Source organism: Mixophyes fleayi, chromosome 3 (assembly GCF_038048845.1).
Source record: "Mixophyes fleayi isolate aMixFle1 chromosome 3, aMixFle1.hap1, whole genome shotgun sequence".
Classification (NCBI taxonomy): Eukaryota; Metazoa; Chordata; class Amphibia; order Anura; family Limnodynastidae; genus Mixophyes; species Mixophyes fleayi.
This window is the reverse complement of record NC_134404.1, coordinates 242,468,200-242,612,378: the sequence shown is the minus strand read 5'-3', so window position 1 is coordinate 242,612,378 and position 144,179 is coordinate 242,468,200. Positions and strand designations below refer to the sequence as shown.

At 41.8% G+C, this 144,179-nt stretch overlaps 1 protein-coding gene across 2 annotated transcripts; it reads left to right on the top strand.

Moving 5' to 3' along the window:
• The first annotated feature begins 36,354 nt into the window (after nt 1-36,354).
• On the top strand, nt 36,355-141,243 carry RNASET2 (ribonuclease T2). 2 transcript variants are annotated; one of them, XM_075203362.1, is made up of 10 exons: nt 36,355-36,494; nt 57,025-57,123; nt 76,621-76,681; nt 80,735-80,790; nt 82,271-82,328; nt 84,387-84,451; nt 85,085-85,198; nt 92,860-92,902; nt 116,378-116,452; nt 140,635-141,243. In XM_075203362.1, the coding sequence occupies exons 2-10, from the start codon at nt 57,035-57,037 to the stop codon at nt 140,824-140,826; spliced, it is 753 nt and encodes a 250-aa protein (XP_075059463.1). In that variant the 5' UTR covers nt 36,355-36,494; nt 57,025-57,034; the 3' UTR covers nt 140,827-141,243. The 2 variants fall into 2 exon arrangements, with proteins under 2 accessions (XP_075059463.1, XP_075059464.1); XM_075203363.1 differs by lacking the exon at nt 36,355-36,494 and adding an exon at nt 36,779-37,088.
• The last annotated feature ends 2,936 nt before the right edge of the window (nt 141,244-144,179 follow it).

Sequence of the window (144,179 nt, the reverse complement as noted above, 5' to 3'; positions counted from 1 at the left end):
ACACACACACACACACACACACACACACACACAGTAGCCCCTCACATACACATAATACACAAATACACACACACACACACACTATTAATATACTAACCTACCCCTCCCCCAACTTACCTTTTTCCATCTAGGAGCTGTGCAGTCTTCATCCCCTTAACACATGGGACGGCACCTGTCATGTGAAATATATAAAACAATCAGCATAATAAAGCATGTAATATTAGTTTAAAAAAATAAATCTAATTAAAAACAAAACCACAATGCTATTGTATGCAACTGTATGTAAACGAGTATAACATTATAAAAAGTAAAACATTGCCATATTTAGTCATCACGGTCATCCATCAGCTACACCATCCCTTAAGTGTGTGCAAATTTTACATCTGTAAAGATGCATACCTTGGTCTACGGCAGAACTTGCACTGGTAGCATTTGAGTGGTAACGTCGTTACTGTACCTGGCATACGTTAGTCTGTCCCTTGGCACCCCTGTTCCACCCTTCTTGACGTAGGTAGTTGTTAGCGTCATTTGTTTTTGGACATAATTTGCATGGAATTGCATTTATGGACATAAGTCCAGTTTGAAAGGGCACTTCTATTTCTAGAAATCCATAGTGGTATCAGAGCCAGAGAGAGACATTAGCACACTGTAACTGACTGGTACAAAACAAGCCACAGGAAAAGTGTTGTGCTGAGGTACAATGATAAAATCCCACAGTACACTGCTATAGCCAGCAAAGGAGCTGCTATTTCTATTTGTACATAAAAATGCAGAAATCTCAGTTGCACACATTTGCAAATGTATGGTAAGCTACCCGCCCAGTCAAGGTGCTTCTGCAAATAAGGTGGTCCTAACTCTAAACAGTGAAAGTTCCTATTTTTGGGCCATATATATTTATGTGTTTTTAAATTGAGAGCTAGTACCCCAAACTCCTCCAAATGGCAATACAGAAATAGCAATCCCCATCAGCTACTGATGCCAAACATGCCTCTCAAACAAACAAAACAGAATTGGAAGTTGCTCATTTAATATATAGGTTTATAGCAGGTGCTTGAAAGGGTGGGGTTTTCCTGAAAGGAACAAACACAGAAAAATTCCCCAGCAAACTGCTATAACCAACAAAGGAGCTGTTATTTCTATATGTACATAAAGATGCAGAAATGTCAGTTGCCCAAAAAAAGACAATATATTGTAATATTTTCTATTTTTCAATATATTTATATTTTGGAAGAGTCATTCAAAGAAATCTATCTTTAAAGAAGCCTCGCACTGCCGCTGCGTCCTGGCTAGTGACTGGCAGCCGGGGCACTGCTGTAATTAAATTATTGCTGCCTCTTGAGTGGACGTGGGGGGCATGCTCTCGATTCCTGCTCATAAGCTTTTACTAGATTGTGTTAAGTCCTGGGGCCATCCGAGTACCCGTTAGTGCATCCAACACTACGGGAAAGACCACTGCTATAGATGAAGACCTCTCCTGCTAGTTTTAAAATCTTATGAGTTACTGGGAAGTCATAACATCGTAAAGGATTATATCCTGGGACCAGTGGTGTAATAGCAATCGCATTGCTTTCTGGCGCCACCATCTTTGTTTATTTAAAACTGTGACTTTTTGCCAAATTTATCAAATTTACGTTGCTGTCCCTGTGTGTTATTTATTTATTTACTCAATTACAGTAATAGTAAATCTGAAAATGTGATGGAGGTGTGGGTGCAATGAAAGGGAAATATCAACACTATTCGGTTTATTATTTTTTCAATTGAATCAGAGAATGCAAATTTTGGCAAAGTTTCAAAAACCTTCATTGATACAGCTCGCTGCAGACTTTGGCCAACATTGGTGAAAATTTGGACCATTGTAAAGGGATCATTAGAAAATGAGAACTGAGGGATGGACTAAGCCCGAAGGAAACTAAAAGCTTTGGGTGGGTACATAATCAAGTCAGATAACTAAGGGGTTAACAAAAAGACTAGGAGGTTAGGTGTAATCAAGTGTCATGGGGGGCTGGCCTAGGGATTCAGTCTAAAAGAGTGGGGTGGGGTTATCTCATTCTCTTGGCCCAGAACAGCAAGCAGAGAAGTATCATTTTACTGCTCTCCCTGTCTCTCCTTCTGTGCTTTGTTTAATATCTTATATTTTTTAAATTTCACTTGTTTCTTTTGCTCTTACTCTCACCCTGTATCCTGTGTCCCTTTCATCCGTCTTTCTTTTCATCTCCTGATATTTTCATTGTATGCAGGGTTACACTCGAAGTGGATTAGACACTGATTAAGGAATCCTCTGCATTTCTTGGGTTCTCCGTCAAACTTGTCCGGCGGGTAAAGTCTTAATGAAGAGGTGGAAACACAACAGAAGAAAAGGAGGTAGCCGCGGCACCAGAGGTCGTTACAGGAAGCGCTTGTGTCACTCACCAGACTGTGAGTGCTTCTTCCCGTGTGTTTAGGAACCGTGGCCGTCCACCATCCTGAGGGTCTGCGTATGTGCAGCCCTTTCAAACCTTCTGTTCATGTTCCTTTTAGTTAATTGGCTGATCAGGCAACACTCCCTATTTAAAGCACCTGAGTTCCATACCTCGTTGCCTGATCTTGGAGTCTCATTCCCCATGAGCCTCTGAAGGTGTTCCTGTGTTTCCTCGTGTATTCAGCCCAGCTGATTCCTGTGGTTTCCAGACCACTTCAACTCTCCTGTGGTTTCCAGACTACTTCAACTCTCCTGTGTTTCATCGTGACTGTATTAGCTGATTCCTATCCGCTGCCTCCGTGCACTACAGTTATCTACTCACTTCAACTCTCCTGTGTTTCATCGTGACTGTATTAGCTGATTCCTATCCGCTGCCTCCGTGCACTACAGTTATCTACTCACTTCAACTCTCCTGTGTTTCATCGTGACTGTATTAGCTGATTCCTATCCGCTGCCTCCGTGCACTACAGTTATCTACTCACTTCAACTCTCCTGTGTTTCATCGTGACTGTATTAGCTGATTCCTATCCGCTGCCTCCGTGCACTACAGTTATCTACTCACTTCAACTCTCCTGTGTTTCATCGTGACTGTATTAGCTGATTCCTATCCGCTGCCTCCGTGCACTACAGTTATCAACTCACTTCAACTCTCCTGTGTTTCATCGTGACTGTATTAGCTGATTCCTATCCGCTGCCTCCGTGCACTACAGTTATCAACTCACTTCAACTCTCCTGTGTTTCATCGTGACTGTATTAGCTGATTCCTATCCGCTGCCTCCGTGCACTACAGTTATCAGCTCACTTCTACTCTCCTGTGTTTCATCGAGACTGCACCAGCTGATTCCTATCCGCTGCCTCCGTGCTCAACAGTTCCAGCTCATCTCAACTCTCTCGTGTTTCATCGTGACTGCACTTGCTGATTCCTATCCGCTACCTCCGTGTACCTGCAGTGTCCTGCTTGCCGCTACCCTTCAGTTCTACTCGTGTCTGCAGCCAGCTGATCCGCTCTCCGTGCTTCTACAGTGTTCCTGCCTGTGTCAACTCGCCTGTCTGCATCGGATCAACGCCCCGCTGCTTTCATCTCGTCTAGACCATCTCTACTCTTCAGTGTTCTCCAGGTGTCCAGTTCTATATACTACTGCTTCCTGAGTATTTGTTTCTATCCCTGCTGGTCTACCTACCTGTGCGCTGCACCTACTTGATTACCGCTTCTACCCTCCTGGGACTTCGCATCCTGCCGGCCTCCAGCCATTCAGGTATCTCTGCACTCCTGTCTGACAGCCTGCTCCTGAACCACGGTATGCATACTTCTCATTGACTGTGCTGGTGTATTGCATATCTTGCTGGACTGAGTTGTTCTCCTCTGGAGTTTACTATCCGCTGAGACTATTGCCATCATTTGACTGTGTTACCTTTTGCCCGGATAGTTCCTGTGACTTTGTATTATTGTGCAGTGCTGTTCAGTCATTACTATATTGTGCATATCATCGTGGGATCAAGTTCAGTGTGCCCGTGTATACTCTGTATTGCATTTCTCTCCCCGTGCTCCTCCTCACATATATATTCAGTGGTACAACTTGCTAGAGGCAGACCACTGTTCCCTGTTTCCTGAGTCACCTGTTTCCAGTATCCTTTCACATAGCAGTGGTACAACTTGCTAATGCAGACCACTGACTTCCCGGATACCTCCACCTGGATTCCATTCCTTCACCTAGACAGCGGTACAACTTGCTAAACGCAGACCGCTGACTCTCATCACCTCCTCGTTGCTTCTGGACATTCCTCCTCACTATAGCAGTGGTACAACTTGCTACCGCAGACCACTGACTATCCTCACGTTTCCCTTGTCCATTCAGTTCCTCATGTACTATTACCTACATATTACCAGTGCTGCTAGTCATAGACTTTCCACGAGCATTCTCTACCATCTGCTGTCTCCTGTTCCGTGATCACCCCGCTACCAGAGTACCATATTACCATCTATACTGCTCTGGTAGGTCCATCACCTGGTGATACCTGGGTAAAGACTCCTAGTGCCCGTGACAGCTTGGGAAGAGGTCACAGAGGCTTGGAGGGATTCAATCGTGCAGCGACACCTTGGATGCATTGAAGCAGCTGCGCTTGTTCGGACTCCTGTTTCTCAACTCTGTGAGCAAGATGGAGGAGTAGGTCTCGGGCAGACGGTTCACCTGGTGTTTCTGTAGACATGGCCAGAGCAAACTGTCACAAAGTAGGATTGCGGCACCTGCGGTTATTGGCACTGCTACATTAGGAGGCGCGGAGTCTAACACGCCACTGGTCTTCACCAGGGACCCCCGCAAGGAAGTTTGGATTTTGCGGCAAACGACGTGCAGGTTGCGGCTCTTCCAGGGAGGTATCCGTGAGATGACAGTGGAAATCGTGGTCAGGAGACAGAGAGTAGTCAACAAGCCAAGGGTCAATCCGGAGAGTATATGTCAGGATCTGCCTGCAAGCCCCTTGCAGTGCATACTGCTTTGCCTGGCAGCTCCTGCCTCCTGGACTATTAGACTTTATTAGTGTGTATTTGCAGCAGTACCTCTGATCACCAGAGGTGCTGCTATCGTGCCTTTCATGTTTGCATTAGGGGTTAACCCGTTCTCCAATTATCCCATGCACCTTGGTGTGTTCTCATCTCCCTTATATATACCTGTCACTCCCAGCACACATTGCTGGTTATTGATGTTACACTCTGTGGTCACTTCCTCCTGCCGTGCTCCTAGGTTTATGCTGCTTGAGATCTCTACTTACATTCTGCTGACCTGTTTCACCTGTGAACCTGGTATTTACCCCTGCATTTCCCTGTACTTGCTGCCTGGAATCTTTCCACACCTCCTGTTTATCTGCAGCTGCTGTATACCTGGTAATTACTGCAAGCTCATTATTACAACATCTGGTCTGACTCTTCAGCAATAAACTTGAATGTTTTTTCACCTTATTCATGGCTCCTTAGCTGTATTCCTGCATTGATTCGTGACAGTATAACACAGAACCAGGGCCGGATTAACCCGAGGTCTAACTGGGCTACAGCCCAGGGGCCTCGGGCATCCGTGGGGCCCTTTCTTGATAGTATTTATTTTTTTATTATTTTATGTTGAGCTGTAGCGAGCCGCCGGCCGCGCTACAGCCTGTACCGCGGTCGGCGACTCAGAGTCCTGAATGATGGTGATGTCACGTCACTCACCTCCATTGACAGGCTGCAGGCAATGGTCCGTCCGCGGCGTGCACCTATCTCCTTGCTAAGGAGATCTCGTGAGAGTGAGATCACTCTCACGAGATCTCCTCCAGAAGGAGATAGGTGCACGCCGCGGAACGGACACTACAGACAGCAAGGACAGGGTGTGAGCTGACAGAAGAGAAGACCAGCGTTGAAGACCGAGGTAAGCTCGCTCTTGGGGGCTGGCTGGCTCAGACAACTGTACATTGTATTTTTGGGTAACAAGATGAGGTACAGGGCTCAAAAATATGTGCCTAAAGCTGGAATTTATTCTATTATGTGTACATAAATGCAAATAAACATGTTCTGGCCAGAACAAACACATATAAACAATAAAATGTGCACAATGCAGAGCACGGTATGAGATAATTGCACTGGGCAATACAGTAAACACTATACTGAATAAGCAAAGAAATGTCCAAATGTAAAAAGGGCAAACTGATCAGGGGTATGAAAAACGACTAAACAGTCTATGAAAAAATGATATAAAATAGAAAAAAAAATGGGAAAGAAAAAATGAAAAACAAAAAAAGAGTCCAAACACACATGAGTTGGGGCCAAAACCCATAAAATGAAAAGTAAGTAGCTGTTCAATGCACGATACTACCGAAAGTTTGCCCTTTTTACATTTGGACATTTCTTTGCTTATTCAGTATATCCAGCTTTAGGCATATACTTTTGCGCCCTGAACCTCATCTTGTTACCCATCTTTATTTGGGAGGGTGGGGATTTCCCTCCGTATACCACGGGTTCTATTTTGTGGCTGCATCCTCACATATAAGGAAGTGCGGCCCTTCCCACTACCAGTTTCTTATTGTATTTTTGGTGCAGAGAATTACAAGGGGGGGGGGCCTGGCTAGCTCATGCTGTACATTGTATTTTTGGTGCAGAGAATTACAAGGGGGAGGGGGGGGGCTGGCTGGCATGCATACTGTGCTTTTGGGGGAGAAAATTGCAGGGCAGGGTTTGGGGGCTGGCTGGCAAAGTGTGTACTTTTGAGGGAGATATTTGCAGGAGGGGGGGGGGGGGGGTTGGGGGCTGGCTGGCACAGTGTGCACTTTTGGGGGAGATATTTGCAGGGCGGGGTTTGGGGGCTGGCTGGCAAAGTGTGCAGTGTTGGGGGAGATAATTGCAGGAGGGCTGGACTGACACAGTGGCACTGGGGGAGATCATTGTAGGCGTGGTTGAAACTGTTGGGAGCTTATCATGACTGGGGAGGAGGGGTGGGAGAGCATTGCAGCAGGGTGATGGCTGGCACTGTTGGGAGCTTGAATAAAAAAAAGGCTAAAAGATAAGAGAAAAAAATATAAAGTTTGATATGTGTAAAAGGATTATGACATCACCATGTATATAGTGATTCCCTTGCATTCACACGCAATAGTCCCAAAATAGACCAAAACAGGTGAAAGAGACCCCCATTATTATTATAAGCACCATCTTTTATACCTTTCTATCTCCTGCTTTTCTGGTTCCTTGAGCTATTTGAATTTCAGCTTGCACACTTATTTGGTATACTTTAGAACTATTGGTGTGCATGCAGGGGAATCACTATATACGTGGTGATGTAATAATCCATTGGAGCACAATACACTATAATCTTTTTTGCTGGTCATTTTTTGGTGAGAACTCTGGACCCACACGGCTGGGAATTATTAAAGTAGAAGACGTTTCATCCCCTATTTGCTGGCTATGTTGGGAATTGTGAACTGTGCCATAATATTGAAGCCTCTTTGCCATGATCTGTTAACATGTTAGATAATACATCGGGGGGGTAAATGTATCAAAGTGTGAGTTTGCCAGCATGTTTAAATCGCGGCAAATCGCGGGTATTTACTGTATTACAGGTTACGCAAGTAGCGTAGCACATGCGCAATGCGCTACGTTAATTGCGTAAGCGCTAGATACAGTATTATGTGATTTCCCCACTAGCGTGGGAAAATACCATAATACAGTAGTTAGCTCTTACGCAAACAGCGTAAGAGCATTGCGAAACGGACCTCCTACTAGGTAGGAGGTGTTTGCGGCGGCTCCTGTTTTTTTTAATTTTTTATCTTCAAGCAACACTAAAGAGTCGGGATGTACAAATATGTGCCCCTTCTGGGCGAAGAGTTCCTGTTGGCAAAGATTCCCTTATGGAGGTACAAATGGCTGGGACTGGGGCAAGCCGGCAAGATGGATTTACAAATAATAAGTGACATTGGAGCAAGAAAGAAGGCATCATCGGTAAGTATTTGGGTTTTATTATTTTAATAAATACTTGTGGTTTAAAAGAGGGTGGTTAGTGTCTTTATTGTGGGTTTTATTATTTTTAATAAATGTATGTGGTTTATAAGAGGGTGTTGTGGCTTTGTAAACTTTTTTCTTTGTGAAACTACAGGGCCCAGCAAGCCAGGGATGTCAGGGCATGTTGGCACTTGTGGTTCCCAAGTGCCAACATGCCCTGGCTGCCGTGGGTATGCTGGTGCTTGTAGTTATACAAGCACCACCAGCATGGCCACACTGTTTTTGGCAACCTGGCTGGCTGGGACTTGTAGTTCCACAAACAAAATTGGTGTCAGTTTTTTTTTTTTACTACTTTACGCCGTATTACCCTACTACCCACAGCCCAGGGGTGGTAGGAAGAGCCCTAGTGCTATCAGCACTGGGCTGGTTCTTTCTAGGGGGGGGGCCCGCTCGTTTTTTTCAGCGGACCCCACTCCCTAGGGAATCCAGCCCAGCGCTGAACAGTCTAGGGTTGGTTAGTCATTATGGCAGGGGGACCCCTGCTGCGCGTCTCCCTGCTATAGTGCTGCCAACCCTGGCTGGTTTGCCTAGTGCTGGTAAAGTGAAAATCGGGGGTACCCCACGCAAAATTTTTCCCCGATTTTCACGGGACCAGCACTAGTCAGGCAGCACTAGGGTTAAGCATAAATACCGGGGGGACCTCACGCTTTTTTTTTTTTCAACTTTTATCTGTTCTTTACCATTTTAACACTGCCAGGGCAGTATAACAGTGATGTGTTTGTACAACACGCTGCTATCAAGCAGCGTGTTGTATCTGGCGTGTTTTGAAGCAAACTCTCCTGAGTTTGCTAACTCGCAGCTTCATACATTTGAGAGCTGTATAGCTGTAGTGTCAAACAGTCGGGAGTTTGATCACTGGCGATTTTGCAAACAGCGATTTTGACAGAAACACAACTCTGGCGATTTTGCATGAAATCTCAGCTTCATACATCGGCGAGTTTCAACTCTCCTGAGAAAATCGCTGGAGTTGCAAACTCGCAGCTTGATACATTTACCCCCATGTCGCTATTGCAATGGACTCATGCTATTGTGAAATATCTTTGTTAATAGTTGCTTGTTGCTATTGGTGAAGGACTATAGAATATTTTATGTGCAGAGGGTCAGTGGGAAGTGTCTGTATTCCGCATTAGTTTTGTACTTCCATATCTTTAGGGGGCTTTTGATGAAAGCCAGTTTGGATACTGACACTGGCTGCAGTTTACTGAGGCTGGCTGTTGTACTATTTATTTCAATGTTAGATTTTTCTGTCTGCATGATAGCTAGGTATGATTTAATCATCTAAGGGTGTTGTGCGCTGTGAACTTTTGTTATAAGATATGATTTAATGTAAGCCATTTTAATGTCTCGGCTACAATGGTAACCTCAGGTAAAAAATATATGTCAATGTGCTTATATTTTATTTCTTCACATATATATTTTTCTTATTTATATGGCTTGAGCATTGAGTGAGTATGTTGTGCAATTATTCATCAATGTGGCGAACTCTGCATGGTTAACTCCATAATTAAGGCTATTAATCTAAATGAAATGATCTTTAGTTTGGTCTGTAACAGGTTGATGTTCTCTTTCGGTACTGACTGAAACCAAATCCAGGAGGTCATGTCTGCCTGCCCTTTGTCTGCTTTCTTCCATTTTCCAGTTCTTCTGGCCTGGCTTTGGAAATTGATGCTATATCATGCGCTCAAGCTGAATGATTGACAGGACGGCTTTGGGAAGAATAATTCTGGTGTTGGCCACATTTATGTCCCCTTGTTTGCTAGTAAATATCCATATTTATCGGCATATTTTGTTTATTATGATGCGTGGAAGCTCCCATATTACTTCATAGAAAAGTTAAAAGTAAAATGTAATATATACTAATGTACATGATGTTGTTCCTTACAGTGCCATTTGTCTCAAGCTAATTTATTTCTGGCTTGTTTTATATTGCTAAGGGTATCCTAAAAAAAAAATTAATTACCATCTGGATGAAAGTGTTCTTTCCTTCTAGCCAGTACATAATGAATAAAAAGTCTATAACGCTACTGGTACAATGTCTTCAAATATGTTACTGCAGTGGTTCCCAAACTGTGCGCCTAGGCTCCCTGGGGTGCCTTGGAGATCTCACAGGGGTGGCTTTGTCAGGGCCAGTGGTAAGCAAGGTGGGGGACTACTTGTTAATTATTTTGGCTAAGGGGTGCCTTGAAAATTTTTTGGAGAGCCTAAGGGTGCCTTGAACTGAAAAAGTTTGGAATCCACTGTGTTACTGGGTAGATGAAGTGGCTGCTGAGGTGATACATTGGGTCTGAGGTTGGAGGGCGGGGTAATGACTGGGGAGGTGATGTGGCTGCAGCGGGGACATGTGATCATTTGGCAAAGGGTGAGGGTCTGATGGATTGATATTTTTTAATAGTTTCACCTTTTCAGATAAATTATGTCAGAGAAGAAGAAGTTTGAGAGTGGAGCAAGCAAAAGAAAAAGACAACAGGAGAAGACACGAAAGCATGAAGAACTGCTCAGCCAATGTCCAAAATTATTTGATCTTGGATTCAAACCCAAGGCAGGCACAGCAGCATTACAGCAGCCAGAGCTAACAGTAGCTGAAGAGCAGCCAGAGCCAACAACAACAGGAGAAGAGCAGCCACAGCCAACAACAAGTGCATTACATGATAACACAATAACTGAGGTTGTCTCTACTGAGGTTGTCTCTAATACTGATGCCACAGGGATTGAATCTGAGATTGGTCATCTGAGGAAAGATAACCTTGCATTTATGTATCAAAATGATATTGGTTTGTGGACAATTGACAATATAACAAATGAGGTATGTGACTTTTGGTGCAAGCAAGGTCCCGTGGAATGCCAGCACCATGATGATGACTTTTCTCTATCCGAAAGAGTATACTCCGATCAGAGAAGAAAATGTTCACGTGCTTTGATATTCCGAAAACACATAACTGGTGAGACAATTAAACGGGAATGGCTAGTGTATTCTCCTTCAACAGGGAATGTATATTGCTTTGCTTGCGTTCTCTTTGATGGTATTCATGGAGTGAAAACACAGTTTTCTCATGGTGGATTTTCAGATTGGAAACATGCTTCTACACGCATTTCAGAACATGAAAAAGCAATGGACATAGGACCTCTATGATGACATGGATTTCTAGGGGTAAAGATCTTGGACGAATTGATTCCATAATGGAAATTGAATTCACAAAGGAAAAGGAATACTGGGCAAAAGTACTGCAAAGAGTAGTTTCTACTATCAAATTTCTCTCATCCCGTGGATTAGCTTTTCGTGGCGATACAGAACTCCTCAATTCTCAACACAACGGCAACTTCCCTGGCATTCTTGAATTACTTGCTGAATATGATCCTTTTCTTAGTTCACATATAGCAAAATATGGTAATCAAGGAAGAGGAAAAGCTTCATATTTATCTTCAACAATATGTGAGGAAATCATTGAGATTATGGGAAACAAAGTTTTGCAAACCATTGTAGAAGAAATAAAGGAAGCCAAATACTTTTCCCTAAGTGTTGATTCAACACCTGACAATTCTCATACTGATCAGTTGACTGTAGTTGTTCGGTATGTTTAAAAATCAGATTATAAGGTTGTTGAACGTTTTCTCACTTTTATTCCCATCATGGTACGTCACACTAGAGAAGCTCTTGCCAACATTATCTTGAAATACTTTCACCAAATTGGTATTGGTGTAGCTAATCTAAGAGGACAGTCCTATGACAACGCATCAAACATGTCAGGATGCTACAAAGGGCTGCAAGCACACATTAAAAATATCAATCCTCTTGCACATTATATTCCATGTGCTGCACACTCCATCAACTTAGTAGGTGTATGGGCTGTGGAAAGCTGCATTGGAGCTATATTGTTCTTTAATCTAATACAAAAAATGTACAATTTCTTTTCTGGTTCCACTCAACGTTGGTCAGTAATGCTTCAGTGCCTCAAGGATGAATATGGAAGTCAGTCTACATTAGTAGCTAAAAGGACATCCAATACTAGATGGTCTGCAAGGGCTGATGCTGTAAAGGCTCTGTCTAAAGGCTACAGCTCTTTTAAAAAGGCTTTGCGTTTAATTTCTGAAGATTGTAATCAGAAAGCTGACACATGTTATGAGACAAATATTATTCTCAAACAACTGGCAAAATTGGAAACCGTTCTCTTGGCAGACTTCTGGGCTGTCATACTTGAGAGATTCAATCAAGTCAGCAAGTCACTTCAAGGTGAAACACTGGAGCTTCAAACAGCTATTAAACTTCTTAAATCTCTACTAGATTTTTTGATGATACAGCGAAATCAGTTTGAAGTGTTTGAAACTAAAGCACTAGATAAAGTTGGAGATGCACAATACTGTGATGAACACAAGCGACAATCGAAAAGAAAAGGAAGCAGTGTTGGTAATGCTGATGATGTTATTTTGCGAAGAAGGGAGAAGTTTAAGGTGGAAACATATCTACCCATCATAGATAACTTATGTTCAGCTCTTGCACAGCGCATTGAAGCATACAAAAATGTTCACTCACTATTTGGTTTCCTGGTTGAATTCCCAACAATGAGTGATGCAGACATTTCAATAGCAGCAGCCAAATTTCAGCAGATTTACTTAGGTGACACAGAGCCTGAATTTGTGGCCGAAATTCTTCACTTCAAGAACTTTGTAGCGGAATTTGCTGAATTCAAGCTAAATGCTCAATCTCTAAGGGCTTCTGATATCTACAACCTTGTAGCAAACAATGGATTAACTTCTTCATTCCCCAATGTTGAAATAGCTCTGCGGATTTACATGTGCTTGATGATAACTAATGCTACTGGAGAAAGGAGTTTCTCCAAGATTAAACTTTTGAAGAATGCCTACAAGATCCACAATGGCACAAGAAAGACTCAATAGACTTGCTCTTATGGCAATAGAAAATTATATTCTAAAGGACTTACTATTTAACGATGTTCTAGAGCAATTTGTTTCAAAGAAATTACGCAAAACAAATTTTTGATTTTTATTTGTTTATAAGTAACCTTGTAAGAAAAAATTAAATTTTATATTTTACTTCTTTTTGGCATTTTGAGAATACTGATTTAGTATATTAAAAGGAACACAGCTCAAACGACTTATGCCCAATCCGATATTACTAGGGAGCCCCCAATAATATCGGATTAGGCATAAGTCGCTTGAAAAATGGGGGCCTCACAGTACCCCTAGCCCAGGGGCCTACAGTGTCTTAATCCGGCCCTGCACAGAACCAAGGGAGTATCCAAATCAGAGTCAGGGAGAGCTGGGTCGATACACAGGTCAGCAGACAGGGTATGTAGGAACATGAAGTGCTGGAGACTAGAATACAAGATTACTAGTTGCTCTGGCACCCTAGTGGTGTCAGAGCAGGATATAAATAGAGGGAAGTCTCATTTCATTGGTGGACAGTGGTGCGGCGGTCAGACGCGCTGACCGCCGACAGGAAGCTGGGGTGCGCGCCCTGGCGCCGCCGGAAGGAGCGTCCCCGTTGCCTAGCAATGGGGCACTCCGAGAAGAGAAGACGTCCGTCCCTGGCTAGTGAGGAGGCGCGGGGACGGCTTCTGACAGAGTTATTATCTTAATAAATCAACGGACTTCTTTATTATTATTGTCCTCTGTGAACTTTGCCTATTTTTGTTGTATTGCATCTATATCTGGCTCCACCTATATTTCTGCGTCTCTCACTCTGGGAACCGCGACCTGAGGTAATAGGTGCGTTAAAGCCCATGCTCTCTTCTAGAGTCATGGTGAAAAGCACCTACAGCTAGACTCCGCGCCTCAGTTCGAGTGTTATCATATGCAGGTATACAGGACTCAATACTAATTCCAAGATATTTGTGACACAAGGGCGGTTTAGGCAAAAACAAAACACGAAGGTAATCCAGATCCAAAACCAAAACCAAAACACTGGGGTCAGTGATCATCTCTACTTTAAAGTCAATGCAATATAGAAAATTGCCAGAAGATGGAATGTCACTCTGATAAAGAGTTAAAGACAATACAATACAGAACCTGGCCTCAAGATTGTAAAATCACTCTGTTGAAACTTTAAAGTCAATGTAATATAGAAATTGACTAGAAGGTGGTAATATCACTCTGATGAAGCTTAAAAGTCAATTCAATATAGAAATTGGCCACAAGGTAGTGATTTCACACTGATGAAGCTTTAAAGTCAATGCATTATACAAATTGTCCACAAGGTGGTGATGTCACTCTGAAGGAAAATTAGAGCTAATGTAATGTTCAGGTATTCCAAAGAAAATGGTCGATAAATACTAGAGATGGTCACTGACCCCCGTGTTTTGGTTTTGGATTCGGTTTTGGATCTGGATTACCGTCGTGTTTTGGTTTTGGTTTTGGTTTTGCAAAACCGCCATTGCGTGTTTTGGTTTTGGTTTTGGTTTTGTTTTGTTTTGTTTTGCTATTTTGTTGGAAAATCCATGTTTTTGTGCCTAAAATAACCCAATTTAGTGCTCCAACTGTTTTAGAGATAAGTAATCTAATTGTTGAGGTAATAAATCATCCAAAAAAACTGTTTAATTCTTCGTTGGTAGGCCTTCATTTATTCTACACACAAAACACATTGTCTTCCTCTCCATCTATGCATATTGGCAATGCAGCCATCGTCTTTGGATGTATATTACACCCTACACTTATAGTTAAATATGTAAAGAAATGGAAAAACACAGTTTGCTTTCTGTCTCTATAGGCCCCCCTCCACTTTTTTAAAAAAAACAAAAAATTCAGCCATTATAGACTGTATAATATTAATTGACATGGAGAAAGCCAGTTTGGTTTCTGTCTCTCTAGGCCCCCCTCCACTTGTATAAAATACCAAAAAATCCAGCCGTTATAGACTGTACAATATTAATTGACATGGAGAAAGCCAGTTTGGTTTCTGTCTCTCTAGGCCCCCCTCCACTTGTATAAAATACTAATAAACTCAGCCGTTATATACTGTACAATATAAATTGAAATAGACAAAGGCAGTTTGGTATCTGTCTGCATCAGATCCTCTCTCCACTAGGAGTAAAATAGAAAACTATTCCGCCGTTATATAATCTAGAATATAAATAGAAATTGAGAAAGGCAATTTGATATCTGTCTGCATCATAATCATCAACATCATCATTAGCGCCCTCGTCGCCTACACAAATCTCCCCCTCATCCTCTTCTAATTCCAAAGGGGCATCCTCAATTTGGGTATCACCGGCTACACTCGGGCTATTAAGGCACACATCAGCAGAATGCTCACGATTAGACATCCCACTGTTGGATGGACTCTCCACAGGGATTGTTGTCATTTGTGAATCAGAGCAAATATTCTCCTGTAATGCCTCACTGTTATCTTGCAGCTCGGCTTTGACGCGTAACAGTAGTTGTGCACCAATTGTAGGCTGGGTAACTTTTTGGGATCTGACAATAATAGCCAAAGGTGAAGGCCTCATTATCTCTTTGCCACTGCGTGTGTAGAATGGCATGCTTGCAATTTTTTTTTTATCGTCACTTAACTTTTGCTCAGTTACACTTCTTTTTCGCTTCAATACAGTAAAAATTTTTGGGGTTTTTGTTTTTTGCACTAATTTGGAAACACTCTGTTGTTTGACATCGCCTTGGCCAGATGACGTACTGGGAACACTAACATCAGGACTGGTGACAGAACCTGGTTGCTCATTCTGATCATATGTGGACTGCTTTGAATCCATTTTGAGCGCAAACCACTGGGGAGTGCTAAAAATTATTTGGTAGATACTGCTGACAGATATGACTTTTGACAGCCAGAAATATTAATGCACAATAAGGGAGGACACCCCAAAAGCACTGAGGAGTGCTAAAAATTATTTAGTAGATACTGCTGACAGATATGACTTTTGACAGCCAGAAATATTAATGCACAATTAGGGAGGAAACCCCAAAAGCACTGAGGAGTGCTAAAAATTATTTAGTAGATACTGCTGACAGATATGACTTTTGACAGCCAGAAATATTAATGCACAATTAGGGAGGACACCCCAAAAGCACTGAGGAGTGCTAAAAATTATTTAGTAGATACTGCTGACAGTTATGACTTTTGACAGCCAGAAATATTAATGCACAATTAGGGAGGACACCACAAAAGCACTGAGGAGTGCTAAAAATTATTTGGTAGATACTGCTGACAGATATGACTTTTGACAGCCAGAAATATTTATGCACAATTAGCGCTGGGGAGTGCCAAATATTAAGAAAAAATAATAAACCTCTATCCTCCTCTCTGCACTAGCGATTTTGGTTAGAGCAATTGCAAGAACAATATTGTATTCTCTGTCCCTGCTCTAATCAGCCTATGACTACACCCTGCTCTCTCCCTCTGTCAAATGGCGATGGATTGCTGTGGAGGCGTGTATTTATAAAGTTGAAGTATCGCGAGAACCGAGCCCCGAGATCCGACGACGTCACGATGACGTTCGGCCTCGATTTGGATTCGGAACGGGCGGGAGAGTACCGAGCTGCTCAGCTCGGTACTCGGATACCCAAAGTTCGGGTGGGTTCGGTTCTCGGAGAACCGGACCCGCCCCTCTCTAATAAATACAAATGATTTTATTTTTGTTTAGTCAGAACACCTATCCTAGTGGCTGCTTTCAACATATACGATCACAGAGTGAATGGGTTACAATTAAGTTGCAGATCTCAAATGTTTAAATGAGATGACAGGTTTCAAGATTGAGAATGCACTGTGTGGTTTGCCGTGTTTTGAAGCTTTATTGATGTATCACTACAAAGTTAAGGATTATGACATGTATTTTGTAGGTTAACAAAAACCTGATAATGAATAAAAGCAATGCAATATATAAATTGGTCAAAAGGTGGTGGTGATCCCCTGTTGAGGGGATAAAACTATGTAATATAGAAATTTTAACAAAATGATAGTATCACTCTGTGGAAGCTTTAAAGTCAATGCAATATTGAAATTGGCCAAAAGATGGGGACGTCGCTCTGATGAAGCCTTAAAGTCAATGCAAAATAGAAAATTGCCAGAAGATGGAATGTCACTCTGATAAATATTTAAAGACAATACAGAACCTGGCCTCAAGATGGCAAAATCACTCTGATGAAACTTTAAAATCAATGTAATATAGAAATTGACCAGAAGGTGGTAATATCACTCTGATGAAGCTTAAAAGTCAATTCAATATAGAAATTGGCAACAAGATGGTGATGTCACTTTGATGAAGCTTTAAAGTCAATGCAATACAGACATTCATCACAAGTTGGTGATGTGACTCCGAGGAAGATTTAAAGCCAAGGTAATATAAAAATTGTCAAGAAGATGTCGATGTCACTCTGATGAAGCTTTAAAGTCAATGAATTAAAGAAATAGGCCACAAAATGGCATGTCAGTCTGATAAAGATTTGAAGCCAATGTAATACAGAAATTGGCCACAAAGTGGTGATGTCACTCTGATGAATCTTTAAATTCAATATAATATAGAAAATCTCTACAAGATGGTGATGTGACTCTGATGAAGGGATAAATTCAACGCAATATAAAAATTGGCCACAAGATGGTGATGTCACTCTGATGAAGCTTCAAAATCAATGCAATATAGAAAATGGCTAGAAGATGACATGTCACTCAGATAAAGATTTAAAGCCAATGCAATATTGAAATTGGGCAGAAAGGGGTGATGTCACTCTGATGAAGTTTTAAAGTCAATGCATTATAGAAATTGGCCATAGGGTGGTGATGTCCCTCTGAAGGAAAATTAGAACTAATGTAATATATACCGGTTCAGGTATACCAAATAAAATGGTAGAGAAATACAAATGATTTTATTTTTCATTAGTCAGAACACCTATTCTAGAGGCCACTCTCAAAATATATGATCACAGAGTGAATGGATTACAATTAAGTTGCAGTTCTCATGTGTTTAAATGAGGTTACAGATTTCAAGATTGAGTATGCACTGTGTGGTTTGCCATACACAGTGTCTTGTAGCTGTATTGATGTATTACTACAAAGATCAGGATTATAAAATGCATCTTGTACGTTAACATAACCCTTTTAATGAATGGAAGCAATGCAATATATAAATTGGCCAAAAAGTGGTGGTGCACCCCGTTGAAGAGTTAAAACTATGTAATATAGAAATTGGAACAAAATTATAGCATCATTCTGTTGAAACGTTAAAGTCAATGCAATATTGAAATTGGCCACAAGATGGGGACGTTACTCTGAGGAAGCTTTAAATTCAATATAATATACAAATTCTCTACAAGATGGTGATGTGACTCTGATGAAAGGTTAAAGTCAAAGCAATATAGAAATTGGCCACAAGATGGTGATGTCACACTGATGAAGCTTCAAAGTCAATGTAATATAGAAAATGGCAAGAAGATGACATGTCAAGTGTTTAGGACGACGAGACCTTGGGAGCCAAAGGAGAGAGGAGAGCAAGAGCAGCCCCAAACCACCAGCCTCAATTTTAGACCAAACTCTGGATTCTGTTATACCACACCATAGAACATATTGAGCGAGTTGGGCGGAGAGATAGTATCTGGGGAAATCAGGAATCCCTAGGCCCCTTCCCCGTAGGGATCTCTGAAGAACTTTAAGCCGAACCCGGGGTCGTTTGCCCGCCCAAACAAATCTAGTAACCTGAAATTGGAGAAGTTTAAAAACATAGGGTGGGATGCGAATAGGGAGGGTTTGAAAATAATAAAGCAATCTAGGGAGGATATTCATTTTGACGGCATTAATGCGGCCAATCCAAGAGATATAAAGATGGGACCAAGTAGTGAGGTCTGACTTTATTTGGTCGAGAAGGCGGGGAAAATTAGCTCAAAAAGATGCCGGTAATGTTTGGTAATAAAGACACCCAAATTTATTGGAGGCGTCGTTGAAATGGAAAAGAACGCTCCAGTAGTGTCTTATCAGAGTCAGAAACATTAAAGTCCAATACCTCTGTCTTATCCGGGTTGATCTTGTAGCCTGAGAAATAGCCATAAAGATCTAACTCGGACAAGAGGGAAGGCACCAAGGTGGTGGGATGAGTAATGGACAACAAAACGTTGTCCGCGTAGAGCGCAATCTTATGAGTAGAGGGACCAACCGGTATATCCGCTATCTCTTGGTTTTTTTGGTTCCTAGCAGCCAGTGGCTCAATAATAAGAGCAAATATAAGTGGGGAGAGGGGGCAACCTTGACGAGTGCCATTCAAAATGGAGAAAGGCGTTGTGGTCAAATCATTAGCAGAAACGGTGGCCGAAGGGGAACGGTAGAGGGCCAAGATTCCTGCTAAGAATCTGCCTGTGAACCTCATCTCTCCAAGCACCCCCTCCATGAACGACCTGGAGATGCGGTCAATGCCTTTTCAGTATCGAGCGTCATGAGAAGGGAAGGGAGGTTATCGTTGTGTATCGTATGGATCAGATCAACAACACTTCTAGTATTATCAGGGGCTTGACGCCCTGGGATAAACCCCACCTGGTTGGGATGGATGAGGGCCAGGAGAAGCGGGTTCAGCCTAGAGGCCAGGGTCTTTGCAAATAGTTTCAAATCAACATTAACAAAATAGGCCTATAACTGGCACAAAGAGAATGGTCTTTCCCCGGTTTTGGAATGACAATTATATTGGCCCTAGTGGTGGCGGAAGCCCCCTCAAACACTCCATTGAAAAATTTTGCAAGATGGGGACCGAGGACCTCTGCAAACTTTTTATAATACTGGGGGGTGAGGCCGCCTGGACCGGGAGCCGAGGAGGACTTCAAGGACTTAATTGCCGCTAGAACCTCAGGCAGGGAAATGTCTGCATTCAACAAAGATTACTGCGCAGGAGTCATTTTAGAAAGGGGCAGGGCCGGACTGGCCATCTGGCACTTCTGGCAAATGCCAGAAGGGCCGATGGCTATATGGGCCAGCCCGACTCCTGTCTTCATGGTAGCTGGTTCCTCCCCGGGAACCAGCTGCCTCTGTTGCGTTCCCTCCCCCGTTGCACTTACAAGCAATCAGTTTCCAGTTTTCTTTTTTCTGAAAGAAGTGGCGCGATTTTCGGGGGAGGGGGGGTCGCGGGGGTGCCACGATTTTCGGGGGGAGGGGGGGTCGCAAGGGTGCTGTGATTTTTGGGGGAGGGGGGGGGGGTCGCGGGGGTGTCGCAAGTTGTGCTCGGGGATCACCAGTGTGAGAGAGCCAGGGGGTAGGGGCTGCTGGGGGAGTGGGTAAGAGAGCAAGGGGGTGCTGGGAGAGGGGGTGAAAGCCAAAGGGGAAGGGGGTGCTGGGAGAGGGGGTGAGAGATCCAAAGGAAGGGGGTGCTGGGAGAGGGGATGAGATCCAAAGGGGAAGGGGGTGCTGAAAGAGGGGATGAGAGATCCAAAGGGGAAGGGGGTGCTGGGAGAGGGGATGAGAGATCCAAAAGGGGTGCTGGGAGAGGGGGTGAGAGAGCAAGGGGGTGCTGGGAGAGGGAATGAAAGCCAAAGGGGAAGGGGGTGCTGGGAGAGGGGGTGAGAGAGCAAGGGGTGAAAGCCAAAGGGGAAGGGGGTGCTGGGAGAGGGGGTGAGAGAGCCAGGGTGTGCTGGGAGAGGGGATGAGAGATCCAAAGGGGAAGGGGGTGCTGGGAGAGGGGATGAGAGATCCAAAGGGGAAAGGGGTGCTGGGAGAGGGGATAAGAGATACAAAGGGGAAAGGGTTGCTGGGAGAGGGGATGAGAGATCCAAAGGGGAAGGGGGTGCTGGGAGAGGGGATGAGAGATCCGAAGGAGGTGCTGGGAGAGGGGATGAGAGAGCCGAAGGGGGTGCTGGGAGAGGGGATGAGAGAGCCAAAGGGGAAGGGGGTGCTGGGAGAGGGGATGAGAGAGCCGAAGGGGGTGCTGGGAAAGGGGATGAGAGAGCCAAAGGGGAAGGGGGTGCTGTGAGAGGGGTGAGAGAGCTAGGGGGTAGGGGGTGCTGGGAGAGGGGTGAGAGAGCCAGGGGGTAGGGAGTGCTGGGAGAGGGGGTGAGAGAGCCAGGGGGTAGGGGGTGCTGGGAGAGGGGGTGAGAGAGCCAGGGGGTAGGGGGTGCTGGGAGAGGGGGTGAGAGAGCCAGGGAGTGCTGGGAGAGGGGTGAGAGAGCCAGGGGGTAGGGGGCACTGGAAGAAGGGGTGAGAGAGCCAGGGGGAAGGGTGTGCAGGAAGAGGGGTGAGAGAGCCAGGGAGGTAGGGGGTGCAGGAAGAGGGGTGAGAGAGCCAGGGAGGTAGGGGGTGCAGGAAGAGGGGTGAGAGAGCCAGGGGGTAGAGGGTGCAGGAAGATATGTGAGAGAGCCAGGGGGTAGAAGGTGTAGGAAGACGTGTGAGTGCCAGTGGGGTAGACAGTGCAGGAAGACGTGTGAGAGTGCCAGGGGAGAAGGTGTTGCAGGAAGACGTGTGAGAGTGCCAGGGGAGAAGGTGGTGCAGGAAGACGTGTGGGAGAACCAGGGGAGAAGGTGGTGCAGGGGGTTAAGTGAGAGGGACAAAGGAGAAGATGCTGCAGCGGCATAGGTAAAAGAAAGTGTAAAGGGAGAGACATCTTAAGAATGGGAATGTCAGGGATACAGCCATCATAAAACACAAGTAGTAATGAAGAATAGGAATGCACAGAGGGGACAATTAACTTATATTTTCCATACCCCCACTTCTAAATTTCCGCTTCGACCACTGCCCTTTGTTCCTGCTCCCGACTGCCTGTGAGCTGACAGCTGCTGATCCCTCCTCGCCCAGCGCACCCAGTAGGGGAACAGAACACAGGATGCCATAATCAGGTAAGTTCAAATATTTTCTCATGTGCAATGTGTTTTTAACCATCCTTTCTTGAACTGGGGGCACTACTGTGTATCCAATGACGTTTAAAACACTATGTATTGCTTATTATTGCGCTGTAATGTTTCTTGCATATTTATCTGTACAAAGATTTTTAATTAAGAGGAAAAAACACTGCTTGTCATAAATTTTATCTGATTGTGTCAATATATCTATTTATGTTTGCATTGTAAATGGTGTATTAAGCTGCTCCTGGGACTTACACACTCAGTATTTGATATGCCGTACAATTTTTATTTGTGAATGAGTTTTTGTCTGGGCACTACTAATGATTTGTGGGCACTACTATGGCATAATGTTATTTGGGGACACTATTATGGCATAATATGACCTTGGGGCACTACGATGTGGCATAATATGAACTGGGCGCACTATGGTGTGGCATAATATGAACTTTTGCCATATTATCTTCTCTGACATTTTGCTGTAGATGGAAATACTTTTAATGTGGCCGTGTGGGTTCAAATGATCATTCAATAGTTATGTTTTTTTTTTTTAGATATATGTTAGAGTTTTATTTCATGTGGAATGATTCATGAAAATTCTGCCATTACTATTTATTTGAGGGAAAAGGGTACCTGTTACCTATATGTGTGTATGTATTCTGTTGTTGCTATCTTGTGGGAGATTTGAAAAAAGCAAAACATTGGTTTCCTACAGTGGCGCCTGTATAATTGGTGGTATTGCTGTAGTATGGGGTGGCGTGGTGGCGGCAATGTTCTAGTGTGTTTGAGGCTTAGTATTGTTAATAAGTAGGAGAGGGTATTGCTGTAATGTGGGGTTGATGCTGGTTGCTGTAATGTGGGGGGTGATGCTGGTTGCTGTAATGTGGGGGTGATGCTGGTTGCTGTAATGTGGGGAGTGATGCTGGACGCTGTAATGTGGGGGGTGATTCTGGTTACGGTAATGTGGGGGGTGATGCTGGACGCTGTAATGTGGGGGGTCATGCTGGATGCTGTAATGTGGGAGGTGATGCTGGGTACTGTAATGTGGGGGGCCATGCTGGATGCTGTAATGTGGGAGGGGATGCTGGTTGCTGTAATGTGGGGGATGATGCTGGATGCTGTAATGTGGGAGGTGATGCTGGACGCTGTAATGTGGGAGGTGATGCTGGATGCTGTGATGTGGGGGGTTATGCTGGATTCTGTAATGTGGGGGGGCATGCTGGACGCTGTAATGTGGGGGGTGATGCCGGTTGCTGTAATGTGGGGGTGATTGATGTTATATGAGTGTGTGTGCGGGGTTATTTATTGCTGTAATTTGGGCACTAATAATGTATTGTCATGGTATTTATTGATGTAATTGGGGTGCTAACAATGTAATGTTGAGGGTCATTAGGAGAAATAAATACCCCCCTCACACACACTACTCATACTACATCATATTGTACAGCACCAGCAACGCGCAACAATATAGTGCATGGAGCTCACAACACGTGGGCCTGTGTGCTATAAATGCCAGGGCTGATTTTTAGTCCCAGTCCGGCCCTGGAAAGGGGTGTAGATGAAAGGTAGTTAGTCAGGGTGGGAGTCAGGGGGTCCTCACGGGGGGGAGGCGTATCGAGATTGGAGAGAGAGGAATAAAACTCCCTGAATTCACTAACAATTGCTGATGGATCAGAAGTGATGTCCCCTGAGGGGGATTGTCGTATTTTATCAATATGATGCATGACTAGTTTTCTAGCCAATACAGAGGCGGCTTTATCTGCCTTATCATAGTAACGTTGTTGGAGTTTCTGCATTGTGATGGCTGCCCTATTGGAGAGAAGGGTGTTTAGTTGACCTTTCAGTGAGTCTATCTGAGAAAGCAGGGCCGGGTTATGGTGGGTTTGGTGCTGCGTGAGAAGCAAGGCTATTCTAAGTTCCAAGGAGGAGACTTCCTCTTTCACTTTTTTCCTAACAGCCGCCGACTGACTAATCAGTTGATCCCGTAAAGTAGCTTTATGAGCCTCCCATTTCTGAGGCCACGTCAGGGGTTGAATTCTCCAAAAAGTAGTTAGTAATGGTAGTCTTAATATCTAAACAAGTAAAAGTGTCTAAACGCCATCTACTACGATACGGGGCGGTTTAAGGAGATCTAGAAGGAAGAATACGCCCGAATGATCAGTCCAGGTGAGGGGGGGTTATGCCTGCCATGATGGGTAAGTGTATGCGAGACATGTAACATATCTATGTATGTGTAAAGTTGATGAGGAGCATAAAAATGAGTGTAGTCCCTAGCATCTGCATTACAGAGCATCCATAAGTCATATAGGTGGTGATGTGAAAGCAGCAAGGACAAGCAAGTGGAATCTGGAAAGGGGGGAGTGCTCTGTCGGGAGGAGGAGGGAGGAGACCTGTCAAGGATAACATTAAAGTCACCGCCAATAATGATATGACACTGCGCCAACCGCTCATGTGTTTAAAAATTTTGGTTTTTGTCTCTGGTTCAGAGCATATACTGAAATCAGAGTGACAGGGGCAGAACGGAGAGTGGCGCTCACTAGCAGAAGGTGGCCCTCTGGATCTGAGTAGGTTTTGGAATGAAGAAAGGGGACTTTACCATGTATCAAAATATCAACGCCCCGTTTCTTGCAATCCGCTGAGGCAAAGAAGGTCTGAGAGAACTGCTTACCCTGAAATTGCGAATGGACTCCAGTGAAATGAGTTTCTTGTAGATATACGATGTCTGCTCATTCTCTCCTACTGGGTCCCAAAAGAATTGTGCGTTTACGTGGAGAGTTGAGGCGTTCACGTTGACAGAGAAAATCTTCAAAGCCATGGCAGTAATAAGGGGCCATATCTCAATAATGGCACTGGACACCTATAAGAGGAATATAGCCAATTAGTTAGTTGGAGAGAGATGGATCATAGCCACTAGAGAAAGAGGAGGGGAAGAAAGAGAAAAGCAGCCCAATTGGGTGAAAAAACCCTGAGTAAAAGGAATCCTGAGAGGATTCAAAGACATTATCAAAAACCAAAACTTTTGCAAAGTCAACAATGTTTGAGGGTGTGTGGGGGGTGGTCCTAGGACTTGGACAGCAAAAGAAGCCACCGAAACCCAGGGAGACCCAATGAAAAGACTTTTTCAAGAAAAGAATAATTCCTGCCATAGAACAGTGTGCAGAGGGAATATAACATATCAATAAACCACTTAGAAATATATAGAGATAGGAGGGGAGGGAGGGGAAAGGGCAAAATAAGGTAAGGGGGGGAGAAAGGGTACATCAGCCCATTAGGGAGTAGGGTGGGGAGGCAAAGCTGTGAAGGATAGGACCACAAAGCCTCATATAAACCAATGCACACTATTATGGAATGTTCTGTAGATGAGAACTGTATATAGTAGAAGAGTGGTAAGCTGATAAAAAAAAAAACAACATAAGGGAGGGGGGTGATTTTAGCTCTCTAGCAAGTCAAAGGGCAATATAGTGCAAACAAAACAATGAAACTTCTAGTAGTATCGGTGATTATAGGAAGGCAACACATTATGAAGTACTGAAAACTAAACAAATCCAATGGACTGTTGAAGTTGTATATATAATAATAATAATAACATTTAGTGTCAGCAACCTGATTTGCAATATTATTATATATTATTGTTATAATACATATTATTATATTGAGGAATTGCTGGTATAATACTGTGAAAAGGCTAGGAACTATATCTTGTGCAAATATCTCTTCTGAGAAAATAGATCCGGGATTTATTGTAAGCCATTGACCTCTGTGATGACATCATTTTGTAAACACACTATCACACGCCTGGTGTGCGGGCAGCACACCCGACACCCGGCAGACTTACCTGGCTCCGGCGCTCCGCTCCGTCCTGGGCGTCGCCATCTTGGATTCGGGTCTGCGCATGCGCAGACCTGACAGCTTCTTTAAAACTTCTACTCTCCTCTCATTGGTGGATTCTAATTGCGCTTAGTTTAAAAGGCACTTCCTACTTACCTACAGTGCCTGTTCTTTGAGTCACCTCCTGGTGATAGAAGTGGCTTCCTGTTAGCTTCCAGCTATTTTCTTCCATCCTAGTCTGCAGAGCTGACGCTCATTTCCGGACATCGTCCCTACGTTTGTCTACAGAGCTAACGCTCATTCTACTGAACCTTTTACCACATAGTGGTCTGCAGAGCTAACAGCTCATTCTACTGGACTCTCCACCACATAGTGGTCTGCAGAGCTGACGCTCATTTCCGGACATCGTCCCTACGTTTGTTTACAGAGCTAACGCTCATTCTACTGAACCTTTTACCACATAGTGGTCTGCAGAGCTAACGCTCATTCTACTGGACTCTCCGCCACATAGTGGCCTGCAGAGCTGACGCTCATCTACGGACATCGTCCCTACGTTTGTCTACAGAGCTGACGCTCATTCTACTGAACTTAACACCACATAGTGGTCTGCAGAGTTACACCAAACTGCATCATCTCCTTTGCCTTTCCTTATTATAATTACCACTCTTACTACGGTACATCTGCCGAGTCTCTTCGTAGGAACCGTGACAGTAAGAACAGGCCAAATAATGTTGTCATTAATATGACAGAATCTAACGTGCAACCCTCTGCTGAGGATATACTTCAGCACTTGCTCGACCGGGTAGAGCAACAAGATGTGGTCCAACAACAGCTATTACAGGGCTTCCAGAGTCTTGCTGTTCGTTTTGACTCACTACAAGCATCACCACCTGTTCAAGCGGCCAGCTCACCGGCACCTGTTCCCACAGCTGCTTCCAATTCGTCTCTTCGGATTCCAACTCCTTCCAAATTTGATGGAGATCCTGCCACCTGCCGTGGGTTCTTGAACCAGTGTTCAATACAATTTGAACTCCAACCACAGAATTTTCCTACCCAGCGCTCAAAAGTAGCATACCTAATATCCTTGCTCTCTGGTCAAGCTTTAGCCTGGGCCTCACCTCTCTGGGAACTTGATGACCCGATCCTGGCGGACAGTGCTGCCTTCATTGCCGCTTTTCGCAGGATTTTTGACGAACCAGGAAGGGTTACTTCTGCAGCATCTAGTATTCTTCGCCTGCGTCAAGGATCTCGCTCAGTGGCCCAGTATGTTATTCAATTTCAAACATTGTCGTCAGAGTTACGGTGGAACAACGAAGCATTAGTAGCCACCTTCTGGCAGGGGCTATCTGACAGAATCAAGGACACTTTGGCTTCTCAAGAACTTCCCACCACTTTAAATGCCATGATCTCGCTATGTAACCGTGTGGATCTACATTTCCGCGAAAGATCTTCAGAGAAGGATTCCTCTCGGCGTAGTTCCGCCAGACTCGCACCTCGGTTCACTCATCCGGTAACAATGGAGGAACCCATGCAAATCGGGCGCTCTTGATTAACTCCAGAGGAACGTGATAGAAGATTAAGGAATAAGTTGTGCCTTTATTGTGCGGATCCGGATCATCTACTGAATGCCTGCTCCAAGAGGTCGGGAAATGCCAGACCCTAACCTGCTCCGGAGAGGTCAGATTAGGGCTTTCCAAAACCTCTCCCTCCTTTGGTGTTCCTAATGTCTGCTCCTTCCCTATTACCCTTCACGGTCCCTGTGGTCCCATTCACACTTCTGATATGCTGGACTCTGGAGCAGCCGGAAATTTTATCTCTTTCTCTTTAATTTCGCAGGTTTCTATACCAACTGTAACATTAGAAATTCCTGTTTCCATCACGGCCATCGACGGCTCCCATATAGCTAATGGTACCGTAAAAACCAAACCCATCGTCCTTCAAATAGGAGCATTACATTGAGAAGTAATTACCTTTCACGTGCTGCCGTCTACTACTACTCCCGTCACCCTGGGTCTACCATGGCTTCAGCAGCACTCCCCTCAACTTGACTGGTCCACCTCGCAGATTCTGTCTTGGGGCCCTACTTGTCGCCTGAAATGTTTGACTCCGGTCCAACCTATTGGCTCCATTTCTACTTCCTCTAATACCAAAGTCTCCATTCTGCCCAAGCAATATCATTCCTTTTTAGACGTTTTTGACAAGCTTCGCTCTGAGCATCTGCCGCCTCATCGCTCGTGGGACTGTCCTATTGAACTGCAGTCGGGCAAAATACCTCCTCGAGGTTGAGTGTATCCACTCTCCATACCTGAGACCTCTTCTATGTCAGAATATGTTAAAGAAAACCTCTCCCGAGGCTTTATCCGACCCTCCTCATCACCGGCGGGAGCAGGGTTTTTCTTTGTTAAGAAAAAAGATGGATCGTTAAGACCTTGCATCGATTACCGTGGGTTAAATGCCATTACAGTCAAAAACCGATACCCCATTCCGCTTATCACAGAACTGTTTGATCGCATCAAAGGAGCTAAGATCTTCACCAAGCTAGATCTGCGGGGCGCTTATAATATCATCAGGATCAGAGCAGGAGACGAATGGAAGACGGCTTTTAATACCCGCGATGGGCATTACGAATATCTTGTAATGCCCTTTGGGCTGTGCAACGCCCCCGCCGTGTTTCAGAGTTTTATCAACGAGATATTTAGAGATCTTCTCTACCTCTGTGTCGTGGTATATCTAGACGATATTTTGGTTTTCTCTCCTGACATCACCTCTCACCGTAAGCATGTGAAGGAAGTTCTGTCAAGATTACGACGTCATCAACTCTTTTGCAAACTGGAAAAGTGCTTCTTCGAGCTCCCTCAGATGCTGTTTCTGGGTTACATCGTCTCTGGATCCGGATTACAAATGGACCCAGATAAAGTCAAAGCAATTTTAGAATGGCCTCTTCCCCTTGGGCTGAAACCTATTCAACGTTTTCTCGGATTCGCCAACTACTATAGGCGCTTCATCCAGGGCTACTCTACCATCGTGGCACCTATTGTGGCTCTAACTCGAAAGGGTTCCAACCCTAAATCCTGGTCTTCAGCTGCGATCGAGGCCTTTGACCTCTTGAAAAAAGCTTTCGTCTCTGCACCTATCCTCCAACAACCGGATGTTTCCTCTCCGTTCTTTCTGGAGATTGATGCCTCCAATATGGGCATCGGGGCCGTCCTTTCACAGAAATCTCCTCTGAACCAATTCCATCCGTGTGCCTTTTTCTCTAGAAAATTCCTCCCTGCTGAGAGGAACTACACCATAGGGGATAAGGAATTCTTGGCAATCAAAGCAGCACTAACGGAATTGCGACATCTCCTTGAGGGAGCACTACATCCAGTGACTATCTTCACGGACCATAAAAACTTGCTCTACCTCCAAACCGCGCAGTGCTTAAACCCCAGACAAGCACGCTGGTCTTTATTCTTTTCTCGCTTCGAACTTAGCATTACTTTTAAACCTGGCATTAGGAATAAGAGAGCTGACGCTCTTTCTCGTGCTTTTTCTACTCATGAAGTCACGGAGGAGGATCCTGTCCATCCCATTCTGGACCCTAAATGCCTAGTTTTAGCTACTCAGTTTAAACCCTCTAAACCCCCACCGGGGAGAAGTTTTGTTTCTCCTAATCTTCGCCATAGACTGCTGAAACATTATCACTCTACCATTTTCACTGGACATACTGGTACCCGCAAGACCATTGAATTGATATCCAGAAACTACTGGTGGCCCAGTCTTCACACTGACGTTAAGGACTTTGTCTCCGCCTGTAGCGTTTGTTCTCAGAATAAGTCCACACATCAGTCTCCCGCTGGTTTACTACGTCCATTGCCCATACCTCATGAACCATGGACCCATATAAGTATGGATTTTATTACCGATCTCCCACCTAGTAAGAACTGCACCGTCATATGGGTGGTAGTAGATCGATTTTCTAAAATGGCCCATTTCACTGCACTTCCGGGTCTTCCATCCTCTCCAGTCCTGGCATCCCACTTTGTCAAGGAAATATTCCGCCTACATGGCTGTCCACTCGACATAGTCTCAGATCGAGGTGTGCAATTCGTTTCCAAATTCTGGAGAGCTCTCTGCAAATTATTGGGGATCAAACTGAGTTTATCATCTGGATATCATCCTCAATCCAATGGACAGACCGAAAGGGTGAACCAGGATTTGGAGACCTACCTCAGGATGTTTTCTACCGCCAACCAGGATAACTGGGTAGATCTTCTACCATGGGCGGAATTTGCCCATAACAACGCCTTCCATGAGTCTTCTTCTAAATCCCCTTTCCTGGTGGTCTATGGACATCATCCATCTCTTCCTGAATTTGCACCCCTCCCACCCACCCAGGTGCCCGCAGCCAATTCTCTATACAACAAATTCCTTTCCATTTGGACGCAAGTAAGAGCTTGTCTTAAAAAGACTTCTACACGTTACAAATTGGCTGCAGATAAAAGGCGTAGATTTCTTCCCACCTTCAAGATCGGTGATAGGGTGTGGCTCTCCACCAAGAATATACGCCTCAGAGTCCCCTGCATGAAATTGGCTCCGCGATTTATTGGTCCATACAGTATCTCGGGAATCATTAACCCAGTCTGCTTCAAGTTGCGTTTACCGGTATCTCTTCGTATTGTCAACTCCTTCCATGTGTCTCTATTAAAACCTCTGAAAATTAATCGATTTACATCAGTAGCTCCTTCCATCACTCCAGGGGCCCATCAAGAGGAGTAGTTCGAACTCAAACAAATCTTGGACTCAAAAAATTGTAAAGGCGGTTTGAAATACTTGGTTGACTGGAAGGGCTTCGGCCCTGAAGAGCGCTCTTGGGTGCGCGCCTCCGACATCCACGCTCCCTACCTGCTGGATAAATTCCACAAGAAGTTTCCCTTAAAACCTTGCAATAAACGTGCGGTGCCCATCTTTAAAGGGGGGGGTACTATCACACGCCGGGTGTGCGGGCAGCACACCCGACACCCGGCAGACTTACCTGGCTCCGGCGCTCCGCTCCGTCCTGGGCGTCGCCATCTTGGATTCGGGTCTGCGCATGCGCAGACCTGACAGCTTCTTTAAAACTTCTACTCTCCTCTCATTGGTGGATTCTAATGGCGCTTAGTTTAAAAGGCACTTCCTCCTTACCTACAGTGCCTGTTCTTTGAGTCACCTCCTGGTGATAGAAGTGGCTTCCTGTTAGCTTCCAGCTATTCTCTTCCATCCTAGTCTGCAGAGCTGACGCTCATCTCTGGACATCGTCTCTACATTTGACTACAGAGCTGACGCTCATTCTATTGAACTTTTTACCACATAGTGGTCTGCAGAGCTAACAGCTCATTCTACTGGACTCTCCACCACATAGTGGTCTGCAGAGCTGACGCTCATTTCCGGACGTCGTCCCTACGTTTGTCTACAGAGCTAACGCTCATTCTACTGAACCTTTTACCACATAGTGGTCTGCAGAGCTAACGCTCATTCTACTGGACTCTCCGCCACATAGTGGCCTGCAGAGCTGACGCTCATCTACGGACATCGTCCCTACGTTTGTCTACAGAGCTGACACTCATTCTACTGAACTTTTTACCACATAGTGGTCTGCAGAGCTAACAGCTCATTCTACTGGACTCTCCACCACATAGTGGTCTGCAGAGCTGACGCTCATTTCCGGACATCGTCCCTACATTTGTTTACAGAGCTAACGCTCATTCTACTGAACCTTTTACCACATAGTGGTCTGCAGAGCTAACGCTCATTCTACTGAACCTTTTACCACATAGTGGTCTGCAGAGCTAACGCTCATTCTACTGGACTCTCTGCCACATAGTTGCCTGCAGAGCTGACGCTCATCTACGAACATCGTCCCTACGTTTGTCTACAGAGCTGACGCTCATTCTATTGAACTTAACACCACATAGTGGTCTGCAGAGTTACAACGAACTGCATCATCTCCTTTGCCTTTCCTTATTATAATTACCACTCTTACTACGGTACATCTGCCGAGTCTCTTCGTAGGAACCGTGACACACACCCACTTGTAAAAGTTTTTAAATTGACCTGCATTCAATTGAGTGCAGACACTCTGCTAAGAATCCTGGTCTGCAGGCTGGTAACTATGTAAGATCTAAAAATGAAGTAAAATCTCTTTTTATTGCAAAATCTTCAATTGGACTGGACAATATTTATTTATTCTGGAAATTACCTTAACAGGACATATTCAAAGAGAGCCAGACTGAGTAATATACTTGGTGCCTTTAAAGAGCTGGAGAAACCAAAGATAAACAGACATGGTAATGAGTTCCAACTGATGTTAAAAGTCCACCTGAAAAAGAAGGCAGTTATAGAGAAATACATGCACTAGTATAAACATATCAAGGTGGCTCTGCATCCCGAGAACGTCGTCCAGAAGCACGGGACCATTTGGGTTGAGGGAGCGCTGGGCATTGGGCCTGAGGAGGTGTGGAATGAGGAGCAAGCACCTCGGGAAAAATGCCTAGCTTGGCCACAAGATTCTGACCTTGGTCCAGCGTTTTAATAAAATGAGAGGAATTGGCAGCGGAGACTTGAAGCTGGAATGGGAAACACCAGCGGTATCGGATATTGTGCTGGCGAAGAATGCTAGTGACTGGGTGAAGGTCTCTCCATTTTTGTATCGTAGAAGGAGCGAGATCCTCGAATAATTGGATGTCCATGTCCCGAAAAGAGACCACAGGTTGGTCCCTGCTAGCTGTGAGGATGCGGTCTCTGGTGCGGAAGTAATGCAAAGGCACGATGATATCTCGAGGAGGTTGTCCGCTGGTAGGTTTAGCTCTCGGGCAATGATGGGTCCATAAGACAGTGAACATCAGAGATATTCGGAAGCAAGTGCAGGAAAAGGGCCTTAAGGAACGCTTGGAGATCCGCAGAGCCAACTTCTTCAGCCACATTTCTAGCACAGATATTATTACGGCGGGACCGATTTCAGAGTCCTCCTGTTTTTCTTGCAAAGTTTCAACTTTGTCACAAAGGCAGGAAAGTTCCTTATCAAAGCCAGAATGGGATCGGCAAATATCATCAGTTTTTGATTCCAGGGCATCTGTCCTGTTGCCCAACAAGTTCAGCTCGGTTTTGAACTCGTTGACCATTTTTGTCAGTTTCCTGGTAGAAAGTTGCCTTTTCCCCCTCCAGAAGGCCATTCATTACTGCTTGAATCTGAGGGTCTAATTCCACTTCCGAAGATGAGGAACCCAATGCCCCCTGATGTGTGGATTGTGGAGAAGAGGGTTTAGATTTTTATCCAAAGAAATTTGCTAATGTTCCCGATGTCACTTTCTTTGGTTTAGTAGACATGGGGGTAAATGTATCAAAGTGCGAGTTTGCCAGCGTGTTTAAATCGCGGCAAATCGCGAGTGTTTACCTGCGAGTTTTAAAAAAAACAAACTGGAAATGTACGAAGCTGCAATTTTGACACTCATGTTCAAAATCGCTGGTCATCTCTGGCGATTTTGAGCGATGTAAACACTCCCGAGTTTAGCTAACTCTCCTGTGTTTGGCAAACTCTCCTGTGTTGTAACAGTGAGTTGTCAACACATCACTGTTACACTGGCCCTGTCATACAGCTGCCGGAGCTAGTGCTGGGACCTGTATTTACTGTATTACAGCTTACGCAAGTAGCGTTGCGCATGCGCAATGAGCTACGTTACTTGCGTAAGCTCTAGGTACAGTATTAGGTGATTCCCCGACTAGCGTGGGAAAATCACATTATACTGTAGTTTTAGCTTACGCAATGAACGTAAGTTTATTGCGGTTCGGACCTCCTACATAGTAGGAGGTGTTTGCGGCGGATAAAGACTTTTATTATTTTTCTACAATCAAGAACAAAGATTCGGGATGTTACAAATATGGGGCCCTTCTGGCCGACGTGATGTTAAATTTCTTCAAGCCATTTTGGAAGTACAAATTTGCTGGGACTGGGGCAAGCCTGGAACTTTGGAAGGAGAAAGAAGACATCTTTGGTGAGTATTTGGGGTGTTTTTATTTTTAATAAATAGATGTGGTTTTAATGAGGGTGGTTAGTGTATTTATTGTGGGGTTTTTATTTTTAATAAATATGTGTGGTATTTACAAGGGTGTTGTTATTTATTTAACTTTTTTTTGTGGTACTACAGGTCCCAGCAAGCCAGGGATGCCAGGGCATGTTGGCACTTGTGGTTCTCCAAGTGCCAACATGCCCTGGCTGCCGTGGGTATGCTGGTGCTTGTAGTTATACAAGCACCAGCATGGCCACACTGTTTTTGGCAACCTGGCTGGCTGGGACTTGTAGTTCCACAAAACAAAATGGCGCCCGTTTATTTTTTTCATACTTTTTCGCCGTATTACCTTACTACCCACAGCCCAGGGGTAGTAGGAAGAGCCCTAGTGCTATCAGCACTGGGCTGGTTCTTTCTAGGGGGGGGCCCGCTCATTTTTTTCGGCGGACCCCACTCCCTAGGGAATCCAGCCCAGCTCTGAACAGTCTAGGGTTGGTTAGTCATTATGGCAGGGGGACCCCTGCCGCGCGTTCCCCTGCTATAGTGCCGCCAACCCTGGCTGGTTTGCTAGTGCTGGTAAAGTAAAAATCGCCGATTTTAAATCGGGGGGACCCCACGCAAAATTTTTCCCCGATTTTCACGGGACCAGCACTAGTCAGGCAGCACTAGGGTTAAGCATGAATAGTGGGGGGACCTCACGCTTTTTTTTTTTTCAACTTTTATCTATTCTTTAACATGTTAACACTGCCAAGGCAGTGTAACAGTGATGTGTTTCTACAACACGCTGCTATCAAGCAGCGTGTTGTATCTGGCGTGTTTTGAAGCAAACTCTCCTGAGTTTGCTAACTCGCAGCTTCATACATTTGAGAGCTGTATAGCTGCAGTGGCAAACAGTCGGGAGTTTGATCTCTGGCGATTTTGCAAGTAGCGATTTTGACAGAAACAGAACTCTGGCGATTTTGCATGAAATCTCAGCTTCATACATCGGCGAGTTTCAACTCTCCCGAGAAAATCGCTAGAGTTGCAAAATCGCACTTTGATACATTTACCTCATGGTGTGGGCTAACAAATAGGCTCGGTGGTTGAATGAGGAATGAGGTAAGAGAGGCAGGGTATGGTGAGGGCTTAAAACAAGATCGCACACTGAACACAGCTTAGGTGAAAGGGGTCTTACCCAGGGTCGGGCAGCATAGTAAAATTCACATAATGGCCGAAAGCTGAGTCAGATCTCCTGAAGAGTAGGTCCCTGGCACTAAACGGCCGCCCTCAGGTAGTCGAGATGGGGAGCGTTTTGCCCGCAATTCCAGGAATCCGCTTAGGCAGTATAGCCAACAAATCAGGCCGCCATTCAGAATTAGAGACAAAAATGTAGTATAGTAGCAGTGAGGAGCCTCTAGGTGGCAGAAGAGTACCGCTTTCAGTGTGCAAACTAACAAACAGGTGAAGAGACTGTTGTATATATCTATGGTCACTTTGTGGCAGGTGGGATGTAACCTGCCTGAAAGCCCGGGGCCAGGCTGGATGGTTAGAATCAGAGCCTCACTGCACTGCTTGATTCCTGCCCTGCACACTGGACCGGAAATTAAATTATGAGTCAGCAGCACCAGAAGCATAGATAAGTACAGTGGGCTGGCGGTGTCATAATGTGCCTGGGGAGATGGTGTGATGTGGCTAGGAGAGCGTGATAAATGTAATGTTTTATTATAATGTATGTATCAATGCCCCATGTTGGCCACACCTACAACACAATATGGTCACGCCCTTTTCGGCGCTGCCGCCGCGTGGCTGCACACAGTTTCTTTCTTGCTGAAACTGAGGTGGGCCTGTGTACTTGAAATGCCAGGGCGGATTTTTAGTCCCAGTCCGGCCCTGTATGTGTATATATATATATATATATATATATATATATATATATATACCATACTTGCCAACTCTCCCGGAATGTCTGGGAGACTCCCGCATTTCGCGTGAGTCTCATGGACTCCCGGGAGAGTGTGGCAATCTCCTTGATTTGCCCATTTCCTAGTGAAGTGAGCAGAATTAGGTCCAAAACGCTGCGATTCACCGGGAATCACAGCGTTTGGCCCCGCCCCTGCAGTTCCTGTTTTCACCCTTACCTTTTGCTGTGCTATAGATCTAGAATTACACTTTGAAGGTATAAAAGTGTAATTCTATAAACTTTTTGTTGTGTGTGTGTGTGTGTGTGTGTGTGTTTCACACACAAAAGAATAAACTAATTTTAAAAAAAAACACACAACTGGTTATACAGCAATGCAGAAGAAAAAACCCATTACCCATAAGTACAGCATGTATTTTCCTAAATAATTAAGAATAGAAGAAGTGAGAAATTCAGAGGCAGAGCACTGACGCAGTGATGTTAACATGTCTCGAATTCTGTTGGTACACAAGAATAAATAGCAGAAGTACAGTATTATCTGGCTGTACAAATAAGTATCAGAAGAGATTCATACTTCCTCTTCTTATTTTTAATCAGTTGTGAAAGTCGTACTACAACCCAGTACCTGTGACTCACGGCACAATCACATATTCTGAGCAGTGTTTTATTTCCAAATTATGAAAACCATTCTCATTAAAGTTGTTTTTTTATTACCAAATGATCTAAACGTTACTTATAAAAGTGGTCATAATACTGTATGTGATTTCTGTTTAAGCCTCTACATACGAGCAACCCTTACAGTTGTGCTGCGATTTCGATGAACATCCCTAGATGGCAGTATGATATGCACAACTGGTTGTCAGCGAGAAGAGGAAGTAGGCGGTTTTCAGGGAGGTGCAAGTTTTGATTTCTGGGAGTTCCTGACTTGTCAACCATTATTGTGAATTAGAGAGAATTACAGTCTGCTTTGAGGAACGTGTGTCGAACTATATCAGACGCGTAGTAAGTAAAATAGTTGCATTATTCCAATGTGTGCTTCCGCCTTTATTTGCGAGACATAGGGGCAGACTAGTAATCTTATTTGGTGCGCCTGTGATCAAACTGAGTTATGATGTTGCTTTTAATTGCAACGAAATAACTTAATACCGTAAATAGGCATTATGTAGACTGATTAAATGCAGATGTCAGTAAGCAGACTTCTCAGTAGCAGCAAACTGTAGGAATAGATGCACATTTGTTCCACATATGTAAGTGACATCGATTGAGTAAAACAGCATATCAATTATTTAATTAATGTTTAACGCGCAAAATACGTAAGTGATGATCACAAAGCTTTAAATTATGGGTGCTGAATTTCCTCTTATTAGCCGGTATTATGATTAAGGAATCTGTACCAATTGGCTGTTGATACTGAAGCAGTATGACATCTTTGCAAGTTGTAGGATACACAATTTAGAAAAAGCTCTACCCTTTCTCATTGCTCCTTCCTACACCCCAAAATCCCAGTGTTACCAGGCACTGTGATATCAAACTGAATCCTGAAAAGCGATATTAACAAGATCAGGTGCAAGCGTTGGCAAACATTTCTGAACCTGGGTAAGTAAAATAATTGTGATTAAGCAATGCTGCTATGGGTGCACACTATCACTGCTGATAGGACAATAGTCACTCCTGCTTGTTTATGGCCACATACTTTTGGCAGTGTATTCATGGGCATTACTGTTAGTATGGGGACATCCTTTTCTGCTGGCATAGTCATGGACACTGTTGGTAATATGCATGGTCATGGTGTATAACCAAGTGGACTCTGGATATAGTATGGGCAGTGGTGGTAAAATGCAAGTGCCTATACTGGTACTAGTAATATGGCCACTGATAGTATTATATGATTACCACCTCTGTTGGTATATCATTCTAGAGGCACTGCTTCTATACTCTGGTTACCTCAGGTGGTAAGAAGTCATACAAGAACTTATGATATTACATGGGCATCTCTGCTGTTATATCAGAAAGAAACATAAAAAGTGATTTTGCTGTATCAGTTGTTTGATTGTATATGGTACAATGTTTTTTTTTTGTCATCCCCATAGCCATTTACAAAAGAGCTTTTGTGGTTGAAGTCAGAATTTTGATAGTATTGTGGATTTGGTGGGACTTATTCTGACATCTGCTTAGGGGCATCATGGATTGTGACACCCTATTCAGAGGGCATTTTATGAAATACTTGAGCTAGGGAAACTTGTATTTTCTCTTCAGAATTGAGGAATGCTTGGGCCTCACATTTTTATTTTGTATAAAGAAATACAAACAAACAAACACCGAAAAACATGCTTTCTCCTAATGTTTTGGTCAAAATATGAAAACATTAAATAAAGTACTTAAAACTAGTGCACACAATAAGGCTTAAGTCCCTTATACACCATATATGTGCAGCATCTACACTATGCATGAGGCTTCCGTGCAAATTAATAACAATACAGATTACTATGCTGCACACTGAAAATTACAAAACCAAGCAGTGCTCATGCTCCTCCAACCCACACTTGTGTCCAATTAGGCAGTCTAGAAAAGTCAAAAGTGTATTTTTAACAATTTAAGCTACAGTTTAGAAATGTGTGGTCAATAGGTGTAATTTTGAAAAAAATAAATAAATTGTTTTGTGTCTGCGTTTTTAACACATAGACATTATCAAATAGATAACCGACAAAATATAATGGCACACAATTATACTTTCATTTATATGGTGCCAAGTGTTTGCATTAACATTTTGTTTGTTACCAGTCTCTAAAATATTTTAAGATTGGTGCGTGGTTATAGTCTGTGATATTGGGGAAATTAATGTCCCTGTTTGTTCTAGATTGCTGCAAGTTTCTCATGCTAATCTTTACCCTTCCAACAACTTTTGATGAATTTACAGAAGAGGGAGTGAATAAACTTAATGTCTCTCATGGTGAGAAATAGAATAGAGATTGGATTAAGCATATTTTTCTAGAGAAGGAGATCATCTTAATTAAAACTGCCCTACTCAAATAAGACAAAATCAACTCTAGTTCACCGGATAGATCCTTTAATATCTGTAGTGATATTTAGCGAGTAAAGGTTGTTGGGAATTTTGGGGATTTGAATTCCCAGGTATGTAAAATGCTTTTAGGACCATAATAAAGGATTGTTTCTCCCCCAGGCTGTGTGTGTGACATTTGCTTTTGGGTAAATAGCTATTGACGTTTTTATGTTAACTGGGAACCTTGAGACAACGCCGATTTGCCCAGTGGAAGTAGGTGTATAGATTATGATTTTAACTCTGATTATTTGCTAAGTCATGGTAGGTGCTTGATTTTAGTGGGATCTAAACTGGTTCGGTAGCATATATTTTGAAAATTGATTTAGTCTGCAGTTTTCTAGAATACTTTATTGTGTGGGTTTTAGCATCTAATCCTTTTACTTGCCTTTCACTCTTTCGGTGGGCATTCCCTTGTGACTGCAGTTCCTCTTTCTTAATGTATTTTTTTCTGAAATGATTAAACACTTGACACATTAAATCAGTATGCTGTTTTTAAGATGTCAAACATAACAAACTGTACTTTGTCAAAATCTTTCAGATTTTTCATGGTACTTTCAAGACTTTTCATGGTACCTTTCAAGTTCACATTTGAAATGTTGACTTGTATAGGTTTTTTTTATAGCTAAAAACATGTTGGTATGTTTCTGTAAGTATAAGTTTGTTTTTCCAGGCAAACAACATTTAGCAAAGCTCAGTTATTTATATATCACCAGTATACTCCTTAGGGCTTTACAATTTACAAACAGTCATAAAACAAGACTGGATATTAACCAATTTGTCATGAAATGCCCTCCCTGCGTGTGCATTACATGAGGGGGTAAAAGGAGATTAACCACACATAACCACCTGGTCTGTCTCAAAATGACTAAAAGATTTGGTTCAACAGCTGATACTGTTTGAAAGTCTTCAGTTTTTTCCTCGACTTATCCCAAAATGCAATCACAATCTAATTGAATGAGATTTACTGATTACACATCCCCCTGTAAACCAAATCCGTGCATAAATGTAGCATATAAAAATCAAACATCTGGCTAGTGATAAAAAAAATGACATGCATATATGTAACTGCAGAATAGAAAGGATAAGTAAAAGTACCCTTAGGTTTGGGTAAAAAAAAATCAAAAAAAAAAATCATAAGGGTATGCATAACAATAAGGTTGCAATTTCATTGCATGCACATTCCATTTTTAAAGACCAAGGGGTAAATTTATCAAGCTACGGTTTTGAAAAGTAGAGATGTTGCCTATAGCAACCAATCAGATTCTAGCTGTCATTTTTTAGAATGTACTAAATAAATAATATGGTAGCTATAGGCAACATCTTCACGTTTTCAAACCTACAACTTGATAAATTTACCCCCAAGTGTATAAAATTGGAGGCAAATGTCAGGAGAAGTGGACAGTCTGTAGGGAATACTTGTATAACTGCATATTCTGAAATTGGGTGCTGCAATTGGGTGCTGCATGTTATTTGCGGTTGTGCTTCTAGTGACTTTTTACTAGGGATGTGCACTGGCCACTTTTGATGTCTCGTGTTTTGGATTCGGATTTGCTTGAGGTTTTGGGTTCGGATTTGTTTCGCAAAACACCTGACGAAAGGTTTTGGTTCGGATTTAAGGTTTTGGATTCGGATTTATTTTGAAAAAAACATAAGTGTTAAAAACCAGTTTTGTGTTTTTTTTTTTCCACTCCTACGCTATTATTAACCTCAATAACATTCAATAACAATCATTTCCACTAATTTCCAGTCTATTCTGAACACCTCACAATATTGTTTTTAGGCCAAAAGGTTGCACCGAGGTAGCTTGAGCACATAATTCCAAAAAAAGAGGTACAAGATGGAATTGTTCTGGGCCCTCCCTCCCACCCCTCGCGAGATTCGACGCAAGACTTGGACGACAGAGCCTCGTTTTCATTTTTTTGCCCGCCGGAAATATCCGAACAGTGCTCGGATCCCGTTCTGATCCGCACTGTTCGGGTGGGCTCGGATTAGCGGAATCTGAGCCCGCTCATCTCTACTTTTTACTGACTGTAGCTGACTTTTTGTCTAAATCGTCACCTTTCTAGTTCTATCCTTCTGTCTTTGTCTATGACCTGTCACAATCTACTTTGTCTTGTGAATTTGCACAGATGTACACAGATTGTTTAACCTGGACTGTCTGAGCATTCTATTGCTCTAGTGTCCTTAATGCTCTTTGCGACTGCACTTATTCCTAGTGTTAACGCAGAAGTCCTGGTAGCTGTCTAGTTACTGGAAGATAGCTCTAGGTGGACTTACTATGGTATTATCATATTCATTAGGAGCTCTACCATTGTTGCTCAGGACAGAGAAAGGTGTGTGTGTATATATTTGTTATATGTAGGGTCACTCCTTGTATAATATATATGGAGACTGAGCAAAACAGCAGGGACCCTCACATTCAAGCAGACACAGACCAGTATGTACAGTCAAGTCCATAAATATTGGGATATCGACACAATTCTCATATTTTGGGCTCTATACAGCACCACAATGGATTTGAAATGAAACAAACAAGATTATTATTATTATTATTATTATTATTATTATTATTATTATTATTATTAATTTTTATTTATAGGGCGCCACAAAGTACCCGTAGCGCCCTACAAGGACAAACAATGGCACAGTACAAGGTGAAACAGCACAGTACAAGTAACAGTAAGCACTATAACTCTGGGGGCTCAGGGACAGCATGAAAGAGAGGGAGGGAGGGGAAAAGTGAGTACAGGCAGGTAACTATGGCCCAAGAGGGTGGGCACGGATGACAGGTTGAGAGTCACTGAGGGGAGCGGAGAGAAGCGAGAGGAGACAGAGGGCAGAGGGATTGAGAGGAGGTGAGCTGAGTAGCTGGAGAGCGCAGTTAAAAGTGATGGAAACAGAAGGTAGGAGAGCCCTGCTCAAAGGAGCAAACAATCTAAAGGGAGGGGAAGATATGCTTTAACTGCAGACTTTCAGCTTTAATTTGAGGGAATTTACATCCAAATCAGGTGAACAGTGTAGGAATTACAACGGTTTCTATATGTGCCTCCCACTGTTTAAGGTACCAAAAGTAATGGGACAAACTAAACAATCCTACATCAAACTTTCACTTTTTAATACTTTGTTGCAAATCCTTTGCAGTCAATTGCAGCCTGAAGTCTGGAACGCATAGACATCACCAGACGCTGGGTTTCATCCCTGGTGGTGCTCTGCCAGGCCTCTACTGCAAATGTATTCAGTTCCTGCTTGTTCTTGGGGCATTTTCCGTTCAGTTTTGTCTTCATCAAGTGAACTGCATGCTCAATCGGATTCAGGTCAGGTGATTGACTTGGCCATTTTCCATCTGCACTGTGAAGCCAATGAGTTCTGAAGCATTTGACTGAATATGAGCACATAATATTGCCCGAAACACTTCAGAATTCATCCTGCTGTGTTTGTCAGCAGTCACATTATCAATAAATACAAGGGAACCAGTTCAATTGGCAGCCATACATGCCCACGCCATGACACTACCACCACAATGCTTCACTGATGAGGTGGTGTGTTCCTTTCCTTCTCCATACTCTTCTCATCACTCTGGTACAAGTTGATCTATGTCTCATCTGTCCATAGGATGTTGTTCCAGAATTGTAATGGCTTTTTTAGATGTTATTTGCCAAACTCTAATCTGGTCTTCCTGTTTTTGTGGCTCACAAATGGTTTACATCTTGTGGTGAACCCTCTATAATTACTCTTGTTTTTGCGATCTCTCTGATGGGTTTGTTTTGATTTTTCAGCCTAATGATGGCTTGCTTCACTGATAGTGACAGCTCTTTGGATCTCATATTGAGAGTTGACAGCAACAGATTCCAAATGCAAATGTAACACCTAGAATCAACTCCAGACCTTTTACCTGTTTAATTGATGATGAAATAATGAGGGAATAGCCCACACATGTCCATGAAATAGCTTTTGAGTCGATTGTCTCATTACTTTTAGTCTCTTAGAAAGTGGGAGGCACATATAGAAACCGATGTAATTCCTACACCGTTCACCTTATTTGGATGTAAATACCTTCAAATTAAAGCTGAAAGTCTGAAGTTAAAGCACATCTTGTCACGAACACGCTGGGGTGTTTGCTGTATGAGGTCACACACGATTTCAGCCCGTAGTCTCTCTAGCACACCGAGTTATAGACCTACGGAATCGTCCCTAACACAGCGCTCTCACACCCCCAGACACTTCAGGTTCTGCCACCACCTATTGAGTACGGGCAATAGGACCCCAATATACTGTCCCACACTGGCACACAGGCTTCTAGTTATCCACAAACTAACAAGACCCACACCAGCACACACAGGGTTACCTCTTCACACCTCCAGACTGTTACACAAATGTAAATACAAGCACACACAGCTTGTTAATCAAATGTATCAGCAAATCACACACTGGCTTTGCAAGGGTTAACCTGGACGAGCAATCTCTTCTAAACAGGCTAATGAATCCGTTAGGGTATCAAGGATGCAACTTATTAAATTTTAGATTTAATATACAAATATACAGGGCATTCAGATATACAGAAAAATAATGAATAAATTAATTAATATATTGACATAACAAGCAAAAACTGTTTAAAATAAAAAGGATTACATTCAGATTTGCACTTACATGAATTGCATTCTGGCCAAGGGGAATTGGCTAGGAAGATGGACAGCTTATCAATGTAACTTGATTTCCTCAAAAGTTACAAAAGTCTGACTGATGTGAATGAGTTCTCTGTACAGCACTGCGGAATTAGTGGCGCTATATAAATGATGATGATGATGATCTTGTTAGTTTAATTTCAAATCCATTGTGGTGGTGTATAGAGCCCAAAATATGAGAATTGTGTCGATGTCCCAATATTTATGGACTTGACTGTATACTTATTACCCTACAAATGATCAAATTGTGACTTGCTAATTTTTCTTTAAAAATTTGGACCTGGTTTCTATCTGGTATGCCATACTGCCACTTCTCCTATTGCTTTACTTATAAAACGATCAAATTCCATTTACTTACGTTCCCATTACATTTTCCATACCCCCACTTCTAAAATTCCATACCGCTATTTCTACCACTGGGTTGTCATACAAGTACAAAACATAATAGTTACTGTTTCACTATTGACAGAGCAAAGAATTGCCGGGGCCATCCAACAAAACTATTCCTGTCACATTACGTGCTTTACTATTACACTTTTTTGTCAATTAATAAATGTACTAAAATTGATAAAATTTTACATTAATAGTGATTTTGGAGACAAGTACTAGTATCACATTTTTGTTGTCTTTCCTAAAAACTATTACATATATGGGATCTATTATATGAAATGCTAAGGGCTTATGGATTTCTGAATTAGTTTTTTTCTGTTATTTGCAACACCTGGGGCTTATAATTAATGTCCCTTTGAAATATTTCAGTATCTGGAAATGTTTTTCCATATATACATAATATGACCTAAACCTATATAGACTGCCTTGGTACTAGTGGTCTAACTTTTTTCAATTAGTTGTAACAAGTATGTAAACGAAAAGTCAGTATTTGTTTTTAAAGCTATTGTCATATTTTTACTATTTAAATACACTTCTATTAATAATATTGTAACATAGTTGATGAGGTTGAAAAGACACCAGTCCATCAAGTTCAACCTATTTTGGATCTCCTGCAATCCTGCACTTATATTTGAAATTGATCCAGAGTAAGCAACCGCCAATATGTCAATTGTGAAAATCCCCCCAGACTCAATTTTGCAGTCCTATTTTTACCCTATATCCACTACTATCCTTCATTTTAATTAACCGTCGTATCCCTGGATACACTTTTTCGCTAAAAATTTGTCTAACCCTTTCTTAAACATATCTATTGAATCTGCCATCACAACCTTCCCTGGCAATGAATTCCATAACTTGACTGCCCTTACTGTAAAGAACCCCTTCCTTTTCTTGTTGTGAAATGTCCTCTCCTCTAACCTTAGGGGGTGACCGCATGTCCAGTGTATAGTCCTTGGGGTAAAAAGTTCCCATGACATTTCTCTGTATTGACCCTTAATGTATTTGTACATAGTAATCATATCTCCCCTTAGACGCCTCTTTTCTAAAGTAAACATGCCTAAACTGGCTAACCTTTCCTCATAACTTAATGCCTCCATACCCTTTATCAATTTTGTCATCTTCTCTGAACCCTTTCTAGTTCCAAATTTTCTTTTTTATAGAGTGGTGCCCAGAACTGTACTGCATATTCAAGATGAGGTCTTACCAACTGTGACAGGATGGACCGCCTATGCCACCCTGTCTTTTGTTGCTGGGAATCGGCTGGGCTTACTTTGCCACCGTTCCCTTTCATTATCCCAAAAGTGCCCTCTTGCCGCAGTAGGAGGGGCTTATAATGCTGCCACCACTGGGCTCTTTCTCGTCATCCAGTACCGGGTTTCTTCTGGGTCACTGACGCTGCTAGCGTATCTCCTTACTGGTGTACCTGGGCTGGTAACTCCGGACCTCTTACTATGGATCCGGGTTGCTGTGAATGGATCCCCCCTGGCCTATCACATTGACCAGGGCTGCATGGGTAGCAGGCAGAGCGGTGGTACTGGAAACGCTTGGGTCCAAACCGCAGAGACAGCCGGAGAACGGATTAGATTTAGGGTCTAATCTGTAGATCACAGGAATACAACGATATTGAAGATGTTTCCAAGCAGGTCTTTGAAGCAAGATGGTTTATTTGCTCACACACTGGTAGAAGATACCAGTGTGATCAGGTTCAGAAGAATGATACATTTCAGTGTACAAATCAGAGCATTTATACCTTTCAGACACATGCTATTTTTATCATCAGGATATACTCTATTTACACAAACATAAATTTACATGCATTGCAAAGCCACTAATATTTATACTTCACTATAAAAAATTCTTAAAAACCTTGCTGTGATATCCTGCATCTTTGTTTGAGACGCAGGAAATGTAGCAGGCACGTTTTTAATTAAACCTTCCTGTCTCCAAGTTAAACCTCACACATCAAAAGATCTAATTAACATGTGGCCTTTCATCAGACCGTCCGGAATACATATTCACACAGAACAACAAAAGCCAAAACAAGCTAGTTTCCCACATCACAATACACAAGAGGCTTTGTAAACACAGGCTCATTGTATCAAATATATACATCAGAAATAGGCATATCCTATAGGTTAAACAAGAGACAAATTTCTTCCCCTGGTTTCAGAAATAACGATTTCCTATCTTACAATATACACAATATCAAAAAATAAGTGCAAATGCAATTACATAAATAAGTGCCCTGAGCTCTTTGCTTTAAATAAATTTTTACCAAAAGTTATTTAATAGTGATCCAGTCACACCAACGATTTATACAGTGGCAAAATTACTCTGTCTTCCCTTGCATCTATGCCCCTTTTTTTGCATGCCAATACTTTGTTTGCACTTGCAGCTGCTGCTTGACATTGAGCACTATTGCTAAGTCTACTGTCTACGAGCACTCCCAAATCCTTTTCCATTATAGATTCTCCTAAATTAATTCCATTTAATTGATAGATTTCGTTCTTGTTTTTGATCCCTAAATGCATAACCTTACATTGTCATACTGTATTTAGAAGTGGTTATGTTGACAACATTCAACCAATCCATTTTTTCAAGCAGACAAATTAATTGAACCAATTGGCCATTTTATCTGTTGTCTTTAGTTCACACCCCTCTCCCCCCCCACTAATGTTTTTCAGGATGGGAAGGACCAAACTAAATTACCATATGTATAACTACACATATTCCTTTACTTTGTTACAAAGAACTAAAACAGGCTTCTTTTGGGTTTGACATTAAATATTGACTAATTGTTACCAGAGAATATGTGGATTGCTTTCCTTTATGTCCTTGTGGATTCTAATGTATGGGCTAGGCTAGTTTTACTAGTTTAGTACATGTAGGCTACAGGAGTGGCATGGTGATTGGCCACTAGTATAATCCTCTTTAACAGCTATAGTACTCGTGACTTCAGAACAACTGTTATCTGTCCTTTTTTGAGTCTTCAGTCAGCATAAAAATAGGAAGTGATGAATTTTTGTTACTATTGCTAGTTCCCTTTCAAACCCAGACATGTTGGTGTCAGCAGAAATAACGCTTCTGTGAAAAACTAGAACAAAGATCCAAGATTTCAGCAGACAGGAATATTCTGTTTTTGAAACTGTTAAAACAACCATCTTGTAATTTAGGTATGGGACCTGTTATCTGAAAACACGTCCAGAAACTTCTAAAAACCGAAAAGAAAACATTACAAACAGGTCAAACCTAGTGCGAAATGTAAGTGGCCAAACTGGACAAGATCTGGCCAAGCAGCTAGATCTGTTCCAGCTCAGTTAGGGTCTCTTAGCGTGGTTAGAAGAAGACTACACACTATCACACGCCGGGTGTTCGGGCAGCGCCCCCGACACCCGGCAGACTTACCTGTCATCGGCGCTCCGCTTCCCGCTGGGCGCCGCCATCTTGGATCCGGGTCTGCGCATGCGCAGACCCGGCGGCTGCATTAATTCCTCTGCCTTCTGTTGATTGGTCCTTTTCCTTAGCGGCAAGTTTAAAAGGCACCTCCTCTCTATCTTCAGTGCCTGTTCTTTGAGTCACCTCCTGGTGATAGAAGTGGGCTTCCTGTTGCCTTCCAGCAATTCTCCTCCACATAGTGGACTGCGGAGCTGACGCTCACTCTCCTGAATTCTCCTCCACACAGTGACCTACAGAGCTGACGCTCATCTTCGGAAATCTCCTCTACATGATCTACAGAGCTGACGCTCATTCTCCTGAACTTTACACCACATAGTGGTCTACAGAGCTGATGCTCACCCTCCTGTATCCACTTCATCTGCCACATAGTGGCCTGCATAGTTACGCCGATCTTCGACATCTTCATTGCCAACACTTATAGCATTGTCTGCTTTTCCTACGGTACTATTGCCTGTAGTCTTCCCAGGGACTTCCGTACAGTGCTCTAGTAGGGACCGCGACCTGCGAGGTAGATGCAGCTAAGCCCATACCGCTTTGCGGCGGTTCCTGGTGAACACTGTCTCCTCGTTAGACTCCGCGCCCTGTTGGAGTAGTGCCAAACTGTTCGAATCTCTTGGTTTCTCCTCGTAAGAACCGTGACACACACACAGGCTGATTGTGTTTAATAGCCTAACATCAAAAAAGATACTTCAATGTTTGTGGCCAGGTTTAGATCCTTACTGTACCTGGCAGGTTTATCTAACACTATGTTAAATTTTGTGGCTTTGGTGGACATGATCCTGTTTGATTTACATATACTAGGACAGTTTTTATTCAGGTTAAACACATGTATAAAAGTGATATTTTTTCATAAGAACCCCAATCTTGGGTTCTTGCTCAGTTTGGGAAATATCACAATAACTGCCTCCTATTTTGATATAGGATGGAAACCTATGTAAAATGAAACGTCAAAAAACGATGAATTGTGAGGAGTGTGTGTTATATACAGATTTTTAAACGCCTTTGCTAGTAAAATCATTCTTAAGTTCCTACAAAGGGATACAATCTTTCAGTGGGTTTTGTAGACCTTGGCCACAAGTAGTGTTGCAAAGCACAATAATTACTGCATTAAAGAATTTCACATTATCCATTAACATCTATCCATACCTATCAGTTTGTTTATATCTCAAATAACCGGATTGAAGGCTTTTTGGGTCCGGAACCACCTGGTGAAATTGTCTTCTATCTCCATCTCCTGATCAGCCAACCAAATCTTGATTAATCTTTCTTCTGAAAAGTTTTGCAGAGTGCAATGTATTAGGCACATGTGCTGCTCAATGCACCCTGCATTCCTGGTTCTGAAGAGAGGGTTGCTGCTCTTGTGTGTGCAGGCTTACCTGCTGTTTCTATACCAGTTTGTACCACAGGTGACCAAATGCCTTACTCCTGCTTGCCATGTCCACTTCCTTTTGACTGCCTACTTTGCCCTGTTTTCATTCTTCTAGGTGTTCTGTGGAATTGCATTCATTGCTTAATTTAAATTTGGGCATGCATATATCTGTGGTTAGCCATCTAAAGAGAATTGTGCGGACCTATTTGTGACTGTCTAAATACGCTCCTCTGGATGTGTACAATGTACATTCTGAAACTAAACACTTGAGGTATAGCTTTTCATGAGATATAGAGCTATCCTCTTTTAATAGCCCATAAATCTGGGTTATAGATGTTTGTGTAATTATTATATATATTTATGGAACGCAGGCTTTGCTGTGCAACTACACATGCACCAGGATAGGAGAAAATGCTGCTGGGGAGATACCAGAGGAAGAGTTAAGTCAGTCCAGTGTATATGCATTCTCAAAGGGAGAATAAAGGTACCAAAACAGGGGAAGAGGGCGAGGATAGTCTGTGAAGTGAGATCTGAGTAAAACTATGTGAAGGTGGGAAAGCAGAGTATGGAGGAGCTAGAGAGCCAAGAGGAGGTTGTGTGAGAGACTGTGGGAGCCAGAAGCCACAGCCATTGAGAGAGGGAGATTTGGAGTAAGCTGTGGAACCATGAGTCAGGTTTATTACTCCTTTATTACTCAAGGAGAGGAAGGGACTACAGGAGAATTTCAGGAGTGTGAGGAAACGTTCATTTGGAGACAAGTGGGTTAGACTGACGACACCATTTCTGAGAGGAGTCGTGCTGAAACTGACTGACAACTGTGGGGTAAGTACTGATTATTTAAGTGATTTGCCTATTTGTTGGATTATAGTTTTAGTTAGACAGAGAATTGGTCAGGAGACCTGAAGATATTGATTTAAAACAGTTTTGTAGTCTGTGTTTTACCTTAATGGGTAACAGTGCCGAGAGAGACAGCCAGTGATTCTGGGACCTAGATATCTAGAAGAAATAGCTTGTAAGGTTTTCTAGTATCAAACAGAGTCAAAACCAGAGTTACCTGGGTAGTCCTGACTGGATCAGTCTTCTGGTTTGGTCAAAACAGAAGAGAGCAGACTCCATGGTTTTCCTTGCCATGCACTTGTTTCCCTGTAGATTGTGTGCGAGCAGTGAAATGTGTGATCAATAGGTGATATTCTGCTTTTTTTTTAACATGAAGTCAAACAGGGAGGAGGGGTGCTAAATGTACCAATAACATTTTGATATAGTTTAGGGTTGGTTAGAGAGTATGATGTAATAAGAAAAAAGGTGGATTAGGGATAACATTGACACTGTTAATCATTTGTGAACTTCTGTCCAGATCTTGAGACATTCCACCAAATATGGAATATAGTGCACCTGCCTTGTCCCCTCCGCCAACACTTTTCTGAGATATTTGTGAAGATGGCTTTCCATATTGTAGGGGTGCGATACCATCACATGAGAGCTTACAGTTTGTATCCGGGATGTTATTGCTTATGCTCTTTCTATACTCTGCAGCAAGTTGCCATATTACGAGAGAGGTGCTTTTCTAACAGAGAAAACACCAAATAATTGCGAGCAGGCTTGTTTATCTAATCAGGACATCTATAGTGGAATGGGGAGATTTTTTTATTTTTATTTTTTACTTTTTAACAGAGATGCCATGGAATGTTTTATGTAATCAATGTATTTGTCTTCATATTTCACATCTGAAAACCAATTAATTGAAAGTGTTTGGACATGCAGAGAAAAATAACTGCCATACTGGAGTGGGTAATATGGAAGTGACTAGGTTGAAAACAGTGGTCGAAGTGAGGGTGTATATGGGGATATGCCATACCGCCACATCTCCTACTGCCTTCATTGTAAAACTATAAAATTCCATTGACTTACATTCCCATTAAATTTTTCATACCACCACTTCTAAATTTCCATACCACTACTTCTAAATTTTCACTTTGACTACTAGTTTTAAATATATACATTTGTCTAGGGCAGGCTTGACTAACCTGTGGCACTCCAGGTGTTGTGAAACTACAAGTCCCAGCATACCCTTCCAGCAATAAGCTGCTATATGTTGGCAAAGCATGCTGGGGCTTGTAGTTTCGCAACACCTGGAGTGCCACAAGTTAGCCAAGCTTGGTCTAGGGGGTGATATGTAGCAACTCATTTTATGGTAAAGAGAGAAAACTTAAAACCATTTTGTCCTCTAAAATACCAGGGTTGAATGTCTTGGTTGCATAGAAGAGGAAAACTTTTAAGACTGACCCATGAAGGCAATTGAATTGAGGCAGTCAATGGGTGTTACTGATTCTTGATGAACCAAGGGAGGGCTTTTTAAATTGACTAAACTGTGGGTTTGAAAAAGTGAAGATGTTTATAGTAACCAATCAAATTCTAGCTGTCATTTATTTAGTACATTCTACAAAATGACAGCTATAATCTGGTTGGTTGCTGTAGGCAACCTCTCCACTTTTTCAAACCCACAGTTTAGTAAATATACCTCAAGGTCTGCTCCTAAAGGCACCCAGAACTGTATTTCTGAAATATGCTAGACCAGTGGTTCCCAAACTTTTGCAGTTCACGGCACCCTTAGAGTCTCCAAATTTTTTCAAGGCATCCCTCCAAAATAATTACTGAGCAGTCCTGTTTTAGAAGTACTTGGGTCAAAAAATTGTAATAAGTATTTAGGTCAGGACAGAAATACTTATTTAGTTGTATGCAAAAATGCCCCCTCTACATCCAGACACACTGCCCCCTCTGCATCCAGTCACTCTGCCCCCTCTCACACTGCCCCCTCTGATGCTGCCCCTCTGCCATCTCTCATGCTGTCCCCCTCTCGCTGCCCTCTGTCAGGCTGTCCCCCTCTCGCTGCCCTCTGTCAGGCTGTCCCCCTCTCGCTGCCCTCTGTCAGGCTGTCCCCCTCTCGCTGCCCTCTGTCAGGCTGTCCCCCTCTCGCTGCCCTCTGTCAGGCTGTCCCCCTCTCGCTGCCCTCTGTCAGGCTGTCCCCCTCTCGCTGCCCTCTGTCAGGCTGTCCCCCTCTCGCTGCCCTCTGTCAGGCTGTCCCCCTCTCGCTGCCCTCTGTCAGGCTGTCCCCCTCTCGCTGCCCTCTGTCAGGCTGTCCCCCTCTCGCTGCCCTCTGTCAGGCTGTCCCCCTCTCGCTGCCCTCTGTCAGGCTGTCCCCCTCTCGCTGCCCTCTGTCAGGCTGTCCCCCTCTCGCTGCCCTCTGTCAGGCTGTCCCCCTCTCGCTGCCCTCTGTCAGGCTGTCCCCCTCTCGCTGCCCTCTGTCAGGCTGTCCCCCTCTCGCTGCCCTCTGTCAGGCTGTCCCCCTCTCGCTGCCCTCTGTCAGGCTGTCCCCCTCTCGCCGCCCTCTGTCAGGCTGTCCCCCTCTCGCCGCCCTCTGTCAGGCTGTCCCCCTCTCGCCGCCCTCTGTCAGGCTGTCCCCCTCTCGCTGCCCTCTGTCAGGCTGTCCCCCTCTCGCTGCCCTCTGTCAGGCTGTCCCCCTCTCGCTGCCCTCTGTCAGGCTGTCCCCCTCTCGCTGCCCTCTGTCAGGCTGTCCCCCTCTCGCTGCCCTCTGTCAGGCTGTCCCCCTCTCGCTGCCCTCTGTCAGGCTGTCCCCCTCTCGCTGCCCTCTGTCAGGCTGTCCCCCTCTCGCTGCCCTCTGTCAGGCTGTCCCCCTCTCGCTGCCCTCTGTCAGGCTGTCCCCCTCTCGCTGCCCTCTGTCAGGCTGTCCCCCTCTCGCTGCCCTCTGTCAGGCTGTCCCCCTCTCGCTGCCCTCTGTCAGGCTGTCCCCCTCTCGCTGCCCTCTGTCAGGCTGTCCCCCTCTCGCTGCCCTCTGTCAGGCTGTCCCCCTCTCGCTGCCCTCTGTCAGGCTGTCCCCCTCTCGCTGCCCTCTGTCAGGCTGTCCCCCTCTCGCTGCCCTCTGTCAGGCTGTCCCCCTCTCGCTGCCCTCTGTCAGGCTGTCCCCCTCTCGCTGCCCTCTGTCAGGCTGTCCCCCTCTCGCTGCCCTCTGTCAGGCTGTCCCCCTCTCGCTGCCCTCTGTCAGGCTGTCCCCCTCTCGCTGCCCTCTGTCAGGCTGTCCCCCTCTCGCTGCCCTCTGTCAGGCTGTCCCCCTCTCGCTGCCCTCTGTCAGGCTGTCCCCCTCTCGCTGCCCTCTGTCAGGCTGTCCCCCTCTCGCTGCCCTCTGTCAGGCTGTCCCCCTCTCGCTGCCCTCTGTCAGGCTGTCCCCCTCTCGCTGCCCTCTGTCAGGCTGTCCCCCTCTCGCTGCCCTCTGTCAGGCTGTCCCCCTCTCGCTGCCCTCTGTCAGGCTGTCCCCCTCTCGCTGCCCTCTGTCAGGCTGTCCCCCTCTCGCTGCCCTCTGTCAGGCTGTCCCCCTCTCGCTGCCCTCTGTCAGGCTGTCCCCCTCTCGCTGCCCTCTGTCAGGCTGTCCCCCTCTCGCTGCCCTCTGTCAGGCTGTCCCCCTCTCGCTGCCCTCTGTCAGGCTGTCCCCCTCTCGCTGCCCTCTGTCAGGCTGTCCCCCTCTCGCTGCCCTCTGTCAGGCTGTCCCCCTCTCGCTGCCCTCTGTCAGGCTGTCCCCCTCTCGCTGCCCTCTGTCAGGCTGTCCCCCTCTCGCTGCCCTCTGTCAGGCTGTCCCCCTCTCGCTGCCCTCTGTCAGGCTGTCCCCCTCTCGCTGCCCTCTGTCAGGCTGTCCCCCTCTCGCTGCCCTCTGTCAGGCTGTCCCCCTCTCGCTGCCCTCTGTCAGGCTGTCCCCCTCTCGCTGCCCTCTGTCAGGCTGTCCCCCTCTCGCTGCCCTCTGTCAGGCTGTCCCCCTCTCGCTGCCCTCTGTCAGGCTGTCCCCCTCTCGCTGCCCTCTGTCAGGCTGTCCCCCTCTCGCTGCCCTCTGTCAGGCTGTCCCCCTCTCGCTGCCCTCTGTCAGGCTGTCCCCCTCTCGCTGCCCTCTGTCAGGCTGTCCCCCTCTCGCTGCCCTCTGTCAGGCTGTCCCCCTCTCGCTGCCCTCTGTCAGGCTGTCCCCCTCTCGCTGCCCTCTGTCAGGCTGTCCCCCTCTCGCTGCCCTCTGTCAGGCTGTCCCCCTCTCGCTGCCCTCTGTCAGGCTGTCCCCCTCTCGCTGCCCTCTGTCAGGCTGTCCCCCTCTCGCTGCCCTCTGTCAGGCTGTCCCCCTCTCGCTGCCCTCTGTCAGGCTGTCCCCCTCTCGCCGCCCTCTGTCAGGCTGTCCCCCTCTCGCCGCCCTCTGTCAGGCTGTCCCCCTCTCGCCGCCCTCTGTCAGGCTGTCCCCCTCTCGCCGCCCTCTGTCAGGCTGGCCCCCTCTCGCCGCCCTCTGTCAGGCTGGCCCCCTCTCGCCGCCCTCTGTCAGGCTGGCCCCCTCTCGCCGCCCTCTGTCAGGCTGGCCCCCTCTCGCCGCCCTCTGTCAGGCTGGCCCCCCCTCGCCGCCCTCTGTCAGGCTGGCCCCCCCTCGCCGCCCTCTGTCAGGCTGGCCCCCCCTCGCCGCCCTCTGTCAGGCTGGCCCCCCTCGGCCGCCCTCTGTCAGGCTGGCCCCCCTCGGCCGCCCTCTGTCAGGCTGGCCCCCCTCGGCCGCCCTCTGTCCTCCTCGGGTTCTCCCAGCCGGGACCCAGCTCTTCCTCTCTCCCGCAGCTGTCACTGATGTCGATATTCAGCGGATTGGTAAGTTTATGTGCTCTTTCTTTTTTTTTTATGGCTGGCCCGCGGCACCCCAGTGACAGCGCCGCGGCGCACAGTTTGGGAACCGCCGTGCTAGACTGTGATACAAAACAGCATATCAGATAGGTAGTACTTCATAGTGTCTGGGATTTTCTTGGACCAAATTTAGCCGTCCACATGAAATAGGTAACTGCTGATTTGTATGTCCCTGTGTGAGGGTTCTAATTACAGTGGGATATGCCTCATGCCTAACTAATGCATTTATTAATAATAATAATAATAATAATAATAATAATAAAAAAAAAATATTATTATTATTATTAGATTCATAATTGTGCAATTTGTCTGCACTTCATAGAGCAGGCAGTTGGTGGTGCGGTTAGTTAGATTAAGAATGTCCTAATATAGTAACAAGAAAATGAAGGAAATAACATAAATACCAAAGGCAACCAATACCAGTTTTTGTTGTCCTTCCTGTTCTTAAAGTCCTTGGGTGAGTATATATGTCAAAAATACACTAAAAACTGACCAGTATACAGCAGAGATCCCATACTCCTGTGGTGTTGCAGTTTGGGAGAGAAATGTGTTAATAAAGAATACATAATACAAAAAATACACTTTGTCATTACTGGATATCAAATGTTTATACTTATCTAAATATATACGCCATACTTTTTTTTTTTTCTTCTATAGCATGTTGCAGTGTTAAGGAAGTGATTCCCTAACAGAGCAGTCCTATTATGACAGACAACTTGTCTGACCTGCTTTGCAGAAATGCCCTGCATGGATTGGTTGTTTCATACACATGCTTGGGGTCAGTGATCTCACAACAACCCAAATGACAATAGTTTCAGATTTTTGGTCTGTATCCAGCCCCATTAAGACATTGTCTTAAATATGTCAGAAGGACTTCCTCTGGCTGTGTAATGGAGTTCGGTAATAATGCTTTACTTTTTAACAGAGCGGCCATGGAATGTCGGGTAACATTGAACAAGTAGCCATTTAAGGCACAGGACATATAGTAATAATAAGTAATGTGATGCATATATGGAAATATTTCTATATTTCATTGTTTTAATTGCAGTTTCTGTACCTAAATAGATTTTTTTTATTTTTTTTTTTCCCGGTGAGTTAAAAGCCACAGCAATGATTCCAACCAGTCAGTGACTAAAATGGGCATTTGCTATGTTTCCTCAATCCATTGGTTTAGTCAGATGGAGAACAAACCTTATTGCACAAATTATATATGCTGGCCTATCCCTGTGAAATACAGTGTTCTCCCCATTTCCCGGTTGTTCCACCTGGCTGTTTTTATTGGCACCTGGCTCTTTGTGCCCAACAGAGTCTTATTATATTATAATAAACAATTGTTTCTCCTAGTATAACAGGCACTATGTGAGCACTATAGCCAGCAGTGTGTGTTAGACCACTGACCACCAGTTCTGGCAGGTTTTGACAATAACCTCCAACATTAATACATCTGCCTCAACCCGGCTATTTCTTAATGCCACCCAGCTGCTTCTTAATGCCAATCTGCTGACAAGATTTTCTGGGGAGAACACTGGAAATATAATGATATCTGAAGTCATAGAGGAGTTGTGTGACCATATAAAGCAGGCCTGTCCAACCTGCGGCCTTCCAGATGTTGTGAAACTACAAGTCCCAGCATGCCCTTCCAGCTATCAACTGGTTGTCTACCAACAAAGAATGCTGGGGCTTGTAGTTTTACAACACCTGGAGGGCCGCAGGTTGGACAGGCCTAATATATAAAGGTTATATAGCTCACAGACATACAAAATGACTTCCAATAGGGTCATTCCATATCAAATCAACACATTCTGTAATTTCAATGAAATTTGGTATAATAAATGCTGCCATGGGTGTAAAACAACCCCCAAAGTCTTAGGCTGACGTGTACTGGTTTTGAAGTTATATGCCCTTAAAGCTGCAAATTTTAAGCAAAAAAATTAGCTTTGAATTTGTAACTCACCTAATTGAGCTAGAAAGTTAGGCAAGTTCTCATTTTAAACCTCTTCTTTTTTTTTTTTTTTTTTATGGACTTTCATATGATATATATATATATATATATATATATATATATATATATATATATATATATGCACGCACAGCTGTATGTTTCAATAAAAATTAAAATGGTAAAATTTTCAAAATTTAGATTTTTTTCAAAAAGCCATATTTTTTAAAATGTTTGAAAAAAAATCTCAAAAGTTGTTTATACTGTTAATAAATCCCCAAAGCTTTATTTTGGGATCATGAATGGATCATCTGCTACAAGAGCTTTCATTTTTGAGTGATTCATGAAAATTGTATTTATTGAGGCTACACATCTGAGAAAATCCACAAAACAATATTTTTTTCCAGTTCACTTCATTAAAGGAATACACTATCTTCTTCAGGTGTGTTTGGGGATAAGATTCTACAGACAGCACCTGCTTCCACATCCGGGCAGGCGTGCAAACTTAAGTGGAAAGATCCTCCATGTGGAAAGACACTTCAATTGTGAAGAGGCCTGCCTTTTGCAGGGACAGGTTAGGTTTTGGTGGGTTTAATTAATGAAGAAAAGCCCCTAGGTCACTAATTTATGCCTACCCAGCCCTGAATCGTTTGTGTCATGTTTGAAAAAGCGGATTGTTTAATTACAGTGGAGTATCCGACTGGGAGAATATGTGCTGGGAGCAGGGAGGAACAGCAACTTGCAGAAGGGGTACACAACACAGTGGCAGTCTACTGCTTCCAGAGGAAACTCATAAACTATATAACAGAACTCAACATTTATACAGTTATTTAGTTTATACTTATATTAGCATCACATGTGTAGTGTTTCAAAAGAAAATAACATGCAGTTGCAGTCTTAACAAGATTAATTGTGTCTCTTACAACTAGGTTTTGAGATATGGAATCTCATTTTCGATATGCTGTAATGCTTACGTCCGTCCTTTTGGTTATGCATATTGGCTACATGGCTGATTCATGGATCCTGAGGTAAGCAAAAAAAGAAAAATGCATTATAGATTTGGTTTATTTAATGCTATTTGAACAGTACTGTGTGGGCATAGTTTATAGCGTGCAGGTTATATGTGTTCTCTGAATATATTCCCTTTTTGTATACTGTATGTACAGATGTTTAGTGGGGGTGTCCATATTGTGAGTCGATTAAGCTGCCACAGTTTTAATGTGTGTATAGCTGTACCTAAAATGTAGCAAGTGTGACACTGCTGAATGCAAACAAAAGTAGTTAGAACCAATACGGAGAGAATGCAAGGGTAAACAAGAAGATTCCTCTTCTGCCTTCATATCCCCAAGACCCCAGCCAGACCAGCTCCAGTTTACGGTTGTTTTCCGCTTCATTGGGACGGATGTTTCTGTGGTCTACATCACTTGTTATCTTGTTATTACATGCAGACCTATTGTATTACATTATCAAAAGTAGGGAATGGTCACGCAGCATATCCAGACAGATTGTACTCTACAAAGGAGTAGCTTCCTGTCTGGTAAGTCAGATCAGCAAAGGACTTATTTCCTCTCAGATAAATTATTGCTCCGTCCTATAAAAAACATATTCTGCAAGCCCCATCTCCTCATGAATCCTGTGCAAAACCTGTACCCTGTACCCTTGGTGTGTAATACTCCACATTCTCTGTTGGTTGGTGTGAGGAGTGATTATGTGATCATTGCCTTGTGGGTGCACTAAATCTCACACAGCAGTTTGTGATTGTCACTCATGCTCACACCTACCCATTATTTAAAGTTGGCAAACTATATTTGATTTGTCCGTTTTGTAATACAGAACCAGTAGAGCCCCGGCTGTAACAGCTCCCGGGGCTCTGCCTAATGGAAGAGACGCATTTGTAAACTCTTCCATGGAGGTTTAGTTGAACCTTAAAGTCATGAAAATGAGATAACTACATTAATCTGGAGATAAAATAATTGATATCTAATATCAGAATTATTTCATCCATCTGTTATTAAAGTTTCTTTATTAAAGTGTCTGCTGGGCAAATTGTTCAGCACAATTGTGGAAATGTTTATCAAGATAAAACAAAAGTTAGTTCTTTTTTTGCCATAGTAATGGATCACAAATGTGGTATATATAAAAATATAAATATTTTTACGAGCGAGTGCAAGCTTCATTTTTGCAAAAAAAATCCATATTTACATAAAAAAAATCTATCTTTACAAAGCATATCCTATGTAACATATAAGTCTAATAGCCTTTCACATCCTCTGAAGTTTCTTTTTAAAGGTCCTCCAAGGAGAACCTTTCCCTGGAAGACGTTGTAGACCAGGATGGTTGTGACCTACAAGTATGCCAAAGAGCCCCACAGTTGTGCTAGCTAATCTCTCTTTTTAATAATGGTTCAAGCATTTACATGAGAGTTTTGCAAAAAGCTTGATATCAAGTCCTTCCCTCCTTGATCAACTATAATCAGGTTTGATTTGTTCCAGGGCTTCAGGCAAGGGGTAACACAGATCATGATAGGATGTCATGGAAGTTTATAACACATATTTGTAAGACAGTAGGTATATCTGGAAACCTTCTGAATGATATATTAACTGTCTGATGCAGATTGCAGGAAACTTCTTAAAGATCTCATTATTTGCAGATTATATTCTGTTAACACTAACTTGCCAAGGAATTTCCTTTCCCAATCTTTACAAATATGAGTTGATATAGTGAAATTTCAGGGTATAAGATTAATTGTTCAAAGTCTGAGGCCAAGCTTCTTTACGTGTCCCTTCGAGAGAGTGCTTAAACTTGATTTACAATTTTAAATCGCAGAAGTAAAACATTAAATATCTAGGGATTGAGACCCGTTGGACGACCTCACTTCCCGCGGCCCGCTAAATGGGGAGAGAGTTAGAGGCACGATCGGTCCACGTGGCTGGACTTAGAGGGTGGCACTGCTATCAATAAGTCTGTGAGAGCCAACTTCTATCTGGAATTAACCCAGTGGAAGGTGCACTCAGTCGATCAGAAGAGGCGCTGATCTACTGCCCCTGAAGCTGTCACACCTCCGAAGCCGACCCGGCAGTAGGCACACACTTTTGGCAAAAAGCGACACCGATCACTTATCCTTAGACTCCATCCTGGCAGCAATTGGGTTCCGTGAAGTGACTTACCTTCCCACGATCCTTTCTCTTGTATACTGGTGAGGTTCGGGAGTTCCGAGAAGCCTGCTTGGTTGGACTGGAGGACAGACACTTCTCACTGGAGCATCCTCGCTGCGGTTGCAACGGACCAATTCCCTTGGATATAGCTGTTGTTGGAGACATCTGACCGTCGAAGTGGGAGTCTTTTCACATCTTTTACAGTCCCATTTTGTTGCAATCAATGCATTCAATATAGTATTGTTGGTATATAATTTCTTGGGTAGTTACTACAAAGCTTCTCTTGAGGACCCATTTTGCAGACCAAGGGGTGTGGTGAGTACCGATATGTGGAAGTGCATGCTTCACGTACCAATACTCACCCGGGTTTTCTGTGGCAAGCATTAGCCTATGTGTAACTCATTTGACTTTTCTTGCCTTTTCTTGTTGACTCGCACCAATTGGTTCATTTTCAATAGACTAAAGCTATAGTCCAATTCTGCCATCACTGATCTTTGCTGGATCTGGACTCTGAACATTTCCCTTTTTTTTTTTTTTTCTCCTTTCTTGGGGACATCTAATATACCAGGTTTCCCTTCTTGAGTTTGTTACTGTATAATACTATTTGGATAGTTATTGCTTTGCTGCCTACTGTTCTATATCTCTCACTAGACATAACCATTGCCCTAAGCATTGATAATTCATACAGTTACCTTCACACTTCACTATAATTTTGATACTATTGGGGAAGCTAAATAAGTTGAGAATTGACTGACTCTAATATAACTCTGATATATTTGTTACTCTGACAACAATTTTACTAATAAGTGATTTTTACATACTGTACACAAATGTTGATGTAACCCCAATTTGTTTTCCTTTTTTCTTTTTTTTTTTTCTTATGTGTTTGTTCATTGTAAGGTGAGAGTTCACTACATAACCTTAGTAACGTATTGCGGAGACCTTGATATTGTATTCCCTAACAGGTACCTAGATTACTGTCTCGCAGTAGTGTCCTGCTGGCTAAGATATGGACAAATATTGTAGCAAAAATATGTCTAAACGGAAAAAATAACAAATCAGACCAGGTCAAGATGGGCAGAAACATACCTGGATCGGGCAGAGGTGCTTCTCCTCCTGCCTCGCCCCTCGCTACAGGGGATGTGGAGGAGGGGGATTAAATTTCTCTCTCAGGGCCCTCAATTACCCCAAGCTCAGACACGGCCCAAAGCATACTAAATAGCCTTCTTCCTATCATAGATCAAAAATTCGGAGCCACCCAGGCCACCTTAGATGCAGCTGTCGCTAAAACTTCAGAGAATTCAGCCAGAATAAATATGCTGGAACAACGTACCAGCGATGCGGAAGACAACATTCTGATTCTGCAAAATGGGTCTGAGCAACATTCACGTCAATGGTCTCAAATGCAAGAAAAACTTGACGATCTGGAAAACCGTAGCCGTAGGAATAATCTTCGGTTTATTGGTATTCCAGAGTTTGTTAAAGGGCCTGACTTATTTTCTTATCTTAGCCAAGATTTAATAGTCGTCCTTAATTTACATGACGAAATTGACAACCCACACATAGAGCGAGCTCACCGTTTGGGTCCATTTAAAGAGGGTACTTCTACCAGAACACATCCTGTTGTGGCCAGATTATTAGATTTTAAAGATAAGGAAAAATTACTGATAGCCTTTAGACGGATTAAACAATTGGAGATTGAGGATAACAGAATACTGATATTTCAAGATTATTCGGCTGTGTTGTCACAAAAAAGAAAGGCGGTTGCGCCAGTTTGCAAATTCCTGGCTGGTAGCAACAAAAGCTTCGCCCTTCTTTACCCAGCCAAGCTTAGAATGATAGAAAATGGCTGTACTCTTATCTTTGACAACCTGGAGGCAGCTAAACGCCACTTTCAGACACCCACTCCACCTCCTGGGTCACCAACTAGATCCCGCTCCTCCCCTCTTCCACCACCGTGAAATGACACAACACTCTTGAATTAGTCACCTAGGCGGAAATTTGCTGACACTATGCATGATGACTATGTTGTATTTTCTTCTTACGATAATGTGAACTCTCTATGCATATATTTGGTTATGCTAAAAATGTATATGGTTAAATGTTCTGTGATCTCTGGTATTACCCCCAGAGATCAAACACTAAATTTGGTTAGGAAAATCTTAGAAAAAGGTTTGAGGTATGAAACTCGTAATGCATTATATGTTTTGATTTAAATTTTCACAAGTTTGCTTAATATCCAATGTTCCAACTTACATTCGCAAGACAATGAAATCAACTATTCACATCACATCTACTACTTGATGGTTTTTGAGGAGTTTATTTATGTTCTCCTTTTACACACCTTTTGCCATTCCAACTACCTCATTGTGGGGATAGGTTAGAGATGCATTTCACACAATTAGGCTCTCATCTGTCTACTGCTCCACAGACCCCTAATTTATCATCTTGGAATGTGGGTGGTCTCAACTCTCCCATTAAACGTAAAAAGGTCCTTACCCATCTTAAACGAGCCCATATTGATATAGGGTTCCCGCAGATAACCCATTTGAAGGAGGCCTTTGGGCTAGCTGGATTGGGGACTGCATCTCGGCCTCATATGAAACAACATCCAGGGGAGTGGCCATGGTAATTGCAAAACCTCTTCAATATACAGTTTTGTACACAGTCACAGACCCTGAAGGTTGATACTTACTGGTTCATCTACAAATAAATGATGTGAAATTTACTTTTTTTTTAAATCTTTACGCCCCTAATGGAGCACAATGTGATTTCTATCAATCCCTGATCCAGCTCGTCTTGCAACGCGATACCCTCAACTTTGTGATTGCAGATGATTTTAATTCCGTTATTGACCCATGGATTGACAGGTCGAGTGCACCTTCTACAGCTAGACCATGTGACCCTGTGTGTTTCTTTGGCCTGATGTCCAGGTGTGGCATGGTTGATCCGTGGCGCCTCTTAAACCCAACGGATAGATCATACTCTTCTTATTCTAACGTACATGGATCTTTCTCATGAATAGATTGATTACTGATACTTTAATGCCGTGGGTTCACAAGGCAGATATTGCTGACATAGTTATATCAGACCGTGCCATGCTCTTTCGGTCCAGAATCCACTTTCGAGCCAGAGACCCCGACATTGGAGATTTCCCTCTCATTTGCATAACTCCGACCATTTTCAACAATTTCTAAGACACAAATGGGCTGAATACTTAGACGATAACATTGAACACTGGGATGATAAAATTATTTTCTGGGAAGCCTCAAAGACGGTCATGCAAGGCCAAATGATAGCATATGTGTTTAGTCATCATAAAAAGGCGAGAGAAACTTATGACTCTTCATAGATCGGCCGAGGCTTATACTAAATACACTACCGTCCAGCCGGAATTGACGTGGACTGCCTATCGTTAGGTGAGATGACTTTTAGAAAGCTTTAGATGGCAACAAGGCCGGCAAACTTCTTGCAAACATGACTAGACCCCAGGAGCGCAGAAGTCATGTAGTCGCCCACAAAGCCCCCCCCCCCCCATTCCTCTAAACTTCACTAAAATCGGAGGAGATACTTGAGGCCTTTCAAACTTATTACTCGGCCTTGTATAGTGGTTCTCCAGCAAACCCTCAACTAATGTCTAATCTGGCGTTAGTGAAGGCAATTTAGCCTCCGTCAAAAGTTTAAAGAGAAGCTTTGGCGATTAACATGACACCCCGAGATGTAGATTCTGCAATCAAACATTTGAAACTTCATAAAACACTGGGCCCCATTGGTCTTACTGCAGAATATTACAAGGCCCTCAGGGGAGGCCTGGCCCATATCTTGGCGGATGTTTTTTCCAAAATACATAGAGTACACCCAATGTACCCCTCATTAAATTTTGACCACACAGTCCTCATCCCTAAACCAGGCAAAGACCCTATGTTGAAAGAGTCCTGTTGACAAATTACCCTTTTGAACACAGATTACAAGCTTTTAGCAAAAATTATGGCAGACCGCTTACAAGCAATCCTCCCGTGGTTGTTAACATCCCATCAGTTGGGATTTGTGGCGATTGTGGCCTCAAACCTGGGATCTACATCCAATATGCTTCTTGGCCTAGATGCTCACAAGGCTTTTGACTCTGTGGCATGGCCATTCCTACATGAAATTCTCTCGCATAGACGTTTTGACACGGATTTTAGAGCCCTAATCGCTTTCCTCTATACCTCCCCCTAAAACATCCGTCTTGGTCAATGGGATCACGGGGTTTCCCACAGGAAATGTCTAGAAGCCGTCGCCAAGGATGCCCACTTTCTCCATTACTCTTTAACTTGGTTTTGGACTCCATGCTAAGAGTTTTGCAGAATTGGAACCAATTGTGGAGGGTATAAAAATTGGAAATAAAGAACTCAAAATCACAGCTTTTGCTGACTATGTAATGATCTATATCTCCAATGCTGAAATATCCCTTAAATCTCTGATGGTTTGAATAGTGGAGTTTGGATCATTCTCTGGGTCCACTGTCAATTTCGAGAAGTCCACAGCCATGTATTTGGGTAAGAATGCTGTGATTCCAGCCTGGGCACGAGACATTCCCATAACATGGGCAAGATCGGCCATGCCATACCTGGGCATCCAGCTTCTGAGAGACATTTATTCTCTATACGACCTCAATATTTATAAGGCAATAAATGCATTTGAACACGAGGTGAGAGGTTGGAAACGCCTATGTCTCTTCTACGGAGGCAGAATAAACATAAAAATATTATTTTCTAAACTCCAGTACCCACTTCAAGTGTTACCATTACTGACTAGATCAGACTCTGTTAGACTTGATGCAGATTTTAGACGTTTTATCTGGAACTCCAAAAAACCTCAAATTGGGTTAATTAAACTACAGCAGCCCAGAGACAAAGGGGGGCTGAATTTGACAAATGTCATTAGATTCAATCAAGCGGCCCAATTACAACACCTTAGAGACTGCCTGTACAATACCAACATTTACACCCACACTGCCCTTGACCAGAGTTTTATTCCTAGCCTCAATTTACTGGCTTTTATTCATCTACATAAGCAGGAATTACCAGATCATATTATACATAACCCACTCTTATTTACCACATGTAAGCTTTGGCACCAACTTTGCCGCATGTACCACTTGAACCCCTATGCTTCAATGCATCTTCCTTTATTACACAGCCCGGATTTTCAGAATGGGACGGCCTCCCTTCCGTTTACTGATTGGGCGAATTTGGGAATTAAAATTAGATCATTGATGTAACTACACGCAAACCTATCTATGACTTATGCTCAGGTTAGCTCCACTTATCCACATTTAGCTCCTCATCATCTAGCTATATATCCGTGCCAACATTACATGAGCACGGTCTTACATAAATGTTCACCCTCTGAGTGGAATAATTCCCTGGACACCATACTCTCAAAAGCTCCCTCAACTCATCATGCCATCTCGCAACATTATTCAATAATACCTACTCAATTCAAATACAATCCTCCTAGAACTGGTCTCTCCCTATGGCAAGAACGTTTTCCTCATCTAACACCAGAGGTTCTTTTGAAGGCACTGGCCAATTCCACTAAAACATTATTGGCCATGACCTAATAGAAATGTGTCTTTATCTGTCATAGAGTATATTTGTCCTCATCCCGTCGCTAACAGATAGGATTATCGGACTCCCATAGCTGTCCGAAATGTGGATCTCCACGAGCGGACTTGACACACTGCTTTTGGGAATGTCCCCCAATTAAACATTTCTGTACCCAGATCTGGAGATTCTCTATAATGCATCTGGTGAACTATGCTTCCCTCTCTTTGGAGTGGGCAATATTTGTAATACTCCCAGATAGTTGTAAAATTGGTAAGGGACGTAAAAAGCTTCTGCTAGCAATCTCGGCTGCGGCCAGAAAGAGTATTCTACAGGTCTGGACCCAGAACTCTCCTTCCAACTCTTTTCCCTTTTCAAGGAAAAACTCTATCACATATTTCGCATGGATTGGATAGAAACATCTCTGTAGAAAAACTCTAGAGTAAAGCAATTTTTTGAAACATGGGAGAATTTTATCGATCTTTTACCTCATACTTTATGAACACAACTTTGGAATAGCTTCCATATTAGAGTGGTTTGAATTGAGAATGGTTATCGCAGACCCCCCAATTAACCTGACTCCTAGTACCTAACCTCTTTCTCAACTAGAAGAGGATGGACAGACAAATAAATGGTGTCTTTATATACTACTTTATCTTGCTCTCAGGTAAAATATGTTTTTATATCTCAAATAACTACTCCTGGTAACTGTAGATGGCTACACTGGAGAACGGGACATGTGATGTTAAATATTCTCTGGATTGTAATGCAATTGTGACAAATATGTATGTGTTTTCTAATGCATTTGGGTCTTTATGTTGTATTTTCTACCTCAATAAAAAAAAAAAAAAAAGAGTAAAAAACAAAAAATATCTAGGGATTCAAGGTTTGACATGCTATATCACGTAAATTTCCGCTAGCTGTTTGCCAAGCTCCAGGCTGAATTGTCTTCCTGCATTCATCTGATGGCTCTGATCTATTTTGTGGCTAGTCAGAATCATTGCAGTCAAAATGAATGTCCTACATAAATAGCTTTACCTTTTTCACATGCTCCCAATAGCCATCCTGCATTTCTTGCTAAATAAAAGCTTTTTCACAATGCTAAACCTGCAATGTCTCTGTAAACATACTTAAAAAACTATTTTCAGGGGGGTGTGGCGGTGGGGGTAGTGAGGCGGTAGATTCCATCCAGATATTAAATCCTATTTGGCAGCTCACTTCGCTCAAATCGTGGCCTCCTATACCTTCTTTGTTACGATCTCCTGGGTTGACATTGATGCCAGACTCCTTGAAAATGACCGCTTAGCTCATTTATGGTGACTACACAAAACCTACAGACCTGTAGTATCATCTTTTCTCTTTACATAAGGCCAAGATTTTCCAAATTTATTGTCAATTATTGGATGCACTTGTCCCTCTGTAGAGCCAACATGAGTGGGATTGGAAAGAAACATAGGGCTAGATTTACTAAACTGCGGGTTTGAAAAAGTGAAGATGTTGTCTATAGCAACCAATCAGATTCTAGTTTTCATTTATTTAGTACATTCTACAAAATGACAGCTAGAATCTGATTGGTTGCTATAGACAACATCTTCACTTTTTCAAACCCGCAGTTTAGTAAATATACCCCATAGACTTCCATATGAGGAGGCACGAGGGAGGAAATTGTAAAATGCTCAATTTCAACTTAAATGAGAGAACTATAAAGTTTATTATCGATGATGTTTCCTTATGCTGCCCTCTGACTTACTGGTGAAACTGTGGCCACAGGGGAACTTTGTTTCATATTTGGGGACCTGCATAGTAATCACTCCCTATTGGGATATGGTTCATAGCCTCTTGGACTCTAGGCTGGAAGCCCCAATTCAAAAGGTCCTATGTTTTTTTTGTCCTTTTGCTTTCCTCTGCCAAACCTTTGCAAGCACTCAGAAAAACTTGTTTTCCATGTGTTCGTTGCTAAATGTGTCTTGAAATTGGAAGAACCGCCTTCCTCTTCCTTGGAGAAAATAACTTGCTTTCCTCCTCCTCCTCCTCCATTTATGGCAGCATACACTAGGTTTACCAATCAACTTATGCATCCCCTTTGTGCAGATACTTGCATGAAATCAATGTAATAAATGTTTTAAATAAATCGGACTTGTTGTTTTGTGCTCGCATAACATTCCAGACCACACTCTGTGGTACTGCTTAAAATATAGAGGAAAGAAAGTATATTTAGTGCATTATCCTCACTTTTTTTTTTAAAAAAAAAAAAAAATACATAAAATCAGTACATTCACATTGAAATTAAAAAATAAAACCTATAATTGCTTCTTTGCTGTGGTAATATAAGCTTTTCCTACCAGAGTGAGGTAGAGCCCCCCCCAAAAAATTGAGTTTTTATCCTGAGTGTTGGAATCAGATCTTTTAGTTCGTCACAGCTCCAACACGTTTCTACCCAATAGGATTTTTGTCAAGACTCATCAATGGTTACATGATTGATATTATTCATATAAAATGCAGAATAAGTTCAATAATACTCTACAAAGTGTTTAGAACACATAAAAATAAATCCCCATTCATGTTGCTTAAAATATAAAAATAAAACCCATGATCTTTCATAAGCACCGTCTATCTTCATGATGACACATGACACTGGAGCGAACTACAACATACTTGCGCCCTCAATGATCTAATTAAAAACCTATACCTGAATCATGCAAGGAAAAATAATGAGAAACCTATCCTTGTTGCAATACTGTTAGATATAATATAGAAGAATTAAAAATTGTCTGTCACCAGACGGGGGTGACCATTGCCAGTGTGACATATTGCAGACTTTATACTCAATACCCTGTAATGCAACATGTCAGACAGTTTACCTGGTCTCCGAAGTGATTCATCTGGTTAACGATTTTCCAGATAATGCATACCATTTAAAATCTCACTCGGGAGCTTAACTATAAAACTCCGTTTTAACCTCAAACTAATAAAGACCAAGCTAAAGTGAAATCCATATACATGTCAACAAATATTCTGATTCCTTCTGTTCACTAAACCCACTTATAAAGAATGTGTCTGGATACAGTAAATGGAAAGGCTTTCTTGACATCTTTTGAGACATCTCCTGTTTAAATGTTTGCTTTCTCTCAGAACACCTTGGACAACAGCAGTGTGTCAGATTACTTAGTCTTATGGCTTCGGCTATAGAGGTGGTAACATGGGCCAGTTTACACACAAGAAATGTTCAGTTACATTTTTTCTAAGTGGAGCAAAGATACAAAAAACAGATCAAGTTATTTTTCTGACAAAAGAGGCAAGACGGGATCTGTAGTGCTGGTCAGCAGACAACGTTTTGGAAAAGGGTAGAGCACGAGCATCACAACAGATGCCAGCCCACACGGTTGGAGCGCCACATGCAAATATCGCAAGATCATTGGCAAAGAGTCATTTTACCCAAAAACATGAGTGATGAGGGCAACGATCGAAGCATGTGTTTGTTTGTTTCGAGGACCTCATGGTGCTTACCTCAAGTGGACCTCATGCGGGGCCGGACTGGGACTAAATATCAGCCCTGGCATTTAAAGTACACAGGCCCACCTTAGTTCCAGCAGGAAAGAAAATATGTGCCGCAGCAGCGGCGCCTAACAGGGCGTTACCTCATTGTGTTGTGAGTGTGGCCAACATGGGGCATTGATACATACATTATAATAATACATTACATTTATCACGCTCTCCCAGCCACATCACGCTATCCCCCCAGGCACATTATGACACCCCCAGCACACTGTACTTATCTATGCTTCTGGTGCTGCTGACATCCATCAGGGTGGGAACTTCCTGTAGAGTGAGCAGGGAAGCTCTTAGTCTCACGAGATTACCAAATCTTGTGATACTTAGAGCTCCTCGGCTTCCTCTGCAGTCTGTCCTGTCCGGCAACTCGGAGCAGCTATCCGTTCCCTTCCCCTAAACAGAGGTTGATTAAGAGTCAGGGTATTTATGACATCAGGGCCCCTATTATGTAACATGGTTATCATTTTAGACAAATACACAGGCACTACTGTTAGAAGCACACAGCTTTGCCTTCACAAGCAGTACGTTGTGAAGCAGGACATACCTCCAACTGTCTATGCAGTCGGACCAAATCCTGACTAAGGGAGACAGTCACCCAAATTCAGGACTGCCCCACCAGAGTCAGGACAGTTGGCAGATTGTCCTGCTCTCTCCTACCTGTCTTGGTCACTTTCACCACTTGTAGCAGCTGATTTCTTTAGCTCAGTTCATTCTTGTCTTGATCCTGGAATATTGGATGCCCTATTTTGAAAAAAAAAAATGGGTACATTAGATTTAGAAAACTCCAACCAGCCCCGGTGTTAAAACAATAGCACTCACATTTTATAATTAGGCCTCCAGCAGTGGCGGATCCAGGGGGGGCGATCGCCCCCCCTGGCAGGGGCTTGCTGCCGGCGGCTGCACACTGTGCAGGTCCGTTCAGCAGTGACCGTGTGCTGCCGGCTGCTCTGATTGTGTTTTAAACACAATCAGAGCAGCGGGGCAGCACACTGTCCCTGCCGAGCGGACCTGCACATACTGTGCAGCCGCCGGCAGCCTTAGAAATTAGAAAGGGGGCGGGGCCTAAATCGCCCCCCCTAAAATCGCCCGGGGTATAGCAATAGTCTGGATCCGCCCCTGCCCTCCAGTCTCCTCAATAATAATATTCACATTTAATAAGTAGACCTATTTCCCTCCAACCAGCCCCAACATTAAATTAACAGTATACCCATTTACTCAAAACATATTTCCCTCCCTCCAAACAGTCCCAGCAATAAATTAAATAGCATTAAAGTGTAATAAATATAGCCATTTTCCACAACCATCCCTGGCCATAATTCATATTCACATTTAAAGAATAGCCCTCCTCCCCAAAATCGGCCCCATATTCAATTTATAGCCCTAAACCACCCCAGCATTAAATTAAAGGTTCCTTCACCTCACCTTAAATAATCAGCCCCCACCTACACTCCACCATTAAATAGCCTACCTCTCACACTATATTAAGATCCTCCCTTCCCTCACATATTCTATTAAAATACTGCGTGTGCGCACACACACACACACTATATGAACATGGCCAAACGCACACTATAGCAACATGGAGGTCACACAGACACGCTATTAGCCACACAAACATACTATTCGCCACACAATTTGCCACACACACACTACCACACAATTTGCCACACAGACACACTACTAGCCACACAGCCACACACAATATAACCACATGGCTTATAGTTGTATTTGCCAAGTATATGCCAGTAACAGTAAAGCAACTCACTCTGTCTAATCATGGGCAACAGGCAGTCTGCAGGCAGCCAGTGACCTGTTGAGTCTTTACCAGCAGCCTCAGCTCTTATCTGCGTTATGCCCCCACTCTGATTGTTAATGAATAATTCAGACCTGAGACTCAAAGCTGACTGACCGACTTTCTGGTCAAGGTGGTATTAATTAGGGAAAATTGTTTATTAGTGGCCATTGGTAATTAGTAGTCAATGGCCACCGGTGCCCTCAATAAGTGTGGGCTTGTGGGGAGGGCCTGAGTGGCATGTGTCTATCTTTGATACATTTATTTTAATTTATTACCGAGATTAAGGGTATTGTGCAACACTTGTGACGGTTAGGGGGCTGCACATGTGGCCCTTGAAATCTATCAAACTGACCTAAACCGTTCTATAAGCAGTGGTGCATATCATGTAGGTATGCTCTCTCCATGTTATATTATGGCATATGTAGATAAATAATGAGAATATATAAACAAAAAAGGACTACCACTAGCTGCTTGTGCTCCACAATACTGTTGCCAATGTGTTTTTAAATATATATATTATTATGAAATATGTATATTGATATTTTTAGTAACTCAGCAGTTCCTATGCCATTTACTACCGTGTGTGACAGTGGACCTGCACAGCGGGGATAACTATTTGCCACACAGGCACACAGACAACGAGTGGCGTTTATTATTACATAGTACGCTGCAATCTGGAACATTTTCAATCAAAAGCACTAATATCCAACAATTTGAGTGTTTTCTACCTATTAATGTTGGCTCTATTAGATCATAGTCTCCATTAATCAATATTGGAATTCCCTCCAACTGATTATTTGTATCAGATTATATTTCTTGATTATTCAGCTGATCCAATGCATTTTTATTATCACTTTTGCAATGTTTATATTCATATAATTCATGCAATCCTTTTTTAGTTGCTTTTGGTGCTCCTAACAAGAGCCATTCCTACGATTCTTTTATTTTATATTTTTTTGTATTATACTATGAGACCGGTCTCTTATGTTGTATTGTTATGCATGTTTTATTATACTATTTAAATTTAAAATAAATGATATTAAGAAAGATCACTTTGCGCTGTCAGATACTTTTTTACTTTTACAGCCACACAGAACACACTATTACACAGACAATTGCCTTTTTACATCTAGCAGCAGCACTCTGCTCGCTGCCCGGCAGACGGAGAATCAGTGACTGCCGCCTATGCGAGCAATCACATGGGACAGCACCACGTGACAGTTGCCGTCCCATGTGATTGCTCGCATAGGCGGCAGTCACTGATTCTCCGTCCGCCGAGCAGCGCGCAGAGTGCTGCTGCTCGGCGGACATGGGGACCGGCCCATCTAGCCATCGGCCCTTCTGGCATTTGCCAGATGGCCAGTCCGGCCCTGACCTCATGGCAACATGAGAAAATGCCCAAGTAAGGAGGTATATTGCCAGATATGTGGAGAAAAAAAACATGCTGTGGATGCCTTCTCAGTGCAGTGGTAATCCAGTATGGGTTGTGTCTCCGTCCATGCTCAGGTCTTAAAGAAAATACTCAAGATAAGACAACAGTATTGCGTTTTTGGCCTCACAGGTCTTGGTTTCATCAAGTACTTCCGCTATCAGTGGAGAAATTGTGATTCATTCCACTTCAGCAAGACCTGATCCATCAATGTCTAATAAACCATCCAAAATCATGGTTCTGGAGACTGGCTACATGGCTACTGAGGGAAGACACTTAACTGCCAGGGCTTTTATAGCAAGATAAGAACTATTAAGGCATACTACAGAATTTGGGATTCACTGTGGTAGCGGGTACTAATACTTTTTTTTCAAGATGGGCTTGAAAAAAGAACTAGCTGCTAACACCCTGAATTTCAAAGTCTGCTCCAGTAGCCATATTACACAGCAAAGGAAAGAAGACCGTTTTTTCGTTCTTCATTATCTTCATGGGACTTGATCTTTGTATTGGTGGACCTAACAGAAATATCCTTCGAACCGTTAAAGGAGATTACTCTGAAATCCCTCACAATCAAGGTGCTATTTCCGGTAACAATTATTTGAGCGAGGAGAGATTCGATGCAGAGGAGACATTTCTTGTTATATATGAGGATAAGGTAGTATTAAAAAAAATAAAAAAATCCTAAGTTCCTGCCAATTGAAGTCTTGCAGTTCATATCGATCAGGACATTGTTCTACTTTCGTTATGTCTGAATAAAAAAAATCCAAACGAAAGGAAACTTCATTGTTTGTTTTGAATTTAGTCTGTGCTATTAAAGTTTATTTGACGAGTGCACAGGAATTTAATTTTAGTTTTAATCGGCGGTAATAAGAAAGGTGAAGCAGCCTCAAAGGTGTCCGAGGCAAGATGGATAAAATCTTTTCATTAGAGAGGCATATACAGCAAAGAAGGTGAAAACATAAAGGCTCATTAAATAAGAGCTATGGCAACTTCATTGGCAAAGAGGGAATCCATAGAAGAACTAGGCAAAATACAGTTTGGGCTTCACCCCATAGTATATGCTGTTATGGAAGTGGAAACAACATAGTATATTACCTGTTAAACTGGTTTCCTTGACTCATGATCCCTAAGTTCTGTTATTACTTATAATGTGTTGAGATATCTTTCAGCTTGGAGAAAACTAGAAGACACAGAAAGGAGGGAGGTGGGGCCGTATATTCCCTCCAGGTGTGTCGTCCTTCCTGTCCTGACTCGCTAGCAAGCCATGATTATCCCCATAGTATATGCTGCCATGGAGGAGTCAAGGAAAGTAGTTAAATAGGTAATAGTATCTCCATGTATCTGGGCAGGTTTGGACCCTGTGGCTTTTTAGAGAGAGCCAAAACGGTCTCCACATTTCTAAAGAGTGTTCAATTCAGAAAGACCAAGGGGTAAATGTATCAAGCTGCGAGTTTGCAACTCCAGCGATTTTCTCAGGAGAGTTGAAACTAGCCGATGTATGAAGCTGAGATTTCATGCAAAATCGCCAGAGTTGTGCTTCTGTCAAAATCGCTGTTTGCAAAATCGCCAGTGATCAAACTCCCGACTGTTTGCCACTGCAGCTATACAGCTCTCAAATGTATGAAGCTGCGAGTTAGCAAACTCAGGAGAGTTTGCTTCAAAACACGCCAGATACAACACGCTGCTTGATAGCAGCGTGTTGTACAAACACATCACTGTTATACTGCCCTGGCAGTGTTAAAATGGTAAAGAACAGATAAAAGTTGAAAAAAAAAAAAGCGTGAGGTCCCCCCGCTATTTATGCTTAACCCTAGTGCTGCCTGACTAGTGCTGGTCCCGTGAAAATCGGGGAAAAATTTTGCGTGGGGTAATACAGTAAATACAGGTTACGCAAGTAGCGTAGCGCATGCGCAATGCGCTACGTTAATTGCGTAAGCGCTAGATACAGTATTATGTGATTTCCCCACTAGCGTGGGAAAATACCATAATACAGTAGTTAGCTCTTACGCAAACAGCGTAAGAGCATTGCGAAACGGACCTCCTACTAGGTAGGAGGTGTTTGCGGCGGCTCCTGGCTTTTTTTTATTTTTATCTTCAATCAAGACTCAAGATTTGGGATGTACAAATATGTGCCCCTTCTGGGCGAAGAGTTCCTGATGGCACAGATTCCTTTATGGAGGTATCAATGGCTGGGACTGGGGCAAGCCGGCAAGATGGATTTACAAATAATAAGTGACATAAGTGGCAAGAAAGAAGGCATCATCGGTAAGTATTTGGGTTTTATTATTTTAATAAATACTTGTGGTTTAAAAGAGGGTGGTTAGTGTCTTTATTGTGGGTTTTATTATTTTTATTAAATGTATGTGGTTTATAAGAGGGTGTTGTGGCTTTGTAAACTTTTTTCTTTGTGGAACTACAGGGCCCAGCAAGCCAGGGATGTCAGGGCATGTTGGCACTTGTGGTTCTCCAAGTGCCAACATGCCCTGGCTGCCGTGGGTATGCTGGTGCTTGTAGTTATACAAGCACCAGCATGGCCACACTGTTTTTGGCAACCTGGCTGGCTGGGACTTGTAGTTCCACAAACAAAATTGGTGTCAGTTTGTTTTTTTAATTACTTTACGCCGTATTACCCTACTACCCACAGCCCAGGGGTGGTAGGAAGAGCCCTAGTGCTATCAGCACTGGGCTGGTTCTTTCTAGGGGGGGGGGGGCCCGCTCATTTTTTTCAGCGGACCCCACTCCCTAGGGAATCCAGCCCAGCGCTGAACAGTCTAGGGTTGGTTAGTCATTATGGCAGGGGGACCCCTGCTGCGCGTCTCCCTGCTATAGTGCCGCCAACCCTGGCTGGTTTGCCTAGTGCTGGTAAAGTGAAAATCGGGGGAACCCCACGCAAAATTTTTCCCCGATTTTCACGGGACCAGCACTAGTCAGGCAGCACTAGGGTTAAGCATAAATAGCGGGGGGACCTCACGCTTTTTTTTTTCTTCAACTTTTATCTGTTCTTTAACATTTTAACAGCTGCCGGAGCTCCGGCAGCTGTATGACAGGTCAGTGTAACAGTGATGTGTTTACATCTCACTGTTACAACACAGGAGAGTTTGCCAAACACAGGAGAGTTAGCTAAACTCGGGAGTGTTTACATCGCTCAAAATCGCCAGAGATGACCAGCGATTTTGAACATGAGTGTCAAAATCGCAGCTTGATACATTTTCATTTTTTTTAAAAAAAAAACGCGTTTACCCGCGATTTGCCGCGATTTAAACACGCTGGCAAACTCGCACTTTGATACATTTACCCCCAAATCTGGCGATTTTTAAGAATTAGAATACATGCTGAACTGACGTTTAAGTTATGCATTTTATGTTTATGTTTAGCTCATGTAAAACACATATAAAATTATATGATACTACAAATCATTGTTGTGCTAAAATACCAGTTGGTACTTTTAGTGCTGTGTTGCAGTAGCGTTTTTCTGAACCATTTCAGTGCGTTTGCTGTATTTAAATGTATTGGAAAGGACAGAATTATCTCTAAAACAAGTTGAAGCTCATATCAGACTGCAATTAGAATGTTTGTCATCTCAAGCACCTTTTGGATATTTACCCTAAATAGTAAAAAATATGAGTGTGCCACCATGTGACATAAAAGATAATGAAAGCTTTCAACAACTTTGTTTTTTGTTTTCTGTTGTTGTTTTTTTGCATATTGATAAAGCAATATCTCCAGAATGAGTATTTCATAATTATATATTGAACCTGTCTAAACTCTCACTTATTATTTTTAATGGTTTGATATAACAAACTATTGTTTTGTGTTATACATTTGGTATTTTAGTTTTAATTAGATTTTTGTTCATTATTTTATAAAGATGTGTAGCAAAAACATTATTTTAAAAAATTATTATTGCAGTACCGTGTTAGCCAGAAAAATATATGTGATGTTAAATACTTTTGTGTCAAAAAAGACAAAAGTATTATAGGAGGGATACCTTTATTGGCTAACCCAAAAAATTATTATTATATTTGCTAGTTTTCAGAGCACAGAGGCCCCTTCATCAGGCGCTTTACAAATGATGAAGGGGTCTCTGTTCTCTGAAAGCTAGCAAATATAATATTTTTTGGGGGTTAGCCAATAAAGGTATCACTCCTATAATACTTTTGTCTTTTTTGACACAAAAGTATTTAACATCATATTCATTATTTTATCAAACACTAATGCCACTATACAAAACAATTCTCAAAAGTTCTGTAATACAAAGAAACGCTTCTTCTTTTACAAACAGTATACTCAAAAATAGTGTCCATAACATGAGTCACAAAAGAAATCATGTTGAAATGTGAAATCAAGGTGTGTATTCCACCCACTAAGATCTGTCCCATATGCTTACAGGTGTTTCAGACTATTTTATAGGGTGGATTCACAATCATATCTAGTAGTTTGATGTGGCTCTGGAATTATGAAACAGGATATAGAAATTAGCTGACATGCTAAATCTAAAAAAAAAAACTATCTTAATGTGCTTGTGGCATTTATTAATAAACTTGTTCAAAAGGCTCCCTCGATCGCAAATTTATACTTCACATACTGACTGCGGTTTAGAGACTGATGTAATTAAAGCTAAATAATATAATGGCTGATTCTATACATAAATTCCAATTAATATGCAGTCCTTGATTCATTTCCCTTAGGAGGAAGGAAGTTGGTTGGAGAATTATTCTGTCTCCAGCCTGAGTGGATAATATTGTGTGAAAGACAGTAGCTGAGCTCTCTTTACTTGGATTCCAGAAAGACTGTGTATGTTGGTGTGGAACTAGGTTTTTGTTATATGATATGCTGTGCACATGTGACACCAAGGTGTGCAGCTGGCTGTTGTATGTTATATGATCCTCTTCCTCCTCCTTTCCTCAATTACCCTCTCTTTTTTCCATTCCTGTTTGCTATTTGCAAATTAAAAAATAAGATAAATGGATGCTAAATTGAAACTTATATAAAATATATTTTTGTAGGAAACATTCAGAATGGAAGAAACTTATTTTGACTCATCACTGGCCAGTTACAGTCTGTAAGGTAAGCTGCTCCACCTATTAATAATTTTAATATTATGCAAATATTTTTGGAATATTCATTGCAAGGTATGTATTTTTCCTTGTACTTTCCCACTATTTCAGTGTAAACCTGCATCAGCTCTATGCCAACAGTCTTTTGCTTATACGAAACACACATGCTATGTTTATCTAGCTGTTGTTGTGGGAGACGATCTGAAAGCCCTGTTGTAAAGGTTATAGGCGTGAGGAAAGATTTGCAATGCACAGTTATGTTATGACATATACAGTCAAGTCCATAAATATTGGGACATCGCACAATTCTCATATTTTGGGTTCCATACACCACCACAATGGATTTAAAATGAAACTAACAAGATATGCTTTAACTGCAGAATTTCAGCTTTAATTTGAGGGAATTTACATCCAAATCAGGTGAACAGTGTAGGAATTACAATGGTTTCTATATGTGCCTCCCACTTTTTAAGGGACCAAAAGTAATGGGACAAACTAAACAATCCTACATCAAACTTTCACTTTTTAATACTTTGTTGCCGATCCTTTGTAGTCAATTACAGCCTGAAGTCTGGAACACATAGACAACACCAGACGCTGAGTTTCATCTCTGGTGATGCTCTGCCAGGCCTCTACTGCAAATGTATTCAGTTCCTGCTTGTTCTTGGGTTTCCCCTTCAGTTTTGTCTTCATCAAGTGAACTGCATGCTCAATTGGATTCAGGTCAGGTGATTGACTTGACCATTGCATAACATTCAACTTTCTAGCCTTAAAAAAAACTCTTTGGTTGCTTTTGCAGTATGCTTCGGGTCATTTTCCATCTGCACTGTGAAGCCAATGAGTTCTGAAGCATTTGACTGAATATGAGCAGATAATATTGCCCGAAACACTTCAGAATTCATCCTGCTGCTTTTATCAGCAGTCACATTATCAATAAATACAAGGGAACAAGTTCCATTGGCAGCCAGACATGCCCACGCCATGACACTACCACCACCATGCTTCACTGATGTGGTGGTATGTTTTGGATCATGAGCAGTTCCTTTCCTTCTCCATACTCTTCTCTTCCCATCACTCTGGTACAAGTTGATCTTTGTCTCATCTGTCCATCTGGATGTTGTTCCAGAACTCTAATGGGTTTTTTAGATGTTGTTTGCCAAACTCTAATCTGGTCTTCCTGTTTTTGTGGCTCACCACTGGTTTACATCTTGTGGTGAACCCTCTATATTCATTTTTGTGAAGTCTTCTCTTGATTGTTGACTTTGACACATATACACCTACCTCCTGGAGAGTGTTCTTGATTTGGCCAACCGTTCTGAAGGGGTTTTTCTTCGCCTGGGAAAAAATCTTCCGTCATCCACCACAGTTGTTTTCCGTGGTCTTCCGGGTCTTTTGGTGTTGCTGAGCTCTCCGGTGCATTCTTTCTTTTTAAGAATGTTCCAAACAGTTGATTTGGCCACACCAAATGTTTTTGGTATCTCTGATGGGATTGTTTTGATTTTTCAGTCTAATAATGGCTTGCTTCACTGATAGTGACAGATCTTTGGATCTCATATTGAGTCGACAGCAACAGATTCCAAATGCAAATGTCACACCTAGAATCAACTCCAGACCTTTTACCTGTTTAATTGATGATGAAATAACGAGGGAATAGCCCACACATGTCCATGAAATAGCTTTTGAGTCGTTTTGTTCCATTACTTTTGGTCCCTTTAAAAAGTGGGAGGCACATATAGAAACCGTTGTAATTCCTACACCGTTCACCTGATTTGGATGTAAATATCCTCAAATTAAAGCTGAAGGTCTGCAGTTAAAGCACATCTTGTTAGTTTCATTTCAAATCCATTGTGGTGGTGTATGGAGCCCAAAATATGAGAATTGTGTCGATGTCCCAATATTTATTTACTTGTGTTAGAAATAAAACTAGGACAATGGGCCTGATTTATTAAGGAAAGTAAGAAAATAAAAGAGTACGTTTTCTGCTGGACAAATACCATGTTACAATGCAAAGGATGCAAATTGGTTATTTTGCACATAAAATATATACTGGCTGTTTTTTCATGTAGCATACACATACTTTATGGCTTTATTTGTACACTGAAATTAAAAGTTGATCTAGGACAGGGGTGTCCAACCTTTTAGCTTCCCTGGGCCACATTAGAAGACGACGAGTTGGTTTGGGCCGCACATAAGATACAATAACGATAGGTGATCATCCAAAAAACCATAGAAAACAAAGTTAACACATATATATATATATATATATATATATATATATATATATATATATATATCACTTTTTTTTCAAATCCCCCTATACTTACCTTTCAATCGCCCTGTTCAAAAAATCCTCTCTAGTTATTATACTATAATCACTTTTTGTATTGTTTCGATGCAATATCAATAAACTGCATTAAAGCCAGGCATTGTATATCAGGGTGCCCTGACCAGGCATGCGGTACCTGACATATACATCACTGTGACCCCAAATTGTGACCTGTTTTGCTAATTACACCACTATGTTAGTTAAGGGATAACAACTTATAATGGGCCAAAGAGAATAATATATAATGCCCCATTAGTATTACAAGTAGAAGTATGTAGCAGGGAGAAAAGGTCCATGATGCTCCAGGACCAGGTGACTTTTATTCAACCGGTCAGCGTCCCTTGAAATAATAAAAAAAATCCCCCTTAACTTACCTTTTAATCGGCTTGTTCTCCTGTCCTCTTCTCTTCTTTTCTCCAATTCTGTGCTGCTGATTGTTCTTCTCGCGAGGGTGACTCCTCGATGCTGCGCTTCGCAATGGATGTTGGACATCAAGCCCGACATTCACTGCGAGCCCCCTTGTCACAACCAAAACTCCTTCTGGGCCACATTTACAGGTGTGCTGGGCCGCGGGTTGGACAACCCTGATCTAGGACATGCCCTACCCCAACTATAAATCTGCCATCACATTTTAAATTTGCTTCCCTCCTTCCAATGCAACTTGGTTTTGCCAAGGTTCAAAGTTTACTCTCTTTGTTTTTTGTTTTACTTTCCTTAATGAAAGACCAATATCTCAATGCCCTAACCTTAAACAATAGTAGGGGGATAATTCCCAATTTAAGCATAGTATCTGTTCCAAATACATGACTTTGTACATGATTTTCCACAAACCATATTTCCTTTCCGGGTTGAACAGACAGTGAAACTCACACATTTACTAAGATAGTCCCCTATGACAGAATTTTTTCTTACTTTCTAAGGATATATAAGCATAATGCACCACTCTATTAGTTGGCCTTCCTACACACAACTAATTTGAGTCTTTGTGTAAATCTTTTTTACATGTAAAGGTGTGCGTTCTACACTATGCAAAGAGTGTGTTATTGTCTCAGCTGATTTTAATTTAATATGTCAATGAGAGAGGGAGCTAGATCTGTAGAATTAGTTTAAAATATTTGACTCCATTTGGAAAATAAATGTTAATGTGTTACTAAAAGGCACTACTCCGTAAAAGCACTATGTAGATGTCTGTTCATTTGTCCCAAATCTACCTAAACATCACCTTAGAGAAACTTGCTGCCACTTTGCATGATTCTGTGGAATAATCCCATCTGCTTTGGGACATTTTAGCTAACAATAATTATTAGAGTACCACTATTTGTGCAAAGGTAACTTTAAGTTATCCCCTGTGGAATAGCTTTGTACTTTGTCTGGTCTATTTCTGAAGGAGTTGTGAAGGGAAGGGGATATCTATTTGCTAAGGGGGTTTCTGTGTTTTAAACATAACCTACAAACAGAGCATTTCAAATTGAAAATGCTGCTACTGTCTGACACAAAATATAAAGTCTCCATCAAAGAATCAATCATAATAGTAATCTTAGTTATGACAACATTTTTTTAGAATAAAAGGTGAGCAACCGTCGGTTCAACTTTAAGACCACCTTATTTCCAGATTTACATTTATATATTTTAGTGGCAGCTGCCATATTGTTTGCTTAGGTTTAGAATCCATGGTTGAACATTGTGTGATTTCAACATTGCTATGCTTCATTGTGTTCTATTATTTCCCTGTTTCAGATGGCTGAAGAGCATTGTGAAAACCTTCCAAATTACTGGACATTGCATGGATTGTGGTATACATTTATGTATTTCTCAGCATTAAAACACAATCTACTAATTTACTAATCTACTGTATGAAAAATATATGAAATATATGGAAAGTCTTGGCTATTACCAAGTTTAGAGACCTACATACCTCTGTGACAGGACCTATTTTGTTTGCAACAAGCTATTTTATAACTCTACTAGAAAAAAAATGTCTCCTCTTTTCCCTTGATTCGCACGGGAGAGGGACCTGTATCATACTTTGTATGCCAGCAAATAGGACGTGGAGGTGGTAGTGCTTTTGGCTACTGTGTTTTCAAAGCTTGTATTTAAGCAAACCTGTTAAAATAAGATTTAATTTTGTTTAATGAGATAACAAGGTGGAAAGGTCACATTTAGGTGAGAGTTCCTCTCTTTCTGGGAAGATGTCCAGCCTTCTTCTCCCTGCACAAAGTGTTCATGCTAGAGATCTGCTCTACACCTATACTTTTAATTGTTCTAAAGCGCTTGTAGGTTTGACTTTCAAGTAATGTTTAACACTTTCCACCTAGTCCATTTTTAGGTGCCTCCATCAACCTGCACATCTAGTTGCAGATTGATTTTCTGGTTGCAATTTCAAATTTCAACCTTGAAATATGCAGGCAGACCAGTAGGTGCACTTACACAAATAACATGTCTCTGCCTACTGTTTCACTCTTATTTGCAGCTCCCTGCCTCTTCTTCCCATCGTGTGCAGTGCATAGTTACTATTGTAGAGTTGCTACAGTGGCTGTGGGTCTAGCAGAGCTGATGGAGTCTGTATTGGCCGTGGCTCTGATTGTATGTTCTATATGCCACCAATATTAATGACTGGAAAATGTATTGAAGCTGCATAGCTGCTTTACATCTAACGAGCAACTTATCCTGGCTACAGAATTCTATATTATTTTTTATATTGTATTAGAGTCCAACATGCTCCTAAGAATCTGTAATTGCATGAGCTCCCAACCACCCTACTCACAGATGATGCTGGTCCAGTGAGTTGTAACGTTCAGTGAGTTGTAACGTTCATTGTCCTTTAACGGTTTAATTACCATACTTTTATAGCTCTGTGCATAATATGTATTGAATGTGGGTCTAGCAGAGGTGGTGGAGACTGTAGCTCTAGTTTGTAATGACTTGTCACTCTAGCAGATCTGGTGGTGTATTGGTTATGTACAAAACATTACGCCTGATTTTGAGATTGAAAATATTATTCAGGATTGTGTACCTGACCAGTAAGTCAGAAAGAAGATCTTTGTTCCTAACAAATTATTGAAAAATCCTGCACTTGCCAAAGACAGAAGAAACATAGTCTATGGATGGAAAATATTTATCTATTATCTGTCCATTTCTTTAAGAAACATTGTTGAACAATTCTGGCTAGACTGATCTTGTATGTGTAGATTGTGACCTTGCCATTTTTCTTGCATTCCATCTCCAGTTATCGATCATTTGTGGAAGCCTGATGTTTTCCATTTTATCTTTTAGGCCTGATAAGTCACAGATGTGTAACCATTCCTGGCCTTTTGATTATTCTGAAATACAGGTATGCTGTGGGCTTTATCAGACTATCACAGTATAAACTCTGTCACAGTTTAGTTTATTTGGAGGAAGATCTATTTTTGTTTTGGTTATTATATATTCAATTTGTTGATGCATGTCATAAACATAGATGTATCATTTGCATGTTACAATCTATAATATAAATGTCTAGTGGCGTGTGTTAGTCTGTCTGTGTGTGTGTGTAAAAAATAAAACCAAGCTGCAGCGCCACCTGCTGGGCGGAGTTATACACTGACCTACTAAATTCTTAGTGTGTGTGGAAAAAAAAATTCAGAAAGGACTGAAATTTGGTATACTAAGATGTTTTTAATTTGTTAAAAGTGTTTATAAAGATTTAAAAAAAATATATATATATATTTCTTGAAGGAGAAGTGACAGTTGGGGTGGTTGCCGGGGGTGACAGTGGGGAAGTGGTTGGTGGTTGAGGCCTGGGCTATGGCCCAAATGCATGACAAGAACCTTTTTAACACCTTAAGTAGCTTGATTTGACTAGAATGCATGAGTATCATGCACGGGTTAACTTGTAGCTAAATATGTAGTCATGTTATAAACAATGTATTTATTATATTTTAATATATCCTTCAACTCCTGTTCCATTATAATGTTTAAAAAAGATAGCAAACGCTGTGGGCATTAGATTTCTCTGAAATGCATAAACTGTGAAAAAGGAATGTTCTCCTTCCACCTAGGATAATAGCAGCTTTGTGACAAGGTTAAACTGTTGGCCTCTGCTTTTTTCTAGAATTACTACCTACTTCTAGTGCCAAATCCAATAATTGATATTATTTTTGTCTGCTTTAAAAGTGAATGACAAATTCTACTTAGACATTAAGTGGTGAACACAATCTTCTATTTCTCTTTCTATACCAACCCTTACAATGGCTTGAAACAAATATTATGATGGCTCTGACCAAATGAGTTTCAAATTAATACATAAGGTAGTGGAATAAGAATAGTGGCTGGTTGTCAGTAAAGTATGTGTGGCTACTGTAAGGCAGCAGTATTATCAGCCATCAATATTAAAGCATCCATTGGTGACTGATACCATATGCTTGTGCAGTTGGAATGAGGAGAAACAGTGGAAGGTTGAGACATGAAAATTTTGGTGGCAGCTACTGGCACCAAGGATGTTGCAGAGATCACCAAAGTAGTATCTTTGGGAATGGCTCTTGAATACACTCAGAAAAGGGGGTTATAGTGCTTAGTCCTATGTGGGTTGGTGCAAAGGTGATTTAATTCTGGGGGATTATTGTGCTTGGATAAACCATTAGGGAGAAAAGTAGTGTTCACCTGCTGCCCAATGCTCTAATTCAGGATTTCCCAAACCCAGTCTTCCGGGCTCCCTAACAGTGCATGTTTTTCATAACCCCTTGCTGCAGCACAGGTGTATTTATAACTGACTGATACATTGTAACAGATCCACATTTGGTATAATTATTTCCTTGGTCACCTGGAAACCTGCACTGTCATCTTTCAGCCACATTGTCTACAGTCCTGATAATGTTCCTATTAATTTTGAAATCACCATTACCTGATATCGGTTATTTTTTGGATCAAAAACACTGTGATTTATGGCCACTTGTGCACACAATCTGCCTTGTTGCAGCATGCGTGGCCAGATAAAGTCCTGGTATTTGACCCCAGAATATTGCATGCCGCCATGTTTTTATGGGGTTTGTCAAAGTCCATTTGTGGTGTTGCAACCGAACATTTCATGTTTTATCTACAACATGTTTTCTCTACAGTGGGAACAGAGCTAGTAGTTTATTTTAGAAGACTAGAAATAGTCTTCATTTGTAGATTTGCAACCTATTTCCCCTGCTTGAGACTTTTAAAAATGTATATTGCAAATGCAGAATGTATTGATTAAATGATGTTGATGATGCTTTGGACAGTCAATTTCCATCACTGTGGTAACTTAGGCACAAATTCACATATCAATATACTGTGAATACATGGTTTATAATGAAAGCAGGAGTCACTTTTTCGTTAAACCGTGAACTCTATACTCTTCAGATTGCGGCTTGTTTTTTATTTCCAGGACATTTTGACAGAAATGAACAAGTGGTGGCCTGATATTCTTCATCCAAATCGCTCTGAACTTTGGTAAACAAATCTTTTTTGAACCTTTTAAAAATACTTTGTGGAATTTTCATATTCATTTTTAAAAGTGGTACAATAACAAATATTTTTTCTTTATTATTATTTTGTTGCCACTATTTGACAACACTAATTTAATATGATGAAGAATTTGTGAGGATAACACATGCATAATATACTGTAGTATGTATGTGCAAATATTAAAGGGGTTTTCCACCTTCAAATTACTCGCAAATACCCTTTTCACGATTATTTAATTTATAACTTTTATATGTTTTATCCTCCTTTTGTGCTTTCCAGCCATGAATTTGTATAAATGGATGTTATAATTTATTTTTGTTACTCCTGAGTTCCACACGTCTGTTCTGTATTCATGGAATACAAATTGTATTTGTATCGTATCACAGGACAATAAAAACAGTCTACCTAAAGATATAAAGACATTCTTGATGAGCACAAATTACATGCAAATAAAGTATAGCTACGTGAAGGTGAAAAACAAACCGAAGTATTCAATATTTAGGTTTCAACTAATTCTAACAATAGTTACACCAAAGTTCATAACATACTACTTTATGAAAGATGTAATGTCTTCTATTGGCATTGTTTATTTATAATTACACTTGTTTTCTTTTGTAGGAAGCATGAATGGCAAAAGCATGGGACCTGTGCAGCGTCATTACCATGTCTAAACTCTCAGCACAAATACTTTAGCAAAGGCCTAGAAATGTATACAAATGTGGATCTTAACAGGTAGTGTAACTAAAACTTGTCCCCATATCTTATGCACTACTTATAAACCATATCTAGTCTCCTTAAACCCGACATTAACAAAGGCTGTATGACCAGTCTACCCAAATGACTTTAATATTGTCTTTTTGAATGGAAATGGGGGAGCTCAGAACTTTAAGTAGATCATTGGAATACTTGTTTTTTTGGCATAATATATGAGGAGAAAGCAAACCATTCTTTCAAAAACTGCTTTTTACGCATTTAGCCCAGCTCCCAGATTTTACACATAGATTTGACTAGTAAATCCAAGTATTTAATTTTTCAGTATATGATATTATATGACCGAGGATTAAATATATATATTTTAGTAATAATGTTTTTCTTTAATCTAGTGTGCCACAACAGCATACTGCTTCAAAGGATCAGTGTCAAAGTAATTACAGAGGGGTATTTACATTTTTGTTTAGCTGGTTGCAGGAGGAAACTGATCTTGTATTCTCTGCAAATGTGATGTGTTAGAGAATTTGTATTTGTCTACTACTAGCTAGCATTAAAATCCTATAACTTTTGGAGGCCTTTTGGGTACCTTCTAGTAAGTTGGATTCTCAATTTAAGAAAACATGAATACGTGACCCAAAGCCATGTTGTGGTCATCTATTGCTTTGTATCTGAACAGAGAGCTGTCTGTTACATCGTGGTGACACCTGCAGCAGAAAAGTGTGTTACTGAGTGGGCTTGGGAGTGTATGGCAATGACTGTAACAAGCACTATTTTTTTAGTTCGTGGTCTATGATCCATTCCCTATAAATCATTGTGTGTATAGTCTGCTTTTCTCCATTTTGTAAGTTTTGTTTGAGCATAATTTGTATATGCTTCTACTGTGAATGTAGGGGAGCAGATACAACCCGAAAAAGCTCATTTGAAGGGGCCCTTGTGTAATTGAGAGGTTAAAGAAATACAGCTTATTAGAATGCATTAATGAAAAGGCACCACTTAACAGACATTTCTAACAATTGGAACCTTGGATAAACCCTGAACAAAACTGGCAGTACAGTTCAAACAGCTCTGTCTGTAAGGCCAAATCCATTAAGGTAGAGGCAAGTCGTCTGGGGAAATATATGTTCCAGGTGAAAACTCTAGCTACATGCTGGTTTCCCTTCACAACACAAATGTTAGATGGTAACCAACTCTTAGTGTCTGAGAATTGGAAATACCTATCCTAAGGAAGACAGGCATCCTCTGCTTGCAAAAAAAAGTGAATGCTCAGCTATTGTCTTTCTATACCTTTTGTGACCTGCCACACAAAAATGAGAGCTTAAAAATCACCCTAAACTTTCTCATTCTTGTTACATATTGAGGAGAACCACCTCTGTGCACTGACCAGCCCTAAAATGGGTAAAATGTTGTCTCTAAAATATACCTATTTGGTAAAGCATTGAATGAAAAGACTGCCATGCAAATTACATTTTCCGGAAGTCTATTCTTCAAATTAATAATAACCTAATAGTCAATTCAGTGTTACAAAAAATGTAAAATCCCTTCTTTCATGCTTTCATACTAAAAACAGTAAATACCGTATTTGCCGGCGTATAAGACGACCCCCAACATTTCCACTCAAAATATAGAGTTTGTTATATACTCGCCGTATAAGACTACCCCCTCTTCCGCACACCTTCCACACACCAAATAAAACGTAAAGGAACATCAGATTTGATTTCAACATGTTAATTTATATTCAAATGCCTATGACATGCAGGAAAACTGTCACAAGGCTGTATGTTATCAAACATGTACAGTAAACATAAAACAGTGCAAGTTTATTAAACGTAATACACTAGTCAATGATAGAAGGAAGATAACAAATAGAGGGAGAGAGCAAGTGCACACTTACCCCTTGGCATAATCTTTAATGCTTTTTCATTTGATTTCCAGTCCCGAACCATCATTTCTGTTACTCCATATTGTCTTGCAGCAGCACAATTATTATATTCCATGGCAAAGTTTACAACTTTAAGTTTAAAACTTGCATCATATTTCTTTCTTTTTGCTGGTGCCATGATAGGGTTGATAGGGGTTTGACTGCTGGACATTTTCTATGCTGTATTGTGCTGTACAATGGTGCAGTACTGTGGTTGGCTGTTGGCTGTTTACAAAGCCTGATTGGATTGGTCCCTGCTCCCTGTCTGCCCTCCCTGTCAGCAGAACGGGCCGGTCACGCCAAAAAGGCTGGCACCCCTGTATCGCTGCTGATGCTCGCCGCAGCCACGCTGATGACCTGCCGCGGCCGCACTGGATACCGCGCGATACTGGACCCGGTGTATAAGAGGACCCCCCCACTTGGAGGTATGTTTTTCAGGGCAAAAAAGTAGTCTTATACGCCAGCAAATAGGGTAATTGAATACACTGTAATATATACACAAAAATCCCCCAGCATCATGCTGTCAGCCAGTAAAGAAAAGATTCCACAAGAAGCCTTTGTTGCACTTTTTTGAGACATGTAGGATTATTGGCTGAAATGGAGTGATGGTCCTTTTAGTGCTTTTTTGGAGGCTTTTGGGGTATCACCTGGTAAGTTGGCTCTAGATTTAGAAACACTTGAATATGTGATACATTATGGGCACCCTCATTGCGTAGAGTTAGGACTGCCCTAATTAGCAGAAGTGCAGTGAACTGTTAGGTGGTATTTGAAAATGTGTGTAATTATAACATATGATTTTATTTTATGCATTTCACTTACAAATATAAGGCAGTCTTTTTTTTTTTTTTTTTACTGGCTGTGTTCAATTTTTTGGTTTTTCTTTTATAGATAACCCTTCCCTTTTCAGCACCTGCTGTTACTTAATAAAAGTGATTGGGCAACCTTCATTTTGTGCATCACATTCTATAATGGATGTTGTGGCTGAATCACTTTTTAAATAACTCATTTGTGGCTGGATCATGTAGAAATGTATTTCAATCAGGTGCAGGCACCAATGTATAATTGCATATGCATTTATTGTGTTACATTGGGATGTGTTATGTAGAGAAATGACTTGTTTGGAGTTTTGTAGCTCTTCTATGGGAACTCCCAAGTTAGCAATAGAGTGGAGTATTCTACAACTGTCTGAAGAAAGGACCCATGTTAATCTCCTGTTAATTAGACCTTTTGATGTGTGCGTGTCCAACACACTTGAAGGCACAGGGAGGTTTAATTAGACTTGCTGTTAGATTTCCTCTGTGTCTAAAACAGGATGCAGTAAATCACTGCAAGTTTTAGGATATCACAGATAAGTGTAAATTTCATTTAGTATGAATTGCATTTAAATCTCTGTTTGGGGACACACATATTGCATCCTGATGCTAAAAATATCTCAGACTCAGGGGACTGGCTTACCCTGTGAGGCTGTGTCCAAAACTCTATAAAAAGAGAGCACTTGTACACTGAAATGTATCACTCTTGTACCATCTATACTTCTGGAAAGATTGCTAGTACCACAGACTAGCGTGTGAACAGTCCTTGTTGGGACTACTTGAGCTAATAAACCATCTTTTGCTTCAAAGACCTGCTTGAAAACTTCTCCATACTGAAATTCCTGTGACCTACAGATTAAACCCAAATCTACTCCGTTCATGGCTGTTGTTTGGTTTGTATCCAGGTTTCCGGTACCACCACTCTGCCCGCTACCCAGCAGCTCTGGCTAGTTTGATAGACCGGGGGGATCCATCCACAGCACCCCTGATCCATAGTAAGAGGTCAGGGGTATCAGCCCAGGTACACCAGCAAAGAGGTACACTAGCAGCGACCGTTACCCAGAAGGAACCCGGTTCTGGATGCTGGTAAGGATTCAAGTGGTGGCAGCATTTGCAAGCCCCTCCTACTGCAGTTAGAGGGCGCATTTGGGATATAGAAAGGGAGCGGTGGCACAGTAAGCCCAGCCGGTTCCCAGCAACAGACAGGGTGACATAGGCGGTCCATCCTGTCACAGATTTCTGGTGGCAAGCGATGGGATAACACCAGGTGGCATTTCGTGCACCAATCAGGAGAGCCGAGTTATTTAGGAGCGTAATTACTGCAGCCATGAGAAAGCACAGAATGTCTGTACAGTAAAATGTCCAAGGCAGACCTTGAGATACTGTGCCAAGCAAAGAAGATAGACATTTCTTATTTCGGTCTTGATAGACACCCTCGTGAAAATGCACACGTTATTGTCTAAGGCAGAAGATTTTAAACCTTTTCTCCACATAACGCTCAAAGGTTTAGCTGTCAATAAGTACTGATCTATCTCCCAAATGTCACAGGGCTTTCAAAGTGAGATAGGGATGTCCTGAGCTCTGGAATGTTCATAGGACTTTATTTCCCACCTTTGATCATTCTGCTTGGCTAGATGGTTTGCAACTTTGGGGCTTCAAACTCCTCAGATGCCTATCTCTCCCTGGTCTGGCTATTTTCAACAGATTAATGACACTTGCATAAATTCAAACTCGTGTCATCTAGCAAAGCACACATTGTGATTACATTGCAAGGTTACATAAAATAGTCACATTGTCAAACATGAATTCAACAGAAAATAACAGTCATTAGATATACTACATAATCGTCACACTAGGCTGGAGAGGAAGTGCTACAACTGTGGGAAAACCAGTCGCCTGCTGAAGGGAATGTCCTACAGCCCCAGCACCCTAGACTTGTGTCCCTAATCAGAGTCCTGGGGCCCAGCTGACTTGCTTAACTGGTGAAGGTGAGCCATTAGAGACTGTTTCCACCCCTCCCAGCCCATCGGAGTGTGGAGCGTCTGAAGGTGACTCAGCGGAGAGTCACTTGTTTGTCTAAAAGAGCCCTCCAAAAACATGTGGGGGAACCTGCATCCGGTCCATATGGGACCCCTGCAGGGAGAAGGACTGAGAGACTCTGGGGCATCCATAACTGTAGTGAGCCCCCATCTTATTGATCCTGCTGCAGTAATTCAGGGTCACATTGCCAAAGTTACTGTGGCAGATGGACTGGAGAAGGAAGTGCCTGTAGCAAGGGTGTATCTGGACTGGGTAGATGGCCGAGAGTTGCGAGATGTTGCTGTTATGGATGGCCTCCCAACTGATGTGATCTTGGACAACGATGCTGGGGGAAGAATTGTGACCTAATTTCTCAACTCTATTACCCGGAGCCAAGCTGCCAAACTACAGTCTTCAGGATCTACACCTGCACAACCCAGCCCAGAGGAAAATACCACATCTGCTATTTCTTCAGGAAACAGCCAGCCCTTTGCTTCTGTCCCCTAAAAACGCAGAGGATGTTGTCTCTTGCCAGCCTGATCTTGTGGTGGTGCCTAGTGATGCTCTTGTCCCTAGCAGTATGCCTGCTCCAGCGGTGAGTTTAGCTGACCACAGTGATACCCCTTTGACTGAGCCAAGGAACCCCATCAGTGTATCCTGACTTAGACGATAGTGAGGGCCACAGGGAAGAGTTCAGGGCAGCTCAGCTCTCTGATCCCCCACTGGAAGACATGAGGCGCCAGGCTGGCGACAGCGTTCCAGCGATGGAGGTATGGAGTGTTACCTCGTGTAAAGGAGTGTTGTACTGTGTAGCCATGAAGGTAGATGGGGATAGACCAGTCCGGGAACAAGTTCAACTGGTGGTACCACAGGGCTTTCACACGCAGTTGATGTCAGTTGCCCATGAAATCCCTATGGTGGGACACTAGGGAAGAGACCGAACACTGAAGCGCCTGACACAGAACTTTTTCTGGCCTGGAATGTCGGAAGACGTCCGGGCCTACTGTAAGTCCTGTGATGTGTATCAGCATCTTGGGCACCCCAGTGCTCGTCGTCCCCTCAGGTCCTTGCCAATAGTTGGAGAGCCAATGGCTGTGGACATAGTAGGTCCCCTGCCTGTGCCCTGTCAATCTGGGAAGAGGTACATCCTCACCGTGGTTGACTACGCTACCCGGTATCCAGAGGCTGTAGCTCTGTCTTCCATCACTGCAGAAAAGGTAGCGGATGTGCTGCTAGGAGTATTTAGCAGAGTAGGTTTTCCTAGTGAGGTCCTAACCAATCAAGGGAAACAGTTCATGAGTGAACTGAACTGGTCCAGTCTCTGCACAAAATGCGGAGTGTGTCAACTCTGTACTGTGTACCCAGCCTAAGTTATGTACAGTACGGGAGTGTTCACATAATTATCGCATTGGGAGTAAATTTCTAATTGCGATATCATTAGCGATTTTACCATTAACTTAAAAGAAAGTCTCTCTGATTTGGCCCGATAATCGGTTGAAAAATCTGTAGTGTGTACCCAACCTTACACTTGCTGCTCCCATTATGTTTCTCCAGGTGTAGGCAAACTCAATTCAGTGTTACAAAATTATGTAAATTTGGATGTATGCATACAAATTTCTGGTGCACACATACAGTATGAAAATGTGCATCCTACAAATAAAATTGATGTATGTCCAACTCTAAATGAGCTCTAATATTTGTGGCGCACTGCATTCACTCAAATATGCTGCTCTTACATACAAACTGTAAGCCTGATTTAGAGTTTCACTTTGTCCATTTGCATAATGTAAAATTGTGCCTTGTGTATAGTTTCTTGCTGGTCATGCGCACAATTTATACCAGTGTTTTGAGTAGAACGTACCTTATACTGGCAGCCTATTGTGATTTGTGAGGTTGAAACTAAATAGACTGACCAGATATCAATAAGGAACACAATCAAGTAGATAGCATTCTGACTTTGCAGGGTCAAGTCAAAGCTTTTATATGCTAAAAATGAGTTCACCAGACACTCATATAAGTATGCATAAGTGTACTACATAACAGCTCTATAGGGTTGTGTGAAAATCCTAACACAATCATTTTCTCTCCAGAGGATATATGCTTTGCACATGAAGATTGCACCACTGTTGTATACAATGCAGTAGTACTAAAACTAACAAACATAGTTTTAAACATTTACTTGCACTTGAATGTCCCTGATCCACCTTGAAAAGGTAAGTACAGTAAGGGTGGGCAAGTGCAAATTAACCACATTGCTTTGAGATGCATCATATTGTGATTTAAAGGTATCATCTAGCACTGTAGCATTCTTTTGTTCATTTTTTAAATATTTTTTTTATTTTGGACATTGGTATTGTGCAGGAGAAAAATTTGTCCCACAGGATTTTTATCAGACTTTAGACTTTTCCGTTGACTTATTGAGTGAGCACTCCCAGTTAACAATGAAATTAGCTGACACTGAAAGCATTTTTTCTTAAGGCTGCAGTTTTGAGTGTGACATTGTGGGCAAATAGAATGTTGAAATCAAAGAGCAGTCTTCAGGTATTATTTCTAAATAATTAATCACAGAATACTGTGTAGTAAAAGCCCCTAATTGGGCCTGCAAATGTTATTTAAGGGTATCTGATATCCTCTGTATCATAGCATTTATTCTCTGTTAATGTACTACTTTAAGCACAGGATCATCCAGCTCCACAATCATTAGACAGCTAGCACAATTTATAGCTGTATCCATCTGTAACCTAGCTAATAATTAAATATCTTCTCATATATACTTTAAGCAAGTGGAAAAGTCCTCCCGTGTACATATGAGGTTCTTGCATAGCAGTCACTGGACTAAGTGCATTGCAAAACATTTTTTCTTGTGAGAATTGCCTGTTTGTTTGTAACACATGTAATAGCAATTATATATTTATATATGTTTTCTCTTTCAGTGTTCTTGTAAAGTCTGGAATCAAACCATCAAAAACATACCAGGTAAATGCTAACATGGATTTATAAGCTTCATTTCATATGAAGGCATATGTTACATATTTTGTTGTAGTTTCTAATATAACTAATAGTAATTTGTTAATTGAATGGGTTTTAAACATTCTTAATTTGTTCTAGAGATCTGGTAGTGGCCTTTTGTCTCCCAACTCCCTGAAGCTGCCCAGCTTGAGGATTTACAGATTTAGCACCTTGTTTTTAAAGGGATTAATCGCATAAAAAGTATGCACTTAATAGCTTAAGAAAACACAGTACATTTAAATGTTTCTTTTAATTATTGTCTGCTCCTTTACTGTTGCTTTTGTCTTCAAGACTGAGTACGAAGGGTTATGACAAGTGAACCAAATAGAAGAATTTGAGCATCGTAACCTTATCTTTACATTTTACTGGAGGCCTCAACATACAGTATACACTAAAATAATAATTTCTGAATACATATGCTTCACCTAATTCACATACAGACTAAATAAATGAAGATTACACATGATTTACATTTTTAATAACCATTTATTATTACACTTTGCAAAAATAACATGAATTCCCAATAGTATACTCGCATAAATATACAAGAAGTCACATGCGCACTATACATGGTGACCTGACACATTTCTTCCAGAAGATATTTCTTTGCTGTAATGTATAGCACTGACTTTATCTGGGCTAATTTCATTCATTGATGCTGTCAGGATACCGGAATGCTAGAGTTGGAAGTAGTCCTGGTACCTAGGGGTTCACTGATCACACAGGCAAGGAAAGTATAAGGATACAATGGTATCTTTATTACAGAATGACAAACTTCTATATAATTGCTCACTATGTATGGAATAACACTATAGCAAACAGTAGGTCCTAGAACACGTACAGCATCCTAATTTCTATGTAGTTACTGCCCACTATTATGTTGCGCTATTATAGCTTAGCCACGCCAAGCTGTAGCTGTAAATTGGTCATGAGGCAGTTGCTGGGGCAACCAGTGCACTAGTGAGTTGAGATTGTGTTGTACGTTTGGCCTGTTGCTGTAGAAGTTGCGCTGGACCAAATTGGATGCTGAGGCAGTTGCTGGGAAAACCAAATGTCTATGCAGCTATACTGTAGTAATACCCTGGGATATATTTACTAATCTTCGTATTTGAAAATGCGGAAATGTTGATTATAGCAACCAATCAGATTCTAGCTGTCATTGTGTACTAAATAAATAACTAGAATCTGATTTAGTTGTTATAGGCAACATCTCCACTTTTTCAAACTCGCAGTTTAGTAAATATACTCCCCTATCTCCAATCTCTGGTCAAGATTTATGGAAATCTGTGGCCAAGCTGCTTCGTACCTCTGATCCTGATACAGTTGCTATGGTAATCACAGCAGTGGAACACCAGTAGGCTGGGCGTTTTGCTGCTCCTGCCAAACTGTTGTAACTCAGAATGCACTGTTATAATGACCTGACCAAGCTGTTGTGGACTCCTCTACTAAGCGGTTTCCAAAGGTAATGATCCTGGAATTTATGCACAACTTCCATAAAAAACAGGCTCTTCCTGAACTAGAACACCCCTTGCCTTTAAAACTATTGCCGCTTTAAATTCCCCATTGCAAAGTTGCCAAATATTGGCGACTTGCAAAAACTGCAAGTTAATGCATTTACCCCAAGGAGTCATCCTGTATGTCACTTGCCATATGGGTCGCGTAACTTCAGTGTTTACATGGTGAGTGTCTAGATGAGTGAGCCTGGGCATACAAGTGGTGCTTTTGGTTCCCCAGCACCTCCCCAATATCTTTATTGCCGTGGTAAGTTTAGCTGTTCCCCATTCTGGACTGCTTCTACCCCCTTATCTTGCTTTACCACTTCTGACAGATAAAGAAAGGGGACTAGCTCAGAGTAACCTCTGGGTGAACTGCACACCAGCAGGGCTCCCTCTTGCCTTTCCACATAGGCTTTTAAGCGATTAATGTCAAAAGTTCTTACATGCTTTTCACTTTTATCCAAAGCTACCACATAGTTGGCAGGGCTGGAACATCTAAAGACCATGTAAGGTTAAAGCCTAATAGCTTGTAATTTACAACCAAAAAAAGTGATTAACACCTGAGCGCTCCATAATGCTGCTGCCCCGGAGAGGTATCTGGATTGTCACTTGTTTACAATCCTTCAAATAACAAATATGCAATAAAATATGATACCTATTACCCTTGGTGATGCAAATAATACTCAAATCATACACATTACGGTAATATGAGTCCCAAAAGAGTCCACATTAAAAAGTAAAATTTTCTCGCAAATGTCCTTTTTTCAATTTCCACACAGATAGAAGTATTTCCAATATGTTGGAAATCTGATTTTCTGTCCCCCACTGTGATTTGATGTGTAATACTAACGCTGGAAGCCTGCAGTGATCTGGAGGAATCCACAGCACATCATCTTGATACACTCAGTTTACTCTGAGAACTAACATATTGGGAATAGTTCTATCTGTGTGGAAAGTGAAAAAAGGACATTTGCAAGAAAATTTTACTTTTTAATGTGGACTCTTTTGGGACTCATATTACTGTAATGTGTATGATTTGAATATTGTTTGCAGCGCCAGGGGTAATAGGTATCATATTTTATTGCAGCTTGTAATTTACCACAACTTTCCAACCTTGGGTCCATTCTCTATCTCGAGACTTAAGGTGGTACCGCCACTTTTTTCTGTGCTGAGCATTCTGTAGGTCTTATTGGGACAAGTCCATCAATTGTTTCATCCTTTCCTGCAGCTGTTCAATATACTGTAGTATGGTTTGCTCAGTGACATGAAAGTTTCCCTCTCCACTCTCCTTCACTTAGTCTAGGGGTCCCCTTACATTCTTCCAGTATAATGGATTAAAGGGAGAATATCCGGTGGACATCTCGCTGTATACAAACAGGAGCTATGACAGGGCCATTTCCAAATCCTTGCCTTCAGATGGTACATAGGCTCTGAATAAACTTGAAAGTGTCTACTGATAAAATCTACCAGGGCCGGGATAAATCTTTTACCAGACCGACTGGAGATTTTTAGTGACCCTGCTATATCAATGGCCCTCTGAATTGGCTCTCCAAATATGGGTAATTTAAGGGAGCTCTATTTCGGGGCATCCCCTACCTGTTGGCAAGAATCACAGGATTCTCGGTATATATCAATGTAATTTGGATATCCTGAGATTCCCTGGCCCAAAAAAAGTTTTTTTTTTTTGTTTTTTTTTATGAAATAGGGCAGGGTTTTTTGGTCTCAAAATACCCTGCTGCAAGAATGTCATGAGCTAATGACAAGAGTTGGGCTTGAAAGAGCTGGGAAACAACCAATTTGAGGCAGTCCCGGGTCTTTGGTAGGCTGCAATGCAACCATTCTTTCATTTTCCGACACTGTGGGGTAAAATTATCAAGCTGCAGGTTGGAAAAAGTGGAGATGTTGCCTATAGCAAGCAATCTGATTCTAGCTGTCATTTTGTAGAATGTACTAAATAAATAACGATAATCTGGTTGCTGTAGGCAACATCTCCACTTTTTCCAACCGCAAGCCAATCTGTCTCTACGGCACTGTCTCTACTGCACTACAGAGTTTCACTAAGCATTTGTCTGCCCATTGTAACTGCCTAAACCAGCGGTTCTCAAACTGTGCGCCGCGGCTCCCAGGGGTGCCGCGGCGCTGTCTCAGGGGTGCCGCGCGCCAGCCATAAAAAAACCAAACAAACACTTACCAATCCGCGCGGCGCCAGGACCCAGCATCCTCCTCTCTCACGCAGCTGTCATATCAGTGACAGCTGCTGCGTGAGAGAGGATGATGCTGGGTCCCAGCGCTGTGCGGATTGGTAAGTGTTTGTTTTTTTTATGGCTGGCGCGCGGCAGAGGGGCAAAGTGAGAGAGGGCAGTGGAGAGGGGCAGCGTGACAGGAGGGGGACAGAGGAGAGCTACAGGAGAGGGACAGAGGAGAGGGACAGAGGAGAAGGACAGCGTGACAGGAGGGGGGCAGAGGAGAGTGGCAGTGTGACAGGAGGGGGGCAGAGGAGAGTGACAGCGTGACAGGAGGGGGGCAGAGGAGAGTGACAGCGTGACAGGAGGGGGACAGAGGAGAGTGACAGCGTGACAGGAGAGGGACAGAGGAGAAGGGACAGCGTGACGGGAGCGGGACAGCGTGACAGGAAGGGGACAGAGGAGAGGGACAGCGTGACAGGAGGGGCACAGAGTAGCTGGGACAGCGTGACAGAGGGCAGAGGAGCTGGGACAGCTTGACAGAGGGCAAAGGAGGGGGACAGCGTGAGAGAGGGCAGAGGAGCTGGGACAGCGTGAGAGAGGGCAGAGGAGCTGGGACAGCGTGAGAGAGGGCAGAGGAGCTGGGACAGCGTGAGAGAGGACAGAGGAGCTGGGACAGCGTGAGAGAGGGCAGAGGAGCTGGGACAGCGTGAGAGAGGGCAGAGGAGCTGGGACAGCGTGAGAGAGGGCAGAGGAGCTGGGACAGCGTGAGAGGGCAGAGGAGCTGGGACAGCGTGGCAGAGGAGCTGGGACAGCGTGGCAGAGGAGCTGGGACAGCGTGACAGAGGGCAGAGGAGGGGGACAGCGTGGCCGATGAGCTGGGACAGCGTGACAGAGGAGGAGGACAGCGTGTGAGGGGCAGTGGAGGGGGACAGCGTGACAGGGCAGAGGAGGGGGGACAGCGTGAGAGGGGGCAGCGTGAGAGAGGGCAGAGTGTCTGGATGCAGAGGGGGCATTTTTGCATACAACTAAATAAGCATTTCTGTCCTGACCTAAATACTTACATACAATTTTTTGACCCAACTACTTCTAAAACAGGACTGCTCGGTAATTATTTTGGAGGGGTGCCTTAAAAAAATTATGCAGACTCTAAGGGTGCCGCGAACTGCAAAAGTTTGGGAACCACTGGCCTAAACTCTTCCCGATCAGCCTCCCCCAAGTCATTCACAGTCCGTAAAGATGAGGTTCTTGGATCACTCACCAATGACAGGTCTTATCCCAGAGCAGTTGTCACATCCTGAGCTATTTCCTCTGCGAGATCCCAGTATGATTCTTTTTGGCGTTGTTGGAACTGTGGAACACTGGTTCCTACGTGTCTGACTCTGGGTAATGGCTTTTATAAAATTGGTCACCAATCCTTGTCCTAACTTATTTCCGAATACATCATTTGCAGGTAATCCATCCAAAATACCCACATCCACCACTCTAAAAATCAGTCCCCAATCCAAGTGTACTCGGGCTTCCTGCACCTGTCTCGCTGTACTATAAATCATCATCATTTATTTATATAGCACCAGCAAATTCCGTAGCGCTTTACAATTGGGAACAAACATTAATAAAACAATACTGGGTAATGCATACAGACAGAGAGGTAAGAGAACCCTGCTCCGCAAGCTTACAATCTATAGGACAATGGGAGTTTGAAATACAAGGACATGTGCTACATCATATTGCACACTGGACCAGCTAGAATGCAAAGATAAAAGTACTGAGTGGGCTGTGTGTGTACCAATGTTGGTCAGAGGGTTGTTGTCTTGTGTTAGCTGTGTAGAGGGTGGTAAAAGGGGAGATTAAGATGTTGGTTTAGGAATATCATAAGCTTGTCTGAAGATGTGGGGTTCAGAGAACGCTTGACGGTTTGGAGACTAGAGGAAAGTCTTACTGTGCGAGGGAGGGAATTCAACAAAGTGGGTGCAGCCCGAAAAAAGTCCTGTAGCCGGGAATGGGAGGATGTGATGAGCGTGGAAGAGAGATGCAGATCTTGTGTAGAACGAAGGTGTTGAGTAGGGAGATATTTTGAGACAAGTGAGGAAATCTATGTCAGTGCAATTTTGTTGACGGCCTTGTATGTTAGAAGAATTTTATATTGGATTCGTTGAAATACAGGCAACCAATGTAGAGACTGACAGAGTGGTTCAGCAGAGCAAAAACGTTTTGCAAGGAAAATCAATCTAGCTGCTGCGTGCATAATAGATTGTAGGGGTTCAAGTCTGACTTTGGGAAGACCAGTAAGGAGGGAATTGCAATAGTCGATGCGGGAGATGATGAGTGCATGAATTAAGGTTTTTGCGGTGTCTTGTGTGAGATATGTGCGTATTCTGGAAATATTCTTTAGATGTATGTAACAGGATTTAGATATGGAGATGATGTGGGAAATAAATGATAGTTGTGAGTCAAGGATAACACCTAGGCAGCGAGCTTGCGTGGTGGGATTTATGGTCAGGTTATCAACAGAAATAGAAATGTCAGGCAGGAAGCTTCTGTTTTTGGGTGGGAGTATTATTAATTCAGTTTTTAATTCAGAAAGATTGAGTTTGAGTTGGCGAGAAGACATCCAAGATGAAAAGGCAGAAAGACAGTCAGTAACGTGAGACAACACAGATGGTGAAAGATCAGGAGAGGATAAATAGATTTGTGTATCATCCGCATAGAGATGATACTGAAATCCAAAGGAGCTTATTAGTTTTCCAAGAGAAGTGGTGTAGATAGAGAATAGCGGAGGACCTAGGACTGAGCCTTGTGGTACTCCAACTGATAAAGGAAGCGGAGCAGAGGTGGATCCAGAGAAATTAACACTGAAAGAGCGATTAGATAGGTAGGATGAGAACCAGGATAGGACAGTGCCTTCAAGACCAAGGGATTGTAGCGTTTGTATGATGAGTGTGGTCAACGGTGTCAAATGCAGCAGAGAGATCCAGGAGAATTAGAAGAGAGTAATGGTTTTTACTGTTTGCTGTGATCAAATCATTGACAACCTTGGTCAGCACGGTCTCTGGAGTGTTGAGAGCGAAAGCCTGACTGAAGAGTATCCAATAGGTTGTTTGCTGTAAGAAAGTGTGTGATGCGAGTGTAGGCAATTCTCTCGAGCAGTTTGGAGGGGCATGGGAGCTGAGAGATGGGGTGGTAATTTGCGAGAGAGTTTGGGTCTGAATTTTTTTTTTTTTTTTAAATGGGAGTAATCACTGCATGCTTGAATAGTAATCGAAAAAAACCAGTAGAGAGAGAGAGAAATTGCAGATTTTAGTTATAGGGGGAATGAGCACAGGAGACAGGGACCTACCAATTTGTGAGGGAATGGGATCAAGAGGACAGGAGGTAGAGTAGGAAGATGAGAACAGAGTTGAAACTTCCACTTCATTTGTAAGATCAAATGAAGAGAGAGTGTTGGAGGGTGCTACAAAGGACTTGAGCTGATTGCTTGTCGAGGGAGATACCATTTCAAGTCTGATTTTATCTATTTTGTCCTTGAAATAGGAAACAAGTTCCTGGGCACGGATGGTAGTTGGAGAATTTTGGGCGGGAGGATTTAGAAGAGATTTAAATGTGTTAAAAAGGCGTTTGGCGTTAGAAGCCTGAGTATAGATTAGAGATTGGAAGCATGTTTGTTTTGCAGTGTCCAGGGCATTTCTAGAGGAGTGGTAGGTACCAGTATATGTGATGAAATCATTAGATTTACGCTAGTTACGTTCTGCTTTACAATAGAGTTTTTGTAGAGTTTGTGTTACTTTAGTGTGCCACGGTTGGCAGCGAAGTCTACGCGGAGTATGAAATGTTGCTGCAGCCACGTCATCAAGGGCAGTTGCTAGGGTTTGGTGAAAATGGGGTACTGCCCGATCAGGGGAGGAGAATCTAGTGTAGAAATTGGGGAGAGAAGGTGTTGGAGAGAGGTGGGAAACTGTTGAAGATCAATAGAGTTGATATTCCTGCAGTTGTGAGGAGACTTGGAAGAGTTTGACACTAGGGAGGGTAAAGAACTGGGGTTGAGCGAGTATTAAATATAGTGATGATCCGAGAGGAGGAAAGGAGTGTTAAGGAATTCAGAAACTGAGCATTGTCTAGAGAAAACAAGATCAAGACAGTGGCCATCCTGATGAGTAGCGGATTTAATCCATTGGGAGAGGTCAAATGAAGAGGTTGGAGAGAGTAGATTGGAAGCAGCATTGGAACGTGGATTAGAAATAGGGATGTTGAAATCACCCATGATGATGGTGGGGATGTCAGAGGATAAAAAGTGTTGGAGCCACGCAGAGAAGTGTTCAAGAAATTGTTGGTGTGGACCAGAAGGCGATAGGATTTGTAACCCGTTCTCTATGCGTGTTGCTGTCATCTAACAGCATGTACTTCAAAAGATGTGAACGTGAGTGATGAGACATTTGGTAGAACTGTGAACGTGCACTGTGGGGAGAGTAGTCCAACCCCCCCCTCCTTGTCTGCCTCCTGATCTGGGGGTGTGGGTGAAATGGAGATCACCATGTGAAAGGGCTGCAGGTGAGGCAGTGTCTGATTGCGTGTCTGTTATTTCTAGGAGGTTTAGGTTGTTTGAGAGGAAGAGATCGTGTACAGAGGTAAGTTTGTTACAAACGGCGTGCATTCCAAAGGGCACATTTAAAGGGCTTTGGAAGAGAGGGGAGACAGTTTTGAGATTTGCTGGATTTCTGTAGTGTGTGTATGTATATATGTGTATATATATATATATATATATATATATATATATATATATATATATATATATATATATATATATATATATATATATATATATATATATATATATATGTGTGTGGGAGAAGTTAGGGGGATCTGGATTAGGTGATATATCACCAGCTAATAGAAGCAGGGAGGAAGAAAGGTAGGAAATATGATTGTAAGATGTGTGTCATTTTTTAGTTTCTGGCGACAGGGTGAGGCTGTTAAAGTTATTGAATTTAAATAGAAAAAGAGTTCATGACTGTTCACTAGAGTTGAGTGAAGTAGTAATGGGGCATTGTGGACAGAGGTGTATGTTGCAGGATGGATGAGGGATCATATAGTCCTAAAGATAATGCCATGAAAAGAGAGAGAGAGAGAGAAAAATATTTTGGCAAGCATTGGGATTTATGAGTAAAATTGCAAAAATTAGGTAATTAAAATAATTTTCTAATTGCAATGTCCTGTGTAATCAGAGAATTAGTGCAGAGTAAGACTGCAGTAAATGTAGTTTATTCATGGATGTCTTGGATAGTATAGCCACTACTAAAGCAGTGGCTGGGAATTTGGAATCAATACAGATTTCACTAGGGTCAAAGAAGCTACAGAATCTACTCTTGTAGCATAGCGGTTTTTAAAAGAAGGGAATCTCAGATAATTTGAAGAATAGAGTCAAGTTTATTAACTCGTGTACACAGACCAATGAGTCTAATCAGATCAAAAGGTAACGATACTACATTTGCACATATGTTTTATAAGCAATAATCCTGACACTCTTCCGTAGAGGGGCATTTCGGTTAGCATTTACACTGATTGGATAACTAATGTTATCCTCCTTAATTACATGTACTTCTACTCAAAGTATATGCCTCACTGACCACAACATATTAAAATGTGGTCCTATGGTTTGGAGACACTAATTCTCTTATGAATGTCTCTAAATATTCACTCGTACAAGTCGGTATGGCCTGTACCAGCCTTACATAAGCACATTTCAAGAAGCATGAAGAACATAAACATATTGATGTCTTGCAAGACCTTATTCATAAAAAAAACAGGTTCAATCATATAGATACATTAATGGCTGCTGATCTCCATTTTGTATCCTATATTGATTATTCTAATAATTCTATTTCAATCCCAACTCTCTGACACGTCCACTATCACCTAATTGTCCTGCCCTGCCAAAATTTTTAAATTATATTTATATTTCCAGTTTTGTCTTTCGCAAGTTTGTCAGGTTCTGGTGAATGCTTACATTTCTGCCATCCGTGCTGAGTGTGGAGATGGTAATTTCTTAGCTTCTAATATCTCATTGTTAGTGACTACTGCATTTCCTGACTGTAAAACACCCAAGTCAGATCTTTTGCTGCAGAGTAGAATCGGGGTTATCCAATTGGGTGTCAACAAGATCTGGCCTTGCAGAATAATTTTGTTGAACAATTTGTAAACATTCATGATGCATACTCCCAATGTCCACCCTCGGGGAGTGGAAACTCTCATCATCCTCAGGGAGTGGCAGAAGTGCAGCAGGATTAAGAACATTTCTTTGCAAAATTATTTTTGAGGGAACCAGCAAATGGAGTTCCCATTTTGTAAACCTGGCAGTAGAAATGTTTTGTGCCTGTATACAAGTTATCTATATTTCTACTGCATGTAGAACATACAAAAAAATTGTTGTCCAAGGATAATTTCTGCAGACTTTTCAATTAACTGTGAGACATACTTGTTAAGCCCGTGTAACGTGTATGCTTCAAGTCTTTATTTGTCACCATGTCTCTGTGTAAGAACCCCTGATGCATGTCCTAATTGCTCATGTATGAAGCTAGAAAATGGTATGTCATATATTGTGATACCTAGTGCATGTGAACTTAATAGTTTTTGTTTAAGTGCGACAAAATATTCCTTTGTTTCTGTAACAAGTATGACTGGATCTGGTGATGTGCTCTTTGTGAGGTGTCTATAACTAGGTGAAAGGCAATGACCAATGTTTTTCAAATTATTTTTCTGGCTCAACTGCATTGTATCTTTAGAGACCTTGTGACTATTGTGTACAAGGTATGCAAACAGTTTACATATAGGTAAACAAAGAAGGAGGTCATCCACTTACACAATCAGGATTGAACCACATTTGGGTGAAAAGGAAACATTGTTGTCTGTTATATTTTGATTTAAAAAATGCTGTACTATGTTTGAATCCTTGAAAATGTTTGTCTCAAGCATACTGCACACACCTGTAGATGAAGACAAATAAGTCTCGACTCTCCATATCTGTGGAAATGGAGAAAAAATGCATAAGTTAACAGGAAAATATGCACTTGGGTATATTTGCATAAGTATAGTGGCAGTATTTGGAACCTACAGTACAGTCATGGCCAAAAGTTTTTTGAGTGACAAGTATTGGTTTTTACAAAGTTTGTTGATTCAATGTTTTTAGACCTTTTTGTCAGATGTTGCTATGGTATACTGAAGTAAAATTACAAGCATTTCATAAGTGTCAAAGGCTTTTATTGACAATTACATTGAGTTTATGCAAAGAGTCAATATTTGCAGTGTTAGTCCTTCATTTTGAAGACCTCTGCAATTCGCCCTGGCATGCTGTCAATAAACTTCTGGGCCACATACTGATTAACGGCCGTCCATTCTTACCTAATCAATGCTTGGAGTTTGTCAGAATTCGTGGGTTTTTGTTTGACCACTTGCCTCTTGAGGATTGACCACAACTTCTCAATGGGATTAAGGTCTGGGGAATTTCCTGGCCATGGACCCAAAATTTTGATGTTTTGATCCCTGAGCCACTTAGTTATCACTTTGACCTTATGGCAAGATGCTCCATCATGCTGGAAAAGGCACTGTTCGTCACCAAACTGTTTTTGGATGGTTGGGAGAAGTTGCTCTTGGGGGATGTTTTGGTACCATGCTGTGTTCTTAGGCAAAATTTGTGAGTGAGGCCACTCCTTTGGCTGAGAAGCAACCCCGCACATGGTCTCAGGATGCTTTACTGTTGGCATGACACAGGACTAATGGCAGTTTTCACCTTTCCTTCTCTGGACAAGCGTTTTTCCAGATGCCCCAAACAATCTGAAAGGGGATTCATCAGAGAAAATGACTTTACCCCAGACCTCAGCAGTCCAATCCCTGTACCTTTTACAGAATATCAGTCTGTCCCTGATGTTTTTCCTGGAGAGAAGTGGCTTCTTTGATGGCCTTCTTGACACCAGGCCATCCTCAAAAAGTGTTCACCTCACTGTGCGTGCAGATGGACTCACACCTGCCTGCTGCCATTCCTTAGCAAGTTCTGCTCTGGTGGTGACCCGATCTCAGAGCTGAATCATCTTTAGGAGATGGTCTTGGCGCTTGCTGGACGTTCATGGCCACCCTGAAGTCGCCTTCACAACTATTGAACCTCTCTCTTTGAAGTTCTTGATGATTCGATAAATAATTGATTTAGGTGCAATTTTACTAGTAGAAATATCCTTGCCTGTGAAGTTCTTTTTGTGCGAAACAATGACTACTCCACGTGTTTCCTTGCAGGTAACTATGGTTAACAGAGGAAGAACAATGATTTCAAGAACCACCCTCCTTTTAAAGCTTCCAGTCTGTTGTTCTAACTCGATCATCATGACAGGGTGATCTCCAGCCTTGTCCCCGTCAACACTCTCACCTGTGTTAACAAAAGAATCACTGACCTGATGTCAGCTGGTCCTTTTGTGGCAGTTCTGAAATGCAGTGGAAATGTTGTTTTTGGGATAAAGTCCATTGTCATGGCAAAGAGGGACTTTAATTGCAATTTATCTGATCACTCTTCATGACATTCTGAAGTATATGCATATTACCATCATAGAAAACTGAGGCAGCAGACTTTGTGAAAAATAATATTTGTGTAATTCTCAAAACTTTTGGCCTTGGCTGTATACTGTGATTGGGATACAGAAGTAATATGTATCTTATAAAGCAACATACCCACACAGTGTCTTACCAAAAAGAGAAATCACTTAAATCTGCAATAGAACCAGGCGTCCTAGCTGGAATTCCAGCACTGTATCATAGGTCAAATAACTAACAAAAATCAATTCAGATCGATATTCACAAATGTATTAAATGATACTATTACAAGTTTAAAAGATAGTCTATTACATCTTCCTGTCTATACATACAGTATATAAAAGCAGACAGCCCACGTTACTCTTCAGATCACTAGTAATCCACTGAAATAAAAACAGTGACCCTCACTCCCTCGCTGAAAGAGGAAAAAATAGAAAAATTGACAGCCTACACCTGTTTCCAAGTCCCAACATGCTTTAAATTTTTGTATTTAATACTGATCAGATTCAATGCATTGTTAATACTATGGAGACATTTTAATTGCTCTTGAATTATTGAAGTATAATCAGGAAATAAATGTTTTGTCACTTAATGTAAAGACTATTAACACACAACGTCAGACAAACAAAACACATTTTTTCCTCAAAACTTCTTTCACAGTGCACAATATTTGTTAAGGGGATATCTTTGCAGCATCAACCCCCACCCCCCTTTTCTTCTTTCTAACACGCCAAAACCTTCACACCAGGAAAAGAAAAAGGAGGGGTACACTCCACTGTCAGTGCTGTGCAGCCGCTATCATCACAGAAAATATCCCCCTCACACTGTCTAGCTTTTTATCCCATATACATACATACATATGCGGGACATAATGGGGTGGTCATTTATTTACTTGTTGCTTTCTATAACCCACAGAATATACGACTTTCATTCTTCAAACTTTTTTTTTATTTCTCCTCCATCTTGGTTGGTTAGCTACATAGTCATCAGCTAAGCAGTCTGAAGTTTCTTTAGTTTAAGATTTTCTATCGGACATCCACTCTCTGATTTCAGGGGCTATTTTAAGCAGCAACTGCTTAAATACAATTATGTCCATGCTTTGATCAGGGTGTGACAATTATGTAGTATATCTAATGACTGATTGTTATTTTCTGTTGAATTCATGTATGACAATGTATATTGTATGTAACCTTGTAATTTTAATCTCAATGTGTGTTTTGCTAGATGACATGAGTTTGAATTTATGCAAGTGTCAATAATCTTTTGAAACTAGCCACTAGAAGTTTGAAGCCCCAAAGTTGTAAACCATCTAGCCACTCAAGCAGACCAGAGGTGATAGATTCTCTGAGGTGCCCAAACATATATCTTAGTGATAGATAATTTACTTCGGAAATTTCTGTGTCATTTTGGGTATAAATCTGACTTAATTGAAAGTGTAATTCCTTAGGTGGGGGTGAAGAGCCTGTAAGAAGGGTTTAAAATATTCTGCTTTAGACATTGCATTGTGCATTTTCATGAGGGGATCTATCAAGACTGAAATGTCCCATATTTCTCAATTGTGTTCCCTCACACACCAGGTCTTTACTAGTAATTAGTGACTGATTTTTATTTCCTATTTTATTTTCTGAAACTTACCTGTGCAACATATTGTATGTCTTGTTCTTAATTTTTGTAACTAAGCCTTGGAAGCATTTTTTAAGATTAAATAAGTTTAATCTAGTGTGTTCTCCATGATTCTTTGTAAACTTACAAAGCCCAGGGAGGGGCTCATGCTACATGTATATATGATTTAAGTGTCAAACATTAATAAGTTGTTCTGGTGAACATAAGGACACCTTAATAAATCCTTTGTGGTGGCAGAAAAGGTGTATTCATTGCTAAGTGACTAAGGTTACGTTAGTCATGACCAGCTGTTCAGATTGCTGTATCTGGGACAGGCTGGGCATTCGTGACACATGGGATATATGCTTCTTTCCCCTCCATCCACCTTGGACAGGCTCTCTGAAGGTGTTGGGAAAATTCGGCATGGGAACACTTTTATTCAATGTCTGAAAATTCTAGCCATATGATTTTGGAGTCACCGGAAAACTGGTCAGTAGAGCTCTCTTTTATTTTATTTTTTTTCTAACGTCTTCTAATATTCCACATGCTTGGCCCCAAATATCTGGACCATTCTTCTTCACCTATTTGATGAACAATCATTAGGTTCATTAGATTTCGAATATCTGCAGATGGTTGTTGCTCCTCCATTCTCCGACACATTCCTGGCAATCGATGGGGCAGATTCAGTTGCTCCTCCACTGAATACCCATCATTATCCACCTTCAATTCTTCATGGCCTGTCCAGTCCCATTCCACTAAACTGGTAATCAACACCTTCTGGACCTCTGTTCTATCACATTAACCTTAACTGACATAATGATTTTAAGTAGTGCTTCCGAGCTCTGCGATAAGCACGTTCTCTCTCCTGCTGGTCTTGTCAACTTCTCCTTGCAGAGCATGTATGTATCAAGATAGGCTGCCTCCTTCAGTCTACTCAAAAGTTGTGACTCGGTGGTGCCACTGCTGCCACCAAATGGCAGGATACCGGCATGTTGGAGTCTGAAATCACAGAGTAATCCCGGTACCATAGAGGTTCACAGTTCACACAGGCAGCAATATCTTTATTACAGAATGACATGAAACTGCAAAACAATAGCTCAATATGTATTGAAGAGTACCTGCCAGGTAGGTCACCAGTTCCTTAGAACCCCCACAGTATCCCAAAGTCCATGTACTCACTGACCACTATTAGGATTTGCTATAATAGCGTGCTCACACCAAGCTGTAGCTGGAAATTGGTCATGAGTCAGTTTCTGGGGCAACCGCGCTCTTGGTGCACCAGTACGTTGAGTGTACTTTAAGCCAAGTTGTTGCTGTAAGTGTTACACTTGACAAGATTGGGTGCTGAGGCAGTTACCGGGACAACCAAAGAGATTCACTGTAGTAATAAGCTATCTACAATCTCTAGCCAAACTGTTGCAGAACTCCGGGTCAAGTTACTCTGTTCCTCTGGTCCTGATTAAGTTAGGTAATCGCAAGAATAGTATACCAGAACTCTGACAGTTTTGCTTCTCCACCAAACAGAATAAAAGCGAGAGAGAAATCCGCACGAGAACCTAATATCACATGGAATAGATTTACTATTCAGAATGTACCTGCTCTATAGTCAATTATTCAAATGATTAATTTCTGATTCTTGGGAGCGGAGGGACAACCCAAGAGACATGCATTATTACACAGATAAGAAAAGGGAGAAAAAAATCTCTTTATTTAGGGGCACTCCATCATTCATACATATAATGTTAAATTGAAATATTATTATTAATGTATTTAAAATAAACTTACACACCTTACCGTTAGTATGGTGAAATCTATTAAAATATAGAAAAGGAAGAAAATCGTGATTTAAAAAAGTAATGTGTATCTTTCCTTATATGGAAGCTCCTGGGGTGGTAATAATTTTATTAAACAATCCTGTAGGGTCTCTCTGCATTTATAATATATGTGGCTAAGCTTTAGATCCATATTTGACAGTTGATGTCATGTCTCCATATTAGACTGGATATTTGTCAAGGATAAGTATCTATTAATGTGATTATTTACTGTTGAAATATTGATCTATATAGAGGATATGTATACCAGTATTGTGAATTATAAGGAGATAATGGGCAAAAACATTATTTCAACCAGCTTTTGATAATCGCCATCTGTATTAATCAGCCTTGAATTTCTTAGCAAAGCATTATGGTTTATCTGAATAGCGTTATTTGGAATTGAGCAGTTGAGTCACCGGATATTATGGGATAAGATATAACCCATTTAAACTCTCATGATTTAATAATTCCACTTAGAAATATCTTAGTTGTGTTTCTCTTTAAGTCTGCGGCAGACTTTGGAATCAGTATCTGGTGTTCTATATAAACTTTTATTGCAGACGGAGAACATATACATAAATGTTTCTAGTGCCTTTCTTGTGCTGTGTTACCAGGCTGCTGAGACTGTGTTTACAGACTGTGTCTGCGGCAGACAGCTTTTTAAATAAGTATCTGGTGTTCTTTTGTGCATTAATTGCAGATGGAAAAGACACACGTTTTTTCTAGTGCCTTTCCTCTGCCGTGTAACCAGACCGCTGAGACAGAGAAATATCAAAGAGTTCTGTATGCTGCTTGACTGCTGATCCTAAAGTGTTCTCATCAGGGCCGGTGCTAGGGTCCTCGGCGCCCTATGCACAATTTCAAAATCCCCCCGCTCCCCCCCCAGCACACTGCTCTCCCCTGGGTCTCAATGTCCCCCTCCCCTCTTTTTCCTTACCTTAAAGGTGACTCCATGAAGATGCTCCTCGCTGCTGGGTCCCGTCCCTCACTGACACTGTCGGGCCATGATGATGATGTCACGCCCGACAGTCAGTGAGGGGAGGGGGAGTGGAGGAGAGTTGTCGGCGGGAAGGTCCGCCCCAACAGCTGTTGGAGGGGAGGAGAGCCGTTTCGATCCATGGCCCCTCGCCCCTCCCTATGGATTCATCGGAAGCTGTGCGGCGACCGCGGAAGGTATGCTCAGCGGTCGCCGCACAGTATTAAAGTAATTAAGTACCCTACTTCTGTGGCGCCAACCAGGGCCTGGTTCTTATCTCCGCTCATTCATAAACACGGAGCTGTCGGAGTTGAATCCTGTGTGGGCTTCCCCTGATCTATCCCTGCTCACTCCTATGTTCGTTGTTAGCTCCGATATTGTCTATAATTGCCAAGATTCCCTGTCATAATTAAATGAGTGCAATTACTGTGGGAGTATTCCTATATCTGCAGTGTTGAAGGTACACTGTAGCTCTGCTTTGACGCGCGTTTCACCAGGTGGCTTTATGAAAATGCTGAATGAAGGACTGTTTCCGCACATTATTTAAGGCGGAAGAGACCAATCATTTTGAAGTAGCCGCTGATTGACAGTATTGTATCATATGTTTCTCTCCTTAATTGGCCAATCAAAGCTTGCTTATACTGTGATCTATTCTTTGGTGTGATATCATATAGTATATGTTTAAATGTATCTAAAATTTTGGAACATTATGTCTACCTTCTCATTTAGTCATTGTTTGTCAATGTGACCTTATTTATTCTGAGTTGATGAAGGGTTTTAATGTTAGTGTTTGCACTTATAGTTTAGGTTTATCATTCATCAATATATCGTATCTATAATGTTTTGCTGCTCCAGCCAAGCTGTTGTTGCAACTCAGAATACACTATTATAGTGGCCTGGCCAACCAGTTGGTGGACTCTGCCCATGCTGTTGTGTACTTCCCGTATCAAGCTGTTTTTGAAGGTACTGGATTCTGATGCTGTTACTAGAGTAGCGTTGCATTTGGCTCCTCTAATTCTTGCCACTTGTACAACAGACTCTCTACCAGTATGTTAGGGATCTGAATACCAGTCTCCCTATTCCTGTAGGCTCACCAGGTAAACAGATCCAGTAGCTACTCCTGATGGAGTGAAGAACACCGGTTCAGAGGTTTATACACTATGTGCATAAAAACACAGGATTCAAAATTATTTTTACAATGGACCTGGTAGGAGTTGGAACTCCAAGCTGGAATATCCCAGTGGAACGTCAAGGTTATCTGTAATTTCCATGGTGTCAGATTGGTCACAGCATTCCTAGGGGTTGAATGGGAAGTTGCTTAAGTGCCGTATCACGTTGCTATCCCTCCTCCTGCGAGAGTGCCTACTTGTCTTGTGGCGCAGTCCATGGGGAAACAATAGTCACATCAGCATGGACATGAAGGTGTTTGATTTGCCTGATGGAGAGAGCCTTCCGGTTTTAACCCCTTACATTACTTTGTGACCTGCAAAGGGCTCCTGTTGATTCCAACTCTCTGTTCTAGGAAAAGCAGGTAACCAATTTGGTTCTGCCCCTGCTACTGAAGCACACCTGACTAATTTGAACAATACAGTGTGTAAACTAAACATCACCCTTATATTAGTTTATTTGAAATTGACAATCAACTGACCAGACAGTGTACTGAATCGGGCAGATTCAATTGTCTGCAGTGTTCCCAAGAACATTGAGGACGCACTTTCTTGCCTCTATGGAGTGTGAGCAAAAATCAGCGTTGCGTCTTACAACAGAACATCCGTGCGAGGTGTCTTGCAGCTGTCCTTGAGGCACCTCTCGTGGATTTTTTGTTAATTGAATCTGCCCCAATGACATGGCATATAAAATTAATAAGATCATGATATATCCTTGGTGGAGGGTAAAAGTATACAATTTATAGTGGATGCTGTCAACATTTTAATGAATTAAGTTGGTTAACTTGGTTCCATATACAGGGTTTCTGTGAGATTTGCCTGCAGCTGAAGGTAATAATCCAAAGGGACAAAGAGTGCAGTGGAGCCCTTTGCAGTTTGCAATGATTCCTGGTAGAAATTATGGTTGCGCGCACACGATGCAATGTTCCACACAGAAGAATTAAGAATTTCCATTTATCCATATGAATCCACATATTTAGGTCAGTGAGAATAATATCTGATGTAGTAGCATATTAACCACAAAAAGAGATGTCTCAAAGTTAGTAATCCAATAAGAACGCTATAAAGGTTATGTATAGTGTGAAAGTCCTACTTTAATGACAAAAGGCAGATGGTGTATACATACAGTAGGTCTATGTCCATTTCGTCACAGATGCAATAAACTTGTTTTGCATCTATTAAGTCAAAAATTAATTCAGAAAGGTCTCAATGTAGGAGCAAACACTTGACAAATGAAAAGGACTGATTAAAATATGTATAAAAACTGTTGCATTGCCACCTCTAGTAGTGTGCAGGCTCGCACATTGGCTGTTCTTTGAGGCGAGTGACTACTGTATACAGAAATAATAATGGAGACACACTTGTATGCGCACTTGTTCCTTTGTATGCAAACATCAAGAACTTGTCAACCCTGTTTACAGGGCCGGACTGGCCATCTGGCACTTCTGGCATTTGTCAGAAGGGCCAACGGCTGTATGGGCCGGTCGGCTCCCTGCGCTTCGGAGTCCCGCTGCTTTTATTTTCGCACGGCCGCGTGATGTGACGTCATGCGCAGCCACGTCACACCACGTAGGAGCCTTCGCGGTGCGCGGCCTGTTGAGGGCGTAGAGTGCTGAGGTAAGTTGGTGTTCTCAATGGGTCTCTATTCTTTTTCTTTGCATTCCACTTTCGGGGGATAGGGAAAATGGTGCAGGGGGGATAGTAACAGGTACTGCAGGGGGTGGGAGAGTAAGTAAAAATGGCTGCATGGGGGTGGGGGGGTTTAAGTGAAAATGGCAGAAGGGGGGGTGAGTGAAAATGTCTGCAGGGGGAAGGGGGGGTTGTACGAGCGAGTAAAAATGTCTGCATGGGGTTTGTACGAGTGAGTAAAAATAACTTCACAGGGGTGGGGGGGTGAGTGAAAATGTCTGCATGGGGGGGAACAAAGTGAAAATGGCTGTAGGAGGGGAGGAATAAAAATGGCCAATGTGTGTGATGGACAGTATATGACTATAATGTGTGTGGGGGACAGTATATGAATATAGTGTCGTGAGGGAAGGGGGGGTGGTCTTGATATGATGTGTGAGGTATACTATTAATCTAATTGCAGGTAGGGGCTAATTATTGGGTGTTATCTTATTTGTGGGGTGATGGGGCAATTTTAATTTAATTGTGGGGCCTATCAATTTAAGATGGGGCGATTTGACCTTTAATTTAAAGCTGGGGTGTTTTGGGAGCTATTGAATGTGGGGCTGTTTGGGGAAAATTAGATTTTTAGTCCCAGTCCGCCCCTGCCTGTTTACCTTCATTTAATTTCTTTCAGTAGCGTTCACACAAGGAAACTGTTGCCAACTTTTGCTAAATTTTTATTACAGATCAGTATTATACTTATACACTTCATTATGATGAACGTGTGTGTTACACAGCACTGAAAATATATACTGTGTGTGTGTTATATTATATTTCATTCTATAAATCAGATTGTGCAGCAATGAGACAGGGAACTATTGAGTTTGATTTCTGGCCCCACCATCTTTCTAAACAATTTTCCAAACTAAATGTTTTTGTACAATGTGATAGCACCATAATGCTTCCACATTTCAATAGGAAATACCATTTGCGGTCACTAGGGCTTTCCTGCAGGCCTGGGTCCTTGATTGGGATAGCTAAATCAACTATTGTAGTTACTATTGTAACTATTGTAGTTACTAATCGGTCCATTTTGTATTGAATCTTTAAATATTAAAAATAGGAGTGACCTTTTGGAGTGGGTCTCTGACTCCTAAGCCAACACAGTTGAAAAATTATGAAATGGGTCTAGTAATAGAGTTGTAAAACCACCTCTGGTCTTAAAGAGTACTAGTGGGCATTTGCCAAAACACATACTTTATTCTACAAAAGGATCCACATTAGAATTCACTTTTTAATACATGTGGTGTAAGTTAAAATATAAGTTTTTAAACACTTATTCTAGTGCACGTAGCTTGCACTTAAACTGTGGTGGAAAAATAACAGTTAAACCTTTCCTGTGACAACTCACAAATTCTACATCCCATGTGTTCCCACACATTCTGTTTCAGTGATCCATGATTCTTACACAAGAAATTGGTATGCTTTGGTAGTTATGTCTTTTGACTTTTGAGATTAGCTCTCCTATAATTTGCACTGTATTTTAAACTGTTGCCTAAGGTCACATTATAAAGATTATGAACTGGATCTTCTTTAAGAAAGAAGGAGCCTTTTAATATTTGCCCCAGCGGCACCAGATCCAGACTAAAATGCACCAGATTTTGGCTTGGATTGTTTCTTTAAATATTGGCTTTATGCCCTATCAATAGATATGGCTGTGAACGCCAAAATTGTAGGGACAGAGCAGATATCAAAGGGGATTAAATAGCTACAAAAACAGTTATTTGTTTCTAGTAATGAAAAAAAAAAAAAAAGATGAATTTGTGGTTCGGAACACATGCACCATGTTTGACGCTTAACCACATCTTTATTAAAGACAGATAGTCCTTTGGTTTTAAGTATCACCATAATTTACTGAAGTATTTTCTAGATTTTTAATACATTCTTGTTTGGCAGGTGCACCAGCCTTTCCACACTCAGCTCATGTTAACATTGAATCAACAATGAATATCTCTGTTTCACAATTTGGCTAAAACTATTACAATTTATGAATGGTTGAGCTTGATGGACCTGTACTATCTTTTAACATTACTCAATATATATCTGCACAATATGGGCAAAAGTATGTGGTCACCTAAACATCCATCTGTATTGTTGAACATCTCATTCCAAAACCATAAGCATTAATATGGGTTTGGTCCTCACATTGCTACTACTTCTGAGAAGGCTTTCCACTAGATTTTGGACCATTGCATCCATTCTCCCACAAGAGCATTAATGAGGTCAGGCACTGATATTGGCCGGTGAGGCCTGGCTCGCATTTGGTGTTCTAATTCTTTCAAAAGGTGTTTGAAGTGGTTGAGGTCAGGGCTCATTGCAGACCAGTCAGGTTATTCCACATCAAATTCCAGAAACCATTTTTTTTATGAACTGCTTTGTGCACACGGGCATTGTCATGCTGAAACAGGAAAGAGCCTTCCCAAATTGTTGCCACAAAGTTAGAAGCAAGCAATTCTGTACTATTTCATTGTATGGTGTAGCATTAAGATTTCCCTTCACTGGAACGAAATGCACATGCCAAATTTTGAAAAACAGTTCCAGACCATTATTCCTTCTCCATCAAACTTTGGTTTGCCAGTATACATTTTGGTACAAAGCGTTCTTAGTATCCACCAAACCCAGATTCACCCGTGAGACTGATAAATGGGTGAAGCATGATTAGTCACTCCAGAGAATGCATGTTCACTGCTCTAGAGTCTTGGAGCAGTGTTCTTTACACCACTACATTTGATATTTGGCGTTACACATGGTGAACTGAGGTTTTTGTGTGGCTGCTCGACCTAAAAGCCCAATCCATGAAGCTCCCAACAAACAGTTCCTGCACTGACTTTGCTTCTAGAGGCAGTTTGTAACGTAGTAGTGACTGTTGAAACCAGGGACAGAGGATTTTTACGCACTTCAGTAGCTTGGTTCCGTGAACTTGTGGCTGGGATGGTGTTGATCTTAGGCATTCCTAGTTCACTAATGGCATTTATAGATGACCAGGGTAACTAACAGGGCAGAAGTTTGAAGAACTGACTAGTTGGAAAGGTGACATCCTATGGCAGTGCTACTTTGAAAGTCAGATCAGCAATATGACCCATTGTACTGCTAATGTTTGACTGTGAAGACTGCATGACTATATGTTTCTAGCAATGGGTGTGGCTGAAATGGCTAATCACACTACTTAGAAGGGATGTCCAGATACTATTGGCCTTGTAGTGTATATAAGAATTATAGTTAACGAGAAGTAGTATAAGATGCTACAAAAATGTAATTTGTCTCCAATTGAGTTTTAAACAATCGAGATATTAAACAATCTGTGTAAATGGCAATAGTGAAAATGTCTATAAACAGCTGAACACTAACCTACTTTTTCTTTCTCAAATAAAACGCATCACTTCTTTAACACTTTGTTCTTTTTCCTCCTATGTATTTGGTTTTTATAGCTATCAGGTTTAAATCTAAGTTTATCTTGTGGTTTTTTTCTCTCAGACTCATTTACTTAAATTTGTAAACATTACCACCTTATCAAGCTATGTTGTCCTTATGGGTGTGCTAATAAATGTTCTGGGATATAGTTTACTCTGTTCATGAGAAACGCTGAAAGCAAGCATGGCTGACAGTATCCATGTTGTATTTATTGCACCTATAAAAAGCCTTATTGAGTTGTGCCTATGTACATTTTAAAACCATATGACTGATAAGTAATATGATGAAAGGCCTCTCAAGAGTCGTGATGCAGGAAACAACGTTCATGCATCTAACTTACCAGATCAATAAGCATTTATGAACAACATGTCTCTAAAAAGAGCTCATACATGTGTCAACATACATCTGAATTTAAATAGGACTATGACGAAGATGTGTGGTTAACATGAATTAATCGGTCAAAGTGAGCGTCAACAAGACTTGCTCAGTACATCTCAAGAAAATGGAGTGATGACATAAAATATGTTTAATTTTTGTTATCACTTTTCTTTTTAGATGAAAGAGATTGAAGATGCAATTGTGAATGCATATGGAGTGGTGCCAAAAATTCAGTGTCTTCCTCCTGAGCAGGTAACTTTTTTTTTTAATATATATTTTTTGGCAATAAATGTGCGTCAGTGTTTCTAGGGTGTAATAATCATAGTGTTCTGTGTATGACAATATGTTTTGTCTACTCATAGGGCTAGATTTACTAAACTACTGTTTTGAAAAAGTGGAGATGTTGCCTGTAGCAGCCAAACAGATTCTAGTTATCATTTATCTACTGCATTCTACAAAATGACAGCTAGAATCTGATTAGTTGCTATAGGCAACATATCCACTTTTTCAAACCCGCAGTTTAGTAAATATACCCCATAGACTTTGTTTTATCTGAAAAAAATCTCTGTAAATCTTTGCTTTTTAGTCTGTTAAACTGTAAAGTGAGTACTGCAAAACCCTTATTAAAGGGACCTTTAACATAAAAAATTTAATATACGGTACTTATTTAAAATTCTCACAAAAAGTCTCAAGGCTTGCAGCAACTTGTAGGGCTCAAAGTACGAATTGCACACCACACTTCTTCTGGTAGTTTTTATACCAGAGAATGAGCAGGGCTGAAGTGCTGCAGGGCTCTTCTGATGAAGCTCTGTAGTTGCATAATAACTGCTGCATGCTTTTCAGTTTTCACTGAAGGGCTCCATAATAAGTATTCTGTACTTCAGCTTTGGCCTCTCCACTCTCTCTAGTTTTGAAGTAGGTGAGTGTTAGGTATTCCATATTGTTAACAGCCGAACAAGCCATTGCTGACTACTTGAGAAACAAGATAAGACATATATTCTCAGACTCTATGGCAGCCCTTACATTTTGTTTTAGTAAGCTGAGTATACATAGGAAAAAGTTTGATAACCTTGAAAGGCATATAGTGTGGCTCCTCCTAACCTTTCTTCTCTTTCCTGTCTCTTCAAAGCTGAGTTAGGCAGAGATTGAGTAGGGAGATTTTTTTTTTTTTTTACTTGAAAGGATCTGGAGGGTTCCGATGTTGCTGCTTTTGGGATCTGCTACCGGAACAAGGGGTGACTTTCTTTAGAACTATATAGTAAGAACCTTGCGTGTGTCACCAGGCACGCACAGTGTCAAAACGCCTGACGTCATTTCCAGATCAGGTGCTGAAGGAGAAGATCACCGAGGGCAAGGCCTCATTCCTAAACTGGATTTTTATGCTGTTGCATACTGCTTGTCTTAAATAAACAGCATGGAGCCGGAGCCTGACTCAGAAAAGTTTAAGGACACTTGCCCCTGGTAATCCCTAGTAAGGTGTTTTGTTCTAATATTGTCTGTTTTAGTTTAGCTAGTGTAGGTCCTTATCCTAGTTACTTATCTAGTACTCTCTTTCAAAGCCCTTGGAGGACAATTAGACTGGGAAAATGCATATTGCCTAACAGTGTATGTGGAGCATGTGATAAACAACTAGCAAATGACTATATGTAAACATTGGGTGGAATGTATCCCTAAAGAAAATAATTCAGGAATTAATAGACTGGATGATAAATAAGTTTGAATCTATTAATGCCAGTCAGTCAATTCAAGGGGTTAAAAGAACAATATCCAATACAGGATTAGATTGTGGAGCTACCTCCTCTACTGTAGATGTAGAAACTAAAGAAGAGTATGTAACTTATCTTGAATTATTAGACGCTTTTAATTATAAATATTAATAAAACTATGGGGATGCAAGAAACATTGTCCTCAACCACCCTGCAGGATGATTTTTTTCTGTAGAGAAACAGTGTGTGCACAGAGTAATTAAAGAATTACTGGAGAAATGGGAATATCTTGAAAAACAGGTTAATTACAAAATATTTAATATAAGTATCCCTTTAAAAGGTGGATATGATCGAATTCACTACCTAAAGTGAATTTTACAATAGCTTATTGGTCTTCAAACTGCTATACCATTAGAGGATGCATCTCGGTGAAAGCTGGAGTAGCCGTGGCTTCATTTTCCAGAGCTATCAGAATCTTGATGCATAATCTATGCGGATACTCAAGAAAGTGGACAGTACTTGCTTAAAAAAAAAATATTGAGACTGTAAAGAAAGGCATTTACTTTTTATGTCAAGCATACTGTTACACTTTCAGCTAGTAGTGAGGCTTCTACTGTAGTGGCTAGAAGTGCGTTCTGGCTGTGTCCATGTTCAGCAAATCAAAAATTGCTTAAATACACTTCCCTTTGAGGTGGATTTACTGTTTGGTAAAAAATTGGACATGATGATTCATCGAGGTGCAAAGGGTAAATTACATCAATAGACTATGACTAGTGAAATTTTTCCCTCTAGGCAGCGGTTCACATAGCCAGAACATATCATCCAGGCAAGCAGTACACCAGGCAGTCTGTCCGCAATCAATCTAGAAGACCTTTTCGTTCCTTTTGAGGAAAATAAGGAAGGCAACAAAAATATCCATAATAACTATCGTCTAATCCAGTTTCCAGCAATCCTGCTGGTTGGAAGAATTTTAAGGTTTATGTAAGCCTGGACTTTTGAGTCCTGTGTGTAGTTAGTATATAGTATGTAGTTTAGTATATCTACTAAACTGCGTGTTTGGAAAAAGTGAAGATGTTGCTTGAAGCAACCAATCAGTTATCATTTATTTAGTACATTCTATAAAATGACAGCTAAAATCTGATTGGTTTTTATAGGCAACGTCTCCAATTTTTCAAACCCGCAGTTTAGTAAATATACCCCCAGGATGTTGTGGATCTCTATCTTGTACCCATTGTTTACAAAGTACCCAGGCAATTTTATAAAATACTCTTTCTGGTAGAAAAACAGTTGGGAACAGGAGACTTCTAGACTATCCTGGACTTAAGAAAACTGATTCACTTTGTAAATACAAAATATTTTCGCATGAAGTCTGTAAGTTCCATCCTTTAAAGTGGTAGAAGTAGGACATTTCTTAACATGAATACAAGATGCTAATTTTCACATTTCAATTGCACTTCTACATCATTGCTTTCTCAAATTGTACAGTGTGGGACACAATTTCAGGTTTATGTAACTATCATTTGGCCTTTTAACTTCTCCCAGTACATTTACGAAAGTGTTAGTAGTTCTGAAGGCTGCCCTCAGGAAGCAGGAAATTACAGTACTGCCATACTAGGATGAAATCCTAGTAATAGGAAAATTTGAAAACCATTCCAAAATCGAGACAAGTAAGGTAATTGCATTTTTTTTCAGAAACATGACTGGGTCATCTGATGCCCTATCAACAGCTGGAATTCAATTGTAGTACAGATGGATACAACAAAAGACAAAGCATCAGGGTCTCTAGGCAGAATACAAAATAACATCAACAATTGGCTTATCTAGTCCAATCACAGCAACAATCCTCAGTGAGAGAATGTCTCAGACTGCTCGGAATATTCTCCTCAACCATAGGTGTTCTTCCATGAGTTAATTAGCACTTGAGGTAGTTGCGATTAGAGGAACTCAAACTATGAGATCACAATCTGAAAAGTCAATCTCTTAAGACTTTCTCAAAACACCAAGGGATCTTTACACTGGTGGCAAGATCCATCATTGAAGGAAAGTGAAATACTCCTCTCAAAACCAGAATGGATGGTGATAACAGATGCAAGCTCCAAAGGTTGGGGAGCACATCTGAAAACAGAAATAGTTCAGGCTGCATGGGGTGTCAAGGAAAAGAGACTAACTACAAACATCCTGGAATAAAGAGCAGTATGGCATGCAATGCAGATTTTATGCTTCAACTGCATCACAAACAAAAGATTTTTGTCAGACAACAGAACGATCGTAGCATTCAGAAACGGACAATGAGGCACCAAGAGTATGATGGCAGAAATAAAGGGAAGGATGGCATTGACAGAGTAAAACCTAAAGACCTTCTCAGCACTTCATGTAGACAACCAGGTGGCATTGTCTCTCAGCTGACATTGTATCCATCCAGGATAATAGACGTTGAACATATACATGTTTCACCATATAAAGGAAAGGTTTGGGATCCCAGAGATGTATCTAATGGCAAAAAAAGTCAGAATACCAGATTACAATTATTTTGCTCTTGTCAGAGCGGTCCACAAACAGAAGGGACATTTGCCCTATGAAGAACTTGGAGATTCAAACTGGGTTTCATCTTCCCCACTGTTCCTTTAATTCAACCAAATCCACAGTCTCTCTCGCTCTCTCTTTGATGCTGTCGAGATTAAGTGGTCCCTATTAAATAGTGAAGGTGTTTCTAACATAGTGGTTGAGGTATTCTTACACACAAGAAAAACTTACTCATCTATAGCATATTGCATAGTATACAAAACATTTATTGGATGGTGCAAATGTAGAGTAATCGGAACTCTCCAAGTCAGGATACCACAAATACTGAATTTTCATCAAGAATATTTACAGAAAGGACTTTTACTTAGTACCTTTAAGGTACAGGTTTCTGCATTAAGTTTGTTTTCAGACATCAGATCAATTCAGATGATTTAATCAAAAGATCCTTTCAAGCTGCAAAGATAATTTGACTTTTAAAATCACTTGTGACCTCAATCTTCTTATAGAACCCTTTTGAACCATTACAGGAAGTATCACTAACCATACTCACTCTCAAAATAATCCTGATCGCCATCACATCCACCGGAGTTGTAGGAAAACTTCAAGCATGTGGGGCAAGGAACTATTCTTAAATATACATTCAAAGTGCTTCTACTAACCCTATGATTTTTTTTGGAATTGTTCTTCCTGCAAAATGTCCAGAGCCAACAAATAAACGAGAGAAAATTGGATATTCTAGATCTATTAAGAGCAATATACTTGTATCTCTCCAGCATAAAGGATGTTAGAAAAACAGATCTCTTTGTAGATCCTGAAGGTTAAAACATGGTCAAGTCCCTTTCAAGAGTATGCTGGCAAGATGGATCACATAAGTCATTGCACAGACTTTCAAGAGTAAGGGCGTTTGACAAAAAATATTGTGGGCATATTGTACGAGAGCAGTGGCATCATCCTGGGCCCATAAGGCAAAGGGATCAGCAGAAAATCTTTGCAAAACAGAAGATTGGTCATCAATGTATACATTTCCAAAACATTATCCCAAGTTATGACTTCTGAGGATACTCCATTTGCAAGAAATATTCTGCAAACAATTGATAAATAATATTTTTGTGCATAAATTGACCGGTGTTGATTGTTTTTTTTTTTTTTTATTGCCCCATATTAATTGCTTGTATAGATCCCATATGCAGGTGCAGAGTCTGTTCCCCTTTAAGGCTTCCTCTCTCCCATTATTTGCTATGGGATTATGGAGCACTATTTAAACCTCCTGGGTTCACCTGTCTGATGCCTGTTTTTCAAGCTCACTTCCTGCAGCCTGTGGTTCTGGTTCCTGTCTTCCTTGTGGTTGTTTGTTCCTGACAGTCTGCTCTCAGCTCGTGGCCAGGGTAGAACTACCGCTGTTCCAAGTATCTCTATTACCATATCCTAAGTACTACATCGTGTCAGCTTAGATTCTATCATCGCTACCTCTCAGAGCTTCTACTACTTCTGGGACTCCTCAGCTGTCATTCCGAGTTATCACTGCATCTTCAGTCCGCTTGCTCTCACCTCCGTGGCCCCAAAATTTTCCTTACGATAGGTCCAAGGTGACCTACATCATCTCCTTGTTGTCCGGTCAGGCCCTAGCCTGGGTCTCTCCCCTTTGGGAGCGAGAGGATTCCATACTCAACAAAGATCTAGTTTTCTTAGCCACCTTCTCAGCTTCTGCCAGCATCCTCAGGCTTTGTCAAGGTTCTCACACGGTTGCCCAATACGTCAGAGTTTCCTACCCTCTCCTCAGAATTAACTTGGAATAACATCGCCCTTGTAGCAGCATTTTGACAAGGTCTCTCGGACCGGGTTAAAGATGTGTTGGCATCCCATGAACTTCCCTCTACTCTGGATGCTATAATCTCTCTTTGCAATAAAGTGGACCTCCGTTTCCGTGAAAGTTCGGCGGAGAAAGAACACTCTCGCCACTCGTCCTTCAAGCCCACTCCTCGCCCCCAGTTAGCTTCTTCTACTCCAGAGGAGCCTATGCAGATCGGGAGGACTCACTTAACATCCAAGGAGAGAGATAGGAGACGCCTAAACAAATGATGTATGTATTGTGGCGAGTCGGGGCACTTCTTGAATTCTTGTCCCAGGATGCCGAGAAATGCCAAGCTCTAATCTGCTCCGAGGAGGTCAGATTGGGGTCACCTAAATCCTTCCCATTTTCAGCTTGCTTCCTCAGTCTCCTTACTATGGGACTTTTCTGAAAAGTTTTCTCAAGCACTGGTGGATTCGGGTGCCGCCCGGAACTTTATCTCTTGGTCCCTAGTTTCTCAGTGTTCCCTTCCTACTCTGCCCTTGGAAACACCTGTCACTATCACCGCTATCGATGGGTCTCAGCTTCCTGGAGCTGTGGTTTGCTACCAAACCACTCACTCTCCACATTGGGGTTCTCCACTCCGAAGAAATCTCATTCTTCGTTTTACCACACTCCACCACACCTGTCATCTTAGGTCTTCCCTGGCTGCGTGTACATTCTCCCAAATTGGATTGGAATTCCTCAGAAGTCCTGGCCTTGGCGCCTCATTGTCAATCCAACTCCCTAACTCAATTCAAGCCTGTACAGATCCTATCATCCTCCACTGAGTCTCCCCTTCTGGGCCTACCTCCTCAATATTGGGCTTTTTCAGACGTTTTCAACAAGGTCCAGGCTGAACTGTCTCCTCACCGCCCTTGGGATTGCCCTATAGAATTACTCCCAGGCAAGAACCCTCCAAGAGGACGAGTATTCCCGCTCTCTCAGCCAGAAACGTTGGCCATGTCCGTATATGTCAAAGAATCTCCAGAGAGGCTTCATCAGGCTGTCTGTTTCCCCAGTGGGAGCAGGGGTTCTTTTTCGTCAAGAAGAAAGACTGGTCCCTCCGACCCTGTATTGATTATCGGGGACTTAATGCTGTAACAGTCAAGAATCGCTATCCCATTCCTCTCATTACCGAGTTATTTGACCGCATCAAGGGGGCCAAGGTCTTCTATAAGCTGGATCTACGGGAGGCCTACAACCTTTTCCGCTTACGCTCCGGAGACGAATGGAAGACAGCGTTCAATACCCATGACGGTCATTACGAGTACTTAGTGATGCCCTTCGGACTCTGTAATGCACCAGCAGTGTTCCAGAGCTTCATTAACGAGATTTTCAGAGGCCTCCTCTACTCGTATGTGGTCGTTTATCTTGATGATATCCTCATCTTCTCCCAAGATATCCAGTCGCATCACAAGCATGTCATTGAGGTCCTTTCCAAACTCCGTAAAAAACTACTGAATTGTAAGCTCGAGAAGTGTTCCTTTTGAAGCCTCTCCCATGCCATTGCTGGTCTAGATCATCTGGGCTCCAGATGGATCCTGAGAAGGTTCGGGCGATCCTGGATTGGCCATGTCCTCTCACGCTCAAGGCTGTTCAACACTTTTTGGGGTTCTCAAACAACTATAGACAATTTATCCAAGGTTACTCCACTATAGTTACTCCCATCACAGCTCTTACGAAGAAAGGAGCCAATTCCAAGGTTTGGTCAGAAGAGGCCTTAGGGGCATTCACATTCTTGAAACAAGCCTTCTCCTCTGCTCCCATCCTCAGACAACCCAACCTCTCCCAGCCCTTTTTCCTAGAGGTGGATGTCTCGGCCATTGGAGTAGGAGCGGCACTCGCTCAAAAGTATCCTTCCAACAGAATCCTTCCTTGTGCCTTCTTCTCCCGCTAGTTCCTACTCGCTGAGCAGAATTATAATATAGGAGACAGGGAATTGTTGGCTATGAAGTTGGCTCTCTCAGAATGGCGCTATCTCTTGGAGGAGGCCCAGCATGTGGTCACCATATTCACCGATCACAAAAACCCCTTGTATTTACAGTCTGCTCAGTTCCTCAACCCTCGCCAGGCCCGTTGGTCACTTTTTCTCCCGTTTTAACCTCTACGTGACCAGGCCACTTAAACAAAAAAGCAGATGCGCTTTCCCATGCCTTCGACTCAGAGTTGGACTCCGATCTATCCCTCAGTTGTCCCATCTTGGATCCAGGGTGTCTGGTGGGTCTAACCACTACCAGCTCCCCTCCTCCCGGGAGAACATTTGTCCCCACCTCTCTCCGGAAAAAGCTGCTCTGCTGGTTTCACGCCTCCAGGTTCTCTGGACACGCTGGTTTTCCTAGACCTATGAGCTGGTATCCCGATCCTAATGGTGGCCCACTCTTCGACCAGACGTCAAGGACTTTGTGGCCGCGTGTAACGTATGTGCCCAACATAAGAGTTCCCGTGCGGGTCCTATGGGTCCATTACAGCCTCTGCCCGTACCAACCAAGCCCTGGACCCATATCGGCACGGACTTCGTTACCGACCTCCCGCTTAGCAGAGCCATCTGAGTCATCGTGGACCGCTTCTCTAAGATGGCTCACTTTGTTCCTCTCGCAGGCCTACCTTCTTCGGTACTTGCCCAGCATTTCATCAAGGAAAAATTCTGACTGCACGGTTGTCCCCTTGAGATCGTATCCGACAGGGGGTTCCAATTCACCTCTAAATTTTGGTGTTCCCTCTGTAAAACCCTCGGCATCCAACTCAACTTTTCCTCCGCCTATCGCACACAGTCCAATGGTCAAATGGAAAGGGTGAATCAAGATCTGAAGACCTTCATCAGACTGTTCTCCTCTGCCTCCCAGGACAATTGGGCTGACCGTTTACCATGGACCGAGTTTGCACATAATAACTTCTTTCATGAGTCCACCGCTGCTACTCCATTCTTCGTTGTCAATGGGCTTCACCCTTTGCTCCCCAAGTTCTCATTCCTGTTCCTGCTGTCTAAGACACCATACGTGACTTTTCCAGTATTTGGACCAAAGTGGTTGCCTATCTCAAAAAGACTTCCTCTCGTTACAAAACCTTTGCAGACAGAAGGCGTTGAGCAGTACCAGCACTCAGGGTGGGAGACAAGGTGTGGATGTCGACCCATAATATCCGTCTTAAGGTCCCATCTATCAAGTTCGCCCCTTGCTTCATTGGACCCTTTAAGATTCTACGAGTGATTTAATCCGGTCTCCTACAAGCTGCAACTCCCTGCGTCCCTTCATATTTCCAACACCTTCCACATTTCTCTTCTCAAGCCCTTAATTATCAACAGGTTCTCCACTCCTGTACCTGCCTCCACAGTACCCAAGTTTTCTCATCAAGAGGAGTTTGAGATCACACAGATTCTGGATTCTAAGACCTCCAGGGGGACTGTTAAGTATCTAGTAGACTGGAAGGGATTCGGTCCCGAAGAATGCTCTTGGGTCAATGCATCTGACATCCATGCTCCAGCTTTGCTCCGAAGATCCCATGCTCCGTTTCCGCGCAAAACTCCATCTAAGCGTCCAGTGGCCACTTTTAAATGGTGGGGTACTGTCACGCTCCGGTCCCGCATATGGGCACCTGTCTCGTTACCTGCCTCTCACAGGCCATGAATTGGCATACTCTGGCATCAGGCTCTCACAATATGTCGCCCTGCAGGCAGATTTGCGCAGGTGCAGATTCTATTCCCTTTAAGGCTTCCTCTCTTCCCTCATTGGCTATGGGAATATGGTGCACCATTTAAACCTCCTGGGTTCACCTGTCTGATGTCTGTTCTTTAAGATCACTTCCTGCAGCCTGTGGTTCTGGTTCCTGTCTTCCTTGTGGTCTCCGTTTGTTCCTGACGGTCTGCTGTCAGCTCGTGGCCATGGTAGAACTACCGCTGTTCCAAGTATCTCTATTACCATCTCCTGAGTACTTCAGCGTGTCAGCTTAAATTCTATCATCGCTACCTCTCAGAGCTGCTACTACTCCTGGGACTCCTCAGCTGTCATTCCGAGTTATCACTGCATCTTCAGTCCGCTTGCTCTCACCTCCGTAGCCGGCATTGTATTACTGCTGTTCCTGTGTCTCTACCACTTACCTTTTGGTATCGGTGCTTGCCTCCTGGCTCCTCCACACTACTCTGCTGTCCACTCACTCACGGGACCGTGACCTGCAGGTTTGGTGTCGCTAAGACCATACATTCTTACAGGGGTTCCTGGTGAAAACCACCTTCCTGTTGGACTCCGCCATGCCCAGCAGAGCCTAGAGATCCTAATTCCAGCCTTATCAATGTCACAGATATTTTTCAGAGAGATTAAGATTGATAGGGGGGAACCACACTATTTAGTCTGACTAAGGGCCTAAACCCATATGTAAGGGATGCCATAGAAAGAAATAAAATAAATTGACATATACATCATTTTGCATTTTTCCTGTTCAGTAGTCCATGACAACCTTAACACTGGTAAGGTTCTCCTAGCCTTAGGTAGAGAGGAAATTAACATGCCCTCAGAATAGTATTAGAAACTGCATGTGAAAGTGCATCTGTGTCTGTCTGTGGAACCTGTTATGAGCGTTTTGTCGCTATTCAATAACGATTGTCGAATCTCGATTTGTGTTTCCAACGCACAAATATTTATTCTCAATAAGTAGCAGAATATATTCAAGCGAAATAATAATAAGTACAGCCGTTACTTATCGCAGGCGCTCTGGATCCAGTGTACAGTCATTCAGTCCTGAAGTCTGTTGTCAAGGTGGCTGAACACTACATGAGAGCTACTGCTTATATGCAAACAGAGATACAGTGAAACAATGCAGGTGGTATAGCTTGCTTCTATTGGTCCAGGCATCAGGAGGGTCCAGGGGGTTACACATCATAGACTGATTCAATCTAAGGAATCCAAAGGTGGGGGTCTCTCCAGGGGATGAGCTCTGTTCTTCCCACCAAACTGCTCTGTTCTTCCCGCCACACTCCAATTACAATCAGTCTATTAGCATTTGACAGTTAATAATCATATTAAAGGTTTATTCCCTGACATCAATAACTAGAGCAGGGGTGTCCAACCTTTTAGCTTCCCTGGGCCACATTGCCAGACGACGAATTGGTTTGGGCCGCACATAAGATACACTAACAATAACGATAGCTGATCATCCAAAAAAACATAGAAAACATAGTTAACATACATATGAAAAAAAGTGATTATATAGATATAGATATAGATATATATATATATATATATATATATATATATATATATATATATATATATATATATATATATATATATATATGAGATATCACTTTTTTTTCAAATCCCCCTATGCTTACCTTTCAATCGCCCTGTTCAAAAAATCCTCTCTAGTTATACTATAATCACTTTTTTTATTGTTTCGATGCAATATCATTTAGGCCAGGCATTGTATATCAGGGTGCCCTGACCAGGCTTGCGGTACCCGACATATACACCACTGTGACCCCAAATTGTGACCTGTTTTGATAATTACACCACTATATTAGTTAAGGGATAACTTATAATGGGCCAAAGAGAATAATATATAATGCCCCATTAGTAATACAAGTAGAAGTATGTAGCAGGGAGATAAGGTCCATGATGCTCCAGGACCAGGTGACTTTTATTCACTTGTCAGCGTCCCTTGAAATAATAAAAAAAATCCCTTTTAATCGGCTTGTTCTCCTGTCCTCTTCTCTTCTCCAATTCTGTGCTGCTGATTGTTCTTTTCGCGCGGGTGTCTTCTCTGTGCTGCGCTCCGCAATGGATGTTTGGCGTGATGACCTCACGCCCGACATTCACAGCGAGCGCTGCACAGAGGAGGAGAAAAGGGAGGGAGCCGGAGTACAAGCTGACGTGACAGCGTGACCGCAAGGTAAGTATTTTCTTTTCTTTTTTTTTTTGCAGGATTTTTTTTTTCCATTAACAGTTCTGCCCCCTTGCCACAACCAAAACTCTTTCTGGGCCACATTTACAGGCATGCTGGGCCGCGGGTTGGACAACCCTGAACTAGAGTATGGAATGTGCGATCTCTTCGCTGAATGCACCGAACAGCTGCTGATGTAAAGGGGATTACTATGATATTAGACATGACACATTTCTTTTAACCTGAACCATATGTATTACTAATATGCATATAACTTATAATATTACACATAAACACTACTATATTTGGAAATAAATAACTGTTGCAACTACGATTAATGTGTACTATTTTACAAATGTGTGTGTTGGTGCGAATGTATACTAAAGTGTAAGAATCTGTTATTGCCATGTGTTGCGGCTGGATACGCCCTTCCACGCCGTAGCGTGCTCTACGCATAATTTCAGACAAGGACAATCAAGTTTGCTCGATATCAGTTGAAATGACTTTTATCCAATTTGCTGACTTCGACAAACCTGTGACAAACCTTTACCTGTGGATGCCAATGGGTCTTTTGTGCAACATGCAGTTTCCAGTCTCTTGAGCAGTTTAAATGTATATCTTGGATGATGACTTTGTGACTAAAGATTTATATGCTATGGAGGGTATGAAGAGAGCTTGGTCCCAGACATGATTGGACTTAAATGTTAGGCCTTATCACTTTGGAATGGATTCTTTAGAGGGCATTTTTTAATCTGGATAATGTGGATATTCTTAAGCGGTGGTAGTCATTACATCGATGCTGAAATCTCCGTAATTGGTATCCCTGACATGAGCCTAAACCTGTAATTTCCGACACATCTCTAATAGCGACATCTTGAAATAAAGACTTCAAACAATTCCGACGAATGAACATGCGGCTGGGACAGTGTAGTAGGCTTTCTGAACAACATTGTCCAGCTGCCGCCTTTTTAAATTACCACCTTAACAGCCCGAATCACAATTCAAAAAGTTAAACAGATCGGTATGGTGCTCCACTAAATGTGCAGCCTGGTACGTATAAAGAGGATCCACTATACCTCTAGCATATATCTGAATAAAATGGTATATACGTACATCAAGTGCTCATTTTGTAGCTGAAAGGAGTGGTCAGACCTCCAATTTACTAGTATAATGGCTCCATCCACAAAACACTCTTCACATGTTCGTTTGTTTAAGTTTTTAAATCTAAAATTAAAACTCTCCAAATAAACACATCCATAGTATAGTATGCCACTAATATTATGCTCATAGTCCAAAGCCTTGATAAAGACTCGCGGATTGGAGTCGAAACATGTTTGTTATTTGGCTCTGTCACTTCTTTAAACATCGGGGAGCGTCTGAAGAAAAGACGATCCATGGGACTATGAGATTGGTTCTTATATTTCCGAACACTGTTTTATCCATAGACGTCTGGTATGAGTCCAATTGCTACAGATTTTTTATTGTTTTTATGTTCGATGTTTTTATCCCAATTGTGAGTTTTTAATTGGGAATGTCTGGTATGTAATAATAAATAATGCACTAGATCCTCCTTTCTCTTCTGTATATCGGTGGCCCAGTTTCCAGCCGGAGTGTATCTATGGAGTCATTTGATGTGATTTATTGAAGGCTCATGACAATCTGACATGTTGTAAGCATAAGTCCTTTGGGGGCAGAACGTTTGAAGAGCACGAGTGGATTTTCTCCATATTAATTAGTCCACGATGGAAAGTGGAGGGACTTTTACTTCTTGGGCTTTGAACTATGTGCATAATATTAGTGACATACTACACCATGGATGTGTTTGTTTTGTGAGTTTTAATTTTAGATTTAAGAACTTGAACAAATGAACATGTGAAGAGTGTTTTGTGGACACAGCCATTATACTACTGAACTGGAGGTCTGACCACTCCTTTGTGCTGCAAAGTGAGCACTTGATATACTTATAGACCATTTTATTCGGCGCAAATCACAGTGTGTTCCTTGAAAGTGACGTCATTGATGCCTTCCGGCATGTTCATTCATCAGAATTGTTTGAAGTCTGTTTTTCAAGATGTCGCTATTAGAGATGTTGGGATCTACAAGTTCTGGCTCATCAAGTCGGGGATACCGATGTCCGAGTTTTCAGCATCGATGTAAGGTACCCAACCCTTCTTAAGCACATATATAAAGCCATAGGGATAAATGAAGCATAGCATTCTGCTGCAGTTCAAAACTTCCTCTTAGGATTGTGCGAAGAAATTTTTCCTGTGGGCCAGTTAGTAAAGGAATTTGTTCATATGGAATGAGATCACAGCTGACAGCTAGGACCACCATTCTTTTAGAAGGTGATGGTCGTTAAGGGATCGTATGGATAGAAATATCGAAAGTTGTTAAGAAATATATTTCTTCTAGATCTACCTTAAAGGCTGTTGTAGCCATGGTTTTACTGTCTATAGCGTTCAGGCTATGGAGAGAAACTTCATATGGATTTTTATGAGAAAATGAATAGACAATACTTGTTTAAATGCTTGTTGTGCAGAGAGGAATAGAATTTCTGTGAGACACATTGTAGGATACCATTGCCTTTTCAGCCAAAATTAAGGCTTCAGCAATCGGAATTCGAAGAGCTCTTTGGTCGCACCCATTGGCAGTAAATGCTCACTCTAAGAGTAGTCTAGCTATGCTTCCCTTGGAAGGCTGCATACACTTTGGTGACAGGCTGGTTTCCTGGATTCTGAAGATTTTTGGGGGTAAATTCAAAAGTCTGCCACAAGATCAAATGGTTAAGTATTTCCCTTCCTTTTACTCTTGCCAACATTTTAAGGATATAAGGAACTACAAACTTGGAAGTCAGTGCACTAGACAGAGCAGTGCCAGTACATCCAAACAGCCCTTTTTGGCGTTCAGGCTTAAAGATGGGGGACCAGGTCAAAAAGCCTCACAATGACTTTTGCCTGGTTCCGAACTTTGACTCCTGTGGGTGGCAGGATCGCAGACTATACAGAAATTTGGACACATTCTGTTCAGCATCAGTGGATTCTGAATATTGTCAGGAAAGGATGGAATTGCATCATGTTCCCAGGGGAAGTTCTTTTTAAATCCAGAACCCCATCAACTCCAGTGGAATTGGAAGTGTTACGCATTGAACTAAAAATATTGCAGGAAACTCAAGTGATATCTCTTTTTTTGCTTGCCCAGATACGTGCATACCTTTGTTCCAAACTATATTTGGTCAGAAAATCTGCAGGATGTTTCCAAACCATTCTAGTTTTAGGGCGACTACATTTTTACATGCAAATCATTTCTGTATTGAGTACATAAATTCTATTCTCACCTCCATCGGTAAAGGGGACTTCTGACATCCATATATCCTTAGGATCTCTTGCAAACAAACCTTTCTGTATCAAGTCATTTAGGAGTGTGTCTTTTTAGAATCAGATTTTACAATACTCACTCCAGTGCCAGAGGCTGGGCAACAGATCTGGCTAAAGTGGCTCAAGGTACATGGTAACAGAATGAGAAAAGGCTACACGTAAATGTTCTGGAAATTAGGGCTGTCTGGAAGGCATTTCAAGATTTTAATTTTCTCATAGAAGATGAGCAAGAAGTTTGATCTCTCCCAACCTAATGACGACAGATGAAAACATCACAGTAGCCAGGTTTTTCTGTTTTTTTTTATTTTATTTTTTTTATCTTCACATAGAGGTTAGATGCCATGTCAGTTTTCATGGACCTTCCAACTTCCAAGAATGTGTTTCCTGATTTTTCATACAATAAAGAAGATTTCTAAATGAGAAGCAGAAGTCATAGCAATTCTCCTATTCTGGCCACAATTCCCATGGTTTGCAGTAGACTGGAAGATGCTTTGGGAACATCCTAGACCTCTACCTCTTTAGCCAGATCTCCATAACTAAGGACAAATTCTTCATTAAAATCCAGAGGGGCGAGCTTTGATGGCAGAGGGCGAGACTTAAGGGAATCTCCGAAAAAGTGATTGACCTATTCTTGCAGGCAAGATAAAAACAGTTCTGTGGTCTGTTGTAAAACTTGGCAAAAGTGTATCATGTGGTGCAAACCTGTGCAGGATTCACATATTCTTAAATTTCTTCATGATGGCCTTAGTAAAGTTCTCACTCTCTTAACCTTCTGCACTTTATATCTTTTTTGGGCACTTTGGAATACCTTATTATCGTGTGGGGGGGGGGGGCATTCAGGCATTTGTCCCCATACGAAGGCCTTTGTAGTGCCATGAGATCTCAACTTAGTTCTCAACTTGTTGATGTCTGAACTCTTTAAACATTTGCAAGAGGTTTCCTTTAGGTGCTTACACTGAAAGTAGTGTTTCTTGACAATTATCTTTGCTCACAGAGTTGGGGAACTGCAGGTTTTAGGGTACTAAGAGCTCTTTTTGAATGTTTATACAGATAAGCTCTGGAGCTTATCCAGCCTTCTTACCGAAAGTAGTGTCCTCCTTCAATATTAATCAAGAGATTATATTTCCATCCTTCTGTTCACATCCAGTTAATGACAAAGAAAGAAAGTTACACACATTGGACTAAGAGCAATCAACTGTGTATCCATCTAGTGCAGTAGAATTTAGGAAAACAGAACAACTTTGTAATTCAGACAGGTCCCTGGAAAGAGAATGCGCCATCCAAACAGACCAACCTTGGGTAGATTAGAGAAGTTATTACACAGGCATAGAAGAAGAACGAACATAAGGTGCCAGAAATTCTGGAGGCTAACTCAAAAGAGACATGTCCAAGAGGTTGCTACTGCTCTAGTTGATTTTTGAGTCAGGAATTTCTCCCCTCCTCTCTGCCAACTACTTGTGCATTTGAATCAGGCTCATTGTATTTTGTTCTCTGACTGTGGGAAAATCGCAAGTGTCTGTACCGGGACCTATATGCATCTTCTTGCCATAATGTAATTTTTTGGCTCAGAGTATCATCTGTATGTTGGCCTGGCCTAGTATCTGATCTTAAGTCATTGTTAACAATTAGTCATTCTTTATGAAATCCATTTGAAAAGTTTAAAGAATCCAGGGTTGCAATGAATCCAAATCTTCATACAAATTGTTAGGTGCTACAAAACATTGTGTTTATGTGTACATGTATATACAACATACATTTAGAAATTTATTCTTAGAAAAGTAGCTCATTTATATACAGATAGTGACACTATAAATTGACAACTTTTTGTGACCAATTGCAATAACAGCATTATATGTAGTGGAAGGGTCTTCATGGTCTTCTAGCACTTGTAATTAGAATGGCTGTGCTGATTACAAGCTTACACTTAAAATTTAATAAGAACAATCAACATAAAGAAGTTAGTCTGGACTTCCGGTGGGCGAGTTCAGCAATTCTGATCACGCCGCATGAGCTCCGCCACAGCAGACAAATAAACGAGCGTTTTAAGAGCTGAGAATACAACTACAGTTTCACATCCTGTTGGGATAAGCGCCAGGCAAAGGAGGTCGTGACTCTTACCAGCTCCCTGGGCAAAAAAACACCGGATTTCAGCCCCTGAATTATCGAGGCACAGTTCCGTTCGGCCATCTTGGATTCTTCCAGCCGGCGCGAGCGCTTTGTTGTTCTGGATTTCTTTCACCAGACTGTGAGTACAGTAGAAAAATAAGAACCCTACATAACACAAGACCCTAAAATTTACCCCAGTGTGAATGTTTGGATATTTAGTGGTCTTCCAAATTAAAGCAAACATGGATATCCCTGAGAGGGACGGCGGCCATTTTAACCCACAGCATCCTGCGTTTAATGTATGAGTTTCAGTCAAATTTAAGCTCATACACGCTGAAGAGGGCTAAAGCTATGTGAAAAACAATATGGTACTCACCCTGGGTTGCAATATATAAGCAAATACGGTAGAAGACCTGAAACGATCTACAATGATATGTAGGGTTTTATTGACATATCCATTGGCGATATATATGGAGATATAGAGAGGAGAACAACAAAATATAAAGGAGAGGGGGAAAAAAAGGATAAAAGGAAAATGAACAAAAAAAAAAAAGGAAATTGTCACATATAGATAATAATCTATAATATGGACAAATTTGTCACTATGCGGAAAAATGCTAAGCAGCAATTTGCACGCAATGAGCGTGATCATAAAAAAAGTGACTTCTCTGAAGCACAACAGGCAAAAGCACAATCACAACCAATATTAGAGAGCACACTTAATACGCGATCACTTGAGGATATATCTGGATTCATGGATAATGTACCAGAGGCCTCTTCACACCCAGTTTCATATTCTGAAGTAGTACGAGCAATTAAGGAAACCATGGAGCCCTTGATGCAGGCTCAGGCATCAAAACTTACAACAGCAATTCAGGCGCTGAAAGAACAAATGTCACATATCACTCAACAAGTTAAAGCCAATGAACAACGAATTGGAGAGAATATTCGTGAAACTGTCGCTTTAAAAACAAAAGTAGTGAATTTAGAAAAGTCTCAGAAGCAAATGAGCAACAAAATAGATGATCTGGAGAACAGATCTCGCCGAAACAACTTGCGCCTAGTTGGATTGCCAGAGTCGGTAAGAGGTCCATCGCTAGATCACTTCTTGACAGTGACATTCCCCGCAATCTTGCAGATTCCAGAAGATCAAAGAGGAATTATTATCGAACGTGCACATCGCCTTGGACCACCAAGGGATAATGGATCTCGGAGCCCTAGGACAGTTATATTTAAATGTCTTAACTTCACACACAAGCTACTGCTGTGGTCAGCAGCGAAGAGATTGGGACATGTGTCATGGGAAAATAACAAGCTCCTATTATTTCAGGACTATTTAGCAGAGGTTAGAAGGGCTCGGAAGGAGTTCTCGCCAGCCTGTTCAAGGATGATCACTGCAAACCGCAAGTTTGCGTTACTATATCCAGCTCGCTTGCGCATCTTTGATGAAAGTGATTACAAAGATTTCATGACAGTTGATGATGCTAATTCCTTTTTGGATGAAGAGTTAAATGCAGCGCAAATAATGGAAACCTCCCCGAGTTTGGCGAACGATCCTTGAGAAAGGTCTCACCTGAAGGTTGTTGTCGGTACTGGCTTACCAACATAGAGTTAATCATAAGTTTCTGGGTTTATATTCACCTTATTTTGGGACTTACAAAGTTGAAACCTGTATCTTGCTCTCTTTTTTTGAATGGTATATACCTTTTGTTTTCTTCAAATGTTGAAAGTTATAGAACCATGGTCAGGCTTTTGAGTAGTTCAGTCTAGATAATTAGTCCAGCAACTAATATTCGGATGTAATACCAGATTCAGTATAGACGACTAGGTAGCCTAATGTTTTGTGAATTATCTTTGGGAGGTATCGCACCTGGAGGCTGTAGTCTGTGTTGACTTACTAATATAGAGTTAATCATATACTTCTGGGTTTATATTTACTCTTTTTTGAGACTTAGAGTTGAGACCGATATCCTGTTATCTTTTTGAATAATACTTGCCTTTGTTAAATATCATTCTCTTCAAATGTAGAAAGTTATAAAACCAGAGTCGGATGCCTTTTGAGCTGTTCAGTTTAGTCAACTAGTTCAATACATGTAAAACTACTAATATTCTGATATAGAACCAGATTCAGTATAGATGACAATGCAGCCTAATGCTATTTCAGCCCTTGATATCTTATAACCTGAATTGGCCTGTTCTTGTTACTGGTATTTTCTATCTGTCTTCTCTTCCCCTTTTCCTCAATCTCCATAATGGATATAATATTACATATATTGGTTAATATATTATGTTATATCTTGTAACAAATTTATGTGTTTATTACCTCGCTCTCGGACCTTACCTGAGAGAGAGTTATGTTGTACATAATTTAAGTTCAGGGATTTACTTTATTTTAAACTACCGTAATATTTTGAAGATACCTAGGGTGATCACTAAATTTCATATTACAATGTTTTCTGATGCCCCACCAACTACCCTCCCCGTGTGTACCCTCACCAATTCATCCTACCGGTATCTTGGATACCTCCCCTTTTGTATCCACACTACAAGCTCAGAATCTGGAGATTCCAGAGGAATTGTTAAATGTAAAAATGTTAATAGGTATTCTTGAGAGAGATAAAGAAACACTTAGGAGTATTTCACGAAGTCATTACGTTGAATATGGCTGCCATTAAGATTTGTTCTTGGAATGTAGGAGGGATTAACTCCCCTATAAAGCGTAAGAAAATACCCAATAAAATAGGAGCAGACGTCTCATTTTTACAAGAGACACACCTGACAATTACAGAACACGCAAAACTTAATATGCTTCGTCAGATAGTCCTTGTGTCAGCGTCTTATAATTCAAAAGCAAGAGGAGTGGCTATATTGATACAAAAGGGTTTACTTTACGAAATCCACCATGCATTTGCAGATGTAAATGGACGCATAGCGCTATTAGATATCACAATATAAGGAATACGATATACTTTATGTAACATTTATGCTCCAAATACCTATCATAAAACATTCTTTCAGAATGTTCTAAATATGTTATATACTTATATAGACACCTCATTGATTTTGGGAGGAGATTTTAACATAGTGGAATCTCCATATTTAGATAGGACAGGGCAGAGGACTCGTCCGAAATATTCCATTGGTATGAGTCATTTGATAAAACAATTACATGTTGGGGATGTATGGAGGGTGAGGAACCCTACGACAATGGATTACACGTGCTTATCTGCTGCTCACGCTACATTTTCACGAATAGACATGGTTTTGATTGCTACATCCCTCCTTACCAGATCTCGGTTAGCTCAAATTGAACCAATATGTATTTCAGATCATGCTCTTATTTGGATTAAAATTGAAAATCCTACTCCTAGGGGGGGGGATTACCGACATTGGTGGTTTCCCACTTACTTGATGACATCCATTAAATTTCGAGACAGATTAGAAGCTGCATGGGCCACATACTCTCAAAACAATGCAGAACATCAATCAGATCACACACTCTTTTCGCAAACAGCTAAAGTAGTAATGAGGGGTGAAATTGTCTTTTTTACAAATAAATTTAAAAAGATCAATCCAGAACATATATAGCAGCACAAAAAGAGGTAACTAACGCATTGCATAGAATGAAAGCAAATCCTAGTACTCGAAACAAACAATTATATAACCAAAAAAAAAGACTTTCAATACAGTAGTGACTCAAATGGGGACCAATTATGCAAACAGGGGTAAATTTAAATTTTATAAACATGGAAACAAGTCAGGAAAACTTCTATCCAATCTCTTGAGAGTTGAAAGACCTAAGGTTACTATCCCGGCCCTAACAGACGAACAGGGCATCCTACAGCATATTGGGGAAAAAATCATTAGCATATTAAAATCTTTCTACCAGAAACTATATACACCAACACATATAGATGAAAACTCCAAACGCTCTTTTTGGGGGCAGGTTATTCTCCCACGAATTTCAGAGGAGCAAAGGGAAGCACTACTAACACCCATTACAATAGAAGAGGTAACCTCCGCCATTAAACATTTAAAACCCTTTAAAGTCCTGATGGACTGAGTGGGGAGTTTTACAGGTCACTACAACCGCAAATTATGGAATCTTTAACAAATTTTTATAACTCCATATTACAAAAGCAGTCTATCCCAATGCATTTCAATAGTGCTATTATAAAAGTACTGCCAAAACCAGGGAGAGATCCCAGTTCATACCGTCCAATATCACTGCTGGACGTAGATTATAAACTCTTTACAAAAATCATGGCAGAACGCCTTAAATTTATAATTCCATCTGTTGTACATGGTGATCAAATGGGATTTGTATGGAACCGCCACTCAGTAACTAATGTACGGAAGATATTAACAGTCATCCAAGAGATTCAACATTCAGGTACACAGGAGCCAAACTTGGTGCGTTCGTTAGATGCTGAGAAGGAATTTGATATGGTGGTATGGGATCACTTATTCGAATCCCTGCACAAGTTCGGATTTCCCCCGGATTACATAACAATCCTGCGTACACTGTATACCAATCCATTAACGAGAGTCATGGCAAATGGATTTATCTCATCCCCATTTGCAGTTCAAAGAGGCACCAGGCAAGGGTGTCCACTGTCACCGTTACTGTTTGCTCTGGCTCTCGAACCTCTGGCAGTGGCACTGAGAAAATGTACAGTATACCAGGGTATCCACGTGGGAAAAATAGAGTGCAAGTTAGAATTATATGCTGACGATATGCTTTTATTAGTAACTAATCCAGAGACCTCAATACCTGCTATATTGAACATTATTACGCAATATGGAGATTTTGCAGGATATAAAATTAATTTGAATAAATCAGAGGTCTTACCTATATCTGGCAATCAATCTATCCTATCGAGCCCAATGATTACTTCCCAATTTAAAATAGCCAACCATAAACTTAAATATCTAGGGGTAAATATTACTCCCCATATACAAAATCTATATAATAAAAATTTCACTCCAATACTAACACAACTGACCTCCTTGTTAAACAACTGGGAAAAATTACATCTATCTTTACTTGGCCGTAATGCAGTTCTTAAAATTGTTGTATTCCCAAAACTAAGCTACTTGCTTCGGATGTTACCAATGGAACTTACTAAATTAGATGCTTATAATTGCACAAAAATATTTATACAGTTTCTCTGGCAATCCAAACGTCCGAGAATTGCTTGAAGTAAACTCAAACAAAATAGAAAATAGAAAAAATGGAGGTATTGGATTTCCTGATGTGATAGCCTTTTCTAGGTCAGCCTTATTCCGCTATTGGCTCCTTAATCGTGATATATACACTAATAAAAATCTAGAGAGGGAAACTTTTGCACCATATTCTAGTGCAGCATTACTTCACTTACCTAAAGCAAAAATCCCTCCACATATACTGAATAATATATTATTTATACATACTTACAAAGCATGGATAGCAATTAAAAAGACTTATCAACGAAAGAAGCCATATACAAAGTATATTACTTTTTGGGGTAACCCTGAATTCCCTTCCGGTATAGATAACACAATTTTTTTTAAAATGGAAAGCAAAGGGAATTACAGCCATAAAAGACATTTTTGATCCGGGAGGCACAATGTATACCTTCCAACAACTCCGAGAGAAATATAACTTACCAAATACGCAATTTTATATGTACTTACAAGCCAGACATTATACTATGAATATTACCGGTCACAAACTTTGTCTTCAAAACTCTGCTGATTTTGAATCTCTCATACATTTCTTAGTCACTAATACATATAGAATTAAATATGTATATGGTGATATTGTGGCTGGTGACATACCTAAATTATGGTCAAAAACTTTAGCTTCTTGGCAGAAAGACTTACCTGAGCTGACAGACTCTGATCCACTATTAAAACTTGTGGATCGCATAATGAAAGCTCTTTTCTCAGCCGATCTCCAAGAAGTTCATTATAAAACAATTAATAGAGCATATGTGTCACAACATCAAAGAAAGTTTATGATCCCGGGTGAATTGGGATGCTGCCCTAAATGTGGAGGAACAGATGACACCTTCTTACACAATATGTGTAGTTGTAGGAAAATAGAGAGATTTTGGAATAAGATTATGGTTTTTATAAACACCAGTTTCCACATTAATCTACAGAGGGACTTTAATGCTTTAATGTTTGCAGATGTTCGTAACTGGATACCCAGCTTCCCAGAAATTGACATAAAGCCAGTTCTGATTGTATTGGTGACAATAGCAAAAAAAGTAATATTGGGACACTGGATAAAAACCTCTTCTCCTTTAATTACTCAGGTGAAAGCAAGAATATTAGAAACTCTTTATTTCGATAGGGCAACAATTCCGGATGTTGAAAAGGGAGTGGCACGTTATTATCACAAATGGGGACTTTATATAGAATTCCTACCTCAAAATATACAAGACACAATTATGAAGGTTTTCGAGTAAACTACATGGTCATTACAATGTAGGCTATAGTAAGACATATACTTGTATAAGACGACAAACCCAGAAAACAATATTCTATACTATATGAATATTGGAATAATAACAATACCTCATACCCTCCAACTATTAAGGCTTAAATTACATATCTCTCATTTATTTGTTTCTTATGAAAAAGGTTTTGAAGTCACAATATCTTGTTTTTAGTATCTCTGATACAGCTAAAAGATACTCCAAGCTGAGGTTTGCCCCCTACCGCCCCCCACCCTTACCCACCCCACTCGTGCTACCGCCCTTTATCTTTATTACTTAAAAATGTGATTGAGAATTAGATACAAAACAACTAAAGCCAAATTTCTTGTGCATTTTTGATACTAGAACAAATATGACCAAATTATTGTGAACCAAGACTGTTGAATTGAATTGTTAATTTTGTATTTTTATATGCACAAAAAACTGTTATATGTTTTGTATGTTTAACTTTGAGAAACAATAAAAAGATAGTCTATTTTGATTGCATGTATATGCTTAAAAATTAAATTTCATTAAAAATGTGTTTTGTCTTTCTCAGGGTGAAGATGTACAAACTCTAGGACAAATTGAAATTTGTTTTTCAAAAGATTTTAAGCCAATCAACTGTACAGAAACATCAGATGAGATTTTGATGACCAAAGATGAGCCACAAATAAAGTGGAAAACATATTATGAGGAGTTACATGTTTGTGACAAGAACTTAAGCACTTTTTATCCACCTGTAGAATAATAGGTTGTTTTCATAGCAATACCAAAATGAAAACATATTTTGATATTGACTTCAACTCTGATTTAAAAAAATAAAATAAAAATAAATTTTTTAATGTTGTAAATAACAAGCAATATGCCCCAATGTAGGAATTTAGTAGTACTGGTATCAGTTCTTTTTTTTTTTTCAAAAAAAACTTGGGTTGCTCATGTCAAGAACACGAACATAATCATAGAATGCCTCCCTCCTATTGTGACGAGAGCTGTTACACAATTTAATGACGAGGAGAATGTCAGGAGGTATCAAGGAGAAATAATGGTACATTTGAAATGGGGTAAAATTAGATATGTGCTTTTTGAATTACACAAAATCCTTTATATATAAAAGTTGAAGTTTAAGCATTATGAATAAAAGATCCTGTTGTCATATATAAGTTAAGACAGGTACTGCTGTAATTATTTAAATATATATTATTGCTGTTTTCATACAGGTTAATGCAACACTTTCTTCTGAGCTATAAATTTCACACAATCACCCAAATGAATCATATCTAACAGACTATCATAGGTCTTTCACTAATATAGGCATCTGTGAATTAGCAGCTCCACTATTTTGTGAGTGACAGCAATCTCACTCCATGATAGTGCTGAACCTGCAGCTAACCACAGGATGTGATGGCACCATGTCTGCATTGCGCAAGGAACACATCCATTAAGGTTTCTGAGTGGAAGAGTTTCAATCGTTTTCTTACATTTTAGATAGTGTGTAAGCGTAAGAAACCTCAATCGGACATGTTAAACCGTAAGGTTTTATCTATGGAAATATTTTTTTTCTTAATCCCTAATAACCAAGCATGTTTAAATTGTTGTTCCATTATATTAGGCTATACCACCTATATTGGATGCCTATTCAACCTATCCACTACCGTTTTAGTAAAGTACTTTTTCCTCAGATTTCCTTTAAAGTTAGTGCTCTCTATTCAAGTTAATGTCTTTTTCTCACACATACCCCCTTCCCACCAGCTTTTTGTTTGCATTCTACCCCCCCATCTTATCTCTCACATCCCCCCCACTGTATCAGCTGTTTTCACACATATCGCTCTACCCACCATTGTACGTTACCACTGAGCACCAACTTTTCTTTCACATGTGACCCCATATGCCAACCATCTTTTCTCTCACAGACCATCATATATGCCCACCAGCTTTTTTCTCACGTGTCACCCCATATGACCACCAACATTTCTCACACATGCCACTCTATAGTATAACTGTGTATATGTACAGTGTTGCTGTGTGTCTACGAGTCCACGCATACTGTCCCCGTGTGTCTACGGGTCCACGCATACTGTCCCTGTGTGTCTAATGGTCCCCTGTATAGTGCCGCAGTGTTTAGAGGAACTCTAGGCACTCACTGTGGTGAAGATCTCCAGGCGCTGGTTGTCCATGCAGATATGGTTTCTCAGTAGCATCCACTTCTCATTCTGTAAGTTGAGGTTAGGTACCGCTCCGCCTCTCTCTTCAGAGCCAAGAAGACTGTGTCCCCCAGCAGCAGATAACATAAATATATGATGAGGAGGATCAGGGTGACAGATTCCCGGCAGAGCTGTTTTTGTGATGCAGACCATGGCCGAGTCGGGCACTGTATATTAATGTCCCAGAAGAGAGGGCTTTGTGGTGTCGAGCTGCTGCTTTGGAGGGGTGATATATAGGACTGCCGGCTGGATCCTGTGTGACAGTCATTAGAACATTCCATCGAATAGTATGACAGGCAGCGCACTCTTGTGGCATGGCGCTCCCTACTGCAGCGTATACCAAGTTACGGCCCTGGGCAAGATGCTATGGATAAAGGATGGGAAAATACTTGGCTGGGGGGTGCTAGGGGCAAGGGTGGGGGAGGTCTCCGAGAGGTCCATCTTGCTGAAACTGTTAGTGGAGCTGCAAGCTTTTGTTCACTTTTCCATTGGACATCATGGGCTAACTAAAATAAAAAGGGGGGGGGGTGATTGGTAAGCGCTCTTAAGAGGATGGGGGGAGGGGAATTGGCTGCTGCCACTGTCTCAATAGGAGATAAGCCTGTTAACTCCAAATAAAACAATATAAAACATGCAATTTGAGACTTGGCGCAAAGGGGGAGGCTGACACACAGAGGACTACAGATGGATTATTGTTTGGTTTATCCCGTGTATTGCAAGTCCACTCTTGCTATAAGTTTGTCAAAGTCTTAACCTCCCATAACAGAAGCACGTAAATGCATTACCCAGGAGCAGATACATATGTTCTCAATACCGTTCTCAAGTACACATTGCAATCGATACATTGTCTGTTAGTGGTGTGTCCAGTTCTAAATGTAGATATCACAGCTGGGGTTATTTGTCCACACCTTTATCCTGCTTGTCCCTTGTTTTCTCCTCAATATGAGCAGATACATGTAAAAGAGGGGATAAAAAGAAAACAGCTCGTGGTGCAGCACGTTTTCAACATTTAATTTCAAATACGTTAAAATCACTCACATTTAGATAAATATAACAGTCATCAATGGGTTTCTTTACTTTCACTAAAGCAATACACGCTTTCTCCTTGTTCCACACCGAACACTGCTTTAAGCTGACAATCAAGCTGCGGCTACTTTCCAATCCGCTGAGCGAACTCCGTTATGTCGGGGGGCGTGGTCTGTTACGTGTTCTAATCCTCATATTGAGGAGAAAACTTTAAAAAAAAAAAAAATGTACCCAGGCACACCTCCTCTGTCCCCGCTCAGCACCGGCTTGCGTAGGGGCTCTCCACCCAGTAAGTACTGTCTATCCCTTTTCACTCCCCCAGTAGACTCGAGTTAGGGCAGGGCCTTGGGTCGGCAGTGCGGCACGACTCCTCGTTCCTGGGGAGGCCAGGGCTTCCTTGGGAGTAGTATAACAGCCCCTTTGAGTTCTGGGGGCAATCGGGGTGTTCCATGGTTCCATTGGGGCAGTGCAACCCTGCCCCTTTGAGCGCCGGGAGCGACCACGGTCTTTCGCGGTTCCATTGGGGTGTCTGTGTTCTGGCGCGGTTGCCTGGCGGTCCCAGGACGGACGGTGTCTCGGGTAAGACGGAGTTCGCCCGCATTCTGGCAGTATACTGACTGTTCCGGGTGGGGACTGTGATACCCAGCGGCATACTGCCGGCAGAGGGAGTCCTGTACTGAGGTTCGAGTGGCCCTCACTAGTGAGTAGGGAGTTCGGGCGAGAACGTTCTCTGTCCCGAGCTCTTGTAGCCCTGTGTGACTTGGCCAGAATAAAACAGGGTGTCGTCAAGCGGAGCTGAGTAGTCCTCTGTTCCTAGACGCCGCTCCGGATAGCCCCTTCCTTCCCCTTTGCCATACGTGCCTCTTGTGCTTCT

Bases quoted from the DNA above. Each gene is read 5' to 3' on its own strand.
- RNASET2 (XM_075203362.1), top strand. From the start codon at position 57,035: ATGGAATCTCATTTTCGATATGCTGTAATGCTTACGTCCGTCCTTTTG. The intron at 82,329-84,386 runs GTATGCTGTGGG...TTTTATTTCCAG, and splicing joins TTGATTATTCTGAAATACAG to GACATTTTGACAGAAATGAA. The intron at 85,199-92,859 runs GTAGTGTAACTA...TTTCTCTTTCAG, and splicing joins ACAAATGTGGATCTTAACAG to TGTTCTTGTAAAGTCTGGAA.